At 39.1% G+C, this 104,186-nt stretch overlaps 8 protein-coding genes and 1 long non-coding RNA gene across 27 annotated transcripts; 2 read left to right on the top strand and 7 right to left on the bottom strand.

Moving 5' to 3' along the window:
• Nucleotides 1–477: 477 nt before the first annotated feature.
• On the bottom strand, nt 478–59,134 carry LOC122622064 (uncharacterized protein CG43427). 10 transcript variants are annotated; one of them, XM_043800216.1, is made up of 13 exons: nt 59,012–59,134; nt 58,314–58,477; nt 33,744–33,798; nt 16,851–17,207; nt 16,116–16,322; nt 12,456–12,598; nt 11,994–12,150; nt 9,964–11,217; nt 4,325–5,396; nt 3,345–3,718; nt 2,369–3,279; nt 1,980–2,179; nt 478–1,454 (listed from the first exon to the last, which is right to left on the bottom strand). In XM_043800216.1, exons 4-13 carry the CDS (start codon nt 16,959–16,961, stop codon nt 1,267–1,269), a joined length of 4,617 nt encoding a protein of 1,538 aa, XP_043656151.1. In that variant the 5' UTR covers nt 16,962–17,207; nt 33,744–33,798; nt 58,314–58,477; nt 59,012–59,134; the 3' UTR covers nt 478–1,266. The 10 variants fall into 10 exon arrangements, with proteins under 10 accessions (XP_043656151.1, XP_043656152.1, XP_043656153.1 ...); XM_043800217.1 differs by having other exon boundaries at nt 58,979–59,092; XM_043800218.1 differs by having other exon boundaries at nt 2,369–3,276; nt 58,314–59,113.
• A 930-nt stretch (nt 59,135–60,064) lies between these two features.
• On the bottom strand, nt 60,065–66,425 carry LOC122622559 (protein spartin). 2 transcript variants are annotated; one of them, XM_043801103.1, is made up of 5 exons: nt 65,892–66,096; nt 65,721–65,816; nt 62,570–63,704; nt 61,888–62,194; nt 60,065–61,038 (listed from the first exon to the last, which is right to left on the bottom strand). In XM_043801103.1, exons 2-5 carry the CDS (start codon nt 65,769–65,771, stop codon nt 60,807–60,809), a joined length of 1,725 nt encoding a protein of 574 aa, XP_043657038.1. In that variant the 5' UTR covers nt 65,772–65,816; nt 65,892–66,096; the 3' UTR covers nt 60,065–60,806. The 2 variants fall into 2 exon arrangements, with proteins under 2 accessions (XP_043657038.1, XP_043657039.1); XM_043801104.1 differs by lacking the exons at nt 65,721–65,816; nt 65,892–66,096 and adding an exon at nt 66,106–66,425 and having other exon boundaries at nt 60,066–61,038.
• A 260-nt stretch (nt 66,426–66,685) lies between these two features.
• On the bottom strand, nt 66,686–72,273 carry LOC122622558 (importin-5). The gene is made up of 5 exons (XM_043801102.1): nt 71,864–72,273; nt 70,749–70,898; nt 69,590–70,684; nt 68,014–69,367; nt 66,686–67,875 (listed from the first exon to the last, which is right to left on the bottom strand). Exons 1-5 carry the CDS (start codon nt 71,942–71,944, stop codon nt 67,238–67,240), a joined length of 3,318 nt encoding a protein of 1,105 aa, XP_043657037.1. The 5' UTR covers nt 71,945–72,273; the 3' UTR covers nt 66,686–67,237.
• A 912-nt stretch (nt 72,274–73,185) lies between these two features.
• On the bottom strand, nt 73,186–75,494 carry LOC122620606 (pickpocket protein 28). Of its 2 annotated transcripts, none has more exons than XM_043798159.1 (4): nt 75,152–75,493; nt 74,791–74,893; nt 74,149–74,723; nt 73,186–73,998 (listed from the first exon to the last, which is right to left on the bottom strand). In XM_043798159.1, exons 1-4 carry the CDS (start codon nt 75,416–75,418, stop codon nt 73,255–73,257), a joined length of 1,689 nt encoding a protein of 562 aa, XP_043654094.1. In that variant the 5' UTR covers nt 75,419–75,493; the 3' UTR covers nt 73,186–73,254. The 2 variants fall into 2 exon arrangements, with proteins under 2 accessions (XP_043654094.1, XP_043654095.1); XM_043798160.1 differs by lacking the exon at nt 73,186–73,998 and adding an exon at nt 74,000–74,030 and having other exon boundaries at nt 74,099–74,723; nt 75,152–75,494.
• Nucleotides 75,495–76,460: 966 nt separating this feature from the next.
• Nucleotides 76,461–77,430, top strand: LOC122622196. 3 transcript variants are annotated; one of them, XM_043800450.1, is made up of 3 exons: nt 76,461–76,972; nt 77,071–77,177; nt 77,277–77,430. In XM_043800450.1, the coding sequence occupies exons 1-3, from the start codon at nt 76,570–76,572 to the stop codon at nt 77,361–77,363; spliced, it is 597 nt and encodes a 198-aa protein (XP_043656385.1). In that variant the 5' UTR covers nt 76,461–76,569; the 3' UTR covers nt 77,364–77,430. The 3 variants fall into 3 exon arrangements, with proteins under 3 accessions (XP_043656385.1, XP_043656384.1, XP_043656383.1); XM_043800449.1 differs by having other exon boundaries at nt 77,235–77,430; XM_043800448.1 differs by having other exon boundaries at nt 76,465–76,972; nt 77,071–77,430.
• Nucleotides 77,431–77,521: 91 nt separating this feature from the next.
• On the bottom strand, nt 77,522–81,346 carry LOC122622195 (structure-specific endonuclease subunit SLX1 homolog). Of its 2 annotated transcripts, XR_006326273.1 has the most exons (3): nt 81,281–81,346; nt 77,668–78,630; nt 77,522–77,584 (listed from the first exon to the last, which is right to left on the bottom strand). XR_006326273.1 is itself a non-coding variant. In XM_043800447.1 (2 exons), the coding sequence occupies exons 1-2, from the start codon at nt 81,291–81,293 to the stop codon at nt 77,750–77,752; spliced, it is 894 nt and encodes a 297-aa protein (XP_043656382.1). In that variant the 5' UTR covers nt 81,294–81,346; the 3' UTR covers nt 77,623–77,749. The 2 variants fall into 2 exon arrangements, 1 of the variants encoding a protein (XP_043656382.1); XM_043800447.1 differs by lacking the exon at nt 77,522–77,584 and having other exon boundaries at nt 77,623–78,630.
• LOC122622198 (mediator of RNA polymerase II transcription subunit 31) lies at nt 78,891–81,416 on the bottom strand. 4 transcript variants are annotated; one of them, XM_043800454.1, is made up of 4 exons: nt 81,281–81,339; nt 80,874–81,126; nt 80,639–80,728; nt 78,891–79,419 (listed from the first exon to the last, which is right to left on the bottom strand). In XM_043800454.1, exons 2-4 carry the CDS (start codon nt 80,893–80,895, stop codon nt 78,938–78,940), a joined length of 594 nt encoding a protein of 197 aa, XP_043656389.1. In that variant the 5' UTR covers nt 80,896–81,126; nt 81,281–81,339; the 3' UTR covers nt 78,891–78,937. The 4 variants fall into 4 exon arrangements, with proteins under 4 accessions (XP_043656389.1, XP_043656386.1, XP_043656390.1 ...); XM_043800451.1 differs by having other exon boundaries at nt 80,868–81,126; nt 81,281–81,338; XM_043800455.1 differs by lacking the exon at nt 80,874–81,126 and having other exon boundaries at nt 81,281–81,416.
• Nucleotides 81,417–81,878: 462 nt separating this feature from the next.
• On the top strand, nt 81,879–85,105 carry LOC122622194 (serine/arginine repetitive matrix protein 2). Of its 2 annotated transcripts, none has more exons than XM_043800445.1 (6): nt 81,879–82,121; nt 83,039–83,342; nt 83,604–83,722; nt 83,799–84,329; nt 84,508–84,803; nt 84,932–85,105. In XM_043800445.1, the coding sequence occupies exons 2-6, from the start codon at nt 83,133–83,135 to the stop codon at nt 85,030–85,032; spliced, it is 1,257 nt and encodes a 418-aa protein (XP_043656380.1). In that variant the 5' UTR covers nt 81,879–82,121; nt 83,039–83,132; the 3' UTR covers nt 85,033–85,105. The 2 variants fall into 2 exon arrangements, with proteins under 2 accessions (XP_043656380.1, XP_043656381.1); XM_043800446.1 differs by lacking the exon at nt 81,879–82,121 and adding an exon at nt 82,342–82,430.
• Nucleotides 85,106–99,253: 14,148 nt separating this feature from the next.
• Nucleotides 99,254–100,518, bottom strand: LOC122622199. Its single transcript, XR_006326274.1, has 3 exons — nt 99,918–100,518; nt 99,786–99,862; nt 99,254–99,657 (listed from the first exon to the last, which is right to left on the bottom strand). It is a non-coding gene; the product is annotated as an uncharacterized LOC122622199 (long non-coding RNA).
• Between the last annotated feature and the right edge of the window lie 3,668 nt (nt 100,519–104,186).

Below are 104,186 nucleotides of genomic sequence, written 5' to 3'. Positions count from 1 at the left end.
TTAAAAAAATTCCAGGACAGCAACCCAACAGAAACGTACAAAGGAAGCAAGAACGCACGCTGAGCAGCAAGTGTTTGAACATTTCTCAGCCTCTCCAGTTGGTGTTTGAAAGCCGTTCCCCATACTTGGATGGAATAGGTCCATGTAGGTTTTATGATCGTCTTGATGAGTGGGACTTTTATTGAGAGCTGAAGTTTGCTTGACCGGAGCCAATCCAGCTTTTCGGAAATGCGACAGGACGACAGGTAGGAAAGGACATTTTATTTTTTTAATGCAGCAATAGAATGCTAAAAGGTTGCACTTGCCCAAATTTTTAGAAAATGGACTAACCAATGGCTAACTAACGGCTTTTTCAAACTTTAAAGAACTATATCTCTGAGTCCTTGCAGTATTACCACAAAAATACTTTAAATCTATTATAATTTTAATTTTCAGCGCCCTGCAGATATTGATCATGCTAAAAAAACACTTTTTTCATTGAAATAGTTTATTAAAAAAATACAAGAAATTAATATATCTTTTTTGATGTTTTTATACAGAAAAATTAGACGTGTATAGAATATACAAATGTATGCGTAATTATAATAAATAAAAATAACTGATATTAGAAATTATATCTTTCACTTTATTTGCTCCTCTAATGAAGCTTAAAGGTATGTATGTATGTATGTATGTATGTATGTAGGTTATATTATTACCTTATGTTAGTGAGTTGCTTGTGGATGGGTGTTTGTATATAGTCTTAGGTACATTGGATACGTCGTTAGGTATTTTAAGTGGGCAGTGGCATGTACAAAAAGATACATTTAGAAACAAGCGAATTCTCGGCACGAAAAGAAAATGGTAGGGTGGTACAATTATAAAATTTAAACACATCAAGGTTTTTTTTTTGTTTTTTTTTAACACACATTTTAATTGAACTGTAAATCTTACTTTGATTATAGAGAGCTTGACTTTTAAACATGTAGAATATGTTGTATAAAATGTTAAAATCTGAGTTAAAAAACTTTAAATAATTTCTGACCGATGTATATAGAAGCGAATTATACTAATCTGAAATATTTTGGAGTTGACTTTCCTCTCAACATATGTAGATATATATCTATACATATATGGGTATATATGTGAACATACGAATTATCATCTTTATTTAATAGCTATGTATTACTAGTACAACAACAACAATCAATGTTGCAAAAGCAACAGAGCAACAACAACCCCAATGGTGTTTTCTAATCAACTTCCGTTTCCTTGGCAAGGACTCAGTTAGACGCAGCTGAACTTAATTCCGTCATCACTGGAGTAGCAGTTTTGGCAATGCAGCTTGTGGTTTCGCACACGGACATCGGTCCCATTGAGGCCATCTCCCAGCTGGACGTGGCAGACGCAGCACTTGAAGCAGTTGATGTGGTAGAACAGCAAAAGCGACTCGATGATCATGGCAGCGCCGCGGCCTGTGGAGTTAGTTAAAGGAACATTTAGCTTAGTTGGAGGATTGGGGGAGTCATTGAAGCGGCAAACATCTAGAGTTAACGAAATTAAAAATTAAAAGCTTGTTCTATTTTGCACAATAGCAACCAAAAGTGATTGTAAGACGCGTTACCGCAGAATACAAAAATAAGACAACATAAAGGCTTTAGCTAACCCCACGGAATACATAATTTATCCCGCTTTCAAGATTTTTTTAATATACCTAAAATATTTGCAATTGTTTTGCTAGTCTTTTTAAAATTACACCCATACAATATATTTCAGCGCTTTGTGCACCTGCCGACAATTGTCGTGAGTGCAGCCCAGATCTGGCACAGACATGTAAGTGAGAATGAAAACTTATTGATAAAGAGTTATAACCATAGAAGGGAGAAAGCATTAAAGGATCGACCGAACCAACCATGAGACAACAAGCCTAGAAAATGTTCCCAAAAATGAACGATGAATAAGAGGGGTACGTGATTTAAAAGAAGAACTATAACACTCACAACCAACGTAGTAGCAAAGTTTACCTAATTCGTCGCCGCAATGGGAGCACTTCTTCTTGCCACTGACGCTGAGTACCTTTTCTTGCCCTTGACTGCTGTTGCCATTGATGCTGCTGCCATTCGTGACATTCTTCAGCTGCTGCTGCTGCTGATAGACATTGTTGCCATTTACCTGGCTATAGTTTCCGTTGCTATCGAAGCTATTAGTAAGTAAAAAAAGAGTTATAATTAAGAGTATGAAAAAAGATAATTTTGACCTAAATGGTATTAGAATACAGTAAGTCTTTAGTTTCTAAGCTATCACATAATGTCTAATTAATAACCTTTAGCATTGATCTATGCTTTAGGAGAAGTAGAATTTACTTTGCCACCTAGATCGTTCTACTCACCGCTTTCGATCGCCGATTCCTTTGCTCTGAACCCGCTCCGTCAGAGTTTGTATAATGGAATCGGGCAACGGTTTGCCCATTGACTTGCCCGCCGGTATAGGACGCCTATTAAGTTGTTCAATGCGTCGCTGCTCCGCCTCCTGAAGTAGCCAGTGGTTGTTATTATAGAGTGCTCCGCCGTAGTCCGGCATGGATTTGCGCTTTTGCTGCTGGGAGGACAACCATGCCACATCGCTGGTCTGTTGGCTGTCATAACTCTTCCGCTGCTGCACCTGAACCCACCCGTCTGCGTATTTTGGTTTGGGGGTGGCACTTAGAGCGAGCAGTGTGTTTCTGGACATATTGCTCAAGTATTGCGCCGACTGGTGATGGTAAGCTGTGGCTGCCGGCGCTTGGACGGAATACCCTTGATCGGGCAGCCGTGGCGACATTGGTGTTTCAGCAATCCTTACCAGAGAGCCACCATACGGAGCTGGTTGTTGGCGCTGCCTCGTGCTAACCGCATAATCTGGCTCTAGACCATGGCCATTTGCATTCAATTGCATAGCCCTCAAAGGCTTTGTTGGCGGCGTTGGCGGCAACATCAGGCAGCTGGAGAACTCGTTTAGATCTGACATGGACTTCCGGTAGTCTGTGTCCATCTGCAGATATGCATGCAGACCCAATTGTTGCTGATGCTGCGGAACATTGGCGTAAATCTGCTGCGATTGCGGTGGTGGCTTTGAAACCTGGTGGTGTTGCGATGGTTGGAAGGCACTTAGCATTCCGTTTCCGATTCCTAGGCCGTGGTGCAGATCCTGCAGCGAGCGCCGGTTGTTCGACATCAGCATCTTGGCACCGTGATGCAACTCTCGTCGAGCAATATTTTCTCGGAGCACAAGATTCTCACGTTGCCGTTTCAGTTCCTCCTGCTGTGAAAGAGTAGAGTTAGGGGCTGTGTTCTTTGCTAAGCATACTTCTTTGTGCCCAAACTTACCGAAAAGTGTAGTAGCTCGCGTTCCACACGCAACATCTCTCCCTGCTCCCGGATCTTATCCTCTATAGACTGCATCTTGGCATTGGCCGTTGCTGTAGCTTCGCTCAAAGATTGGGTGGCCGCAGCTGCGGCCGTCGCTGATTCCGTCCAGGACTCGGCCGAGTTTCCCCTGACCGTCTGGAGAAGCGGTGTCTGGGCAGCAAGGATGCTCTCATTTTGGTATATGACATCACCCACTTGAGCGGTCGACGGTGGTGGAGGCAATGGCGGAGGCGTGGCCTCTGACTGTGTATCGTTCTCCTCAGAGGAGTTTGTGTAGTGTTCACTGCTCTGACGCGAATGGTTTTCAGAAACTCCAGAATCGCGACTTTCGCCTTCGACAGAAATAAGCAAATTATGAGGTTCATATTGAATTAAATTTGTATTATGATAGCGGCAGCAAAAGTCAACTATGTATATTTAAGAGCAATGGAAAGGTCTAACCCAATGGAACAGATAATTATAAACGTAAAGTATAGTTTCTGCAATAGTTTCCAAGGACAATAGGTTTTTTATAACATTAACCTTTTTATTCGTACTTCGTAAAAAATATATTTACTTTCATCTATGAGTACATAACATATATTCATTTTGCTATATTATCTTATAAAATACTATGTACGTTTACGAATTTGGAGACGCATTGTTGTCGGTAAAAGCTCGAAAACAAGCAGATTTGTTTTCGTTAGTTCTTTCAAAACAAAATTGGGAAAGCATTTTAGTGAAAGCTTTGACAGCTCCATGGGCCACGCTTACTAAACGGCTTATGAATACTTAACCTCGCGGGGCAAATGGGGGCCAGTCGACACCCTTTCCCCCTTCCAGCTTGTGATTTGCTTATTGCTATCTTCTCTCGTTTATGCCCTGTTGGCTTTTGGTATCGGCTTTCTTTCACACACATCAAAGCTTTTGCAGCTATACAAAAACCTATATCGACTTACCTGTGTCGGAACTGTCGCAGAGTCCCGCCTTGATGTACAGCTGCTTCTCCAGTCGCCGCTCCTCCTGCAAGAGCTGCGCCATATCCGGCGGCGGGGCCACCGTGAGCTCGAGATAGGTTTCCATGTCGTCGAGATCGCCGTCGGTTTCGATGCCCAGGAAGCTGGAGCGCTTGTTGCGCAACTCCTTCTTGATCCGTTTGGTCGAGTTCATCCGCTTGATGGGCGGAGAGGGCTGGACGGGTTGTCCTTGAAGGTGCCGGCGAGTGCCGTTCGATATGGTCTCGTAGGTGTTGTCCGATGACCAGGTGTCTGTGTTGTGGCCAATACTAGCCAGTCCATCCAGCTCGTCGACATGGCCCTCGTCCAACGGAATCGGACTCTCGGTGGGCGGTGGCGGTGGCTTCTCCTTGGGTGGCTCCATCAGTCCCACTGGCGCTCCCACTGATCCCTGACTAATCTCCAGGGCAGAGTACAAGATCTCGACATTTTCGTAGACAGGCACCGGCCTTAAATGCTTAGGGGCATCGTAATAGGGCTCCGTGGTCTTCGGCACTTGGTAGTACGGCTCTGGTTGTTCCCCCGGTGTTGTTGGTGGCACAGGGGTCGCTGCCGATGTTGCTGCTGTGCTGCTCTCTTTTTGATTTCTGCTGTTGTTGGTTTGATTAGGGCTTTGATTATTTTCGTTATTGTGGCTGATTTGGTTGTTTGGAATGCTTCTTCTATGACTTCTTAGCGTCGCTTGGATCTGTGTGGTTATCGTCATCGTTGCTATCTGTTCATTATCTACTTCATGCATAGATATAGTCGAGCTGACATTCTCATAGATGGGCTCTCGTCCCCCCTGCATCTGCTTATCCGTTTTATTTGGCATTTCCCCACCCTCGTTATGTGATTCCCCTTGTTTAATGGACTCCTCATCGTGCCGCTCCTCGCAATTTGGCACCTGCTCCTCCGGCCGATCTCTAAACTCCTCCTTCTCTTCCTGCTTCTGTGGATGTTGTGCCTTCTCCATTGGCTTGGTTATCGCCTCGCGATCAATAGCTTGCAGTGCCAATTCAAGAGCTTCGTTGATCTGTAGGGTGGGATGAAGTGGGCGTGACATGGCGAGCGAGCGATAAAGCGTCAAAAGCGTGCATGACAGAAAGAGAGAAAAATGCGCATGGATCGCATGAGTTTTAGTATGTTCAAACATAGGCTGTTTGGCTAATTAAACAAAAACAAATAAACATAACAAAATTAAATGAAATTATACACCGCAAATTGAATAACCCATAGCTAAAGGGGAAACAGAAGAATGCATTATAAACGGAATTGCGATGCACTTCCCGGAATCAGCACGACAATACACCCAATATATAGGCTGATTACCAACTAGATTATCTGGAACTGGAGCGAAGTCATATAACTATGTGCAACTACTCGGATTGTGATTGGTCGGAATAAAATAGGTAGTGTTTTTTATTTAAAACTTTAGTAAGAAGTTGGAAATTTCAGAAATGCGTTGTTCGACTGAAATGTTCGTATCTAAGATACTAACCGATTTTGCACTTCTTTTTTCCCTTCAAATAATTTGTGTGCATTTATGCCTGACATTTTATCACCTCTTTCCGATCCCTATAAACTCGCACGAGATTCCAAGAACCGAAACCATACGCTTACCCCTGGTGTATGATCGACACGATTCAACGAACTGGAGCGCTGCAATCAGTTTAGTTGGTATCTGTGGACGTAGTTTAGATACTGTCCAATGCGAATAATTCGCGATTATATTATTACGGTGTGCAGTAAAGATAACACGACACAGACGCATGTGTAAGACCAACTATACCCCGCCAGAACCAATTCCGTCGAAAGCTTTAAGTATACTAAACGTAGGCGCTGCAGTGTCAAATTGACGATTTGTTTAGATACCAAGGGGTACCAATACCAATCCAGGGCGTACACGACCCCTCAAAGTATGCAGCGTCGAACTGAAGCTGAACTGAAACCCCACTAGACGGATGAGTGACTTTGGGCATTTTATACAAGCCCTATGTGGGTAAAACGCAACATGCAATGCAACATAGAACGAATACAGGCGAGACAAGCAAACAAACAGAAATAAAGGGAGAACATTAAAAAGAAGAGTACAAAAAGCAAAACACAAAAGGCACAAACCAGGTGGATATGAAATTGAGAGACCGCTTACCTCGGAAATGGTATACTTGCAACAATTTTTGCTGGCAGTAAGCATGTAAGCTATGCAACTGCATTAAAAGATAAGTAATATTTTAAAGTGTTTAGCCAAGAAAGAGGGCAAGGCATGTAAGAGAAATATATACACGAATTATGACAAAAGGTGAATAAGATGGCATGTAGAATTAAGCTCTAAACAAAACCCCTCAACCTATGGTTAAGGAAAGGAAATCCAGGGGATCGGGAAACGACATTATGTAGACATATGGAATATCAGGATCCATTGCTTTGCCCACATCTATCGATTGCTATTTTTCAGAACATTTTTCTCTTTCTATGTAGTTTGAACTTTGCTCGCAAATTTAAAGTAATTTCACGGATCCGACGTTAACAATATAGGCATAAACATCTAAAATCAACTTTACACAAAATAAACATTTAATTTCTACGCCGATTTGATACACTGTTTGCATCTACATAATAATATTCTACACCGCAACTAAACTAACCTGCCAAGCAGTGAAAGCAGTTGAATTTCTAGCAACACGTACACATAATTAAAAGTGGCGTGTAGAAAAATGAATTTTAAGTTATCAATACTGCAGTTTTATCAGATTGATATAGATTTTAGTAAAAATTTATTAATAAAATAGAACAACAAATATATTTCGATTGTGTTATTAATTTTTATAGTTCTTTAATATATTTGGTATGCTTTTACGGTTAGTAATTCTTTTTGTGTATTATCGCGAAAAGTATACGATCTTCCTTTTGTTTTGTTGTGTACGTTTGTGTATAAAATATATAACCATAAAACATATGTTTGACAATTGTTTATATAAAATCAAATTTTCTATTCATATATAATTTTTGGGTTTAGTATAGTATGTAATTAAATTAAGAAAAAATGTAACTTACGTAGCTTGAGCCCATAACAAAAAGTAAAAAAAAAACTAAATAATGTCAAAAAGAACGAAAACCGTAGTAAAAATAAATTCGATTGAAATTATCATTCGTTGATTATCATTTTGATTGTAAAATGTTCCAGTACCAATTCGATAAATCTATGTTAATCTGAGAGAGACATTTAGGTCGATGAATTGGCTCTTTTCTATTCTAATGTCGCAAAAGCGCTGGAGAGATCACGTACCACTCCGATATTTGGGGAATTCTAATCACCCAATATAGGTCTGGCGATGTTGGTGACTTTGACAGCAATGTTAATTCTCCAGTTTCAAGATCTCGTCGTCTAGCAAATCGCTTATTTCCTGGGTCAGCGCCTGTTCTGTGGTATTTTCCTCTAAAATCTCATCTGTAGTGATCTTTTTTCGAATTTCAATGTTGACAGGAGCAGGTGACTTGGGCAGAGGAGGTGGCACCAGCTCGTCTTCCAGCTCACTTGTCAAATAAAATTTTGAATTGTCCACCCGAATAAACTCATCCGCATTGACCACATCTACGCCACTCTTGGTGCTGGTGAGCACCACCTTTTTCTCAAGGGTCTCATTCAGGGTGGGATGATGCTGCTGTTCTTCCTGATGCCCAAAGTTTCTACGCAGGAAATCAAAAATGTTCTTGGCTTTCTTCTCCTTAGCTGGTGATACATAGTGCTGAGTGTGTTCCTCTGTCTTGGGGGAACTGGGTGGGGAGATCTCCATAACCTTGATATTTGTTTCCACCACATGAGTGCGCGCTATTACCGGCTGCTGAACACTTCCCGAGAGGTGTGAGGGTGTAGTTGGTGCATAACCCGCTCTACTTATTGAATCAGTTCCAGATGCCGTAATACAGCAAGGTTTGGGTATGGGAATCTTCGATTTGCGACCTAAGAGAGGCATCGACGGTTTCTCCACCGACTCCGGCAGCGAAGTCTTCATCATCTGGCTGCTAGCTATACGCTCCTCTGCAATGATCTGCTCGCAAGTGTTAATTAAAGCCTTCGAGTGAGCTGCCCTGACATTGCTAATGGGTGAGCTTGGTCTGTTTGTGATAACAGAATTTTTATTGTATCTATCACACTTTTTCACCTCCTCCTCACTGATGTCCTGGAACCCAGTGGCCGGCACTGGACCCTTCCTTACATCAATGCTGTCGCATATAGGCTCCTCAGCTGGTGCCAAGCAGTTTAGTAGGCCCGCACACAGGGCAATGTCTTCCTGGGTGGGTAAGACGTCTAGCTCCCTTAGTGCTTCTGATTTATTTAAGCCATCACATTTGTTTACCAGATCCTTGGTCACAATCTGGATCCCAGTATTGGGCTGGGGTGATTTGGTCAAATCGATCTTATCACAGTGCATCTCCTTTACAGCAAACTGCTCTATTCTTCTGCGGTCCTCTTCGGCCAGTTGGATATCCATTGGTGCTTCCCTATCCAGGAATTGCTGACACAAAGCCACATCCACCAAAGGCGAGGTGGGTCGTGACGAAGACAGCTTGAACAAGCTGGATTCATTTGGTAAACAGGCTTTCAAGGAAGGCATCTCGCTGGGCGCAGATGTGTGCATGTACAGTGAGTCGTTGGGTGCTAGGGGATGAAGACTTTGGTTTGCCCGGACGCTTATTTTGCTAGGGGGCGTGTGTACAATTGCCTTGGTTTGACCAACAACTGGGGCATATTCCCCGGAGCTGCGATCGACCTCGTCAAGCTGAACTCGTTTCGGGTGCATTGGAGAAGAGGGTGATGTGATCTGGGCAATGAGACCGGTAAGCAAAGGTTTCTGCGACGATATGGATGAGGTAATCGAATTGGAATCGATCTGGCTGAAGCAATTAGAAAGGGCTTTCACAGTATTTGGTTTAGGCAGCTCGTCGGGCTCAACGATGGTCGTAGGAGGACCGCACATCACCACTTTTGGCGAAGGAATCGCTTCCTTAACAGGATGCTCAGTCCTTACAGTTTTCTTCGGGAGAGCTGGTGGCGTGGGCGGCTTGTCCAGTTGCCGTGAATTAAAAATCTCCACACGCCCATTGATACTGAAATGGGGGGGTAAAAATCCAGAGTTGGGGGGCGAACTTGAAGGATTTATTTGTCCCTTAGGGCTGAATGCTAACCTCAACGCCTTGGGCGACATGGGCGGTTTGCCCAGTGGTCGCGGTACCTGGGTGGAAATCGAAGTGGACCGTGATGGTGTAGGTATTGGTATGGGGGAATTACTTGGCTGCTTGGTAAAGTCAATAATCTGCGTAAGATGACCTGACGGGGTAACCAGCTCACAGTCCTCTTTCAGATCGTCGTCGTTTTGAAAGGTTTCCTTGAACATTTTAAGCAAATTGCGATGATGGACCATTTCATTGGAGGGCTTTCTACGCAAGTTACAATTGGAAAAAGAGGATACCGAATTTGGAGAGGATGTGGGATTGAGAGTGGGGCCAGATTTGGACACCGACACCGCTGAAGCAACTACTACATCAACATCACAAGGACTTATCTTAGCGGGTTCGATAAAATTGTTAGTATAACTTACACTAAATTCCATATCCCGCAATGGAGGAGCAGCCGCCTGATTGACCGCTTGTGCTGGAGCCTGAGCGGCTGTCGGTTGTTGGATTCTTTGTTGGACCGACGGAAGAGCTGGAGATGGTGACAATGGCGAGGAATAAAGATCAGTCAGCTCATCGAACTCCGCTTCAATTTGGTTGACCACATTGGCTGCCTCCTCTAACTGGCGCTCCTCGAGGGCCAAGGCGACGATGGCTGCGTTGAGTTGCTGTTGCTGGTGCAGTTCATCAGTTGTGTCCTCCTGAATCCCGCTGTCATTATTGATGTCTGCCACCGGCGGTTCCTCTATAATTAGGGCAGGAGGAGCTGGCGTAGATTCACAAAAAGTGGTTTGGCTTTGTGGAGTATGCTTATTTTTCAGTTGCTGCTGTTGGCGCATACGTTCCTCTTCTCCCCTCATGATCTCCAGTTGTCTGGCATCGATTAGCGCAACCAACGGTGGCTTCTTCTGCTCCTCTTTGACAACGGACTGCTGTAGACTATTCAAACGCAGCTTAAGAGGCGGCACCGGCACATCCACACTCTTGCTGGAACTGAACGCCTTTCGCTGCTCTTCCAAACTCTGCATGCGATCTCGAATACTGGAGATGTCACCAGAAAGACGCCTCACCTCCGAGGCAGTGGGAGCTGCATTTCCATTAATAAAACCATCACGAAAAAGCAGTTTTGAGGCAGCAGGAGCACCTCCGTCAGAGACTTCTGCCGTGGCCTGCTCGAAAATCTCCTTGCGTTTAGAAATGTCCACTTTGGGCACGTCCACTTTTTGCTTCTCTACACCCTCCTGCGTGTCGCTTGGCGATGTTACCTCAAAACCACTTAATCGATCCTCAATTTTAGAGCCTCGTCTAGTGGGATAAGCAACGGGTTCTCCAATCCCCTTGCCGTTGGCATTATCATTGTCATTGATGTTGGCCAGATGAACTCTTTGCTTGTAGTCCTGGATGGCTCCCTCGTAGGTGTATTCACAGAGATCCGGAGAACTAGCTTGCGCAGTACTGGCGGACGTGTCGTATCCTGGCGAGGGGATGTATTCCCGCCCCGCTGATTTGGAGGAAATCGATTGTCCCGGCTGGCCAACAGCCACTCCGTTCCTGTGGTTCCCATTGCTGCCGTTGCGGTTTATGTGATTCAGCTGCTCGTCCACTTTTTGGACAGTTACTCCTGCAACTCCAGAGCTAGATGCTCCAATCGCAATATCCAGCTCCGCCGCATGGTCGCTCTGCGGAGGTAAAAAAATTGTAAAGGCAAATAGCGGAAAGTTTATAATGGAAGTTAATTTTGCCACCTGACGACACACTATTTGTACTAGACTTTCTTAAAGATTTTAGCCTAAGCGCTTTTTTAAATTGAGTAATGTTATTTTTTAAATTTGGTTCGTTAAGAAATATAAAACAGATAGAAGAAAGCGTTTTGAACGTATAGTTTCCGAAAATATTCTTGATCAGGGACACTAGCTCAGTCTGTCCGTTCGTATAAACGTCGAAATCTTGGAAAATGTTAAAGCTAAGATATTGGGAATAAGTTTGCAGATTCTGGTGACACCTACACGAACCCATTTTGTTTTAAAACATTGCCACGCCATCGGGGCACTCTTTTAATATCTCAAGCATAGACAACAGTCTGTGTGACAACCAGTTACTAATTGATTAAGGATTATGCTATGATATATGTCGAGGTTTTCCAAATGTTTTGTAAATGCTCCATCGTTCGTAATCTTTTCCCTTTTACAGTTGTCGATTTATTTGATAATTAAATCGAATTGTATTCTATTTGTGTTTTTAGTCCATGTCACATCGCTTGAAACACTTGAAAGCTTGAGCTTCAGTTGCAGGCAAAATACAAATTAGATATAATTGTTACTGTAATAGCTTATAAGCGCAGTGACACCATTAATGAGTTAATGTCAATAAAATTGAGACGGAGAACCTGTTACTAGAAGTGCAGCTTAATATGTCCTTGCTACTGTGGCAATGTGCATCGATGGTTGGAACTCACCATAACACTGTTATTGTCATAGTCCTCGGACAGGCTGCTCTTTCCGCTGGCACTGCTGGTCCCGATCCCCAGATCAGTCAGGTCGTTTGTTTCATTCTCGTTATATACGGCCAGAGAAGCCAGCTTGGCACGTCCTCGAGATCCGCCTCTTCCAGCCCTGTGAGGATATTTATATTTTTTAATAACAAATTTTTTTTATATTTTATACTGAGGAGGTATGTCACAGGTATTGAAAGTGAAATTGGATGGTTTAAGGCAACTTTTCTAAATAGTTATTTCAATAAACTAAAAGATTACGTTTTAAACTAATAAGCTGTTTAACAAAAAATTGGCAATTTTTAAAACAAAATTTTTGATTGGTTTTCGATCAACTTTATCAAAGAAACACTGCAATGTCTATATTACTTGGAAACGTGGTAGGAATTTTGTGGGGAACTGTTCGGTACTGGGACTTGTACTTGCCTCTCCTCCATCATTTCGGTGAATGTTTTCGATTTTCGGCGCAAGCGATCATGCTCCTCCAGTTCGAGTTTCTTTGTCTCCACTGCTCGATCGATGATGTGTTCGACACGTTTTCGTCTTGACGATTTCCAATTGTCAAGGTTCTGTTTGTGTATTTTCCATTTGTTATTAGTTGTTTGTCACCGGGTTGTTTTGTTGGCCATGTTTTGTTTTGGGCAGAAAGGTAGGGAAAGTTTGTATAGAAAACGAAATGCGCAGACGTTTAAGTGTAAAATGTCATTGTGTTATTCGCACTGGGGAAGTGAACGAGCTGGAGTAAGTATCTTTTGATGGAAATTAAAAAGTTTTGACGCGGCTGCGGAACTACGTGACAAAGGTGAAATGTTTCCAAGCCGCTCGTAAGCTTCGGTCAGTTTCATGGAAGTCGCTACCGCAGTAAAGAATTTATGATCCATTATGATTATGATTTTTTAATGAATCAGTGAGATGTGTCGCTGTTCGGATTACAGAGATTTCTTACTCTGCGCCTAAAAAACTTGATCTTTTTGGCAAATAATCTTCATATTATATTATCAGGTTATTAAAGAATAGGCCGTTCTTTTGTTTCCTGGGTTGACTAACAGTTTAAAGCTTCCGGTCAAGTGCGATGGTTTCGATAGATCTGCCATTCTGATTACTAAATTTTAATTTAAAAGATTTTCGCAGACGATTATAGAGCAATTTATACACGAATGCCACCAAGCGGCATTTGATCTTTTGGTCGCCCAGTTCAAAAACGCCGTACGCATTTTAATGGATTTCTTGACTTTTTTATTTGGCACACATCCGTAACCCAAAGTCTCGTCTGGGAACCTATGAAGTTTCGGAAAACCTTAAGCCCATGGAACATTTATCAAACGCCAAAAAAAATTATAAGCAGTGTTGGGGGGTACCTAGATACTTGTACCATTTTTTGGTATCTTTTACCTTACCTAGGTATAAAAATATTATGCTACATTTTACCTTACCTAGGTACTAATTTGTATATACCTAGAGAAGTAGGTAAGCTAGGTACAAAGGTACTGAAATATTTGTGTTTTGCTTTATTCATAACTAAATAAAGTTTTTGATTTTTTTCCTTTGAGCAAAATAATCGAACTCCACAATAATAAAAATAAACTGATTCCACCATAGGAAGTTATTTATGTTTCGATTCTAATTGCACCATTTTCCATGCAAATGCTGTTCGGCTATTATTAGCTTGACGCAAACTCATATTTGAAACTACCTTAACAATTTGTGAAAGAACCCAGTACAGTACATAAGAGACGAAAAATGTTCGGAAAAAAAGCTCAAATAAAAAGGAACTACCTTTTATTTTAAATGACCAATTTCTAGACCAGATGGCAAATGTGTACAGCGTATAAATAAAACGATTAAATTCGACGAAAATTCGACTGGAACATTTCCACACGAACATCTTAAGGCATGTACAATATAATTATATTATATGTTCATATGTGTGTATTTGTGTGCAAATTAAAAGTGAAGTAAAGTAAATACGTATAATTTCTGTGCTTCGGAATATAAAAACTCGTTTATACTTTTTAAATTAAAGAACATTTTGTTGACAAAATCAAATTTTGTAAAGTGTTAAAAGGGTATTTCTTCGAAAAATATTTTATGCGCAAAATGTGTAGTTTTACATACATACACGGAACTTTTTTCATACGAAAATGCACTCCCAAAGTTTGAAACAAATGATTTTGTCAATAAAAGCGCATTTAATTAAGAAAATAAAAAAAATGGTGCTTTGATGTGTCGACGTTTTCTTATACCAAATCAAATCGGCACATTTTATTTCACACATATGTACATACATATGTACATATGTGCTCTTGTGACGGAATTTTGGCGCCAAATATTGTATGTGCGTTTGTAAAAATGAATGGCTACATCAATGTACATATATCCGTCACAAAAGTAAATGTTATGAAGTTTTAAAAATATTTGATTCTATTAATACTTTTTTTGTAGAGGGTGCATCCAAACAAAACCAAATTTCTTCTGTTTCCAAAATTCAAGACAGCTAAAGAAAAACAATTATTTTTTATAATAATTCAATTATATTTTAAAACTTTTTTTTATAGCTGAACAACAAAATATGCGACTATATTATCGCTGAAATTCTGCCACTATCCACCGTGGAAAAGGCAAGTTTTATATCGCTTTTGGGTGCATTTGCTGGGCGTTCGGTAATTATTTCGTGCCGGAAAACTATAAGGACGATGTCACTTCTTTGCATAAATATAAGCGAATTCTCAATGTATTTTTAAAGTTTAACACTGTCCTTCCTAGCTCTGCTCCCGTTGAAAGAATTTTTAGTTGCGGGGGTCAAATACTAGCACCAAAAAGAAATAGGCTGGTTTATAACGTATTCGAAACCTTAGTTATGATTAAAAAAATTAATTCAGTAAGTTAATCACACTGAATTGTTATTTTAATTTTTAAAAGCACCGAATAAAAAATTTAAAAATTCATAAACTTGTTTTTACCTTTACCTAGGTACATAAAAATTTGAAAACCTTTTACCTTACCTAGGTACTTATTTTTGTAACTACTTTGTTCCTTACCTAGGTAATGATTAGTTAAGTAAAGTCACGTCAAAAGACAACTCTTTGCCGATGTTATGGCAGCAGCGAATTTGCATGTAACACACAACATTGTGCAAAGAAAGCATTGTGTGGGCAAGCGCAGGCGACGAGAAAAAACTATCAACAAAATTTAATAGTGATTATGCAATGCTATATTTTTTTGTCCGCTAACGGGCGACGTGCATTGAAAACTGGAGCGACCATAACGAGCCGTGTGCAATGTACCATGCCCAAGTTTATCCGGGGCGATAGGTTTCCAACAGCCAGCCACAAAGCACCAACAAAAAAAAAGGAAAAGGCCAGTTTTGGAAGCCGATTCTTGAATTCGGTTTTAGATTCATTTTGAAGATTAGGTAAGTTAAATAATTCTAGACGCCCTGATGAGTTTTATAGAGGAATTTCCTGAAAAATAACTATACTAACAGTTTACATAATACTATACCATCGCTGATACGGTCGCTAGAATATAGAAGGTCTGAACTGTCGTAGTCTAGCCTTTCTTCAACTCATCAGTGTTTCAATTCACGACTCTTTCATCAGGTAGCCGTATTTTGCTAGATTTGTTGAAAAGTATGTAACAGGTAAAATTAAGCGTTTCCGTCCATATAAAGTATACTCGCTCTCACAACCTATTTTAGCTTGTGCAATTTCCAGACAATCTGTTACCAAATATTGTCACAACCACTGTAACGCCCACAACTGACACGCCCACATTTTTTCGTTAGTTTAGAAATTTTTTTTACATTGTCACAACATTATTTTTGCCACTATTTTGTCATTATTTGCCACGCCCACAAAAATCTGTCAGTGTAAAAATTTTTCCTTCGCCTTCCACTAGCTGAGTAACGGGTATCAGATAGTCGGTGAACTCGACTATAGCGTTCACTTTCTTTTTCATTTGATTATTGTTTTTCTCAATTTCTATCGATATGCCAGAAAAATGTTAAAATTTCTCGTTCGCACTAAGTAACGGGTATCTGATAGTCGGGTAAATCGGCTATTGCTTGTATATGTGATATGGACTTACGTTCTGCCACTCCTCTGGCTCCTCCTTCTTCACCTCCTTCAGCTTCTTGACCTCCTCGGCCTTCTTCAGCTGCTCCTGCGCGGTCTGATAAAGGTTGCAGGGCTTAATCTGGACGAACTGCATAGGATTTTTCGAAGGAGCGGGAGGCGTGGGCCGCGTCACTCGCTGCTTGGTGACGTACGATGTGGGATCCGGCGAGGTTACGGACTATATTTACCAACAAGTGCAGTAAATGCAATATAATTTATAATTAGCATGAATTGTTTCAATTGTGCGTGTTTAGGGGGGGGTATTTCACCGGACAGATGTCCAGTGTCTGGAGTCATTGTAACTGTTTTCATTAAGGCAGAAGGCTATAGTTTTTGATTTTAAATTGCAGTGGATTGCTTATTAAGCTGACGTCCTTGACCATTTTGAGGATTTCAGTATTTATTTGCATAAAGCATTCTGCAGCATATGTTATATATCGGGAGCATATGTATGCTTATATCGGGAAAAACTTCGAGTCCCTTCTATTCTTTGCTATTTAGCAATAAATTCTTTATGTTTTTCTTATTTTTTATTTCCAACTGCTTTTTACACCAATATACAAACAAGTTTGAGAATTAATATATTTTTGTGTGATCTTTTCCACTCTTGAATATTTAGTTATTAAAAAGAAAAATGTTTAAAAGGGAAATGGAATGCTTCCACAACCCATGTGGGGGGCAGGTTTATGCTGAGGGAAAAACTTACCAATTTTTTGCCGAAACCATTTGCGTCCCCACTATTTGTGGGCGATGTGGCCGATGTCGACATGAGTTCTTCCCTGCCCTCCAGCATGACCTCCTGATCAGTGGTCTCCATTTGGAGCTTCTAGATGATGAAACGTGTCTGTGGATATCTGTCGACGGGTCTATTCTATAATTTCGCCCTTCGTTCCGTTGAATGTTGTGTTTGTTGACTAATCTCAGCTCATATGACAGCGAGCTACTACGCGGGTTTCTTGGACTCTGATCAATGGCTCACCATGTCCCCGAAATCGATTCAAAGGCGATGCGCTACCATCCACGCACATCGGACGAGATCTTCGGATGTGGCCAATTTCATTAGCTGAAAGACAAATAAAACCATATTGAGTGTAAAAGCAAGATAATGTGCTGTCGGAAATTGGGGGCCTCATCTATGAACCATCAACCCCGGTACGAGCATTTAAAGTGGGCAGGTGTCATCTTGAGCTGACCTAATTCCGTGGTGGATCTGCACAAAAACTTACAAGCATTTCCTCAACCGACGGACAACGATTACTTAAAAATGCTCGAAAAGTACTGTGCGAATTTTAATTAACAGTCATCAAAGTCCAATTGATTCCCCGACCGCCTCTCTGTCTGAGTGGATGCCGCTCTGGCCTCGGACCCACATGCTGGTATGCGGGCCAATCTTAAAAACTTTTATCACAGCAATTATCGTGCCCCAGCATATATCTCACATACACCATCCCATCACGTAGTCATCCGCATAGTTCTACCCTCCATTAACTCCATGTGACCCGGTATTTGAAAATCTTTTTGCTACGCTTTTCATTCCGTCCTACTAATTATTAACTATAAGTTTTCCTAATTTTTCCGCCATGTAATGTTTATAAATGCAGCCCAGTATTCCTTGAGTTTTTTTAAATTTTTGTTCAAAAGGTTCGAAAGTAACGAGCTTTCATTTGCATATCAAAAATGTTCAGCAAGTACCAGTCTTGCAGACAGACACTTGAGGTACAGCATTCAACTCAGAAAACTTCACACAAGACACGGCTCACTTAATAGTCAAGAAGGAAAAACCCGCCAACGGCACGAGGCTACACACTCATATAATCTTATAATAATCATATAATGATCAAGTGCTACAAAGACGAACATAACTTAAGGGGGCACTCTACGGACAACTTTAAAAAAAGCGATTTTTTTTATTATTTTATTTGATAGCTATACTATTCAAAAATATTGTCCCAAAGTTTAAAAGTCGTACTACGAATAGCTGTAGCTGAATACCCGTTACTGGTAGAGTAAAAGGTTCGTTGAAAAGTATGTAACAGGCAGAAAGAAGCGTTTCCGACCATATAAAGTATATATATTCTTATCAGGATCAATAGCCGAGTCAATCTGGCCATGTCCGTCTGTCCGTCCGTATGAAGGCTGAGATCTCAGGAACTACAACAGCTTGAATGTTGAGATTAAGCATACAGACTCCAGAGACATACATAAGCGCAAGTTTGTCGATTCATATTGCCACGCCCACTCTAACGCCCACACACCGCCCAAAACTGCCACGTCCACATTTTTGAAAAATGTTTTGATAATTTTTTATTTTTGTATTAGTCTTGTAAATTTCTTGTAAAAAAACTTTTTGCCACGCCCACTCTACGCCCACAAACCGCCAAAAATTTTCAGTGTTGAAGACTCTCCTTCGCACTTCCACAAGCTGAGTAACGGGTATCAGATCGTCGGGGAACTCGACTATAGCGTTCTCTCTTGTTTTGGACTTATCTTGCCAGGACCCAGCTCGCGCATAGTTATTTTAAAGCGCGTTTCCTCGAAAACACTTTTTTTCAGTCGGTATTCACGATTGCGAACGAATCGCTACACGTATAAAGCTTAACTTACACTCGTTTATAAGATTAAAGTCACCGCTAGTGATTAAAACTCTAACTTCAGTAAAAACTAATTGTTTAAACAATTTTTGAGTCGATAATAACCAAAATTGATAATTTTATCACTTTTTTTTTGCAAGAAATGGTAACTAAATCTCACATTTTGTTAGCATTTGCGAGTTTTAATCACTAAACACAACCTTAATCTATAAAAAAAAAAATTTTGTGTTTCAGATAGTTGGTCTGGACTACAGCGTGATTACCGCAAAAGGAAATTTAACAATATGCACAATTGGAAATCTTTTTTATGTGTAAGATGAAAAATAAAAGTTCAGACATGTATGTAATAAATACAAATTACCACTTCTCTGTCGCATTGTTTTCTTGTACAAACAAATTTCCAAAAAACTACCTTTTTCGAGGCAAAGCGTAGTGTGCCACCCTTAAAGCAAAACTAAACAATTTTCATAATTAGCGGTGGTTTGGTTTTAATCAAATGCAACTGCAGCATTAAACACAGAACAGAATAAAAAAAAAAATGTACTATGCAAACGAATTATACTGTAAATTTTTATACTGTAAAATAAACAAGAGAAAACGCTATAGTCGAGTTCCCCGACTATCTGATACTCCAGATAGTGGAAGTGCGAAGGAGAGACTTCAGCACTGACAGTTTTGGGCGGTTTGTGGGCGTTAGAGTGTGGGTGGCAACATAATTCAACAAACTTGCGCTGCGTCCATGTCTCTGGAGTCTGTATGCTTAATCTAAACTTTCCAGTTCCTGAGATCACGACATTCATACGGACGGACAGACGAACGGACGGACATGTCCAGATCAACTGGTCCTGATCAAGAATATATATACTTTATATGGTCGGAAACGCTTCCTACTGCCTGTTACATACTTTTCATCGAATTTAGTATACTCTATTACTCCGCGAGTAACGGGTATAATAATTTAAATTTACCAGAAAGACTATTACATAAGAGACTCGCCAACTTTCGCGAGTGTGCTTTGCTTGCCAGTGTCGACGAATAAACAATACTAATTATGTCAACAAAATGGCAATTAGATAAATATGGTTAGAAAAAGATCAGCATTAAATGGCATCATAGTGACGCCAACTGAGACTCAAGGCGGCCCCTTTTTTTTGCCCCTTGATAGAATTAATTATTAATGGCGTAAAGTGAAAGAATGGGTGTTTATAGGGAGCGAATATTTGTGTTTAAGCACCAAAAAACAGTATCCATTATGCCAATAAAAAAAGGTAGTTATATATTTATTTTGCTAAAAATGATTACTGCGGTTCGGAGTGGTTCAGCTTTAATTAGAAAAAAATTCTAACAGATGAAACAATTATAAGTAGTGCTATTTAATATAAAGAAGAGAGAATTAAAATGTAATGTTTCTTCCCGTTCAATATCAAATAGTTTACGTAATTTATTAACTCTGTTTAGAAGCTCAACCTCCTCCATTGAGATTATTCAGAATCACCAAAATCCCAGGCACTCCATCATAGCGACCAGCTTTTTGCTTATTGTTTACAAACCGAGCTGTGAGGGGATCATTGTCTACTTTTCACTTAAAATACAACAAGCAAACAATAACAGGACCATTTCAACAGCAAAATATCTAATTAAATATTTATCAGAGATTTCAATCTAGTGAGGGGCACGCTTTATCACACGGTAAAATCAAGATTTCGCAGTATTTTGTCTTAGAACAATGAATAGGCTTGTGTTTATCTCTGTGGAAAACAAATCTCAACAGTGGTCCTCTTCATAGCGGAAGCTACAAATGCAATCTTTGATATGTTTGACGAAAAATCACATTAAAATAGAGCCGGAGACACTTTTGAGTATAACAACAGCCAAATAAAGAGCTCGTAGAGTTGATCTATAAAGTAGCTTAAACGTACGAAAATCGCTTTCCACTGATTCTAATGACATTTCAATTGTTGCGTGAAAAGAAGCCATAAAAAGAACAGAGATCCTATAGTCGAGGAACTCAGAAACCCGATGTTCAGCTAGGGAGAAATTTTGAAATTCTTTTCAAATCAAAACGTGGGTGTACATTGTGGGCAATAGAGTGGGCTTGGTTAATAGAAAGCAGCCCAAAGTAGATTTATGTTTACGATGATCAAAGTGTCTGAAGATATTTGCGACTACTATTAATCCAATCTTGTTAAAGTAACTTCCTCCATTTACGAAATTCCCAAAAAAAAAAAAATTTTTTTTCTAAAATTTGTTGCTGGTTATGTCCGTCTGTCCGTCCGCTTATCTGTCTGTCCGTATAAAGGTCGAGATCTCAGGAACTACAAAAGCTGGAAAGTTGAGATTAAGCATACAGACTCCAGAGACATAGACGCAGCGCAAGTTTGTCGATTCATGTTGCCACGCCCACTCTAACGCCCACAAACTAAAACTGCCACGCCCACACTTTTGAAAAAGGTATTGATATTTTTTTTCATTTTTGTATTAGTCTTGTAAAGTTCTATCGATTTGCCAAAAAACTTTTTGCCTCGCCCACTCTAACAACTACAAGCCGCCAAAAACTGTCAGTGTTAAAGACTCTCCTTCGCACTTCCACTAGCTGAGTAACGGGTATCAGATAGTCGGGGAACTCGACTATAGCGTTCTCTCTTGTTTTTGATTATTATTACTAGCCAAGTCGATCTTCTATTATCTGAATAACGGGTAGACTGATAGACGTGTTTTTTGATTGAATTTATTGAAATAATTTTCAAGAGAGGTAAGACAACAACAACATGGAAAGTGGAGTGTGACGTCCAGAATGGGATTTCGTTGTTACCTCGTACATCGACCAAAGCTGGGCAATTATCACGCTGCCGTGATCTGAGCGTAGATCTTGAAAGCACGCCCAACGCGAACTGTTTGACAATTCGACACGCAAAATGTTCAGTTCATTAACATTTTAATATCGATAAGTCAGTTTTAATTTGTTTCTGTTCGACTGTGATTACTTGGTTTCCGTCTGTCACCGACAACTATGGCTGTCCTTCTCTCGTGGCTGAAAATTGCAAAATCACTAGGAAAACTGGGAGAACTAAGCAAATGAAAGGAAAACCAAAAAATACCCATGTATGTACATCCTTTAGATACGTTAAATTTTAGGCCAACTGCCGTTTGCCGCTTGAAATTACATGCAAATTGTGTTGTGATGTAATTGTATCTGTGATTTAAATATTTACTTAATTTCGTTGGCGTAAATTTTGAGCAAACAGTAATCAATCAGGGCGTGACAGAATGCTAAATGTACGTGGTCGGCAGTAGGGACGAAGGGTACCACGGTTAAGAACGTCAGAGATACGTGAGCAACAAATGTAACTACCGGCCGGTGGCGCTAGTATCCAAGTAACCGCTTACCTAATCAAAAAGCGTTCTTTTAATCCAACTGTTAATTTATTTAATTTAGGGCTAAGCTAACGCTTTGTCAGTAGTTGTAAAGGTTTGGAGGCTAAAGTCGTGGTTTTCACCCGGACTATGAAAGTATAAATATTTATCTATGGCTATGCTGCATGTGCGAGGCACGTGTAGCATAAAACCAAATCAAACTTAATTTTAATTTTCATGTCATACAACAAAATCCAACGGTTTTGGAGCTTGATTTATACTGCAAGAAAAATAAATGTTTTTGGGGTCTAATGCATGTATTAATAGTTTCCAGTCCTCCTTCCATGATATTACATTAAACCAAATGAGGTTCTCATTTTACTCTTCTTTGGCCTAGTAAAATTTGCTAATAAATTATCAGCAAAATATATTTGCAATACCACTGGTATGTATAAAGAGATTTTATAAATACACTAGCAGCTACGAATGGTCATCATTGAACAAATAATGTATTCATTTAGCAAATAAATGTAGCATTTTTGTTTTTAACATTCCAAATTAAAACGCACTTATTATACCTGGCCCATTTTCCAAACTGTATGAGGTCATTTCCAAAATAAATTTATGAATAATTGTTATAATTATTCAAGTATTATCAAGGGAGAATGTTATAATCGAGTTCCTCGAATACTGGATACCCGATAAGTCAGCTAGTGGCAGTGAAAGATACAAATTTCAAATTTTGTTTAAAAAATAATACATAACTAAAATAATTTTGGAAAGAGGACAAACAATTTTTTGCCTCTCGATAGAAAATGAGCAATGCACACTACATGCTTATTCGTAACTTTTTAGCTTTTTCAGTGTTCCTGGTCAAGAAGATACATACTTCATAGGGCCGGAAAGGTTTCCTTCTACCTGTTACATACGTTTATCACATTTAGTATACCTCTATGACTATGGGGTATACAAATTGAGTCATTGAAAAAAACGTGGTTGAGTTTTGTCTAGTAGTCGACAAGATGGGCACCGTTTCAATTATATATACTTACTTATACTTATTTATGTATTTATGTCGTAGTGTTTGACATAATATAATTTGCGGTATTTATACCCGTTACTCGTAGAGTAAAAGGGTATACTAGATTCGTTGAAAAGTATGTAACAGGCAGAAGGAAGCGTTTCCGACCATATAAAGTATATATATTCTTGATCAGGATCAGTAGCCGAGTCGATCTGGCCATGTCCGTCTGTCCGTCCGTCTGTCATTTTTTGTATTAGTCTTGTATATTTCTATCGATTTGCCAAAAAACATTTTGCTACGCCCACTCTAACGCCCACAAACCGCCCAAAACTGCCACGGCCACAATTTTGAAAAATGTTTTGATATTTTTTCATTTTTGTATTTGATTTGTAAATTTCTATCGATTTGCCAAAAAACTTTTTGCCACGCCCACTCTAACGCCCTCAAACCGAAAAAAACTGTCAGTGTTGAAGACTCGCCCTCGCACTTCCACTAGCTGAGTAACGGGTATCAAATAGTCGGGGAACTCGACTATAGCGTTCTCTCTTGTTTTATTATAAAAAGTTTACACGAAATTGCGAATCACTTGATTTTAAGTATTAGTTTAAGTATTTAGTTGTCACTTTATTGTTTTAAAAAAAAACTATAATAAGTTTAATGATTAATAATACTAGAGAAGACCATGCAACCATGAGACCAGCCACAAGAAACAAAAGGAAAAGAGCCAACTCGTGGGCAAGCTACCCATGTTAGACATATGGATTCGACATAGGTGATGGCAAAAGGAACAAGAGTCCAACGAGCGGCCTCTTACAGAATAACTTAGATACAGCTACATATGAGTGATCTCTTGGGCCCCTAGCGTAAACGGGAGTTCTCGAGGTCAGCCACTTTTGCTATGTGTCAGATTTTTGTATTCTCCATTCCCTGACTCTCTGGGGTCTAGACCAACATTTACTCTCGTTTTAGACCCGACTCTGTCCGGTTTTTCTTTTTGCCCTCATTGCATTCGGATCGCATCTGGTGTGGCTACTTTTGGTGTGTGGCTTTACTTAATTTACTTTACTGTTATGTTTTTGCTTTCCGCTAGATAGGCAAGGCTGGCAATCCAAGACGGCGTACAATGGCGCAAAAGATACAGATACGATACAAAAATCAAATTTTTGATGACAACGGATCGTTGCGTGAGATATCGCATTCGACAGGTAATAGTTCAAAAGCGTTGAATACAAAAAATAATTCAAATCGGTTCAGTATTTTAACACGTGTTCAAAGTTGAACCTTTTTTGTGTTGCAAAAAAAGCAGGTATTTTTTGTAGAAAATTCGGACTTTGCGATCGATTTTTAGGTAAAATATGTAACCGACCGGCTTGGTTATGGTCTCTATGGAAAGGGTCATCAAATCTCGGTAAAACAAAGGTAGAATAAATGTATAATATTCTTTGCAAGTGCGGGAATACCTGTTTTACCGATGTACTAATTTTCACATATTTTTCAACTTTGATGGAAAAAACTACCAACTACCAACTATTCCCAGGGTTTGGACTTTGGAGTATGAGGTGTTGTTCTTGATTATGTTCTTTATCATAATCAAAAGAGATCGGATCCCCCGACGTCCCACCACGAATTTCCCGGGCAAAATATACTTTCAACTCAGCGTAAAAAACGCGCGACAAATTCTGCTACAAGCGCAGTCGCTCCGCAGTACAAAATTGTAGGGCGGACATCCCTTTTTTCTTGTATTGGCGGCTTGTTTTTCGATCCCTGACTTTGTAATGATTTTAAATGAATGTATAATGATTTATTTTTCTTCACAAATATTAAATGAAGTAAGATTGAATGATTATTTTGAACAAAAAGGGCAAAAAAGGTAAAAATAGATGACAAAGTATTTGTCGAAATTGGATAAAAATTGAGAAAACTGCTTCCAAAAACATTAATTTTCGAGTATAAAATCTACTATTTATCACACCATATTGTATGACCACTTAATCGAAAGGTACTAAAATTACCTTTCATTTAAAATAATTATGAAAATATCTCAACTGGTTCAAGAGTTATGATTTTTGTACACCTAAAGTATCTAAGGCGCCACTGTGCGTCGTGTAGAAAGACACTTGATCTTTTTGGGTGTGCACTGGCCAAAACCGTTTCATAACCAATTCGCTCATACATATCAAATTAAAGTATACATTTAAATACGCTGTGAAATGCCAATCTAATTTTTAAATAAAATGATTTTTGTGTTCTCTTGATTGCCGAGTTATTACTACATTACACGTTTTGTTGTAGTCGAATATTGCAAGGTGTTGTGGGTTCATCGATTACCCAAGCAGTTTTTACCGCCTTTTGACATTATCAACTGAAAAACAAATTAGTGCAGGCTGAAATCAAAAACGATTTTTGTTAATGCTTATTCGAATATAGTCAGTATCGTATGGCTTTAATTTTTATTGAAGGGTTGCAGGAGAGCTAACGACCCGACCATTAACAAAGAAATCTCTTTGTGTTCCATTGGCACAGTTTGCGGTTTATGAAGTTTTTTTGCTCTCTGAGTCCCATATATATCAGTGATTGGGCACAATGTCAGACCTCTTAGTATCTACCTCGAGGATTGCCGGTGACCCTAATATGCGTAAGTCTTTGAAATAGACAATAATAATGCAATCCTAATGACGTCGAGGAATATTAGCATTGATTGCATTAAGAACACGTCTAAGATAATACCTTAAAGATTAATTATCTAATCGAATATAGAAGTTGCTTTATATGAAGTCTTAGTTGTTGATGCTGTAAAATATACCAAAAGGTTATGGCCTCTGTAAACTTTATATTACACTTTGAAATGCATAGAAGGGAGGCTTTTGAGAACTTTAGTATGCTGGAATAATCAGAGACGGATCTCGAAAGGAATAACGTGCAAAAAGGGGCAGGCACGAAGAGGAACCACAGCCCAAAGTAGTAGACAAACAAAGCCAGGGACCGAGACCTCCGATGCCGGGAAAAAGTATAAGGAACCACAATGATAACATGACATGCAAAGTTTTGTCAAAGCCCAGACAGGCAAACAATGTTCGGGTTGTTGAAGGTTTTCGAGGATGCGGATGATGGCAAGGTTGAGAATGAGCTTCCCTCACAGACATAAGTGGCCAGTGTGGCTGGATGCGGGCTTCATCAACTAACGGATTGGGTAGAATTTTGTCATAATTTTAATTTTCTTACGTTTTTGCTCAGCAAGTTATATTGAAACTAATTGAGAGCCTGCATCGCAATAGTATTCGAGGCAGGAAAGCTTTCCATGCACTCTGAGAAAGTCATGGCTTATGTTGGTACTGTATATTCATGTTTGTGAATTCAAACTGACTGTTGGAATCTGAATTCAAAATCGTTTGTCTAATCTGATGGAGTGGTGCTGATCTTTTAAGAAAATTATTTATTGCATACTATAATATTTTTAGTTAGGGTTACAAAATGATTCCAAATTGTTCCACTATGCTCTAGTATCCCTCTACCAGTGAAAAAAATACATAAGAAACCTTATAGCCTGATGATGATGAGGGCGGGCTTTAGTGGCAGAGTCGAGAACCATGACTAGGCATAAGAACTAGCTACCAACAAGCAACTACACATTGAAATCTCGGATCCATAAAGAAGTGGAGTAGGACAACAGCAGCAGAGGCATTGACGAGTTCAGCGTGCGATCATCGGCTCGGTTCTGTGTACTAAACTGGTAGCACATTTCCTTCGTTCATTTTGTTTTGTTTTTTTGTCCCGGGTTGAGTCATCTCCAAGTCAGCAGCCAACTGCCTGTGTTTTGCATTACGCCAAGTTCGATGACTAAGCAGAGTCGATTTCAGATTCTCCCTTCTCGGCCGGCCGGCATAATTTCAATGTGACCGCACCCTGAGCTTGATTGCCGACCCGCTAGAACTTGTCCAAGTTGTCATGGCTGCCAAATAGGGTTGTTGATAATATATCAAAATATCAATATATCCATATTTTTTCCTGAAAATGATATATTTATATCGTGATATTTTTTTTGAACAAATATCGATATTGCGATATTTTTTGTTGATATTTTTTTGATATTTTCCCTTCGTTCACTCTGATTTCCAAAGCGATACCGAGTAAAAGTGCACGTGTTAAAATGAACATAAAATCCAATTACACTGATAAAAAAACGGGACTGCAAAGTGCAAACTCTGCGACCGAATTATTAATACAACTGGAAACTCTTCAAAGTTGTCTTTGCACCTTAAGAAGCCGAATGACAGACACACATATAACACAACGAGTCTTCCTAAAATCACTTAATTCTAAGTACTGGTAGCATTATAATATGAAATTTATATAAACACAACGTGTATTATAAATAGAATATCCATGCATTTAAATAAAAACAAGAGAGAACGCTACAGTGGCCGTTAAGGTGGTAACTATGTCTCTGGAGACTGTGTGCTTAATCTCAACTTTCTAGCTTTTGTAGTTCCTGAGATCTCGACGTTCATACGGACGGACAGACGGACATGGCCATATCGACTCGGCTATTGATCCTGATTAAGAATATATATACTTTAAATGGTCGGAAGCACTTTCTTCTCCCTGTTACATACTTTTCAACGAATCTAGTATACCCTTTTACTCTACGAGTAACGGGTATAAAAATAAAGTTGATAAGACACTTTAATTTTATTTATCAAATATGTCGATATTTTTTTGTGATATTTTAAATATTATAATCATTTTGTTTTGATAAAAAAATATCATCGATACGATATTTTTTTAATATCACGACATCCCTACTGCCAAACCTCCAAGTGTGGGACGCACTTGAACTTGGTCGTATGTCCGGTCAGCGTTTGGGTCGTAGCTCCACCTAAATTGAACAATACTATTACTCTTATACTAAATTTTTTTTTTATTATTTATTAAGTGAAGAAATCTTACACTTAGTGAATTGTTGAAAAAATGTGGCAATCCAGATTTTGCAGTTTAATGTTTAAACAAATTTCAACCTCGAATAGTTTGAGGACCTGATGAAGATTACAAAGTCGGCCACGCATACGGTAACATTGGTCGTGGCGATCCCATTAATTTAAAAAATTGCTTCCAATACAACTTTACAGTAAATGTATGTATAACCAAAATAAAAAGTGAAAACAATACGAACTTCTGTGCAATCCGACAATAAAGTATAAACTGATAAACAAATTAGTTTTTATTACATAAAAATTACAAAGGCAATGCGTAAATACAAAAAAAGAAGTTATTAACTAAGTTATATAAAAACACATCACAGTTTGAGAGTTAGTGCCTATAGCTATTTTAGTAACTACGAGTGGTTTCCCAATAACCCATTGCCTTATGGTCTATAATTTTCAATACATTTCTAAATTTGCACGCGCACTTCTATTTAGTTTCTATTTCGTTCGAATTCATAGTGCACCGTTCTCCCTTTATATACATTCACAATTACAAGTAAAATTCAATAACTACAATCAGCACAATGATCGGACAAAATTAATTTGTCTCAAAACTACTTTTGTGCTGTTGTTCATCTCTAGATCTTCTTATACCCTTTCTCAGGGTACTCAATTCAGTCAAAAGTTTGTTCCTCGATAAAACAGACGTTTCTATTGCAAATATTATAGGTATAGTATAAGTAGTAACGAGCTGGATAGGATCACATTATCATTTAGCTGCTTAAAATACATGAAAAAACATGTTTTTGATCATTAAGCGGTTCAGTTTGGTGAAACACCATTTTTTTTAAAATATATAATTTCGGATTTACTCTGATTAAAATCAGTGGACTTTATTATACAGCTGCCATAAGAAGAGTCGCAATATAATTTAAAAATAATAGAAACAAGAGAGAACGCTATAGTCGAATTCATCGACTATCTGATACCCGTTACTCAGCTGGTGGAACTGCGCAGGAGAGTCTTCAACACTGACAGTTCTTGGCGGTTTGTGGGTATTAAAGTGGGCGTGGCAAAAAGTTTTTTGGCAAATCGATAGAACTTTACAAGACTAATACAAAAATGAAAAAATATGAAAACATTTTTCAAAAGTGTGGGCGTGGCAGATTTGGGCAGATGTCTCTGGAGTCTGCATGCTTAATCTCAACTTTCCTACCATAGTACCCCCCAAAACTGTCACGCCGACACCTTTGAAAAATGTTTTGATATTTTTTCAGTTTGTTACATATTAATCTTGAAAATTTCTACCGATTTGCCAAAAAATTCTAACGCCCACAAGCCGCTCAAAACTATCACTATCCCTTATAAAAGAGTTATTCCCCCCTTTTTCATTCTGCCAGAAAAATGTGAAAATTTCTTGTTCGCACTGAATAACGGGTATCTGATAGTCGGGGAACTCGATTACAGCAACCTTTCTTGTATAATGTATAAATATATAATACTGCAAAGTACACAAACTTCGGTGTGCCGAAGCTAGCATTCTTTCTTGATTTTCTATTTATTCTTGAACAATTTTGTTTTGCTTTTGCGTTTGTGGTGCGAATAATATTTGCACTGCATTTTCCCTCAACTAGTGTTCTTATTACATGAGTAACCGGCAACCTAAAGGTATCTTCTTATTCCCTAAGTCCGCAGGCCCTAGTTGGAATGCAAAATACTTTTGCTCTCATACCTTGCTCTCTTACCATTCAATTCCAGCTGGGTCGCGATCCCCTTTACACGCACTACGCCCCTAAAAGGGGAAATTTTGTAATAATTGTCGGGGAGGGTACACCAGTCGTGCGCAAAGAACTTATAAATGCAGTATGTGTTTAATTATGCGAGGAAGAAATAGTTTGGCAGTGACTTCATTGAATTTATTAGAACTACACTAGAATATAAGCCTAACAGAGAATATATTTTTATTATACCCGTTACTCGTAGAGAAAAAGGGTATACTAGATTCGTTGAAAAGTATGTAACAGGCAGAAGGAAGCGTTTCCGACCATATAAAGTATATATATTCTTGATCAGGATCAATAGCCGAGTCGATCTGGCCATGTCCGTCTGTCCGTCCGAATGAACGGCGAGATCTCAGGAACTATTAAAGCTAAAAAGATTCAGATTAAGCATACAGACTCCAGAGACATAGACGCAGCGCAAGTTTGTCGATTCATGTTGCCACGCCCACTCTAACGCCCGCAAACCGCCCAAAACTGCCACGCCCATACTTTTGAAAAATGTTGGGAAATTTTTTTACATTTTTGTTCGTCTTGTAAATTAAACTCTCTATACCAAAAAACTTTTTGCCACTCTAACGCCCACAAACCGCCAAAAACGGTCAGTGTTGTAATTTTTCTTCGCACTTTCACCAGCTGAGTAACGGGTATCAGATAGTCGGGGAACCCGACTATAGCGTTCTATCTTGTTTTTATATTCGTTACTTGAAAGTACAAGGTTCGCAGCAGAGCTCTAAACCCGAAGCTGGTCAATAAATATTTCAGTGAAATTTGTTATTCTTAGTTACATAAGTTAATGAAAATGTATATTGCAGTTACCAAGTAATCTTATCCAAACATATAGTTCTTTTTCCAACACCTACGTTGTACATAAATACATTTTCTATATAGCGTATTTCTCTTACTTTTCAAATTGCGGTTCGTTGCGGTCGCGTAATCAGGGTGTAACAATTACGCGTTTTGAATGGCGCCAATACTGAGGCACAGAAAGCTGCAATTACCCACACAAATTTGCGCATGCCCAGTTGGCTCAGGAGCTCTGACGCTTCTTCTCACGTCGCATAATGATTAAACATCGGTTATGGGCTGCGAGGATTGCAACGTGAGTGTCCCAGCAAATTGTCCACATAAACTAATCAAATGACAAAGCTCCAAAAAGTAAAAACAATGTATATTAAAACGGTAGTTCTAATGACCAAATAAAGAAATTTCCAAAAAGTTCCAAAGAATTGTCCAGCCCAAAGCAATTATACTTGATGTGGCCACTTAGAAAGCACTTTGTCAAATGGTATTTTTTAACATTTTTCATTTTATTATTAATTAAGAATTAAATTAAATTATTGTTAATGGCCTGCTGTAAACAGCCAAAATATTTTTATGGTTGGGTGGGCACTGAATACGCAAAACATACATTAAATTCTAAATTATTTAAATTCAACCCACTGATTCGGGTTCTGTTAATATAAATAATTTTAGTTTCATCGACAAGCATACAAGTAATGTGTACTCTGCATGGAAGCATATCGATCACAGCTCACCCAATTAAATCGCGCGAAATTCCAAAGTAAACCAAACAAAACAAACAATATTTTATTGGCGAGCTAACCTTAAAGGCACCCGAAACAGTTTTATCAGACAATTCCACACCGAATGTCGAAATCAAAGCAATCGAGGACCAGGCCACGAATTGATGCCACTAACAGCATACAATACGCCAAGATAAGAAAACTAAAAAAAATTTAAAATAGCAATATGGATGGAAATAGTTTTGGAAACAAACTTGCGCTGCGACTCTGGAATCTGCATGCCTTATCTCAATCTTCTAGCTTTTATAGTACCTAAGATCTCCACGATTATATGGAGGGAAGAAGAGGCGGACATGGCCTCATCGACTCGGCTAGTGATCCTCAACGAGATTATATGTATATACTTTATTTGATCGGAAACGCTTCCTTCCTTCCTTTTCAACGAATCTAGTATAGAATTGTATTCTACGAGTAACGGATAAAAAATTAAGATAAAAGAAGTACAATCTTTCGTTTTCGTTTATTATTTATTATTTAAAGCTCACACTTGTAAAGAACTAATTTCATTTAAATATACAAATCATAGAAATCACATAAGAATACCTAAACAGTACCAATAAATTGGCAATGTTTATTGCCAGAAGTTTGTAGAAGTGTGTAGAAACAGGAGTTCGTCTGGGAAAAGGGGGAGCCGGCAGCTACAGATTTATTATACCCGTTACTCGTAGAGTAAAAGGGTATACTAGATTCGTTGAAAAGTATGTAACAGGCAGAAGGAAGCGTTTCCGACCATATAAAGTATATATATTCTTGATCAGGATCAGTAGCCGAGTCGATCTGGCCATGTCCGTCTGTCCGTCCGTCTGACCGTCCGTCTGTCCGTATGAACGTAGAGATCTCAGAACCTACGAAAACTAGAAAGTTGAGATTAAACATACGGACTCCCGGGACATAGACGCAGCGCAACTTTGTCGATTCATGTTGCCACGCCCACTCTAACGCCCACAAACCGCCCAAAACGGCCACGTCCACACTTTTGAAAATTATTTTGATATTTTTTCATTTTTGTATTAGTGTTGTAAATTTCTAACGATTTGCCAAAAAACTTTTTGCCACGCCCACTCTAACGCCCAAAGCTGCCACGCCCACACTTTTGAAAAATGTTTTGATATTTTTTCATTTTTGTATTAGTCTTGTAATATTCTATCGATTTGCCAAAAAATTTGCCACGCCCACTCTAACGCCCTCAAACCGACAAAAACTGTCAGTGTTGAAGATTCTCCTTCGCACTTCCACTAGCTGAGTAGCGGGTATCAGATAGTCGGGGAACTCGACTATAGCGTTCTCTCTTGTTTTTAAATTAAACTCACACGCTGAACTGTACCAAAGCCAGAAGCTATTGTATCTGGCAAATGCGTTTGAATCTCTTCGCGATTGGCTCTGTATATTTTTGTCCTTTTATAAGTTTCTCTCCAAATGGAATGACTATCATTTTGATCTCACCTGTCTTTTATCTAGTTGCAGTTTTTGTATTTTGTACTATGTAGCTGGTATATACCGCTGCCTACAGTGTGCGCCTATCTGTTCACATGTAACTGTAACGTTTTGTCGAAAGCAGACAAGTCTCGAGTTGAGTTCAGCCAGTGACTTAGCACAGCTTGCATGTCAAATTTGTTTTTTTTCACTCACTGCACTCACCGATCTTACTTCTGATCTAGGTTACCCAGCGCCTGCATAGTACACAGAGTGTCTCATAGCAGCTGATTTAATGTTAGTGATGCAATCCGCCGTGTAAACTCCCCGTTTTATGTCTTTTGAAAAACAACGCTTGGCTAACATTTTTGTGCGATTGAGAAGATGTCCGGGACTGTTTATACCCGTTACTCGTAGAACAAAAGGATATACTAGAAAAGTATGTAACACGTAGAAGGAAGCGTTTTAGACCATATGAAATATATTTTTAATCAGGATCCAACTTTCGGAGACATATTTTTTCAGTTTTGTATTAGTCTTGTAAATTTTTATCGATTTACAACCAAAAATTCTTGTTTCCACGCCCACTCTAATATACTGCCACGGCCACAGTTTTGGACAATGTGCTGAAATTTGTACATTTTATTATTTCTTTTTCCAATTTCTATCGATATGCTACAAAACATTTTGGCCATGCCTACTCTATCGCCTACAAGCTATCCATTTTAAATTGTTTATTTATTTGTTTTTAATATTTTTTTTTTTTTCAAAATCTATCGATATGTCAAAAAGATTGTTACATTTTCTCGTTCGCACTGCCACCAGCTGAGTAACGGGTATCTGATAGTCGAGGAACTCAACTATAGCGTTCGCTCTTGTTTTGATATATACTTATAAATATACATAAATATGTCATATGTGGGCAGCTTACTCTTTAAAATTCCTTTTCTGTGTGGGATATTGGTCGATAATTTACTCGTTGGTATCTAGAAAGACAATTATATAAGTATACATTATAGAAAACATCATTTTGAAGTTATAACAAGAGAGAACGCTATAGTCGAGTTCTTCGAATATCTGATACCCGTTACTCAGCTAGTGGAAGTGCGAAGGCGAGTCTTCAACACTGACAGTTTTTTTCGGTTTGAGGGCGTTAGAGTGGGCGTGGCAAAAAGTTTTTTGGCAAATCGATAGAAATTTACAAGTCTAATACAAAAATGAAAAAATATCAAAACATTTTTCAAAAGTGTGGGCGTGGCAGTTTTATGCGGTTTGTGGGCGTTAGAGTGGGCGTGGCAACATGAATCAACAAACTTGCGCTGCGTCTATGTCTCTGGAGTCCGTATGCTTAATCTCAACTTTCTAGCTTTTGTAGTTCCTGAGATCTCGACGTTCATACGGACAGACGGACGGACATGGCCAGATCGACTCGGCTACTGATCCTGATCAAGAATATATATACTTTATATGGTCGGAAACGCTTCCTTCTGCCTGTTTATACATACTTTTCAACGAATCTAGTATACCCTTTTACTCTACGAGTAACGGGTATAAAGATTCAGAGATGTAAGCAAGTAGAATTTTACTTGCTAAAGGACGTAATAAGCAATTTTATGAGGGTCAAAAAAATTAATCTATGAGGGACCCATTAAACACTAATCGCTCAAAACATCAAATAGTAATTTTAATCCCTTTACAAAGAAAATATTTGTTTACTATCCAAATCTTAACTGTACCTTATATTTTTAAAGAAATTTTTATTTCGCACTCCTACTAGTAACGAGTAATTGATAGTCGAGGAACTCAACTTTACCGGAACGGCACTTTTTTATGGGCACAAAAAGTTCCTGTCTTATTTTAATTAATCTTTTATTTTATTTACCTTTTCTTAATTGGTGTCAGTGATTAAAATGCATGACAAATATATAGTTTTTGTTAAAAAAGCTTGAGAATCCAACTTATTAACTTCTTCTGCATTGCCATAACCTGGGTAACTAAACTGTTACATTTACATATGTGGAACGGATCAACATACAATTCATTACAAATTGGCATTGCCTCGTTAAAACAAAAAAAAGGTTTCTTATTTCCTGAAAAATTACCGGTAAAAAGACCTGTGAAATTAAAAGTTTTACTAATAATGGTAATTAAATCTTAATACCTAACCTAAACTTTACGTTTAAAATTGAAAGGGTACACTACACATTTATTTATATTTTTTTCAGATTGCACGTTTGCACAAAATATCTTATGAAAAATAAAGTAAAAACTTTAATCATTTGGATTATATATAAAAAAAATCGTTGCCAATTATCCAAATTACCCTGCAAACCTACATATGTATGCATACTAATAGGGGAAACTTGTTTAAGTCTGAACATAAAATGGACAAATCCCCTAAACCGTTGTCAGCGCGAATTGGTCATTAGGGCCTTCAAACAATACAATTTGTTTTGTATAATAAAATAAATAATAAAGCTAATTTGTGGTCTTTAATTATTATGTTTGTGCAACTGTGAAAATTGGCTTAAATACTTTAATTAATTGTTATATATATATTATTTTAAATATTTAAACCAATTTTCTCAAATATGTGTATTATACAGAAAATGTGATAATATATGTAATGAGAAATATAAAAATATATACATATATAAACATATATAATAAACATATACATATGTATATATATAATAAACTTTTTTATATTTGAAACCTCTATATATCTATATCTATAACCCTGGAGATAAAACAATAAAACAATATATTTGGCGTCATCAGTTGTTCATTAAGTATTTGTCAAATTTGAAATCATTTTCAAATCGCCACAAAAAACTTTTGGATTTTAAATAGTGACTCGTTAAAAGGTGTTTTTGTTTGAATGATTTTTATATTTGGAAGATTTGTGTCACATTATCGAATTATTTTTGATTTTATTACTCATACGCCCCCTTGACAGTGAACTAAACAACACGCAATAAGAGAGGCACGGAAAAATGTATTTCATTCATTGGCCAAAATGTTAATTTTATTCTCATATTTTTGCAGCTGGCCTCGGCGTGGCTTCTTTCGTTTCCATTCTCTTGTCTGAGTAAACCGTTTCGAACTTTTCTATTTAAGTTTAATTAATACATTTTGTTTATGTTTTTCCCTACGCATGGATTGTTTACAGCACTAAAATGCTGAGGCGCAATTCTTAATAAGTCTTTTCATACACGCCACAGTGAGGCACATTGCACACTTAATCCAATTGAAAACGGTGAGCCAAAAAAAAATTATTTAATCAAATTATTCGGGTAAAATATAAATCTACGTAAAAGTTAGTCATTTCTGCAGCCCAAATTCAAAGGTTAACTACTTGTCATCCATCTACTTGGCCAAATAATTTACGTGTTTCGATCATTTATGAACATGCATAATAAGCCAGGCAAGGTCTATTCAGGATAGTAATTCTACAGTCTACTTTTTAGATTCTCCCGATTACTGAGCACAATTAGCATTTTTATTTAATTTCGCAGGGGGCTCAGATTTGTCCGACTGGAAAGAACTGGTTATGCGGAGGTACCGACTCAGGCACATTAACTCTATTGCATAATAAAAGACCAAATTTTGTCGAAAATTCGCTACACAAAATTTCCAAAAGCCTATGCAAATTATACGCTGTAAAAGCAATTAGCAATTCATGCGACATGAATCAGATTGCTCGTTTTATTGGAAATCAATGAACGCGGATGGTTTTGGTTGACAGTACACAGCTGCAGTGTATTATGAGCAAAAGTATTTGCGGTATTTTGTCATCTTCTAAGCATTTCAATGGTTTATTTAATTTTAGCTAGAAGGCACCATTTGCAGTCAGGAACAATATGGCGATGACATAAGCGAGCTATTTAAATAGTGATTTTCGATGAAAAAGAAATCAAGATGTGGCCAATCTTTACTGTTTATTGTATTTTTCTAGTTCTCTGCATTCGCCTCTGTCTTGTTGCTTTTGTGGCCTTGGCACTAAAAGAAGAAGGCAACATTATTCTTGTTTCGTTATTGATGTATTTTCTGCATTATATTGCAAAATGCAAAACAATAGAAAACCGCGCACACACGGCAGAAATGATAATTGGAGGCAAGCCACAATTGTTGTTTGCAATTGCGTCACTCGAATCGCACGCGCATTTTTGGCTTTGTTTGTTGTTAATTTTCCCCTAATTACACTTTTTTATTTTTATACCCGTTACTTGTAGAGTAAAAGGGTATACTTGGTTCGTTGAAAAGTATGTAACAGGCAGAAGGAAGCGTTGCCGACCATATAAAGTATATATATTCTTGATCAGGATCAATAGCCGAGTCGATCTGGCCATGTCCGTCTGTCCGTCCGTATGAAGGTCGAGATCTCAGGAACTATAAAAGACTCAGCATGCACAATCCAGAAACATAGACGCAGCGCAAGTTTGTCGATTCATGTTGCCACGCCCACCATAACTCCCAATGTTTTGATATTTTTTCATTTCTTTTTAGTATTGTCAATTTCTATCGATCTGCAAAAAAAACTTTTTGCCACGCCCCTCCTAAAGACGACAAGCCGCCAAAAACTGCCACGCCCATACTTTTGAAAAATGTTTTGAAATTTTTTCACATTTTTGTTCGTGTTGTAAATTTAACTCTATTTACCAAAAATCTTTTTGCCACGCCGACAAACCGCCAAACACGGTCAGTGTTGAAATTTCTCTTCGCACTTGCACTAGCTGAGTAATGGGTATCAGATAGTCGGGGAACTCGACTATAGCGTTCTCTTTTGTTTTTGTTAGTTTCCTGCATTCAGTAATCCAGCCATTTATTGAAATTCGTAATCTCTGCTTTGAGTAAGTTTTATTTTTTGCGTATTTTCCGAAATGAAGTAGTAGTTGTGGTTTGGTTGGAATAATTTTAATTTTTGCTTATTATTTCTTTGGTCCAAGTTATGAAGAAATTATTAAGGTTATTATTGTATAAATGAGCCAGAAATTAGCATTTTACCACTCCCAGTGGAAAAGTTCAGCTTAGTTCTGTTTTGAAAGACTCGAGTGTGGCCCTATCAGCTAATAGACAAATGCATATATGGCCGGTGTCACCATAGTAAACCGTGTTTACGGCTCTCCTCTCTTCGATGACTTTGCAACTTGCAATAGGTCCGATAAGTCGAGTGCTTCAACATTGTTGCTGTTGTGCTGATGTTATTGTTATTGTCTTTTCTGTAGTCGCAGTCATTATGGTCGGTTGTTTATTTTCTGCCATCATTGCTTATTCGGTTGTTTTGACTGCTATGCTATGACCATCATCATCACCATCATCCCATCAGCTCAGTGGCTGCACGAACCTCCGCCAAAATAGTGTATTATGAGAGTGTATTATGCTGACGGGTGCATTGAACCCTTTCCTAAAAGTGATTGTTTAAAGTCGAGATGATCACTGAGAGCGGATAGAGAAATGGGTAGAGGAGGAGCAGATGGGAAAGCAGTTTGCCGAAGTCGGGGCTTAATGGTTTCCATTGCTAGGTCGCGCTTATCCTGGTTTTGGTTACAAGTCATACTGAATATAATTAAATTACATATAAAAACCATAGAAAAAGCTCTATATACATACATGCTTTATCTTATCTTTTCAAAAGTCATACGGACAGACAGGTGAATTTCTGTATAGGGTCGAGAACGCTTCCATCTGCCTCCATCCAACTTTTCAACGAATCAGTATACCTTTTCAGTCTACCAGTAACGGATATACATTTTTTTTCGAGTACATTAAAATTTAATATTATCCTAATCTAATAGACTTTATTTCTTTTTTATAAGTTAATTTTTATAGAATCCGTATTCAACTAACTCAACAAAAAATAGTTTCAAAAATGATCCCCTTTATTATATGTTCAGTTTTTGTTTCGTAAAAAAAATTGGGAGAGACCTAAAAAAAAAATGAGTGCCCCGAACTAACGAGCCGAGCAGAACCCAGAACCTAAAACCGGAAGTTTACTAAAATTGGCAGTTCGTTTGGGTAGCCATGGCATACACAAAAGCAGCAATTTTCTTTTTTATATGTAGATTGGCTCTTTGAAATCAGCCATATAGAACATTGACATAACGAGTGAGATCGCAGCGTGCCCCAGCAAAAAAATGTGTTTGGAAAAGGAAGAGGAGCCAAAAAGGAAAGGCATATCGATATGCAAAAACCACACATTAAAAAAAAGGCCCTTTCTCCTCTTTTAACCTTTCTTCGCACAAAAGCGGAACTCGATTGGAGTAACCTTAGACAACGCAAAGCGAAAGCAGAAAAAATCAGCAAAATACCCCAGACGTGTAGTACACAAAAGCGCATAAGTTTCTGTTGACCGTTAATTAAACCCACAAAAGACAGAAGCTTGACCTGAAATAGTCTGCTACACTCGTACGCGTATTTTACGTAGAAGGTAAAAAGAACTGTAACTACCCAGGTCACCATGCTAACCATTCTTAAATCCTGTGGGAAATTTAAAAAATCTCAAAATGGCCCAGCACGCGCTGTATTTTATTTGGAGGCGTAATGCAGATGAAAAGGTTCGGCATCGCCTATCCGGAGTCGCCGGTAACCGTTTATTTAATGTTTAGTCTTCAAAAACTTGTCATAAATTTAAAACACAACGAACTCCTAATACCCTATAGTAATACATATTTATACATCTCGTCCTACTTCAACTTACACATATATTAGCGAAACATACTATATTACTTACTATTTGTAAGAAATACAAATTATTTTGGTCGACACTGACATCCCATTGATAGTAAAGCTAGCAAAAAATGCAAGCAGAGCACGGGGCTCGATTCACGCCCGATCGAGGATTTATTTCAAAAGGGTATACAAAGCGTTTTGCGGCAGCTGTGCGCAATTTATGTTGCAAGAGCAGCGCCGGCAAAAGCTGCAGAAAAGAGAGTTAAACATTGAACGTTGAACGCTGGATACTGTTTCGGCCGCAAGATGTGTCAGCTGCTGAAGCTGCAGCGGTTACTTTTCTTTCCTGGGATATTGTTGGTAGCAACGACCAAGACCCGGTGTTTGCAACATAACACGCATATGAAGGAGAAATTGTGCCAATTTGTTTGTTGCATTTGTTGCGGCAGCAAAGGTAACCACAAAGCGATGAGCGGCAAGCGGCAAGAAGTGTCTATATGGCGGTATTATTGATGATGACAGAAAAAGCATTTTCTATGCGCAGCTGTTCCACAAATGCATTTGAAGCCGTTCGCTCTCTTGCCATTAACATCAGATCGAGTCCGGAGCAAAAATCAGACCTCAAGTCTCCCGGTTGTCCAAGACCCATCTTTCCACGAACCACACAGAAAGCAAAAATAGTTAATTCCTGAGGAATATATCGAAATTGTATTTTGACCACAAAAAATCTTCTTTATACATATGTATATGTTTATACCTAGAAAGTGTTGCAAGCGCTTGCAACGCAATAAAAGACAATTTCAAACAATTAAATTATATTTGTATACGCTTTTAGAAGTTAACAACGCAGTAAATGAGACTATAGACCATAGAAGAGAAATAATAGTTTTCGACTTTTAGATCATTAAATGTTCTTATTAGGAATGATTCAGTATTTTTTTTATAATATTTATAAACAAACGAGATATGTATAATATACATTCAAATATATACTTTTCCGAATATTAAATGTGTACACATAAAATTCCATTGATACAACTTCCTAACTCATATGCTTTAAAATGTTGAAAGTCGTCACCCAGATAAGACAACAATGTGCTAAAAAACAATCCTTATTTTATTATTTTTTTTTCTCTTCTCTACAACTGGGGCAACCAGTGGTTGATTACCAAAAAGGCCCTTGAGGATCGTGCGAAGTTCTCCTCTTTCTCTTTTTTCGATTGGCAATATTTATGCCATTCATTAATTTGCATGTCTAAAAGAGGTAAAGGCTTTTAGCTGCAATGACCTTGAAAGTAAATTTCAATCACTACAATCTTAAAAAAATAAGAGAGAACGCTATAGTCGAGATCCCCGACTATCTCATACCCGTTACTCAGCTAGTGGAAGTGCGAAGGAGAAATTTTAACACTTACACTTACAGTTTTTGGCGGTTTATGGGGCAGGTGAAAAAATATTAAAACATTTTTCAAAAGTGTGGGCGTGGCAGATCTGGGCGGGATTTGGTTGTGGCAAAAAGATTTTTGGCAAATCGAGAAAAATTTACAAGACTAATACAAAAATGATAAAATATCAAAACAATTTGTAAAAGTATGGGCGTGGCAGCATTGGACGGTTTGTGGGCGTTAGAGTGGGCGTGGCAAAAAGTTGTTCTGCAAATAGAAAGAAATTTACAAGACTAATGCAAAAATGAAAAAATATAAAAACATTTTTCAAAAGTGTGGGCGTGGCAGTATTGGGCGTGGCAACATGAATCGACATAATTGCGCTGCATGCTTAATCTCAACTCTCTAGCTTTTATAGTTCCTGAGATCTCGACGTTCTTACGGACAGACAGACGGAGAAACGGACGGACAGACGGACATGGCCAGGTCGAGTATTGATCCTGATCAAGAATATATGTATATACTTTATATGGTCGGAAACGCTTTTTTCTGCCTGTTACATGCTTTTCAACGAATCAAGTATACACTTTTACTCTACGAGTAATAGGTATAAAAAAGAAGACTGGTTTTGTCAGGCATGATCGTGATTAGTGACTCATCCGACCAATCTGCTAGAGAAAAAAGAATTCAGTGGTTGTCGCAATAAAAACTATACTATATCATAACGAGAAATTCTTTGGAAGTCCTCAAAAGCGGAGACTACAGTCGCCGTCAACCGCATAAGAACGACGCATCATTGTCACTTTCATCATCGTCATCAGATTCGGACACAGATTTAGCAATGCGATACAACAAATTAGCAAATACAAAGTTTTTTTTATAATTTAATTAAAACGCCAACGAGCCAGAAAAGTGCAGGAAGGCAATGGCAGAAATCTGCACGCCCATTTCCATATTCTTTGAATGCTCAGTTCATTCGCTGTTTATTTGCATTCACAAATTTATAAAATTGTATCGCTATTGGACATATGTTTATACCCGTTACTCGTATGTGTACTAGATTTGTTGAAAAGTATCAAGGTTTCAATTCGATTTTACCATGTCCATCCGTTCTTGTAGCTTCGAGATCTCGGAAGATTTTCAGTGTGAACTGATTTCATTTGATCAACTTCCATCGTTGTTTGAATAAAAGTTTTCTTGAAAACCAGCGTCTTGTCACCTTTTCAACCAAAGGCAAAACCCCAACAGAGTGGAGTGCAGAAAGAATGATGGTTTAAAATGACCCAATTTGACGGGGCTTAATTTAAATGGTTTAATGCTACCAAAAACTGCGACGGTGGTAGAGAGGGGAAACTTTTGTTGGAATCGGCTGAATCACAACGCCGAAACCCACCTGCAGAGATATTTATCGGGCAGCATTTTCCCAATCTTCAAGATAACGCATTTGACTTTCCGGCAATATCTTATATAATCCACTTTTTATAACCGTTACTCGTAGAGTAAAAGGGTATAGTAGATTCGTTGAAAAGTATGTAACAAGCAGAAGGAAGCATTTCCGACCATATAAAGTATATTTATTCTATATTATTATTATATTATTATTTATATTTATTCTGTCCGTCCGTATGAACGCTGAGATCTCAGAAACTACAAAAGCTAGAAAGTTGAGATTAAGCATACAGACTCCAGAGACATAGAAGCAGCGCAAGTTTGTCGATTCATGTTGCCACGCCCACTCTAAAGCCCACAAACCGCCAAAAGCTACCACGCCCACACTTTTAAAAATGTTTTGATATTTTTTCATTTTTGTATTAGTCTTGTAAATTTCTACGAATTTGCCAAAAAACTTTCTGCCATGCCCACAAACCGCCCAAAGCTGCCACGCCCACACTTTTGAAAAATGTTTTGATATTTTTCAATTTTTGTATTATTCTTGTAAATTTCTACGAATTTGCCAAAAAACTTTTTGCCACGCCCAGAAACCGCCCAAAGCCTGCCACGCCCACACTTTTGAAAAATGTTTTGATATTTTTTCATCTTTGTAAAAACTTTCCACGCCCACAAACCACCAGAAACGGTCAGTGCTGAAGTGTCTCCTTCGGACTTTTAAAAGCTGAGTAATGGGTATCAGATAGTCGGGGAACTCGACTTAATGGTTTACAATACAAAAGCAAGCAGAAGCAGTGTTTATAATATTAATAACCGAAAAATAGACACAATTTTATCTCTGGAGGAAACAAAAAAAGATTCAAAATTTTGCTACTGTTTGCCCCGATGTGAGTGTGGAGTGTGTGAAGTGGATCTCCAAGAAACCCAAGATTTTAAGGGGCAAAGACACTGGAGAGTAGCAGAGTCATCAGCGGGTTTTGTTGTCGTCATCATCATCAACGAGGTATAAACCTCCATATAACCCCACTCAAATATTTGTGGAGCTGTTCACTCCCTTTGTCACAGAATCTCATTGCAATTACTTTGCCCCGAAGATGCAAGCATATGTATATTATACGTTAATTAGGAGATTCCTGGATCAGCGCTAAACTAGAGTTTGTCACAATGCTAGTGCACAGGGCGAGGTGAACTTACTGGAGAATAAGAAAGAATCTCTATGAAATTCGTTTATACCTAGCCTATTATTCATTAATCTAATAAATTTATATGTACATACTATGATTTTCGTAAATTTAAGCCTCTGTTACAGATTTTTCTCAAAAGCCTTTCTTATATTAGAAAGTTTTACAATTCTGGGCCATTTCTGACTGGGTTTACTGTACACAGTTTATGAGCATAACCTTCTGCAGCTTGTCTTTCTTAAACTAAGAAAGGCTTTGACAACTTCAAACGACAACAAATTCTGAGAAAAAGAGTATATATTTTGTTTTTACCACTGTTATGCTTAGGAAAACAAATTCTGATAAAAAGAGTATGTATTTAATTTTTACCACAGTTTGCTTAGGAAATTTATTTCTGACGTCAGAAATACAAAAACACTAGATCTAAAGATGGACTATAAAAGAATGCTAAGAACCACATGTTTCAAAGAATATACAAGAATTTTTAAATGACTGTGATGAGCGTCTATTCAAACATTTAAGATATAAACACAAACGGATAACAATACCTTTCTTGCTCTCTCAAATCTGTCCCACGTCCATCAAACTTTTTGAATACCTAATTTCAAATTGACTTTCAAAACACGCGTCACCAAAATCTGAAAATTAATATTATGCATATCCTATTATTCATCGAAGTAACAAAAAAGTAGACCTGTGAACTTGTCGGTTATTTTATGAATTATTTAAAAACATTTAAATGCTCAACTCGTAAATTATTAGAAAGTAAATTTTCAGTTTGTTTGCGCGAAGGAATTAAATCGAGGAAATTATGGACTTGCTGATCGTTTTACTGTTTTCCTTCATCGACTTCCAGTAAAAATTCATTTCATCTATTGGAGTTGAAGTTATTGCGTTTTAAGTGTCAGTATGTTTTTGCCATCGGTTTGAAAATGAGCTTTAAACAAAAAGCCAACATTAAATTTTGTTTTAAAATTGGTAAAAGTTTTACCGAAACATTCCAATTGATAAAACAAGTTTATGGCGAATGTTGGATTCAACGTTTTCATAGTGGTCGTGAGGACATAAATGACGATAAACATGTGGGCCAACATAAATCCATCGAAACTGTGAGTGAATCAGCAGAAATCATCATTGAAATTCATTGAAATAGAACTGACCATCTCCAAAACATCGATTTATCGCAATTTGACCGAACATTTGGGCTTACAAAAGGTGAGTGCACGGTTGTTGTGCTCAGAATTCCACATTCGAAGGACATAATAAAAGAGCAAAAAAAGGACCCAAAAAAAGGATTGTGACGAAACGTGGTGTTTTCAATATGATCCCGAAACGAAACGCCAGACTACTGAATAGAAGGCGCCGGTGGAGCCGAAACCTAAAAAATCGCGCACGGAGGAGTCAAAAGTGAAGACAATGCAGATTTGGTTTTATGATTCCTAGGGTACACAAAGAATTTGTTCGCGTAGATGCAAGTTTGCGTTTGTTGCACGATAATGCGCCGTCTCATCGATCGACGCCTGTGGTCGATTATTTGACCAAAAATCAAATTTTAACAATCAACCCCTCCCCGAATTCACCTGATATGGCACCGTGCGACTTCTACCTTTTCGGAAAAACGCATTTGCCGATAAAAGGAAAGCGTTATGCAGACGTGGAGGCCATTTAAAAGGCTTGTGCCGGCATACTGGCAATACCTGGCGAAGAGTACCTTAATACTCCAGTCAATATTTATACTATTTCTGAAATTCTTAATTGAAAATTGGAAGTTTGATTTTTAGCAAGTTCTTAAAGTTTGGTTGTCTCATAACTTTTGTTGTCCCAAAATGCCTCAGCAGCAAAAAAGGAAATACAAAAACAGAATAAAGATGCGTTTTCAAACCGAAAATCAGAAAAAACGGAAAATTTTCTGTCTGACTGAGAACACGGAGCTTTCTACAAATATCTCGGATATGCCTGTGCTTATATATAGCTGCAAATACGCATAGAAATTTATATGGATCGTATTTATATAATTTCTTTCATTTTCAGACACACACGCCTTGCTCTATTTTTGTGAGGCGCATTTTTAGCGCTGTTTTTGTCGCCGTATTCTTCTTTCTCTGACTAAATTTTCATTGCATTTTAATTTTTCTCTTATATCTATTCGGCTTATGTTCTGGTTTCGGGTTTTTAAGGCTTTTATTTGCCCTGGTCTATTTCTGGGTATATTGTTACTCGTAGAGTAAAAGGGTCTACTAGATTCGTTGAAAAGTATGTAACAGGCAGAAGGAAGCATTTCCGACCATATAAAGTATATATATTCCTGATCAGGATCAATAGCCGAGTCGATCTGGCCATGTCCGTCTGTCCGTCCGTATGAACGTCGAGATCTCAGGAACTATAAAAGCTAGAAAGTTGAGATTCAGCATGCAAACTCCAGAGACATAGAAGCAGCGCAAGTTTATCGATTCATGTTGCCACGCCCACTCTTACGCCCACAAACCGCCCAAAACTGTCACGCCCACACTTTCGAAAAATGTTTTAATATTTTTTCATTTTTGCAGTAGTCTTGTAAATTTCTATCGATTTGCCAAAAAGCTTTTTGCCACGCCCACTCTAACGCCCACAAACCGTCAAAAACTGTCAGTGTTAAAGACTCCCGTTCGCACTTGAAATAGCTGAGTGGAAACTCGACTATCAAGAATATATATATCCTGATCAAGAATATATATACTTTATATGGTCGGAAACGCTTCCATCTCTCTGTTACATACTTTTCAACGAATCTAGTATACCCTTTTACTGTACGAGTAACGGGTATAAAAAGCGAGAATGCTATAGTCGAGTTTCCCGACTATTTGATACTTTACTCATCTAGTGAAAGTGCGAACAAGAAATTTCAACATCTTTTTTCATTTTGCTAGAAATCGGGACAAAAAATAATAACACGAAAAATATTTTTTAAAAATTTAAAACTTTGGGTGTGACGGTTTTGGGCGGTTTGCAGGCGTTAGAGAGGGCGTGGTCAAATTATTTTTGTTATACCTTTAGAAATGGGAGAGATACCTTTTTTTAACAGTGGCAGTTTTGGGCAGCTGGTGGGCGTTAGAGTGTCTGGAATCTGCATGCTTAATCTCAACATGCTAGCTTTTATAGTTTCAGAGATCTGGACATTCATATGGACGGGCAGGGCCAGGTCGACTCGCCTATTCATCCTGATCAAGATTATATATACTTTATATATATACCTTAACTACGAGTAACGGGTATAAAAATGGCAAATTGTCAAGGAGATATTTGTATATACACGTGATTTGAGCGTCTCCACTTATTAGAACACTATACGCCTCCTTAATTGTCAGAATGAAAAGCGAACTTTCTTTAACCAAAAAACCCAGTTAAGCCCCAATTCAATAGCACGTACGTGCTAGGGGAACCTGACCAATATGGTCAGACGTCAGCTAAACATTTTCACCAAAAGAATGGCAGCAGAACAAACCAGTACATGCGATACTCTATCCCTCTAAAACTATTTATTAATAGCTAATAAAACGTGTGCCAAGGTAGACATAAATACATTTTAGTAGTCTTTATAATAATGCAAGCAATTACAACAAGCAGGACAAAATCATCGTTACAAAAATGATAATTATTTGTGAATTAGACGACGGAGACGACCAATGTTGAAAAGAAAGTTGTTTATATGGCATTTTCTTAACAGACCTACAAGAAAACAAAACAAATTTAAGACAATTTAAGCACATTAAGACAAAAGCTGCAAGAACAGAGAACCGTTGAAAGGGCATTCGACTTTTCCCATTGCATTGGCCTTGACTTGATGGAAATGTTTTCTATGGTCTGATGTAGCTTTCCATAATATAATTTACAGTTATACTTTTGCATTTTACCATTTGTATATATATATATATAGCGATATAGCGAATACAAAAAGTTATAAATCTTATTTGCGGACTTTTTTAACCAAATTGAAAGAGGAATTTCGACAGATTCTGACAATGAGTATTATTCATCACCCTTATTTGTGCTATAAAAATTGAACTAATCAGTTACTATATCTGCCTTTTGGATAACATAATTTAGTGGCTTTTTAAAATTCGTCAACAAATTGGGTGGGAAACTATGGGCCGTGCCACAAAGACTACTAACTGATAAGCTTGATTTTATGGAGCGGAAATTAACGTGGCTCAAAGACCTTTGACAGTGTTGGCCAATGCAAGCTGAGGAGTGTTTTCCTCTTTCCCCATTTCATTTGCTCTGAACGCCGATTATGATCAATGGCTGGTCATTCCATTTTGTAAGCAAAGCGTAAACTGATTGTGATCGAAGGCTGCAAGCTTTGTGAAGACCTCAGCGACTGCCAGCTGCAGTCACTGAACTTGCAACTATGGCAGCAGGATGAGCGAGAATTGGAGAGAGCAGCAGGCAAGAGAGACGTCAAAAAGGCCAACAAACGCACGCATACCAAGGTCCGCACACATGGCCAATATTGTCTGGGGGCAACTAATAACAAACAACCGGCTTTCGCAGCGGGGCGCGAACAGAGATAGATGTACAGTGAAAACTCACTCGAATTCTACGTATAATAATGTGTATTTATATATATTTAAGTTTAGCGACCATCAGATAACCGTTACTCAGAAAGTGGGAGCAAGAAATTTCAACATTTCTGGAATATCGGTAGAAATTGGAAAACAAAATAGCCCACACTTTCGAAAAATGTTTTAATATTTTTTCATTTTTGCAGTAATTTTGTAAATTTCTATCGATTTGCCAAAAAACTCCCACAGACCGCCCAAAACTACCAGGCCCACACTTTTGAAAATGTTGTTGATATTTTTTCACATTTTTGTTAGTCTTGTCAATTTTTCTCGATTTGCCAAAAATCTTTTTGCCACGCCTACTCTAACGCCCACAAACCGCCAAAAACTGTCAGTGTGGAAATTTCTCCTTTGCACTTCCGGACCAGATGAGTAACGGGTATCAGATAGTAGGGGAACTCGACTATAGCGTTCTCTCTTGTTTTTAATAGAAATAAAATAAAACCGATTGTATGCAGTTTGCAGGTAGGATAACCGTTTCTTAACGCTAAATACTAATCTTAAAAAATAATAGGTAACGCTATAGTCGAGTTCTTTGAGATTCCCAGGCAAACAAACGGACAGTCGGACACTACTAGAATATATGCATATGAATACTTCACTTCACAAGTAACGGATATAATAAAATACACTACAAGATTATCGACCTATGTACATACATACATATGTCGCCCTCTTAATATCTGATCTTGTTTGGAAACACGGGAATTACTGATCCGAAACGTAAGCTGGAATACTATGGGAATACTTCCAGAAGGAGTGAAATTTGGAGGCAGCGATTTTCGACTGCCACAAAAGTCGTTGCAGAGCATTCGCGTAAGTCACTCCCAGTTGACGGTTAATGCTGCTGCTGCGCCTGCTGATTTAGCCGCAGCAAATTGTGCGAGTTCCCTGGCAGCCACGATAGAGCACATCTGTCGTCACATTGGAGCAGTCCTCCAGCGAGGTGAAGGTCGCTGAAAACTCGAACCGAGCCCCACACTTTGGACTCTTTAAAGCCAAGTCACCATTATCACAGCAATGAAACTTCAGCAAAGCGCCGAGAGCGCTCTTGGCCATAACGAATTTGCAATAGTGTCAATATTGCCCATTCTCAACACTTCATCACCCCTCCGTCCAACCGCACCAGCACTCCGCCTAATCGCCCTTGACTCCACTTGGCTCCTAGTGCATTTTCCGCTTAAACACGATTTCATTTAATTTTCCTCAATCATATTTTCGTTGCCCTTTGGGGGCTTCATCTTCGCGTGGAAGAAGGAAATGCATTTGCGGTACTGAATGCTTGTGGTACTGAATGGCGCAGTTTGCAAGTGAAGTGAAAGATTAAGGGAAATAATTGCAAATCCTTTAAATAATTATTCCTCTTACTCGTAGAGTGAAAAGATATACTATGATCGCTGAAGAATGTGTAGAAGGTAGAAGTTCGTTTTAAAACATTGCCAAGTTGCTAGAACACTCAAATACAAACGTGCCAAAACAGGTATTTTTTGCTTTCCGCTTGCATAGCTCCCTGTGGCACAATGAGTACATACCTATTAGACGCGATACTCATTCTATATAGTCCTCATATGAATTACAGAATCAGCGATTTTACCTAAAACAAATAAACTTTTAAAGAACCACCTTTGTACAAATGTGTAATTTAAATTGATTTTTAACAATCAGAAAATATTTCCTATCGAATCATTTGGCATTTATAAACTGCAGCATGCACATCAACATTGGTGGCAGACAATACAATTTCTCTTAATTTTTTCTTATTAGAGTTGCTCGGCTCTTCGTGCAATAGCTAAGCCAAAAACAACAGCAACAGTTAACAGTAAACTAGCACTATAGAAATAAAAGTGAAACTTTTCCCAGTAAGAGAAATTTTTGCATTTAAGCGAAACAATGCTCTGATAAGTAGGAAAGTCTTTATTTGCGCTCGGAAGAACATAGTTAAATAATTAATAACTATACCATGTTTGTAATCCGAACCTTCCAGATCGGTCGCTGTTCGTCAAAACTGTGAAGTAATTCGAGTTATTCGTAATTTATCAAGTATTATTTGTACAAGACAGTACAAAAAGATATGCTGGGGTCTATATATGTAACTCCCCGAAAAGGTTTACGGTTCCCCCAAATCATTAACATGAGGCTCCCAAAGCCACGTCCCAGTTTAACCTTCAGAACAGCCAACAAAAAAAACAGCAGTCATAATTTAATTGAGCAGCAATGGTGATGGAGAGAAAATGAATAAGATCAAAGAAGACCGGAACTGTAAAATCAAATTTTTGAAATTTGAAAGATTGGCCATTAGTTTTTTATGCCCACATCCAGTTTTGAAGATACAAAATTTCAAAAACTTTCGACAAATTAAAAATTTATTTTTTTAAATGATTTTTTTTTATGTTGCAATATCATTGTTTGCCCACCTTTTAGTATTTGGAAAAAAGTTTCATTTAGAAAATGTAACCCATTAAAGAATTAGTCGAATACCCATATAGCAAAACTAAATATGATCAATAAAAAACGTTTATACATCCGTTAAAAATGTTTTTTATCGTGTGCGTCCGAACTTACGTGGGCAAACGAAATGAATTATTTTGAAGGGTGGGCAAACGATAAAAACTATTTTTAAAGGGTGGGCAAACCTTTTTTATTAAAAATATATATTTATTTTCAAGAGGTGGGCAAACAAAAATAATTATTTTTAAGAGCAGGCAAACGTTATTTAAGGGTGGGTAAAAGATAACAACTATTTTTAAATGGTGGGCCAACGTTTATAATGTTTAATTGATAAGATTTAGTTTTGAGATATGGGCATTCGCTTAATTCTTTAATCGGTTATATTTTCTAAATCAAACCTTTTTTTCAGAATACTTAAGGGTGGGCAAACTATGTTATTTTTAATGTAATTTAAAAAAAGTCAACTTTTTGATTTTCGAAAATTTTCAAATTTTTGTATCTTAAAAACTGGGCTTGGGCAAAAAAAACTAATTAGTGGACAAACAATTCGAGCTTTCAAAAATTCGATTTCACTGAACTTAGCTTCTTTGAGCTAAATTGATAGATTACTCGAACTGGTCAGTTGTTATTGCACTACTGGATATTTCAAGTAGTTTGCCTTTTCAGCTCAAAGAAGCTGGGTCTGCAAAAATCGAATTTTTGAAATTTGAAAGGTGGAATCGTTTGACCATCGTTTGACCATGTTTGACCACCAATTACTTTTTTTTGACCACGTCCAGTTTTCAAGATATGAAATTTCGAAAATTTTCGAAAATTTTCGAACTTCAAAAAGTTGACTTTTTTTTTTTTAAATCGCAATAACTTCGTTTGACCACGTTTGACCACCCTTTAGAATTTTGAAAAAACTTTTAGTTTAGAAAATATAAGCACTTAAGGAATTAGGCATTTTCCATACCTCAAAACTAAATATTTTCAAACTTTTTTTTTTTTAATCGAAATAACATCGTTTGACCACGTTTGACCACCCTTTAGAATTTTGAAAAAACTTTTAGTTTAGAAAATATAAGCACTTAAGGAATTCAGCATTTTCCATACCTCAAAACTGAATATTTTGAAACAAAATCGTTTGACCATCCTTTAAAAATGCTTTTTATCGTTTGACCACCCTTTAAAAATTCATTTTTTCGTTTGCCCACCCTTAAAAAAAAATATTTTCGTTTGCCCACCTCTTAAAACTAAATATTTTCAAAAAAAAAGGTTTGACCATCCTTCAAAAATGCTTTTTATCGTTTAACCACCCTTTAAAAATTCATTTTTTCGTTTGCCCACCCTTAAAAAAAAATATTTTCGTTTGCCCACCTCTTAAAACTAAATATTTTCAAAAAAAAAGGTTTGACCATCCTTCAAAAATGCTTTTTATCGTTTGACCACCCTTTAAAAATTCATTTTTTCGTTTGCCCACCCTTAAAAAAAATATTTTCGTTTGCCCACCTCTTAAAACTAAATATTTTCAAACAAAATCGTTTGACCACCCTTAAAAAAAAATAATATATTTATATATATAAATAATATAATATATAATATATATAACAATATAAATATATTTGGATTTTATCGTTTAAACACCTCTTAAAACTAAATATCTGCAATTAAAAATTACTTTCAGTAAGTTGTGGCGCCAATTCACACGCACACGTGTTACTTGCCGCATTGACAATGCATACATACGTACATATTACAAAAACAATGTTGTGTATTCTGCTTATTCTTCACTAGTTCCTTATGCTGAGCAACAACAATTTCATATGCTTAATTTGCTGTTCGACTGAAAAGCTACATAGCTAGAAATTAGTCGTACGTTTCGTTGCTAGCAAATTGGTTCATATACATACAACCCAGAAACCAATGTATTATATAAAAGAAAACAAAAAACAAATATGTGTTTGCTTTACCATATTATTATCCAACCTAATTTGGAGTTTTCATAAGCATTAAAATTATGTATTTTCATTTTTTATTCAATTTGATTTTTTCAGTGCAGATAGCAGAACCGATAATGTGTATGTGTGTTTTATTTATATGCATATGTTGGTTATAGGCAAAGACACCTCCGGTCTTTGATCGTTTCTTGGGAGTAAGAAAGAGAAAGAGAGATTTCCAAAATTAATTATTTTTAAGAAACAATTAATAAATAGAATAATTTTTAGAGGTGGGGAAAAAACAATTTTTAAAGTGTGGTCAAACGATAAAAAGCATTTTTAAAGGATGGTCAAACGATTTTTTTTGAAAATATTTAGTTTTAAGAGGTGGGCAAACGAAAATATTTTTTTTTAAGGGTGGGCAAACGAAAAAATGAATTTTTAAAGGGTGGTCAAACGATAAAAAGCATTTTTGAAGGATGGTCAAACCTTTTTTTTGAAAATATTTAGTTTTAAGAGGTGGGCAAACGAAAATATTTTTTTTAAGGGTGGGCAAACGAAAAAATCAATTTTTAAAGGGTGGTCAAACGATAAAAAGCATTTTTGAAGGATGGTCAAACCTTTTTTTTGAAAATATTTAGTTTTAAGAGGTGGGCAAACGAAAATATTTTTTTTTAAGGGTGGGCAAACGAAAAAATGAATTTTTAAAGGGTGGTCAAACGATAAAAAGCATTTTTAAAGGATGGTCAAACGATTTTGTTTCAAAATATTCAGTTTTGAGGTATGGAAAATGCTGAATTCCTTAAGTGCTTATATTTTCTAAACTAAAAGTTTTTTCAAAATTCTAAAGGGTGGTCAAACGTGGTCAAACGATGTTATTTCGATTAAAAAAAAAAAGTTTGAAAATATTTAGTTTTGAGGTATGGAAAATGCCTAATTCCTTAAGTGCTTATATTTTTTAAACTAAAAGTTTTTTCAAAATTCTAAAGGGTGGTCAAACGTGGTCAAACGAAGTTATTGCGATTTAAAAAAAAAAAGTCAACTTTTTGAAGTTCGAAAATTTTCGAAAATTTTCGAAATTTCATATCTTGAAAACTGGACGTGGTCAAAAAAAGTAATTGGTGGTCAAACATGGTCAAACGATGGTCAAACGATTCCACCTTTCAAATTTCAAAAATTCGATTTTTGCAGACCCAGCTTCTTTGAGCTTGCCTTTTCTGAACGTTTTTCATATAGTTTAGTTGTGTCCTTTTAAAAAGATCAAGATTTTTATACGGATTTCGGATGAAGGAATTATTTGTAGATCTATAAAATACGTATGTACATATATGATTTAGTCAAGAATTTCCCAAATTTATCTAAATTTATTATTAAATTTATCTACTAAACGATTTCAAAACCAAAACAACAGAGACAGACGAACGGACAGACGGACTTAGGACTCGACTCGGCTATTGATTCTGATCAAGAATATACATATATACTTTATATGGTCGGAATCGCTTCCTTATGCCTGTTACATACTTTTCAACGAACCTAGTATACCCTTTTACTCTACGAATAACGGGTATAAAAATAAATAAGGACCTAATTGGTTTAAGAATGTCAATGGAGTTATTTTTATTGTACCTGAGAGGTGGGCTGGTGGGGCGATGTGCCGCTAAGTAAATAGACAACTTTTTATTTTTTTCTTTTAATCGCTGATAAACGTTGACGCTTCATTATATATGGACGGACTGAGTTCCTATACTCCTCCTCTGTTGACTCTAATCAAGGCCCTCTTTCGTGGCTTATACAAATATAATCCGATTGCGGCGCAGTTCTAGATGCAATCACAGCTCTATACTTGCATAAATGGGCCGCTGGACAAGGTGGAGAACGTACGACTGAATATCAAGACGCAATATATGATGATTTTCAACCACACATATTTTTGCACAGTTTTTACTTTGATGCCTGTCGAAAAGTATAATAATAATAATAGTAATCAAACGTTTTCCGTCTTTTCTTTTTTTTTTTTTTTTTTTTTTTTTTTTTTTTTTTTTTTTTTTAAAAAAAAAAAAAAAAAAAAAAAAAAAAAAAAAAAAAAAAAAAAAAAAAAAAATAATAATAATAGTAATCAAACGTTTTCCGTCACTTTCCGAACAGAATCAACATTCATTCCTCAGTCTAACTCGACGTGCTAAGTCCACAAAAGAAACTGAGCCATTCCGGATCAGAAGGTATTCACAACACAGGAACATTGAAAACAATTTCCAAGGAATCCAAAAGTGTCATATTTGTGAGTATACGTAAAAACACATACATATATACACGGCGGTACCTAACCAATCCTATTTTATATAGGTCACAAGCTGTCGACTCCATTGCACTCGTTTTTGGGTTCGGGAGCGACGACCCCAAAAAAGCAAACAGCTGCTATTTCCCACCCCAATCGCACAGTGAACAGCAGCTGTTAGGGGCTAACAGAAGTGGGGTTGGGATAGGTTTTATTCAGAGCTTTACAAAATATATAAGTTAACAGATATAATATACTTATCACAAATGCCTGCGGAAATAAATTCTGCTACTGCTAATGGAGTTATATAGGCTGTCGTACATATATGTATGTATATATTATGGGAAAGTATTCTTTGAGTAGGTGGCTGCTGGAACTTAAGCCGCCCGTTTCGTTTTCATCCCTAGGGAATTGGGGCGCCGATGGTTATGCAATTTTAGTTTTAAGTAACTGCACTCCGTTGTGGGCATCAATAATCTTATCCGGATTGCATCAGATCACATCAGCTGCGTGAGCATCTAAGATCTCCCCTTTTGCGCTCTGTTTCTTTATATTACTCTTGCAACTACACCTTTGACTTTCTACTGGCTTTCTACTGTTCTCTCTGCAATTAAGTCGCTCTGCAATCAATTCAACTCTCGCTTTTGTACTCTATGCATGCGCGGATCACTGCCAAACTTCGCAAAGGAAAATAAACCAAATCGTTTGAATTCGCTACAAAACCATCGTCTTTTTATTTTCGAAAAAATAGCTAATAAAAAAGCGTATTAGCTCAACAGAAACTATTCAAACATTAGCTGAGAATTGCTTACAGCGCGCCTGAAATCACCCGCGCGGTATTTCTGCTCATTGAGAAAACCAGGAGCGGGATAGACTCAGGCAATTGCAGTCCCCATTTTCCAGAACTGCGTGCGTGAGAAAATTCATATTGGTGAATACAACAGGTAAGTTAATAAGCTGGCTGTGCCACCAATGCGTTCTGAGCGTTTTCTCTAAATACCTTCATTGTTTTAGACTTCCGTTTCGTTTTTGTGAACAAGGGTTCAAGGGTTTTACCACTCGCACACACTCCCTTCTAGGAGTGGACAATAACATTTTCTACAATAATTGCACAAGTGTCACTCGTACTGCTCGGTGAAACTGGTAAGCGACGAGCCCAAACTGAGCCCATATAGGTGGGCAAAGCGAAGTACTTTTGGTTATTATTATAAAAACAAGAGATAGCACCTCCCAGAAACGGAAGAATCGAAAGAGCCTCTGTGTCAATCGCAAGGCTTAAAATATGTAATTCTGATTTAAATAAGCTACTGTAAGATTTATAGGGTTTTACATTTATAGGTATCAAGAAATTACATGACACATATTTCAATCTTTTTTTTCATATTCAAAAATACTTATTTTATTTAGAAAAATTACGAACTAACATATATCTAGATACTCGTTACTTAGCTGGTGGAAATGTAAGGGACAATTTTCACAAGTTTTTAGGTACGACAATAGACTTTGGCGAATGCAATTGTACTATGACTTAGAGCAGGTGTGGCAAGGTTTTGAATAAGCTTTGGCGTCACTAGAATCATCATGCTTGATATTAACTTTCCATCTTTTGAAATTTCCACGTTCATACTCACTTTATTTACATTTTAACTTATTATGATTACATTAAGGAAGAGCAAATTCGCCTTTCATCTGGTTTTCAGTTAACCGATCAAAAAGCAATCTGTAAAAGAGACTTACTAATTAGAAAATGAAAATGAAATGTTTTTCTCCATGTAATTCTGATTACCAAACAAAATGAGCCAGTTAAAAAAGCAAAACCGGTAAATGTGCAGACGGGCAGACAAAGCAACTCGAAGAAAAATAGCCATAAAATAAAAATAGCAACTTTGGAAATTATGCGGCAAACAAGTATTGAACAGCGCGGCATTTGGGCAGCAGCGGCGCCAATTTCCACGGCGAGTTTTCAAGAGTGGCGGGGGAAAATGAACAAGCTGCCGAGACACCCTTTTTCCTCAGTTTTCTGGTTGCAGCAACAGCTACTCTTATTTGTAACATTAAGACCGCTTCCGCTTCAGGCAAACTGAAATCACATAAACTGACGCACGAGGCGCGCAAAAACAATAAGATGGGAAAATTATAAACAAAGCAGCCGCGGCTGAAGAGCTCGCCGAAAAACAGACTTTGAAGAAAGTACCCGTCGGGAAAAGTCGAAAGTACACTTAAAACAAAAAAATCGTATCCGCTTTTTCATTTTGTGTAAAAACAAACATCAAATATTCATCCTTTTTATATTAAATTTGATTTAAAAAAATATATTTAAATATGGATAAGTATGAGAGTTGGTGGCGCTGTTTTGAATTGATTTTCATTTGAGGGTATAGAAAAAATTACATTTGCTTGGGGAAGTTCTCCGGAAATCGTGTAACGTGTAACGACCCGCACTTCTCGCACTCGCACTGCCAATTGCGGAAAAAAATTGCCAACCACTGTGACACCGAGGAATTTATTACTCCTCTTGTGGGTAGGAGTGAAGGAGCTCTTTTAAAGGCGTTTCTTCTATCCCTTCACCTTCAGCTCCTCACCACACCGTCCCATTCAAACCACCCGACCCAAACTAATCCAACGCCCTTGCTGGCGGGATTGCTCCAAAAGTCGACTTGGGCCGCTGGAAACGCAAATGAAGCATGAAGCCTGAAATAATAGCCAAGTGCACGGCTGGCGAAAAATGCGCCGCCCTGTCGCACAACTAGGCAACACTGGCAGCTGCATTCCGCAAATGCAATCAAACCAACTTTCCAATGATGGATTTTTTCTTGCGATTATTATTTAGTCGGTTCCCCGTCTTTTAGCCATTACCTTATTAGCTTAAAACCTGTTGCTCGGGCGACGACGATAATGATGATATCAAATAAATGACTAGGCGCCCGAGTGCTGCAAGTCTGGCCAGTGAGAAAATTGGCATGCAAAGTGAAAATGTTTTGGAAAAAAACCTATCAAAGCCAACACAGAAACGCATGTCGAGGGTGTGGAAATGTTTTAGAACTACAATTGTCAAACATCAAAGCTGGGAACTAGAGATGCGAAAGCGACCAGATCGGTGATAGGATCTCGGGAATGTACAACTCAAGCTCAGAAACCTTACTACAAAACACAAGCTTTCACCTACAAGCTCCGCCTGAGCAACAAGATCCAGGTCCCAGAATGCTTCTTGAGGTCATATCACTAGTCCTAGTCATTACAACGGTATTTTGCTGCTACTGTTGCGTCAGATAAATAGATCCAAACGATCCGCAATGACGACTATACGTTCAATGAGTAAAATCTCCGAGAACAATGGTATCAAACCCCACTTCAGTTTCCGATGTTTGAATCACACTCAGAACGTGTCAATGAATTTGTCAATTGATTTTGGATACAAAGTAATATTCCCAATAGAATTAAATGAATACATATTACAATCACAAAATAATTTTCTTCGGTTTCAACCCCAACCAACTAATGTAGTCTTTACTTAAATATGTAAAAATCAACCTAATAGTTACAAATGCGCATAAATACAAAGGTACTTCACAAAGAAAATTGACTACCAATTTATTTCATTTATTATGCAGAAACTGAAAACACTTACCAACAAAATTCGATGCTCTGGTCGTTGCAGTTACAGAGGTTTTTTTCAGTTGTGTTATGAGTGCGGCTACAGTTGTTTTGGCATTCAATTATAAAACAATTTAAACGAAAGGCAAATCAATTGAAACAGCCATTGCGGAGTCCAATTTTTGTTGTTGTTTGGAGCTGCTTTTCGAGAACAGGCCAAAAATCATTAGAAATTTCTATACTCGGGCGAGCAACACGTACACACGCACACATCGGCGCACCCACACACACCAGCAAATGCGGGCCAGAAAATAAAACGGAAAACGTGTTTGCCTGTGTCTGTGGTTAGAACTGTTGTTGTTGCAGCTTTTGCTGTTAGACGTTTACGGCAGTCGTTGTTGTTGCATTGGTATTTGTTTATACAGGCATTTGTGAGCGAAAGAAACTATTTTTCGCCGCGCTGTAATTGCAATAATAATTGCTGGATACTCTCCATCAAAATCGGAAATAAAAACACACTACCCACACACACTTTTCCATACACCTTTCCCCCCGCGCCCAGCACCCACACAAGCGCCACTGTTGCACCGCGACGGAATTCACGGATTTTCAACTGCACAGGTGCAATGCTAAGCAAAACAAAACGGAAGACTATCGGATCCGAACTCCGTGGCTTTGGGCTTTTCCTGCCTTATTTACCGTGTGCACATAGGTACACATGTATTCATATACCAAGGGGCGATATCACGTCAGAGCGGGGAACTACGTGGTTGCGCGGCCGAGCTGAACTCTTAACCGCCTGATTTTAGCCGAGTCGAAAACGTACTGCCGACCGAAGGCATTTCTGGGCTTAAAAATGGGGCGGAGTGTGGCCAGCTGAGGTGAGTTGAATAAGACTAATTCCATACTCTCGCTACGTGCGGTATTTTTAGCTGTCCGCAGAGGGTGTCTTTGCTTCGCTCTTACGTTTTTCGTTACGTTGTTCGGAAAGTCTTCAAAATTAATAAAAACTTCATCGGTTTCAATTGAAAGAAACATCGGACGGATAATAAATACTTTGATGAAGAACAATTTTAATTTGACCACTGCATTGCTTACGTTTACGTACCCATGGAAATCCAAAGCTTTAGTATAAATTACAACTAAACCAATTTCAAAATAATGTTTAATTGCGTGCCCCAAAAGTATGCTGCACCCATTTCTATATTCAACATAGGACTCACACGAGAGCCGAACCATAACGAAATTCGGATCACTGGGGCTCCTTGCCATATGACACTGAGGACATATAGAATATGTACATATCTGGGAAACAAGCCAATGCAAGAAGTTTTAACACACCTCGTATATACATATATTGTATACATATTGTAAGTAGTCTTCATATGAAGATCTTTTATAGCTTGTTCAATTTATTAATATGTTTGTTCCTGGTTCTATATTCTTGAGCTCAGTACGTAAGTCATGGTGTACCAGCCTTAGTATCTTAAAAGAAATAGTACTAAGAAAATAAAAACACGGCGTCTTACAAGTTTTACATTTGTAGTCAATCAGATGAGTCAAATAGGCGATCAAGAGTCGAACGCATTTCCACCATATACAAGTTTTTATATCAAATGATGTTATGATGATAGACTGAGTGAATAAACGTTTAATTTGTTTATTTAAAAGTTTACTCATTCGGCAAAGTTTACGCTTTATGAGAGTGTCATTTACCCCTTTCAGCATTAGGTGACGAATAAGTAAACTATAGACAGTGTTGCATTTTGAGAAACAGTGCATATAATTAATTTCCTTTTCAACAACATAAGACTCAACATAAAACTCTTATTATTGTAGTTTTTCCGTGCGGTTTTCATTGAGCCGTAAAACTAAAGTGACTTATGTACATACATAATTTAATTTAATAATTCTAACGCCATAATAGCGTTTGAATGCGGTCATATGAAATTCTTTGCTAAAATAGAGTTAGTGGTTCTAAATAAGTGAAGGTTAATTTTACATAACAAACCCTTATATAACAAAAGTTTGTACATTATAATTTAATAAAAAGGGAGAACGCTATAGTTGATTTTCTCGACTATCGGATACCTCTTACTTAGCTGTTAGAGTGCTAGTTTACTATTTATAATTTGGAAAGACAAAAGGAAATCGAATAAATTGCAAAAAAATATACTAAAGATTGAGCAAGAATATATATTTATTCTATTTTATACATACTTTCTATCGAATCTAGTATATGCTTCCAATCTACGGGAAACGTGTTTAAATTGATTTATTTGTTTTTAGAAAATCAAACTTAAGAAATGAAGAAATTCTACTTATTACATGTTTTTCTTTTCAATATTTTGTAATCTGCGGTATGTCGTCAAATAAGTTATTGCCTTCTGTGGTTTAGAAGTTAGTTATCCGTTTTTTTAAAATTATAATATTTTCTTTTAACAAAATGGGGAGGACCTCTAATAAAAAGCTATAAGTGACATATCAATAGTTTAATAATAACGATTATAATATATAGCAATTCGCGCTATTCTTTTAAAGTCCGGAGATCCGGATAAAGAGCTCCGGCATTAATAAAATGAGATTTCGATTTTCGTAAGTCTCGTTTATAGTCGCTAACCACGGCTTCACCGGTTCGTTTGACCATTTTCTTGGCAATGCCCTTCGGAGTAATGTAGTTCACGTTCTGACTGACCACGAAAACGTTGCCCACCGTGTCAAAGGTGCCACTAGCCAGATTTCCCGTCTGCAGACCATATCTGAAATTGCAGATATACATTTATGTAATGATATAAATTATGAAATAAGCCTGCATTATATATTGATATTTTTGTAGAGCTACACCTCGAATTAAGTAACATTACATATTTGTAACTGATTGATCAATTGACTACAAATTTTATTTACTTTTCCTTGACATTTTAAACATATATGTACGGATTGGTATTTGTATTACTTATATGATATTGATTGTAAGCTAGAGTAATATTTTGTGATCCTTGATCACTTTATAACATATTTGCACATCGCCCATATTTTAGAAATGGTGCATATAATAAGCTATTCACAAGTCGAAAATCATTTCAAATTAAGCAAAACGTTGTCAGCGTATGTGATTTAAAATCTGTTACAAAACTGCATAATAGTTTTTGTTTAGTTATTTTTAAAAAATTTCTGTACATCTTCAAATAAGAACAAGAGAAAATGCTTTATTCGAGTTCCCCGTCTATCAGATACAAGTTACTTACTAGTGGAAGTGAGAACCAGAAATTTCAACATTTTCTAAAACATTTTTCAAAAATGTTGGCGTGACAGTTTTGGCCGGTTTATGGGCATTTGAGTGGACGTGGCAAGATTTGGAAACAAACTTGCTGGGTCTGAAATCCGCATGCTTGATTTCAGAGCTCTAGCGATCCTGAGATCGAGGCGTTCATAGGGACAGACGGACGGACAAACGGACATGGCCAGTTCGACTTGATCCTGATCAATAATAATATAATTATTATATGGTCGGAAACACTTTCTTCTGCCTGTTACATACTGTTCAACGAATCTAGTATATTCTTTTACTCTACGAGTAACGGGTATAATTAAGACATTCAACCCACTTGTGTTCGATTATCTTGACGGAGTTTTCACTAAGACTGGAACCCAGGATCTTGGCTGAAGTTTCGAGGCCATCGAATACGGTACTGACTCCTTCCACGGCACCTGCCGCGATGGTCATGGCGCCCTCCATGGTGCTATTAGCCTCGCTGCTGTCGTAGCCAAATCCCTTCTGCAGCAATTTAGAGCCTTGCTCCTGAATATGAGGAGCCAGGTAGCGACCGACTGCTATTGAGGCAGTGCCAACCTTTCCAGCAATCCATCCTGTCATTCCGGCTGCTGCATGCGTCACTTTTTGGGCCACCTCAACTTTAAAGAACACAAGGATAGTACTAGATACATACATCATTCTGAACTTATTATTCATAGAAAAATTGCAAACTAGAAACACAAAACTTTTTAATAAGAATAACAACCATACGTAAGTTAAGATTCAATGAAATGTTTCCACCTCTTATAGAGGTGCAAATGTAGTGGCGATCGCACCTTCAACACACAAAAGATCTAATATCATCATTAGGTTCATTGTTCAATGTACACATTGATTCGGAAGCTTTATATAACTTAATGTATTTGGAAACAAATAGTTTGCAATATGCAATATGCCTTTAATAAAAATAGGTTTTTTAAGTGCTTCCATTGTATGCACCCTAAATAAAACTTTCTTATTTGCACCTTACTCACCTGAAGTTTGGACAGAGCTGGGCACCTGAGCATCTACCGAGGCTGGCGTCATCTTGGAAATTAGATACGGAGTGCTCGTAAGCATAAACCCTCCCGTCTTCTCGGCTCCCCTTACCAGATTACTAGCAATGAAATCAGCCGCACTCACAATGTGTCTAGACACGAGCTCTGACCCGGAAACGGTATCTGAAGCAAGGCCAGCACGTTGGGAGGTCGGAGATTTTAGCTGCTCCACCGTTCCAGCGAGTACGGCCTCCAATAAATCAAGGAAGAACTGCTGAAGGTCCTCTAGTTCCATCTCCGAGTGCAAGGTCTGGCCCTCTTTCGTTAGCATCAAACCAAACGCATTTCCCGGCTGCTGGCACTCCATATCCGGAAAAATAAAGGCTCCGTAATCTGTTCGGTAGCAGTTTGTAATTGAGGGAACCAGGGGGTAGAGCCAAATCCCTGCAGCCCCTTCAGTTGATACGGAGCACTGTATGTAGTAGATTCCACTGACGTACTTCCATTTGCCACCCACAGTACACATTACCAATGACATAGTGGACGAACCGCTCATGGAGGTAACAGTTCCACTAGCTTCGACCCGGTACAATTTTACCTGCGCACGGAAGAGCTCATCCAGCGAGACATGGGAGTTCGGAACAGCTAAGAGCTCCCGCAACCCGGCAGCCAGCTGCCTGTAGGTTTTTGGTGTTCCACTAGCATTGGCTATGTCATAAAACGTGGTCGGATTTTCCAACAGCAACACGCTTTTTGCTCCCAACTCAATTCGATTTTCCTCTCTAGCCTCCATGGCTGTATCATCAATGGACTGGTTCTGGGATCGCAGAACCTTAAGACGATATCTCAATTCCGTTTCGGCGCTTTTGAGCTTTTGGATCAGCGCACAGGCATCGTTCCACTCCGCCTGCACGGTGTCGATCTCATTAGGAAGACCTACTAGAATTCCAAAGGTGTTCTCTATCATACGAAGAGCCAGCTCGTAGGCCTCAATGGCTTGGGATGGGGAATCCTGCTCCTCGTGACTTACGGCCAGGTCCACCTGAGTCATGGCAGCTTTGTAGGCTGTTTTGATGCCAGCATACGCTTCTAGGAATTCGCTTCTCTCCTCCGCCATCACAGCCTCGAATACCTAAGGAACAGCCCACAAACATTAGAAAGTGTAAGCAGGCTCAGTCTGAATTTTAAAGCAAAAAACCAAAACCCACATAACTTTAGTATGAAGAACTATAACATAAATAAAACAAAAATATATTAGGTAATATTTATGGTTAATTACGGTTTAGTAAGTTTAACTCTTTTGGAAATCCTACTGTGTATTGTGTAAGTGCACTGTTACGCACAATTCCAGAATTCCAGAATTCCAGAGTCCAGGGCTGAAAGGATAAAGGGAAGGCAAAAGAAAGACCCACTCTTTTAAAAAAACAGACAGGAAGTTAAGAGTGCGCCTCGTGAAGAAAGACCTACAATCCAAAGAAATATGCAAGAAGTCTTAAGATGGGCGGCAAGGAGTCCAAGGCCTCCGACAATACAGCCAATGTGATCAACACCATGAATGTAATCGACTACAAAGACGAGATCCTAGTTGTACAGCATATTTTATCGCGGTGTTGTTGGTGTTTTAGGCGATATTGAAATTAGTAAAGACCTACAAGCGATCAGTGCAGCGGTGTCGTGACCATCACCAAATACCATACCCTGGAAAGGATTGTGTCCAGCATCCCGCAGCCTTAATAATTTACAGCATGAAGTCCGCCGCAGTGTAGTGACTATAACAATCAGCTAATTAAATTCGCATGACTACGGCCGAGCATAAAAAAGCCGGCGAAACAAACAAACAAAAATAATGAACCTGTGCATTTATTTTGGAATGCCAGCCGAAAACCAACTAACAATAATAGCTTTCAAAACAAGTGCGAGATTGATGTAATTTGAGAATCGGCCAGAGCCGCAAAGAAACATACATACCAACATACAAGTATGTCTAAATAGGCGATCTTCACCTTGTGTACTTTTTTTTACTTGTATACTTGTATATCGTTTTTGTTTAATCTACAAATTATTGGTGCACGAATATGTATGTATGTATAGTACCATCAACATGTATAGTAAAACCCGGAATACAGCGCGTCGAGTTCTCATCGCTCAGGATTAATGTGGGGTAAGTTTAAAGGAACACAGTTCCCGTATTTTCCTTATATATTTTATATATATTTTTATATATACACCCAACTTTATTTTCTTACAATAAGTATATATATTTTTTTTGTAATAGAGGTAACCAAAGGGTATAAGGCTTAAAATATATTTTATTGTAAGCCTCTTCCAGGCAATGCATTCATTGATAGAAATTAAATTTTTATACCCGTTACTCGTAGAGTAAAAGGGTATACTAGATTCGTTGAAAAGTATGTAACAGGAAGAAGGAAGCGTTTCCGACCATATAAAGTATATATATTCTTGATCAGGATCTGTAGCCGAGTCGATTTGGCCATGTCCGTCTGTCCGTCCGTCTGTCCGTCCGTATGAACGTCGAGATCTCAGGAACTACAAAAGCTAGAAAGTTGAGATTAAGCATACAGACTCCAGGGGCATAGACGCAGCGCAAGTTTGTCGATTCATGTTGCCACGCCCACTCTAACGCCCACAAACCGCCCAAAACTGCCACGTCCACACTTTTGAAAAATGTTTCGATATTTTTTCATTTTTATATTAGTCTTATAAATTTCTAACGATTTGCAAAAAAACTTTTTGCCACGCCCTCTCTAACGCCCACAAACCGCCCAAAGCTGCCACGCCCACACTTATGAAAAATGTTTTGATATTTTTTCATTTTTGTATTAGTCTTCTAAATTTCTATCGATTTGCTAAAAAACTTTTTGGGTGTCACTCTAACGCCTACAAACCGCCAAAAACTGTCAGTGCTGAAGACTCTCCTTCGCACTTCCACTAGCTGAGTAACGGGTATCAGCGGACGAGTGAAGGGGAGAGAATGTGGCATAAACATTGCCCGATCGTTTCACAATCAAGCGAAAGCTTAGCTTGTGGGGCAGTGAGGACTGCTGACTGACGAACGGTACGAATGTAATTATTTTTACTGACACTTCTAATATTTATTCTCGTTATGTTAGAGAAGTGAGAGGCTTACCAAGACTCCACGATCCAAATACGACGAGCTTACGCTGGCAACCTGGAACATCGGATGCCTCTCCCTCGGCCCTAGTCTTTATCTAGGACACGGGCACTAATACGCCGACGTAACAGCATATTACTTTTTTGTTGATATTCGTATAATTTAACAAACAGAGATTGCACATACCACAAGCTGCTTTCGAACGCACTTGCTGCCAGATATTCATCCTGACGTGGGGGGCAACTGACTACAACTTAAAGGGTGGCCAATATGCGTCACCAAATTGCGCATGGGACGCTTTTTCTTCTTATTTTGCTACAAAATAATGGCAGCTTCTCTACATTTAATTGCAACGAAGTTGCTTCTGCCCTTCTGATGTCCGTCTACCTTTTGCACTCACCTTTGGGCTTTGGTCTGATTCGCTGCGGCAGCTGGAGCGATTAGTCTGCACTTCTAGTTATCTAGTGATCTAGAAAGAAAGCAATGGACCGCTCACTTTTGCGATTTCCTCATTAGTTTTACCACGCAAATTTTCTACGCCTTTTTAATCGTACACCCGGTTGTCTTTAAATTAAGAATCGTGTTTGCCAAATATAACTTAATTTCGTAAAAAACATGTCAGAATGCGTGTTTTCTATTCGAGCTGTGGAATGTTCCGATTTTTTCCATCTTTGTTTTGATTTGCTTAGTTTTCATTGCGAATGGAATCAGCTGCTTAGGAGGCCTCTGCATGTTTACTGCCACCACGTTGCCACCACGCTGTCACCACGTTGCCACCACGACTTTTTAAAGTAATCTTTAGAGAATTATTATTGAAATGCTATAGCTCCTTGTTTAACTGCCCTGAATAATACATGGGATATGCCTTTCGGGGCTGGTTAAAAACAAAAATCGGGTCAAACATACCTACATAATATGATAAGCTTTCAGCACTGTTTAGGGACGCGCGAAAGCAATTGTAAAACATAAGCTCATGGCAATTAAAATATCGATTTAAGTGTTATTTATTTCGTTTTTATCATGTTAAAATACAATAAATGTTATTCCTTTGAATATATTTGTCGATCCTGGTTTGAATGCACAAAATTATATTTCGTTTGATTCGGACAACTTTTACATCCTGTTTTTTGCAGGAAGAGGCGGCCGTTCGGGCCGTATATACACACATATGTATAAACATATGAAAATTTGAGTAACGAAAATAATCTATTGGAATTTGTGTGTGATTGGGAGATGGCATTTGGATCTCATCCATACAACATGTCAAATTCTAACGAGGCAGACTTTTGTCTTCGGGAGAAGAGTTTTGATTAAAATCACAATATGTATAGAATTATGTACCCAGATAACTCTATGGTACACATAAATGTATGATGCGTGTATCTGTGTTGAACATATACTTCATATACTTCCGACGACGATTTCGGCCACATAAAAATAATGATAACGAGTAGCTGAAGCAACCACCCTACCCTCCTTGGCAAGTTCGCCTGGACTGGATTGGGTCTGGAGAGAATTAGGATTGCAATTCCCTAGGCGGAAGCAACGCTCGACAGCTCCCGGTAGGCATCCTGCAGCGCCTGCTGCTGTTCTGGGCTCAAGGTGCTGGCACAAGCGGCCATTACCTCCGGATTCGATTCCACCTGCTTGACGATGGTGAGCATACGTGTGCCGGTGGCGTTCTGCGCCTCTAGCACCTTGGTGCAAAAGGCTTCTGCGATGATGGAGACAATGCGCGGCAGATTGCAGTTGTTGGCCCCAAGAATTACCGGATGGTTGCCTTCAATTAAATCGCATAGGTATCCATAGATGTGAGCGGCTTCTTCCGGATCCTCAGACACCGGCAGCCAAGAGAACCAAGCCGCAATAAGCTCGTCCATGCTGGTCAGCGCCGACTTGTTGTACTTCAGGATCTTAGCAAACGCCGAGATCGCGTTCTCTGTCGCATTAATGTTCTCGATGTCGCGGGCTATGGGATCGTTAATGACCTGCACCAGCAATGGAATGATCTGGGCGCATGTGACCGCAAACTGCTCACCACCGAACTGTCCGAGCACTCCGCATCCGTAGGCAGCCGCCTGGCGCACTTCTGGGGATTTATCGCACACGTACTGTAGCAGGGCTGGCGTAAAGATTTGCTGGTATGGAGCACAGGCGGGACCGCAAAATTCTGTAAGTAAAAAGAGGGTTTAGAAAAGTTGCTAGTTAAATGGTGGCACAAATGATTAAAATGAATCAACTACTCTTTTAAAATTATTTTTAGGGTATCGGTTCTATTGAAATGCACAATTCAGTGAAGAAAACTCACCAATAAGATCATCGAACACGCATAAGCCCCACTGACGATCAGCAAGAGGTCGGCTGGGCTCCAGTAGCTTGACAAAGTGCGGGGCCACCTGTTCAAAGGCGGGTAAGAACTGAGCCTTGTTGGTCTGGAAAAGGGCGTGTGTGATGTCAACGATTTTGGAAAGGATGTAAACATCTGTATCGTCCTGCTCGGCCAGCTCCTCCTCCACACCGTCGTCGTAGTCCTCCTCGTTGCGGGCCGCCAAGCGTTTATCAGCGCGCTCGAAATGCTCCAGCACATACTTGTTAATAATCTCCAGAACCTGTTTCATTGCATCCTCATTAAGACAATTAGGCCCCAAGGTCTCAATGCATTTGGCCAGCGAATTTAGAAGCTCCGACTGCACTTCTGGCTCCGGTTCCGTGATGATTACCTTGAGCAGCTCCGGACAAATGAACAACCACATGCCCTCTAGATATTGTGGACCCTTAATCTTTGCGCAGTCGAGAAGGTAAGGCAGTGACTCAGCAGCAGCTGTGCGGACACCGTCGTGAAAGTAAAACTTAAGCATGGGCAGCATTTGACGCACGACGTCCTCAGCGTATTCGGCAAATCCTTCCTTTAGTTCCCTAGCATAACAAACCAGCATCTCACAAGCCGAAGCCTTGTCGTCCATGCCAGCAGTGCGAATGGCGAAGTTCTGCTGCTCGCCAAGATTAATGAAAGACCAGTCCACATCACCCTCGATGTCCTCCACCTCGTCGTTGTCCAGCATCGCCACTTCAGGCTTCATGGTGGCCGTTCGCATCACGGGTCCCATGACGACGGGCAGATATTGCTCAAATTGCTTGCCAAGGATTTTGCACATACGTGCCCAGGCAGTGATCAGATACGAGGTCTGCGGATCATCATCAGATAGCTCACCTCCTTCGGTGTGATTAACCAGCAGCATATCCATGATCTCTCCGGCATCGCCAATAAACTTATCCCGGCCCACCGCCAATCCTATCAAGCTCACGCACTCAATTGTTTTGCCGCGAAGCATGCGGAGATCATCCGAGTTTGCATTCTGGATGATGAACTTCAGGCATGGCATAAGGCGATCGTAGTAGGCCACAAATTCCGCTTCGCAGGTATCCGCAACCGATGCAATTGTGGTCACTACCTGCTCCAGAACCAGCTTGTTTCCCTTCTCCACCAGCTCCTTGAACTTCGAGTTCAGAATGGTCTCCAGCTTGGCCATGATCCCGTCCAGATAGCGTGTCAATATATTCTTTGGGCAGTCCTCGCTGAAGTTCACCAGAGCGGCACCGGCATGTGCTTGTACTCGTGGATTTTCCACATCATCCAAAAGAGACAAGAGACCGGGAATCACCTGAAGAAACAAGAGAACAACTTTAAACATTTAAATAATACTAAAATAATAGGGACAGTCGATAATCAGAATCCGAAATAAATTAGATGTAAATCTTTGAAAACCATTAAGTGCAGTTAAAGCCTTTTCCATACCCTTTTCCACAAAAAATTAAATGACGGAAATGGCAGTTTGAAAGGTCTTCACAAAGAAAAATGTTGTCCTTATTGAGACAAGACTTACCTGGCTGTGGAACTTCTTCTCGAAGATCGGTGCGAAGTCGGTGGACATTTGGCCAATGGCGTTGCAAGCGGCGTATCGAACGCGAGGATGAGGATCCCTCAGGAAGTTCAGGACTCCGGTCATTACCTCATCGAGGATGGCTTCCATCTGCTTGTGACAACCCTCACCAATGGCCGAGATGGCCATGAGGGCTGCGAAGCGATGTTTCCAATCGGCATGACCTAACATAGCCGGTAGAGCGTTCATTACATGCGGAAGCACAACCTTTCCTCCTAAGCCACAGGCAAGGCGATCCAGGGAAGACTCGGCGATTACGTTGTTGTCGCTGTGGTCGTCATCATCGACCACATCGGCGGTGGACCAATTTTCGTCATCATCCAAATCCGTCATCATATGCAGAATCAGCGGGATCAGAGCCACAATGTACTTGTCCGCTCGCTTGCGTACCATCGCCGGGGCGTTCTCGGCCAGCGACACCATAACTTCCAGGACTAGATGACGCCAGCTGTCCTCAAAGTCCTGTGAGCTGAATACCTTCATGCATACCTCAAAAATAAACTCCAGCTGGGGACGCAGAAACTTCGGGCAGTTCTCGGTCATCTCAATTAGGAGCTTCAGCAGACTCTGGTCATCCTGGGCCTCGATTGTCTCACCAGTAATGTGGATCATGCGGGGCAGCATATCCGCAAAGTGCTTGTAGATGGCCGTCTCGTTCTCCTTGTCGTGGTAGAGGATGAAGGCTCCGACGGCCCGAACGGCCTGTACTCGGACCTCCGGATCGGATCCAGCGTCCATGCTCTTGGCCAACATCTGCTTGATCAGATCAATGTACTGAGCTTCCTGGTTTCCAAATATCGAAGGCACACTGGAGAAGATCCGCAGTGCCGATTCCTGCAGCTGGGGCGTAGGCGAGTTGGCGCACTGGAAGAGAAACTGCAAGATGTCGGGCCACTGGTTGTTGCAGTCCTCGTCGATCAGATTCCTTGCCACCTCGGCAACTACCTCGCAAATCTTGCGACGCAACTGCGGTGTCACCTCCTGCTGCACGGCCAAAAGAATCTGTTGAAGCAATTGGTTCTGGGATTCAGCTGGAATCTGAGAATAAGATAATATTAGAATGATGTTCTGACGGGGATTCTCTGTACGGGTCTCTGCCTACCCCTTTGTAGAACTCCATGAACTCAGTGGTAAACAGCCGGCGTAGCAACACGGCGGCCATTTGCCGAGCCTCTTCCGACTGCTGGCCATTTTGGATGTTGCCCAGGAGATGCGTCACCTTCAGTTCTCTTCCAAGGTTGTTGTATGCGTCCTGGAATTAGAAATCAAAACAAACATTTTTAGGTGATTGGAATTTGTATTGAATTTAAGGTTTTGTAATATACATTTGTATATTATATAAGTATAAGTTATTTCTGTTTGTCATAAACTAAAAATAACTTAAATATCCATTTAAATTTCGATGTAGATTTTAGAAGTTTAAGAATAGTAATTTAAATATAATTCTGTATATGTAAATAAAAGAGGGCTTTGATACAATTTAACGCGGATCTTAATTATTTATATTTTTAGGTGAAAATCACAATTGAATATTCTAAAATCATGTTCTTTAGATAATTCAAATATAAGTGAAGCTGGCACGGAAACTAAATAGGTATTTTTGGCAACCCAGGTGGAACTTTAGGTGGAAGCGGTACCAGAATGGAATCCAAGGTCAGCAGAGTGAGTGGGGTTTAGTGGTTGGTGTGGCGTGGCGGTGCCATGTGGCGCCAGAGCGAGACTTGGAAATCCGAGAGCCTTATCAACTGACAGATTGCACTACTGGGACCGTGTGTCATGGATTTCGCACCTGCTCTTTGTTTCCGTTTTCGGCGGACACGGTGCTCCAAATTCCCTACTGCGAATTCCAATGGAAAATCATGTGGCGGCCTGCAAATTGCACAATTCGCTTCCATTTTGATTTGTTTGCCTGCTTTGCACCGTCTGTCATCCGTCGCCCTCTCCCTCACACACATGCGAATGTCGGGGCAAAGCGGAGGCGAAAACACGTTTTGAGTGATGAATCAGATTCGACTGAAATTTCGGCCGTTGGATTCGCACACCGACGTACGTACACATGTGCCGGAAGAAGATCTTATAGATGCCAGCTGCTCTGCCGTATATTTCTTCATCATTTGCAACCCACAAATCAAAAATTGCGCATCGAAAATTCGAGGCGACGGCAATACGCTCTTTGAGATCCCCTGTCACGCCGTAAACCAGAATATTGGGACTCACCTCCGCCTGCTGGCGCACATCGTTGTCCGTGGACAAAAGGGACACCAGAAGCTGCTGGAACTGGGCCTGATCGGCTGCCATCTTATTCTGTCTGGTTTAAATGAATTGAAACACGAGAACTCGTGAAACCCACGATTTTCACTTCAGTCTTCACGCGACGGCTGCCGCCTAGAAAAGAGCAAAACGGAAAACTGGCTGGGTTGCCAAAGGTCGCAAATTCGCACACTGCACTTTTGGTCGCTCTTCGCGGTCGCCGTGAATCTAAATATGCCAATTCCTTGCTTGGTGGTGAATCAGCTACTGTGCGACTTATCCAACTTTCTTTTACTCAACTTTTTACACAATTTTGAAGGCACAGTCACGCTGGAATCTCGCTAAAGCATCAAGGCAACTCTGCCCCCCGTTATCGATAACACGCAACTGCTTTTGGCGCGCAAGCGACCGCCCGCACTAGTGATGGCCGATAGCTGCGGCGTTTGTAGAATCGGCTATAAATGCAGCTAGATTTGAAAATTAAATACTATCTTCTGCTAATGGTCAACTATCGACTTCTATGAATTGTAACAAATTGCAAATCAATAAAACGTATTTTTAAAAAATATTATTTGCTAAAGGCCGACTGATAATTGCTTGTTTTTAAAATTAAAAGTCTTCCACCCTAGAAGTATCTAATGTTGAGTACAGAAATAAACATGAGTACGGATCCTTAAACTGCCTGTTTTTGGCTAACAAGCTTAAACGCTAACGGCAGAATAAAGTGTCAAGTAGAATTCTTTTATCAAAACGGACTAAAGGACTAAAAGCTTGTTATTATTCGTTTCAAAGCAAGCATTCGAAAGCTTGGAACACCAATCTAATGCTCAACAGACGGTAGGTTATTAAGAAAATCAATGTTACAACATAGGGCTTGTCGATGTACATCGCAAAAAGAAATAGATATTTATAAAGTTAACAACTAAACTTATGTAAATTAAATCAAGTAACTTGAATAAAACATCGAACATAAGGTTTTTGATAAGAAAAAAACGATTGCTCTAAGCTAGTCATTACGGAAGAAATGGAACAGATTGGGATCAACAAATTCAGTTGAGTCTGAGTTATCTAGTAGTGGAGCCAAATTTAAACCAAAATTATAACATCGAAGTCACTGTTTGAACTGTTCATGAAGACTGATTTCGTATTTGTTCTTATATCAGCTACGTTTTGAAGTTAACGAGAAGGGCTCGAAATGGATCAATTGTATATATTGACAAATTTTTGATAGATTAGTATACATTACATACATAAGTATAAATATGCATACCTAATTTAATAAACTACCGGATTTTCGATTAAAAATAACTATTTAAATAAGTTGATTTCGTTTAATTTAATTTAATATTTGTAATGGCTTATCCTTTAACCAGACGCTTTAGATTGGTAAAGAACCGCAACGTGAAGTGGTAGATCATCTCCACCAGACTTAAGATGGAGAACCCCATAAACAACCCGAAAATGCCACCACAATTCGCTAAAAACTCGGTCATTCCGTAAAGCTCCGATCGCTTCGAAGTGATGAACTGACTTTGCTTAAAGTAAATGGACAAACGAGACATCTGGGAACCGGGATACTCCTTCAGGAACTCAGTGTCACCCTCAGCCATTAGCATTTCTTCCAAATCGAAGTTGGCCTGGGAAATCTCCGTATTGTAAACGAGGGATGTGCATGCCGGCATGCAATTACAGGCGGATTCCACGCCCCTCGAATCGTCTCGGGCAGCGTTCAGCGCTCTTACTCTTTTGAATTCCCTGATTAACAACTCCCTTTCCGCCCGCTCGTAGCAGTGGATCTTGCCCTCTCCGCATACGGGCATGTCCATGGTCCTGGGCATTGAGAACTTAACGCATCCGCACTTGTTCAGCGTGAAGTTGGCCAAGCACTCCAGTTGGCAATTCGATTCGGTGTACACCTTGAAAAATCGCAGCGACCGCTCGTGGCTAAGAAAGCACTGCCTCCGGATTGGATGGTACTCTGCTATGCCTGATGACATGGTGATCATGTTGGGCTTAACTGCGATCACCACCTCCTTGCCCATGGGAATGCGAACAAACTGTTTGGAAACCTGCGGAACATCATCGGGGGCATGGAGCAGTACCTGTACATTAAGCAGGTCACATATTTAAGAACCTGTTTTGTTCACATTTATACAGATGTATTAATAATACGAAAAGTAAACTTTTCAAAAAGTAGCTTACTTTTCAAAGGACAAAAATGTGAACCTAGCTATATTTTCATCTTTTCCCACCTTAAATCCCTGCACAGGTCCTCGGCACGCGTAGTCCACCTCCTGCTTAAAGCTTTGAAGGGCTAGGAAAATGCCAGATCGCGCCCCGGCACTCAAAACCCTAGCCGGAAAGGTCTCCACTTCGCTGTCAAGCGCATAACCCGTTTCCAGAGTCCAGGACGTGTGCTGCGAGCTAATATTTTCCATTTCCAATGGTTCCCCGCTGTGTTGGTACTGATAGGTGTCGTCCCGGTATATCTTAGTGGCCCTCAGACCATTAAAAGTATAGCAGATGCCCTCCTCCGTAAGAGTCTTCCGGAAAAAGGTCTCGCACTCGCCGAAGCGACTTAGCCAGCGGCAATACAAGAAATACCGATCAAACTGCGGCAGCATCCTCTGCAGAACATCGAAGTAGTCCAAGTCGTCGCCAGCTATCAAAGGAATGTCCTCTTCCATGATCTGGGTGTTGCATATGTGCAGCAGGGTGCGGAACTCCTCCATCTCAAGGGTACTAACGTTTTCGGGCCTAAACACGCGCGAAACTCGCATATCCTCGCTGAACTGGCTATAAAGATCAGCATTTGTGGTCTCCTTCCCTGTCAAGCAACGATTACATTTTAATTTTTAAAGTCTGTACAACTAGAGCCTTCTCAAATAACAAACCTTTCTGCTTTAACACCCTTTTTGTTTCCGAGCAGACTGTGACCGCCGGAAACGGGATGCTCCAGACGGGAGTCGATTTTTCCGCGAAGCTAACGATCACAGGCTTTGAAAATACATGTAATATTATTTTCTCTGTCGGCTAAAAGCATTTTACAGAAAGTACTGTAGTTTCTGGGTATTTTGAATTAAATATAATGTATGGAAAAAAAGGGTTGATGCTCTGAAAACTTTACGTTAAATCATTAAAATTAAGGCGGATAATATATTTTAACATGTTAAGTTTTGAAAGATCTGTACTTTCAACGCTATTGTGCCAGAGAGCTTTTACTGATGCTACGTAGGTTCTACTAGGGACTCCCACCGTTTCGGTCCACTTGGTGTAAGCACTTTGAATCAACGTGGAGCAGCCATAGATCGAGATCAGGAACACAAACAGCCAAAAGATCCGCTCGCGAAAGGGTCGCTCCCGCTCGCCTAAATATTGGATTCCATGTATGGAGGTGTTTCTGCAGTATTCATGGTACGTGGTGATTAATCCTTCGCACGCGACGGAACCAGCTTTCTTTTTCCTCATATATGTCAGGTCAATGCCCTTGCTGCTGTCAAGTTCGAAATCCGATATGGTCATGGTGTCTATTCCATTCTTGACGCGAGGAAGCACTGTGGACCGAAGACAAAATAAAACGTGAAAAAAAAACGCAGTATGAATTTTTCCCGTTCCTTGGCAGACCTGCCAGATTGATGGGATTTTAGAGTTACATACATACATACACGAAGAATACGTGCTCAAATACGGAGGAAACTTCCAAAAAAAAAGTTTGAGTACGTGTTGAGCGAGATTTTTGTACTAAAAAATTAAAATGCCCGTAAATATAATAACTTAAGCTGCAATGATTTGCAAGAAAAAACCCAATGTACGCACATTAAACATAATTTGATTTTATAAAGATTTCCTTATTATTGTTTTTTATAGTCCACTTAAAAATTCATTTGCTTATGTTAAACATTTATATACAATTTACTTATTATATATTTTTACTTAATACGTCTAGATCCCACATCAAAGGAGGTAAAGTTGCCTACATATATAATATTGGGGGTGCAAAACATTAAATAAATAATAAAGCACAGTTTAATTAAATTATAATTTATACCTAATTATCTTAAGAGTCAGAAAGCGTATACTTTTGCTTAATTTTATAGACTCTAGGCTTAAACAATTTTCACTAGCTGTAGTTTTTAATAAATGTGAGCAAACTTAATTCATAAGATCGTAGCAAATAAATAAGAACTTTTACAATTTCCATTTTCGAAAGAGACACAGAGATTGGAATTTTCCAATCTCGTTTTAATACTTACTTCCGAAAGATTTTCATTCAAATTTCCGAGACCAAAGAAGTCAGCTGTTCATCCATATCGTTATTTTAAATTACGGGAACCCTAGCATAAATGTACAACACCGGATTGCAATTAAAAATATCGGAAAACAGGTATTTGTGGGTTCTTGCAACGACTTTATTTATTGTATTTCTTTACAAGTAAATAACAAATTTATTTGCAATTGAAAATGGAAAGTACCTTATAAAATATACCAACTTTTCTAGAACGCAAAAAAGTGGAAACGAGTATAAAATAAGTAATAAGTTAGTGAAATGAGGGTATCATCCCTATCCAGTTGCCTCGATATGTAATCGAACACAATAACATTGTACTCGATTTGTACCGTTCATTTAATTATTAAATTAAATTAAATTATTAATATAGTAATATATTTTTAACATGACGACGAGGTCTTGTGCATACAAGGACTGCGAATATTATTATGTTGGCCACGAAAATGTGTTGGCCAAAGGAAGAACCCTGTTCGCCTTTCCCAAGCAACCGCAAAGGTCAAGAATCTGGCACGAGAACGGTCAAGTGCATCCAAAGATTCCCAAAACCCAGCTTTTTATGTGCTCCCTTCATTTTGACCGCAAGTTCATATCCTCCTCCAAGAACCGAACGCTTCTCGTGGGCGAGGCTGTACCGTATCCGTACGAGGAAAACAGTCCCAAGCCGGAGGAGGAGCCCCAACAAGTGGCTTCCACTTCGCATGAGAGCTACTACATAAATTTGAGCGACGATGAACTTAGCATCAACAACGTGGACACAACCTCAATTACCACAACTCTTAAGAAAAATCGTTAGTACTATAAATGCACTTAGGCTTCAATATAGTATGGGTTGGGTCATCACATTCGTATTGCAAATTAATGCTTATTTATTTAACTTTATTTTTAGTTGACATAGTCGGCGATATACCACCGGTCAAGCGCCCGAAGGAATCGTCCATTGTCATTGCTTTTAGAGAAACTGTGAAAACGGAAGAAAATCCGAATGCAGAACGAGTAAGAGTAGAACACGACAATGTTGATACTTCTGAAGTTTCCGTATTTAACTTCAAGGGCCAAGCGTACGTACAAATGTCTATGGAGTATTATTTGCAGGAAAAGCGGAAAATGGCTGAACTTTTACAAGACTACAGAAACGTTTTAAAAAGCATTAAGGCACACGTGTCACACCTGGACCTATAAATTTATTAATGTAATAGATTTTCTATCAATTTACTGAAAATATTTTATGCAATAAGCACCTGAAGAATTGTTTTATTTATTTATTTTATTATACTTAGAGAATAAAAAACTGATAAGTATAAATTAGGTTTTTCCATTTATAAAATGGTTATTTTTGTGTTCCTCTAAGTAGTGACTTGATAAATGGTTACTATCGCGTATACTAAACCTTAAAGAAATCTCTGCAAAAGTATCGAAATTATAATAAATATACTCAGTATTGCAAATTGGAAACATTTTTTTAGTATTTATTTAAAATGTTTACCTCTAAGAGCGCATTAAAACGGTGTTTTCCTAGATACGTTTTAGCTTTTAGCATTTGTGAGTAAAAGCATTCGGGTCCTCAACTAATCGCAGAACTCCGGGGCTTCTTCAATATTACAGTGCACATCAATATCGTCGATCCAAACCTCCTCATGATCCTGCCGTTCCTCAAGTACGCCCGACAGAAGACGTTGACGCTGCAGAAGGGCTGCCCAGCTGAGACGGTTCCCACAAAGCGGACACTCACCTCCAACTGGGATGTAATGTCCTGGATCGTCGCCCAGAAGGTAATTGGCCAGGCACATCATATGGCATGTTAGACGACATTTTTGATTTGTGCATCCCAGGCGTGATCTCTCCGGTTGCACGATTTGCTGCATACAAAGGTGACACTCGGAAGCCCACGCCTCAAGTGGAGGAGCTACTGCATCATAAGATCTCTTACGTTGCAAGGCGCTAATGGAAACCTTTCCACTCACAATCTCCATATGGTTAGGAAATGGCATGATAAATGGTCTTTCATAATCTATTTCTAGCCAGCGAACGGAGAGTGGTAATCTATTCCAAGGGCTAACACCCAGCATATAACCGAGGATTCTAAAGTTGTAGTCAAAAAACGTCTCCTTGGCCAACTTTCGTTTTAATTCAGGGAACATTTTTAATCTGGTAGAAAGCGAGGGCTGTTGCCAAGCCCATTCAAACTGGAGTGCCACTGTATTATTCGGAAATCCGTGCACGATCATTATCATTAACCACGGCCCTTTGCGGCTTGTTTTCCTCGCGCCGCCGAAGTCACAACCAAGATTGTGTTGGCGTATCCGCCGTTTCGGGTTTACGGTGAAGCCAACGTAGCACTTTCCCCGGTAACGAGGATCCAAGCTCTGACTGCATAGCAAATAGACGCCGTAGAAGTGGCCTTTCAGCGCGACGGTTTCCTCCTGCTCAGAAGCCGTATCCTGTGGGTCTGTGAATTCACCAACATATGGATTAATGCTACATTTATTTTGAGTCTGCAACCAAAAACCAACAACAAAAGGAGACGACACTTTAACCGATCCAATTATATGATGTTTTTAAGATTAAGAATAAAAAAAACTAAAATATTATAGAATTTAAGTTTTGCTGAAATAGGTATAAAATTAAGACTTATATATTTGCAACACAGGGGTAAAACTTTTGCTGTTTCTTATCCGAATTAGAAGTTAGTAAATTGAAAGTTACTTGTTCCAGGTTCTTAGGCTATTTTATTGGTAAACTATTAGTTGCCAGCGCTAGTTTAACTCTATTTTTATGTTGGCCCCCGATGCCAGGCCATTGATTTGAAGCTGCTGCTGGGGATTTCCCGGCTGTCCCTGGGCAGGCTGTAGTGCAGAAGACGTCTGTTGGCCATCCGCCGTGGAAGCTGTCCCGTTCACGTTCGGTGTAGGTGCTGCTAATTCGCCCCCCGTCGATACCTGCACGCCGTTGGCCTGCTGCTGCTGTTGTTGTTGCTGGGCGGCCGTTACGTTTTCGATAAGTTTGATGCGCTTGCGAGTGTAGTGCTGCCACTGCAGAATGGCCTGGTCATCTATGAACTTGCAACACTGCGAGTTGACAATCTCCCGGCGGAAGTGCTCGTACTGCAGCAGATCGAGGAAGTAGAGGCACATTGGGTACATGAGGTATTTCGCATAGTCCGGCTCCTTCCAGTACTGCAGATACTTCAGGTAGTTGATGAACGACTGGTCTTTGAAAAATCCACGCTGTGCAAGGACTGGCAGAAGGGTTGCAATTGTTTTAATCGAATGAATATGGGATACGTGTAGCTGAGATAAATAGGTAAGGATGGATTGGGGTTGACTAAGAGTTTCCCGGCAAAATATAATACAGTAGAATCCGGTTATAGCGACTTTCAAGGGACCTACGATTTTACGTCGTTATATAACAAACAGAATATAACTAACAGAAAGGTGTTTATTTGTTTATTTTTGGTTGCCATGTTCGTAATATGTTTAAACATAAAACAAATGAATTTTTTAACCAAACAAAATATTTAATAAATTTAATTAAATAACATTTTTTCATAAGAAAAAAGCAGAAAAAAATGGAAATATAACGGGACATCTCATGGAATATAGGCATTAGGTATGCACGCTGTAAACATTTTTGTGACGTCGTTCACTGTTAGTTACATTCATTTCTAACAGAGTCGTTAGATTCTTAAATTTGTTGGCATTATTTTGTTGTATTTTTTGGCATGTCGCAATATCCGGTTGAATTATGAAAAATCGCGTCGGTATAAGCGGTTTGTCGCTAAAAGCGGAGACGTACTAACCGGAGGTCCTTTCATTTAACTTTGTATGGGGACCAACCAAAGACATTAGAATAAAAATAAAAAAACAGAAATAATAGAAATACAGTAGAATCCGATTATAACGACTCCGCTTATAGCGTCAGTCCGGTTATTGCGATGGAAACTCGATGGCTTGGTTGGTCCAAAGACATTAGAATAATGTTGGTTGGTCCAAAGACATTAGAATAATGTCTTCCATCGAGTTTCCATCGCAATAACCGGACTGACGCTACAAGCGGAGTCGTTATAATCGGATTCTACTGTATTTCTATTATTTCTGTTTTTTTTCTATCGTTCCTACGACAGCTATTTGATAGTTGTCCAAATTCGAATAGAAATATTGTTCAAGAATACTGTATACTAAACAAGATCGATTTATGCTCAAAAACAACGGTTTCATGTCCAATTAGCTAGTACTGTTTTGACTTTTGAAATGGGAGCAATATGATATTCTCGTCCGAATTAACACCACAGTATATATTGTAGAAAAGCTGTTGTATACCGAATTAGAATGCTATAATCAAAAATTCGATTTTAAAAGGAAAAATGACATGCTGAATATTTGTTCATGCAGGTTCTGGATCGTATTTTTGAAGATGGTTAATTAGTGAAAGGCCAATCGAAGTAATATTATTCTTACAGTTTAGATAGTTGGGGTTCGACAGGCACTGCACAAACTCCAGCTCGATCTGCCAGCGTCGCTTCTGCAGCTCTTCCGACTCGATAGCAGCTACGGAATAAATTGGGAGCATTAGACCCGCTGAAATCAGCACCACTTTCTGTAGATCTCTGGTTATTCGGCATGCCAAGCGGTGTCAGTAGGTATTAGGTTACAATGCAAAAGTGGATGTGGATTGGCGTGTACTTACTCTTACCCTTTCCGTACATTTTGGCCATTTTGTACTGGACTTTGGTTTTGGAAAGGGTCACGTTGGGTCGGTACTTGCGACTATTCAGTTTCGGTGTCGGGTTGGGTTCTTGGTTTCTTTCAGTGTGCTATGTGGATGTTTCTAGCTGTGTATACTGGCACCATCAAATTCGAAACGAATGTCGCGGTAAACAAAACACACAAGTGAAGAAATAATAATATGCGCTGCTAATGAAATAAAATGTATGGCGCGGCGTTGACTGCACAGAGAAAACGCAAGTTGTGGGTTAAAAGAAAAATCGGAAAAACATTCGACCAGTTTTCTGGGCGCAGGCGGTGGGTTGTCGCTCCCTTTGTGTTTGGGATTTCTTATGGGAAGGAAGTTAAATTCAGTTTTTAATATTGTTTACAAACCGTAGGAGCTCATTTGGATTGTTGATGACCGGCGACAGCCCTACTTCTGCGACCGCCAGGGCTGCAAGCTCAACAGATGTCGAATTTTTTTTTTTACTGCTTTTCAGTATATTCTACTTTGTGCGTGCTAAGGGTATTCTTGGAAATGTTTCCTTTGTTAAACAAAATAATTCTTTAAAGGTAGCAAAAAATAATTATTTCACCAAAATAAAAAATGTACACCAGGTTAAGTTTCATCAAATCGATTGCAAATATAAAAGGCATTTTTTCACGTTGTTTGATTTTGACAAATAAAATAAAACTGGTGTTTGATCAGCAAGAAGCGATGAGAAACAATACATTTCGATAGCACAAATTTTGTGAAAACCAGAGCACCAGAACCGAATTTGAAAAAAATGTATGATTACCGGAGCATGCCTGATTAATATTACATAAATTAAAAAAAATTTAAAATTTAGACCAAAGCTTTGAAAATTTGTAATTGTAATTATTAGGAATGCAACTCTGTGGAAACTGGCTATTTGTCCCGTAAGTGAAGTAAATTTAACTTGAAGTATTTATTTTACTACCCCTGATCCGATGCGTAATCGATATTTTTACAACTTTACGGCATAGACTGTGGAGAACAATCACTTAATACTTGATTTTCTTGTCAGCCTGAAAAACAGCGAGGAAAAAACTGAATTTCGATCTGAAAAACATATACTGAAAAAACATAGTGGTTTCGGAGCTATTAACGAGTGAAACCAATTTCTGTGGAAGGAAAGAACTTAAAAATATCCCCGCACCTATTTGAAGGCCTTGGTACAAGCGAAACAGCGGCGCAAAAGTCTTCAAAAATGTAAGTATTAATAAAATTCCTTTGTTTATGCAATTTAAGTGCATATGAAAAATACTTTATGCAACTACGGCCAAGCTAATAATTATAATGACGTGTTAATATTTATTCATAAAAATTTAATGGTGGCGAAGAAACTATTATTAGATTACAGTGTTCAGCTTGAATACAACCCTAAAATGTATATATAATAATGTAAACATACGTACACACATACATATGTACATATCTATACAGCACATCTGCCGTCCAAGTAGAACCAAAGATGGTGTTCTTGATAGGCTGCTGTATTATTTTATTGTAACTAAGAATGTAAGTCTCTATTGTGTCCGCTGTGGCTTTGCGCAGTTTTCTTAACTACTTTGTTCGCTAAACTCAGGATAAATCGCAGGCATTGGGTATTTATTTATACCCAAAACTCGTAGAGTGAAAGGTGTACTAAAGATGTACCGTTGAAAGGTATGCAACAGGAAGAAGAAAGCGTTTCCGTATATATAAATTTATATAATGCATATATAGCCTTGATCATGATCTTATAGTACCGACACTCGACTAAGCCATCTCTGTAGTTTTTCTTACACTTCTAAACATCAGTCGTTATATGCACGTAAAATGAATCAATGTTCTGAAATGGGAAAATTTTAAATAATCAGTGTTAAATTATCATAGCTTTGTTGGTGTTGTAACTGTAACTGTTGGCCTTATGTTGGTGGGGCTGAAAGGATAGGGTCAACGGTGGGATTTTCCACATACGCCTGCCAACTAATGTGAACAGCTGCAGATTTATTGATGGGTTTTAAACAATTGCGTAGCTTAGCGCTTAGCGGTGCCAGCTGACACTACCTGTCTGTGGGCAACCATTTCGTCCTTGTATACCTGAATGCTTACAAAACTCATTGCATTTTTTCTTACCATTACAGTTGCAAACCGGTTTTCTGAGCAGAAACACACCCGCTCGACAGTCCAAGAGTCAAGCAAGAGTACATCAAATTAAACAAGCAAGGCGAAGCAATCATGAACACTGGAATCTCCTTAAACGAGCGCTTCACGCAAATGCAGTCGAAGTTGCCTCCACAGGCACGCGGTCGCAGCCGCTCTAGGAGCAGGAGTCGCCGCATCGTGGGCAGCGGTGCTGGGAATCCAGGAGTCTCCGCGGCCAACTCTCGGCTGCTGCAGGAATTCAAGCGGCGCCACACCGTTCAGACGGCCCTCAAACTGAAGCGCGTACGTGTTTCCCAAAAACCGAATATTGCAATCAGACAGTGGAACCCGACCCCCGATCTGGTTCGTAGGACAGGTTTATGTCTGACAGCAGTGGCTTGGATTACCCGGAAGAGAGGAGTCGGGCTATGCTGTCGAGAAAAGTGCGCCTTCTGCGTGGTACCCAAAAACCCAACAGATTCTCAGACTCTCTCTATCCCTTGATCTTAACTGAAGCAGCGTACTGACACCAAAACTTCCACACAACCTTATGCCTCCTTACAGAGAAGCTTACGGACCACCGGCGTCAGCGGACGCGGAGCACGCGTCGTCGGCGTCAAGTCGCTGCGACTGGCGCCCAACGGGAAGCCCATACGGTCAAACAATGTGACGCGGGTAGCAACGTAAGCATCTCGCCTATAATCGTGCTCAACTATCAATCCACTGCAACATCTCTCGACTTCTTCGTTTATCGCTCAGGATGCGTGCCGATCTAGTAGCCAGCGGCAACGTCGCACGCAGTCGCCGCAGCGGCAGCAGCATTCGCATTGTCCCCGCCACAAACGGAGGTGGAGGTGGACTTCGGCAGCGGCTAGGACAGCGCCGCCCTTCGGTGGGCGGTGCCGCCGAGCGCGTTGAGCGTCGTCAGCGACAGCAGCAGCAAGCCCCACGTAGAGGATCCCGCTCTCGATCCCGTTCCCGACGCCCGCAACCAGATAGCGTAGACAGAGCGCGTTCTCAAAGCCGTGGACGCAGCATTGGGCGTTCCCAGAGCCGCAATCGCGATCGCTCCGCCCAGGGCCGTGTTCCAGTGAAACAACGGCTTTCAGTCAAGCATCGCCTTGGAGTGCGAACTGGCCAGGGAAACAATCAAGCCAAGATCCCACGACAGCGCCGTACACCAAGCCAACTTCGAGGTGTAGCAGGCGGACGGGTTGAGAAGCGTCGTAGTTCTCAAATTTCCCAAATGAAGGGAGTTTCCTCTTCACTTGCCAGACGTCGGGGACGAAGGTATGTTTAGTGTGCTATTATATAGAAAAGTTGTGCCTTACAACATGTTAAAATCGAACTGAAATTTCCTTATTTTTTCTAAGTAAATATAATTATTTTATTTTACTTAAATAAAATGTATACATTAATACTAAAAAATTATGATTTTAGAGATACTCATTACATATTTTTATTACAGATCTGCAGCTAGAAACGCGGCTTCAAGTGGTGGGGCAGGTAACAAATCTGCTTCTGCTCGTCGCTCACGCTCGCGCAATCGTGCTGCCGTCGTCGCTGCTGCTGCTATCACCGCTTCTGCTCTAGGCCGGGCTAATCCTCGCCAGCGACGTGGACACAGTGCCGGCGCTGCCAAGGGCAACAACAACAGAAATGGTAAAACCGACAAAAACGCGAAGGTCAAGGCGACAAATGGTGGAAAAAAGGGCCCGCAGCAACAGGCTCGCCGGGGACGCACTCGTAGTCGTAAGCCTACAGGTAAAAGCGAGACAAGTGGCCAGGAAACAAACCGGACTGGATCTGTGAATAGGCACTTGAAACTCAAAATTTACATGTTTATGTCTCTACTTTCTTCTCCTGATTATAATACTGTATCTCTTTAATAGGCAAATTACAGCGCCCCGAGGTGAAACGCGAGGATTTAGACATCGAACTGGATCAGTACATGTCCACCACAAAGTCAGAGATGGACTACTTGTTGAAGTAAACAGAAGTTGATTGGACCACAGACTACTTAATAAGAACAATTGAAGAGAATAAAATTAAACTACCACCGGCTATAGGCAGATATGTTTCTCTTGTTGCACTAAATTACCGCCTAGTTTTAAAATATTTTTAAGATTTAAAACGTGTTAATGGCGTCCACCAATCGCGTAGGGATGTTCTCGTGTATATATAGCAAGTTCTAAAAATATAAGTAAATATGGTCAACATTTTTTATAGTTTATGAATGATATTGTTAATCGCATTTCCGAAATACAAACTATTCATTGCTCAACTCAAAAAATTACGTTTTCTTAATAGACTAATATGTAAATTAATATGTTCCTCCGTCGTGGTTGGTCCTATGGCCTCCTGACGGTGCGAATATTCCTTCCCGTGGGATCCGGTACGATGCTGCCACCAGGGATTTATATCTTCTTACGAAGTTTAGGTTGGAGGGCGTGACTTTGCCCTCTTTGTCGATCGCTGGCCTTTTGGCTCAGCGAGAGTATTCAAATAATAAAATGATATTTTACGGCTGCGTGCCGGAGTGAATAGCTGCTCTTTATTAAAGCTCTGGCTTAAGACTGAATACAAAAGAATATGAAAGTGTGGATCTACTCTGGCTCCAATGCATCACGCCATAAACCCATGGTCGGCAAGCCGACTCAGCATTTATGCAACATAGCTCGGTACCCCGGATAAGGGGTGTCCGTTTGCTGTTGCTGACCGTTCGTAGCGCGGAGCGCTGAACTCGGTTGGGGCGCGTCAGCATTGTTTATATGAAGTACTAGTGTTTGTGTATTGGTGACAAAAGTGTTGGTACTCTTAGTTGTTAACTACTCCCCCTCTAAGATTATGACCGTCCTCGGTTATATTGAGTTTATCGATGGTTTGTTGAATCTCAGCGGAGGCTCGCCTTCTCCTTAATGCCAGAAAAAGGATGAGTGAACCAATCAGACCAATGTTAATGACTACTCCAGCCGCGAACTAAAGTTTGGGGGGGCCCGCGGCGTCAACCTCGTCTTTGAACCCTTGGATAAAGCGCAGGTTATCGTTGTTCATGCGGTGTAGCAAGGGCATGCTCAGTGCCTGGTCATGGCCGACGATGTTCAGTAGCGGCGATCTTGCTACACCAGGCTGCTTGTCTATTGTTTTCCGGAAGTTTACGAACTCCGTTCCGTTGATGGTAGCTGATCGTTCGAATGTCACAAGATGTGTTTTTTTGACGAGCACCTCTGGGCCGCCGTCCGTGCTGATGCGAGCTGTTGCCTCATTGATGATAACTATGCCGTCATCTATAGGCATGACTGCCCTAAGGTGACTGGATTGCGTGTGGCATTGGGCTGTATTTCCCGCATGGAGTGAGCGGGCGCAGGTTTCGCGTCGGGATCGCTCGCAGAAAGTGCTGTGAGTGGTTTCCATGCACTCGGTGAGCGAAAAGGTGTCTTCCTCGCACTCTGCTAAGGTGTCTTCATCGAGTCGCAGGATTGTCTGATAGTGTGATACGGGGTATACGAGAACCTTCTTACATCTGACCTTCACCCTAGGATAGGCTATTAGTATGTGAATAATGCTGTCGGACTGAAGAACCCTAATCTTAGAGGCTTCTAATAAGCTAACTATTGGAGTGTCTTGTTCAATTAATGAGCTCAAATCGGCATGATTAAGGATTGTGGGATTTACTATGTTAGCTTTAGCCAATGTGATTGTGAGAATTAAATTTTGGATCTCTGTTGTCAGCATTCTATTTCTCGCTAGTAATGCCTCATACAAATGCGGGGTGTCGACCAAGTCGTTGTTTCGGGCTTTAATAATTTGGTTCACGGTGTCGGTCAGTTTGTTTATTTGTATTTGGGTTTCGGAATTTATATTAATTTGCCTGGAGTTGGAATCTATTAGCTGGGCTTCGGTCATTTTGATCTTTAGAAAATCTGAGGCGTCGGGAGTTCCTGCAACTACCTTAAGAGCTGTACCTAAAAAGTCTAAGCTTCTAGCGATACGGTGGTGTATTTTTAAAACGGACAACAAGTTTATAATGTGATCTGTATCCACGTCTAACAACTTGCGCATATGCGATTGTGGAAAGGAAGCGGACAATTTCTTTGTTTCATCTACCATGTAAATATAATCAGACAGGGAATGTATTTGGCGTGGGAAAAGTCGGTAATCCGAGCACTTGCCACTGCCAGGGTGATGAGTGTTATGATGGCGAACCTGCAAACCAAACGTAGAATGAGACCACGGCACAAATACTTAAATCTGGCTTACTACTAGGAATATGCAAATAAAAGTGGGAATTTTATTTGAGGTTGTCCTTGTGGACCACCCTCCCCTTAATGAGAACAGACGTTCCCAGGTCTGCTTGCACCTTTTGTTCTGTGCATAACGGGGTTAGCTTATTTCCTAACCTTTTATTGTTTTTGACAAACACTTCTTCTCCTACCTCAAAAACACGGTTTTGCCTAGCTGGGTGGCATCTTTCGATGTTGTTTTGCTGGGCCTTTACCAGCCTGTCTTTTATGCCTAGGCAGCGATCATCAGAACCCGTGTGGAGAATCTCGACTGGTCTCTCCTGAGTGACAGAATGTAGGGTCTTATTATACTCTATTGTTGCCCTCAATATTAATTCTGTCGTATCGCTGATTTTTTTGTCTAACTTAAGACACCTGGCTATTTCTGTCAAGGTACTGTGGAATCGTTCCACTTGACCGTTTGACAGGCTATGCAGCGGGGCCGCATTTACAATGTCTATGTGGTAGTTGTTTTTAAGTAAGGAGGTGATAGTCTCCGAATTGAAGGCGGCTTCATTGTCGCAATATATCGTTTTGATTTTGGGAAAAAAATTTACGAGTTGAAGCAGGGGCCCCGTGACGTCCACTATTGTTCTGGACAGCACTGGTTGCACTATTGCAAATTTCGAGAACTTGTCAACACATGTTAAGAATTGCTTCTTATCAGTTGAGAAGATATCGATGTGCAACCTTTCGCCGGTATAGCCTGGTATGGGTGTTTCCCCGAGCTCTTGTTTTTTAGGATGCCTGTCGTATTTGGCTTTGGTGTATATTTTGCAATTTGCAACCACTTCCTTTGCTAGGCTGCTCATTTTGGGGAAATAGTAATCGCGGAGGACTTGCTTGGTATTCTCCTGAGCCGCCCTGTGTGCACTATTATGTTCTGTCGTGACAATTTCCAACTGCTCATTTCTATTCGTAACGTCTATAACCATATTCTTACAGTATCGGAACTGCGTAGCTGGGAAATGAGAAATTAAATCATGTTGAAAACTTGCCAGGGTGGGCAGATCGCAGTGTATCGCATTCACGACTTCGGGGTTTACGACCTCCTTCAGCATTTCCAAAATGGTGCTTTTGTCGGCGAAATTGATAAGGTGGCGAGTTTTACTACAAAACAACACCAAGCTTCGCTTTAGTCGGAAACGTGCTTCTTCTATAACAATCTGATTTCTGAAGCAGTTCACCGGTTGGTTTGTCGTTTCGACCGTGTAGGTCAATGACAGTTCGCTGTGGATAGTCGCAGCGTCTGACTGAGGCTCATTTTGTAGGGCATTAATGTTCTGCCTAGAAAGAGCGTCAGCCACATGGTTGTCTTTACCTGGTTTGTAGTGGATTTTTGCGTTATGATCATCGATATACGCTTTCCATCTTTTTATCTTCGGATTTGGATTCCGATCGGACACCGCGAATGTCAGCGGCTGATGGTCCGTATAAATATTTATATCGCGAGTGCCGTAGAGGTAGTGTTGTAACTTGCCCAAGGCCCACACTATGGCCAACAATTCTCTTTCATTTGTGGCGTAGTGTGACTCGCTTTCTTTCAGGGTCCTAGAGATCATAGTGATGGGTCTTTTATCTTGCGATAAAACCGCACCAATACCGTTCGCAGAAGCATCCGTCGTCAGATCGAATGGCTTCTTGAAATCGGGGTATCTGAGCATTACATCTTCAGAAGCCAAGATGTTTCTCAGCCTCTCAAATGCATCTCTATGCAAATCACTAAACTCAATAGGTGTTTTCTTGGACATGTGTTTGCTGATAGAGCCGTTTACTCCTTTCAGCAAGTCTGTCAAGGGCCTCGCGATCGCCGCAAAGTCCTTCACGAAGCAACGGTAATAACTGGCCAGACCCAAAAATGACCTTAGCTCATACAAATTTGTAGGCTCTGGATATTCCTTTATGGCCTTTACTTTTTCTGGGTCGGTTTTTGCACCTCCATTGGTAACAATAAATCCCAGATATTCAACACTCTGCTTAAAGAAGTGTGTCTTTTCGCTGGATACCTTCATATTAGCATTGCACAGGCTTTTTAAAACCCTATCTATATGCTTGACGTGGTCATTTTCGTTTTCAGAAAAAATAATGACGTCATCTACGTAAACATAGCATGACTTGCCAATTTGGTCTCGTAAGACGTCGTCGATCGCTCTTTGGAAGATGCTTCCCGCATTCTTCAACCCGAACGGTAACCGACAAAGCTCATACTTTCCGCCGTTTACCGAAAAAGAGGTCTTTTCGCGGTCCTGTTCGGCCAAGTATATTTGGTGGTAGCCAGACTTTAGATCTAACGTCGTAAAGTACTTAGCTTTTCCTAGGTTCGCCAGTATCATGGAGATGTTTGGCATTGGGTATTTATCAGCGATGGTTTTTTCATTAAGTTTCCTAAAGTCTATAACCAAACGCTTATTTTTGTTCCCCAATTCATCCTGGCCTTTTTTGTCTACAACCCATGTTGGATTGTTGTAAGGCGATTTAGAGGTTCTAATGATGCCTTTCTGAAGTAAGTCTGCGATTTCTCGCTTAACAAACTCAGATACACCCATTGGATGCGGGTATAGCTTGGAGTATACCGGCTTATCATCGCTCGTGCGAATTCTGGCGACAACAGATGTGTTAAACGGCAGTGCCTCGTTAGAGGCTGAAAATGCCTTAGATCTGTTTTCGATCATACCTCGAAATTGCGCTTTTACAGGCTCTGGTACGGCGATGTCATTTACGTTAGTAAAATTAACATTATCGCAATTATGATGCTGAAGCTTCTCAGAAACAGAACCATAATTTATCGTACCTTTCTCTGCGTCGAGTTTTGCTCCTACTTGAGCTAGGAGATTAAATCCAATTATACCATCGAATGGTGTCAGTGCGTCCAAAAGAAAAAACGCAGATGTTTTTCCAAAAATATTCATTAAACATTTTTGGTGAACCCTGTTAGAACCATGAATGGAACTAACCGTGAAAGGGGAATCGATGGGCACTACATGTTTAAGCTCCTTTACGGGCTTGATGTAGTTTTTCGCCGCCCCTGTGTCAATTAGTATTTTTAGTAGCCTCCCTTGGAGCTGTCGTTCAATGAACGGCAGTCGGGAGCGCTCCCTAAAAAATTGATCTGATCATTTTCATCAGATTCGTCATCTATCTCGGTAACGGCCGCTGCGGCCGCACCATCATACTCGCCGTCATTATTCTCTTCAGCCTGTTGCATAGTGTTCTGCAATCTCTGACGCCTCTGCCCGGTCATGCGAGCGGAGCCGAATCTTTTCTGGCCTCGAGTACTCTCGGCCTTGGCGTTTGTAGGCTGACCGTTTCCAAAGGAGGTCGGTTGCCTATGTTGGGTTACAGTGGAGCCTAACTCCATAGGCTCAGGTGCTTGATTCTGATAGCTGTTATTATTCTGGGCAAAATTATTTTGTTTACCCTGCTTCTTGTAAAAATGAGGGTTTTTCCCTAGGCCGTCCTCGGCCCTGCTATATTTTCCATGCGGCTCCTTTGAGCGGTTTCGATCCTTTCGGTGCTCATAGGTGGTTGCCTTGTCCTCTAAAACCTTTGCATATGTATTGGCAAAGTTTGTGCGTTCTATGGTAGCCTCGGACTCCCTAGCCAAAGCTAAAGCTGAGGGCAAATCCTTGGGCTGCGCCGGCAAGACTATGGCCCTCAAGGGTTTCCTAAGACCGGCAATAAATGCGTGGAGAGCATCCTCTCTAACTTCATTATTAAACAGAATCGCACTGTCCGGTTCGTGAGTCATAACGATCTTGTTTGTTATTAACGTCAATCGTTTCTCTACATCGTCGTAATATTCCATTAGGCTAAGCTCTCCTTGCCTAACTGTTTCGAGTCCCTGCCTAAGTACGCGCAGCGACGTTTTGTCCGCGTAGGTACAATCCAGTCGAGCAATAATGGCATCGAAATTTAGGACTGTGTTATGGGCAACTAGTAGCCCTCTCGCTGGCCCCCTAACTTTGTTCCTGATAATCGAGACAGCTTGGTAATGTGCCTCGCTACCGTCATACCGTTTGAAGATTTCGTATGCGTCTACGGCTGACTGCCGCCATGACACATAGTCGTCCTGTTCCCCCGAAAAGTCTGGCAAGGTCTTCACAATGTCAAGCTTGACCTCGCACCGTACGTCAGGGTTTGGGATTATTTTTTGTATGCCTCTACCTGTGGTGCTTCTACACGCAAGTTTTGCATCTGCTGTTTAACCTCATCTAATTGTGCCTGGAAGTCCTGCTTTAGTCTGTGTTCTTGTTCAGCCAAAGCCTGGCAAACAGCTCCAGCTATAATAGCTTGTAGCTGTGCGGCGTCCATGGCTGCAGTGCTACTTGTAGTATTCGGACAAAAACCTACTGGCTCTGAACTAAACTCGTCGTCACTAACGTCTTCGACTTTTATGTTTCTATATGCCGTCCAACTCATTTACCATTGGTTGACACCACGCAAATTAATTCTTTCCGAGCACGGTCGATCGGCTATGCGAGGCGTGATATTTGCACGCGCGAGAAATATAAGGCGACACAAAGGGAAAAAGGTGTTTCCCCTAAAAACGACAAAGAAAAGGTCTGCACAGAAGAAATAATTATTCCTTATTAATTTCTTTGGGCAATAGCTCAAAGTAAAGTAAAGTAGAATTTACGTTTGGTAAAAGTAACTTGGGGTATGCGACAGAATTTACTCTTGTAAAAAGTAGGCTGTGTAAAATCAATGGGTCGAGGTAAAGTAAAGTAGAATTTACGTTTGGGGTATGCTACAGAATTTTCTGTTGGTAAAAGTATGCTGTGGAAAATAATGCTCCCTAAAAGCATGCAAAAAAGGGCTGTTAGCTTTTTTATTTATTTAATATTCCACACAGGGAAGCCGGAACAGGATCCAAGCTCCTACCGGCCTATCAGTCTCCTGTCCTCCTTATCGAAGGTAATGGAAAGGCTGATAGCTTCCCGACTTACAATACATCTAGAAGACAATGATACTATCCCAATGCACCAATTCGGATTCAGAGCTGGCCACAGTACGATTGAGCAACTGCACCGTGTAGTCAATCATATCCTGAAGGCCTATGACCATAAAGAATACTGCAACGGAATCTTCCTCGACATTCAACAGGCATTTGATAGAGTTTGGATCCCGGGACTACTAGCCAAAGTCAAAACAGCGCTGCCAGCCAACCTGTTTGAGCTCATCAGATCGTTTCTCACAAACAGAGAGTTTTGCGTCCAGTCCAGAGACGCAACCTCTGTAAATGTTGCCATTGCAGCTGGCGTACCTCAAGGAAGCGTCTTAGGACCGATACTTTACTCCATCTATACAGCAGACATCCCCAAGCCAAGCTATTATGAAATGACCTATGACAACAGCAAAATGCTGTTGGCCAGCTTCGCTGACGACGTGTGCTTTCTCAGCTCCTCGAACAGTGAGACCGAGTCGTCACAAATGCTGCAAACTTATCTCAACGAATTCGAGAAATGGGCCATGGCGAACAACATCAAAATTAACGAAAGCAAATGCGTAAACGTTTGCTTTACGTTACGCCGTAACACAACTCCTGCGGTACACATTAATAATGTGGACATAGAGCAAGCAACTAAGGCGAAATACCTAGGCCTCACACTGGACAAACGCCTAACCTTCCGAGATCATATTGCCAGAGTCGTCAAAATGTGCAACCTAAAGCGTAACCAACTATTCTGGATGCTAAATAAGAAAAGCAAACTACCTTTAAGATGCAAGCGTCAGATTTATCAGCAAATCATCGCACCTACTTGGAGATACGGCATCCAAATTTGAGGAGTGGCGGCTGCGTCCCACCGAAAACGATTCCAAACCGTCCAGAACAAAACATTAAGACAAAACACTGGCTGTGACTGGTTCGTTAGCGGCCAAACGCTTCACAATGATTTAAACCTGAGCCTTGTTGAAGACCAAATCTCGTTCTTCTCAAGCAGATACAACGACCGACTAACTGCCCACCGTAATCGTCTCGCCCGGAGATTACAGGGGGCTATCCCAATTCGCAGGCTCAAAAGAAGACATTTTGGGCTGCTTCTAAGATGTTATTATGAATATATTATTTACCTGAAACCTCACTACTCGAAATTTGACCTATTCCTATATATTAAGATGAAAACAAATTATATTTTATAATTAAGAGATTATTTACTTAAGACAACATTTAGGTTAAAGGCTTTAATTGACCTGTTCCTGAATAATATTAAATAAAGATGTTAATTAATTTAAAAAAATATTCCACACAAAATTCCTTAGGTTGCCGAGTGACTTCACTAATCAAACTTACATGGCCTGTACTCTTAACTACGTTGTTATGTTAAGATATTATAAGGTGCGGGTACTAAATGTACGTTGGGCGCCAATTAATATGTTCCTCCGTCGTGGTTGGTCCTATGGCCTCCTGACGGTGCGGATATTCCTTCCCGTGGGATCCGGTACGATGCTGCCACCAGGGATTTATATCTTCTTACGAAGTTTAGGTTGGAGGGCGTGACTTTGCCCTCTTTGTCGATCGCTGGCCTTTTGGCTCAGCGAGAGTATTCAAATAATAAAATGATATTTTACGGCTGCTTGCCGGAGTGAATAGCTGCTCTTTATTAAAGCTCTGGCTTAAGACTGAATACAAAAGAATATGAAAGTGTGGATCTACTCTGGCTCCAATGCATCACGCCATAAACCCATGGTCGGCAAGCCGACTCAGCATTTATGCAACATAGCTCGGTACCCCGGATAAGGGGTGTCCGTTTGCTGTTGCTGACCGTTCGTAGCGCGGAGCGCTGAATTCGGTTGGGGCGCGTCAGCATTGTTTATATGAAGTACTAGTGTTTGTGTATTGGTGACAAAAGTGTTGGTACTCTTAGTTGTTAACTTGTATGCAGTATGCAGGGACTTCAGTTTACCACTGCATACTGAAGTTCACTTAGTGACGAAACACTGTGATGGTCCAGCGGGCAAAATTGATCGTTGAAAGGGATGTAAAAGAGACAATTTAAACGTGTAACTTAACGGAAATATCTTTAATATTAAGAAAATAGTGACACCCTTGGAAACAGAAAGGTTTATAAGCTGAGCTCGCAAATAGTTTCCCACTGTGATGACACATACATTTATGTCGATGGATTGGCTTAGATTTCCGCTGTTAGGTAGGGTTTACCTAATAAATGGCTAACGGACGTTTTGGTTGCAATTGAGATTGGTTCGGAGTGGGGTTTCATAATTAGTATGGCACTTCAATTTTGAACACAATATGATGTTAATCGTTGAAATTTTCAGTTAATAAGATTTTTTATATAGATTACAAGTTACAATAGATGGAAGCGTTTACTATAAAATGTGTGTTTGAACTTGCTTTCCGCTATAAGGTAACAAGAATATTAGTTACCAACAATAATCTGAACATTTAGAACAATGAACCAGAACAACGAAAGCTCCAATATGCAAGCTTACCCTGAAGTACTGCGCACTAGCTGGTGAATTAAGTACTTACAAACAGAGCACCTCTACTTACTTTACAAACCCTAAGCAATGTGTTTTATAATTTCGTGTTTTGTATGAAACGTCAAAAAGGGTTAATCGCCACTACATCGTTTACGAGTAAGTAGTAAATGGGCTTTACTAGGTACTAGGGTACCTACATAGAAACCCATCTAAGGGCTAGTGAAAAGAGTACCCATGACTAGAGTTCCTACATACATAGGTACCCATGCAAGATGTAATATACAATCAAAACATTGAATAATTATAAATTTTATTTCATTAATAATGTTCTTAGTATCTAAGACTTTTTTTTTTTTTTTGGTAATGGCGTTTTTGAAAAAGGTTTTTTTTTAACTATGCTTAGTAATGAATTTAATAAAACCCACCTAATAAGGCTCCATAAAAACTGTTTTCATTTTTTTTAATGCAGCTTTACCCTGAACACCTTCGACGTTGTAAGCTAACAAAACAGTATTGGATATAATATTTTTCAAATTTTTTTGAATATCGCCTGGCATTATTATGTTTTAGATTGCATCAATCTGTAGAAAATAAAGATAAATTACAATCATGGCAAAATTTTTACTGTTTGTTCTATAGTAGTTTGTCTATTTCCTTGTTTATGTCTTTTCAATTGGAAAATGTCTTGACAATTATGTAAATAGGAACCGCCATCGATTAATGTTATTTCAACTCGATTGTTGTTATTTCAATTTGTTTGGGGATAGTGCATTTAAAAAATGAGGAAACAAACCACATTTTTAGGTCATTTTTTAAATCGATATTGATTTCACATTATTATTTTCAAACATCTCTTTATCATCGTCACTTTTTAAACAAAACACATTTTTGCTCTTAAGGCCATTTTCTTTTGACACTGGCGCATCACAATGTAATTTATCTTCATACTTTTTATACCCGTTACTCGTAGAGTAAAAGGATGAAATCCGGATCGTCGAAGGGAGGAGACACATCCTTTAAAATACCTATAGTACTGTAAGATTACTTGAAAAGAAAACATTTTCTTATGAAAACAAACACGGAAAATAATATAAAATACCGTGAAAATATAAAACAAACAAAAAGATAACAAAATTGATCCAATTCAACTTAACGATTCCAAAGGGACACTCTTAAGTTAAAGGAGTATATGAACTAATACGAGCCCCAACCACTATTAATTCGAACAGTATGTGTTTTTGGCAGTGTGCAATGTTCAACACACGATATTTTCAATACTATTAGAGATAACTTATGCCAATGTATTTTGTCTAAAAGAGAATTTTGTTCTCTTTACGATGACAAAAAAAATTTCTTGTACTCCAACAACAACAACAACATGAATAATTCATTCAAACGGTAGACTTAAGAGAGAAGAAAAAAATTACCACTATTAATTCGAACGCTGCGCAATATAACAAATCAATTAATATTAGAATTGTGTAACATCGCCCCTGGCCTGTATTACACATTTAACACGTTTTGGCATTGATTTTAATAATGCAGAATGCAAAATATTTAGAATTACTGCAGATCAGTAAAAGTTTAGCAACGATGGTACGCGGTAAGCCTATTTGCACCGAAATCAGGGTTTTGATTAGAGATTATTTCAAATCTGGGAAGACAATTAGTGAAATAAGCAAACAATTAAATTTATCAAAATCGTCGGTGCATGGGGTGAACCAATTATTCAAGAAAACTGGGAGTATTGAAAATATTATCGCGAATAGAGGCCGAACTTCAGCAATAACACCCCGTGACAAAAGAGAACAATCCCTAAGAAATGTGGCTTCAGAGTGGTCGCAGAAAATTGGCAAAACTGTCAAGAGAGAATGGACGCGACTGCAATTAAAAACAAGAGAGAACGCTATAGTCGAGTTCCCCGACTATCTGATACCCGTTACTCAGCTAGTGGAAGTGCGAAGGAGAATCTTCAACACTGACAGTTTTTGTCGGTTTGAGGGCGTTAGAGTGGGCGTGGCAAAAAGTTTTTTGGCAAATCGATAGAATATTATAAGACTAATACAAAAATGAAAAAATATCAAAACATTTTTCAAAAGTGTGGGCGTGGCAGCTTTGGGCGGTTTGTGGGCGTTACAGTGGGCGTGGCAAAAAGTTTTTTGGCAAATCGTAGAAATTACAAACAAACAAAAATGAAAAAATATCAAAACAATTTTAAAACTGTGGACGTGGCAGTTTTGGGCGGTTTGTGGGCGTTAGAGTGGGCGTGGCAACATGAATCGACAAACTTGCGCTGCGTCTATGTCTCTGGAGTCTGTATGCTTAGTCTCAACTTTCTACCTTTTGTAGTTCCTGAGATCTCGACGTTCATACGGACGGACAGACAGACGGACGGACAGACTAACATGGCCAGATCGACTCGGCTATTGATCCTGATCAAGAATATATATACTTTATATGGTCGGAAACGCTTCCTTCTGCCTGTTACATACTTTTCAACGAATCTAGTATACCCTTTTACTCTACGAGTAACGGGTATAAAAAGTGTTTGCAATGGGCTCGGGAAAGGATGTCTTGGACTCAACGGCAATATTTAGCGATGAAGCTAAATTTGATGTTAGTGTCGGCGATATGAGGAAAAGCATCATCCGTACAAAGACAGAAACATACCATAAAGACTGCCTTAAAAGGACTGTAAAGTTTCCGGCAAGCACTATAGTATGGGGATGTATGTCTGCCAAAGGATTAGGGAAGCTGCATTTTATTGAAGGGACGGTTAATGCTGGAAAATATATTAATATTTTGGAAGAAAGTTTGCTGCCATCAATACCAAAACTGGCAGATTGTGGTGAATTCACTTTTCAGCAGGACGGAGCATCATCGCACAAAATAACCAAAAATTGGCTGCAATATAAGCAAATGGAGGTTTTAGATTGGCCATCAAATAGTCCAGATCTAAGCCCCATAGAAAATATTTGGTAGCTAATGAAGTCAAGCTGCGAAATGAGCTACAAAGGAGCATTTCTGACCTTAAAATTAAGTAAGCAAGAGATGTGTGACTCGATTTCTCGAGGACATTGCGAAAATTTATTAAAATCAATGCCAAAACGTGTTAAATGTGTAATAAAGGCCAGGGGCGATGTTACACAATTCTAATATTAATTAATTTTTTATATTACGCAGCGTTCGAATTAATAGTGGTAATTTTTTTCTTATCTCTTAAGTCTACCGTTTGAATGAATTATTCATGTTGTTGTTGTTGTTGGAGTACAAGAAATTTTTTGTTGTCATCGTAAAGAGAACAAAATTCTCTTCTAGACAAAATACATTGGCATAAGTTATCTGTAATAGTATTGAAAATATCGTGTTTTGAACATTGCACACTGCCAAAAACACATACTGTTCGAATTAATAGTGGGTTGGGCTCGTAATATGAAAAAAGTCCCATATTTTGCTAACTCGATCCTTAGCTAACCGGTAACGAATAACCTTAGTGGGCTTCTGGACTGTAAGCATAGTTAATTTATCGGCTGCGCTCGTCGCTAGTTGTGGGTTGATTGTCGCAACTCGATTGCCCCAAAAATTGCGTGCTGCGACAGAAAGAAAACATCGCGGATACACACAGACATGTGTCGCGACGAAGTGGCAACAGGAGAGAAATAAAACGAATCAAACTTAAATATAGATTTTAGTTGGACAAAAAAAAGGATACATATAAAAAAGTAAAATGACTTGTTTTGCGCTTTTAGTACTTTACTTCGTTTCCTAGATTGCATATGCAAATTGAAAACAAGTCGAGTTCCCCGACTATCTCATACCCGTTACTCAGCTATTTGAAGTGCAAGGGAGAGTCTCTAACACTGACAGTTTTTGGCGGTTTGTGGGCGTGGCAAAAAGGTTTTTGGCAAATCGATAGAAATTTACAAGACAAATACAAAAATGACAAAATATCAAAACATTTTTGAAAAGTGTGGGCGTGGCAGCTTTGGGCAGTTTGTGGGCGTTAGAGTGGGAGTGGCAAAAAGTTTTTGGCAAATCGATAGAAATTTACAAGACTAATACAAAAATGAAAAAATATCAAAACATTTTTGAAAAGTGTGGGCGTGGCAGTTTTGATCTCGACGTTAATATGGACTGACAGACGGATATGGCCAGATCGACTCGGCTATTGATCCTGATCAAGAATATATATACTTTATATGGTCGGAAACGCTTCCTTCTCTCTGTTACATACTTTTCAACGAATCTAGTATACCCTTTTACTCTACGAGTAACGGGTACCTTAATGAATTTCTACTTGAAAACAATTAAAACACACAAGCGCTTGATATAATCGAAACATTTTCAAATAGTTTTGTTATGAGTATTATATTATGAGTTTATGATTTAAATACATAATTTTATAAATACATAATATTTAAATACATAATGTTTAAAAAAAGGACTCCTTTCTCATTCTATTATTTTGTTTTCTTATTTATGCTGCTATGTTTCTCTTTGTGTGCAAACGATGATGCCTGTTTTGGTTTTGCAAAAATGGATCTTTTTAATAGTGATATTGGTGTTCTTGGGCACGCACGACCTCTGCCGACTTCGGGAGGCCGCCAAGGGGTTCCGTGTAAAATTCTCATTTTGGGGCCTAAAAGGACCGATTTCTTTTTTACAGTGCGTCGTAGATAGTAGGGGCAGCCTTGCTTACGACTTTCTTTCCACCTTTCGCACTACTTTGCTAGTGATGTTTTTAGTAAATGTTTTTATACTTCTTCATTTATTTATTAGTCTTGTAAATTCGCAGATATATTTGCAGTACAAAGCGAGATCTCAGTCGTCTACATCCTCGGCCTGCATACAAACGTTTTCACGCTGGTTTGATCCTTTCTCTGTCAAATCAACTACAATAAACCAAGAATACTATTTGAACAATAAGTGTTACTAATTTAAAAGCCAATAAAAAAGCTCATTGGCTAAAGAAATCGCGAATGAGTAAATTTTAATTTAGTATAATACATATAGTTTTTACCTTGTTAAGATGTGTTCTTGTTTGATATTCATTTTCTTTTAAAACATGTTTTATTGTTCCCATAGTGTTTGGTGATTCTAAAAAGTGTTTGTAGCAGTGTATTGTTTGTGCTGTTGATTGTGTATTACTTACCACGTTAATTATTTGTTATTTACCAAGGAGGCAGAGGGAAAGCTGTATGAATCAACTGTTTCGGGTTTTCCAAAAATAGATGGTAACATAACTTTTAAATCAATACGAGACACATTTTCTACTGTCTGCTAGACAATTACAACCATTTGGTTACAATTAATTTGTATCAGTGCATGTAAAAGTAGATGGGTGAATCAAAGAATCAAAGATTTTTGATCAATTTGTTTGCAAATCTGTGCAAAAATTATGAATTCTAAAACATCTGTAACAGTGTCTAAACTGAAAAAAATGGGAAACAGATAAGTTATTTTTGAAATAATATTTTAATTTTACTGGCTGGTTCTAGCAGATCTTTTTATTTTCGTAGCTGTTGATTGTAGAGTAAAAAGGTATAATAGATTCGTTGAAAAATGACTTTAAAAGCTAAAAAGTTGTTATTAATAATGCTGATTTCAGAGACAGACACAGCGCATATTTGTTTCCGAATTGATGCTCTTGGGCGGTAACATTACTAACAATATATCTATATATATAAAAATTGAGAACAAGTTTGGTGAATGATTATAACTCCAGAACGCATGAGCCGATTTCAACAGTTTTGCATTCGTTGGAAAGGTCTCTGGCTCCGTTAGGACAAGAGCAAAGAAAATTCTGGAAAAGTCAAAAGAAAAGCGGGAAAACCGTTTTTTACATGCAGAGCCGTTTCTAAAGAGCATGAAGAAGTCACAAGAAGAAGGAGGAGGAAGAAGAAGGAAGAGGTGGAAGACGAAGGAGGAGGAGGAAGACGAAGAGGGATAGCACGGTGAATTTAACCGATCCACGATGCACGATCCACATCATTTACACAGTTCAACTTACCACTTTATTGATTTAAGCTGCAACGCCATTTCTGAATTATAGGATGTCATTTTTCTCTGCTCAGTTAGTTCTAGAGTGCTATTCTCTTTCATTCAATTTTGTGCTTTTGGAAATCAAATTGGATATTTTGTTTGGAAATCGTATTCCATGTTAGTATTTTTCATCATATATTAATAGTGTTTTTAAATTCAATTTTTTTTTAGATTCGTAATAAACCGGATTTGCTAAACACGTGCTTTATTGAATTCTACGGTATGTGCGAATTAATAGAAAGCGTTTTTCCAAATTGTTTTTTCCCCGGGGCATTCCAAACTCTTTATTTGTATTCGCTTCAAATGGACAAACAAAAAATAAAGTTTGTCGAAATGTTTTGGATTGAATATAACAATTTTCAAATAAAATAAATGACTTTCATATAACAAATTCTAGGAATTTTTCATTGAATTTTAAGACTGCATGCGGCGAAGCGCATAGGGCCCACTAGTGTGCTGTTCGTCCACCATCCAATAAAGTAGCAGCAATTCCTGACGAAGCAAGTGCCAATGCAATTTTTCCAATGGCTGCCAAAATCAATGATACCACAAATGTTTTACCCGTACCTCCAGCCGCATCCAAAAAATACAATCCACCAATATCATTTAGTACTGCTTGCATAATGGTATCGTAAACATGTTTTTGTTGGTCGTTCAATTTGGGTAAATTTCAATTCACAAATGATTGCAATTCATTGATATTGTACTGTTGTTCACGTTGCAATTCTCAATCAAACAAATCATGCATTGGACGATTCGGTGAAGGCATACCTAATTGACCTAATGGTTTATTTGCCATCGCAAGGCACATATCTTCAATCGATATCAATGCCTCGTTATACATTTCCAATGAGATCAGCAAATCTAGATTTCTGGTATGATGACGCATTCGATTTAAAAAGTCTTCGGCCATTAAACCTTTATATTTATTCCACAAATCAAGTGGATTCGATGGAAAGCATGTCGATAATATTATGATGCTTTAGTCGTCTTGCTTTATTGCGTTCGGCTCGTGTATCTTCTAATTGATGAAGAAGGATGAGGATGAGGAAGTCGAAGAAGGTGGAAATGGTGAGTTTAACCTCAAATGCACGATAAACATAATTAACACAGTTCAACCAAAGACATTAGAATAACAAGATGCGTAACGCCATACGATTTTTTTGCACACGATTTTTTCGTCGTGGCTTTTCAAGTGGCTCCAGGCTCTCTCGAAATTTTGTTCAAAAGCCAGAAAAATATAAGAAGACAATAATTCTTCGGTGCTTATGTCCGCCCTTCGTGCTTCAAGAAATCAATTTTGCAATAAACAGATTTTATATTTTTATTTATTTTATATATATTAATCTTTTAATATGAATTTTGTATTTAAATTTGTATGAAATATTTATTATTGAAATGTATTTCTTTTATTGGAAATTCTTTGTTTTAAACTACAGTAGTTATAATAATTTACTTTGTATACGTTTTAATTATTTACTATAGTTATTTAGTCAAATTAATAGTATGAAAATTATCCATTTTCATTATTCAAAATGCAAATAAGATTTAGTTAAATTATGTTCTTATATTTTATTTTGTTGTTTTTAAAAAAGCGATTTTATCAAACGAATATTAAAAAAACTTCTTTCAAACCATAATAGTTTTAAATCGAAATTGACCAAAACATTAATCAAATTTGTTTCTTAGATCAAAATTGATTTCGCCCCGAAAATCGTCTTCTAGCAGAAGCACACACACATACACACTATCTCCTTTAATGTTTTAACTCACACAAGTAAGACAATTCTATTTTTAGATTTTTACGCTCTCAATTTTAGGCGAGCGAAAAGAGTGCAATTTTGGTCGTCACCAAAAAAGTGGCTGCATAGTGCAAAACCAATGTATGCCCGTTACGCATCTTGTTATTCTAATGTCTTTGGTTCAACTTACCACCTCAATAACAAATGCCTGCTGTTACAATTTATTTATGAACCTAATAAAGTTTGTCTCATGAAATAAATAAAACGAAACAAGAGAGAACGCTATAGTCAAGTTCCCCGACTATATGATACCCGTTACTCAGCTATTCGAAGTGCAAAGAAGAGTCTTCAGCACATACACAAAAAGTTGTTTGGCAAATCGATAGAAATTTACAATACTAATACAAAAATGGAAAAATATCAAAACATTTTTCAAAAGTGTGGGCGTGGCAGCTTTGGGCGGTTAGTGGGCGTTAGAGAGGGCGTGGCAGAAAGTTTTTTGGCAAATCGTTAGAAATTCACAAGGCTAATACAAAAATAAAAAAATATCGAAACATTTTTCAAAAGTGTGGACGTGGCAGTTTTTGGCGGTTTGTGGGCCTTAGAGTGGGCATGGCAACATGAATCGACAAACTTGCGCTGCGTCTATGTCCCTGGAGTCTGTATGTTTAATATCAACTTTCTAGCTTTTGTAGTTCCTGAGATCTCGACGTTCATACGGACGGACAGACGGACGGACAGACGGACGGACGGACGGACAGACGGACGGACAGACGGACATGGCCAAATTGACTCGGCTACTGATCCTGATCAAGAATATATATACTTTATATGGTCGGAAACGCTTCCTTCTGCCTGTTACATACTTTTCAACGAATCTAGTATACCCTTTTACTTTACGAGTAACAGGTACAAATAGAATTTGGCCAGATCGATTCTATGCCAGCCAAAGAAGGAATGATTCATACGAGCCCAAACTACTATTAATTCGAACAGCATGATTTTTTTGCAGTGCGCAATGTTCAAAACACGATATTTTATTTAATACCAATATATTTTTTCTATATATATATTCTCTTTACGATGAAAAACAAGAGAGAACGCTATAGTCGAGTTCCCCGATTATCTGATACCCGTTACTCAGCTAGTGGAAGTGCGAAGGAGAGTCTTCAACACTGACAGTTTTTGGCGGTTTGTGGGCGTTAGAGGGGGCGTTACTCTACGAGTAACGGGTATAAAAAGGCAACTTACGATGACCAAAGGCAACTGGTCAAAATTGTTAAAGCTGATCTTCACCAATCTCTAAGAAATGTGGCTTCTGAGTGGTCGCACAAAATTGGCAAAACTTTCAAGCGAGAATGGACGCGACTGCAGTTACATTGGATAAGGTTTTTATAAAGTATGTTTTGTTAACACCTATGCATTATACGCAATAACTTATCTTACTCGCAGGCCAACGAAAAACCCTTGCGATGAAGCTAAATTTAATGTTTCCTGCAAGTACTATGGTATGGGGATCTATGTCTGCCAAAAGATTAGGAAAACTTAAATTTATTGACGGGATGGTTAATGCGGTGAATTCACTTTTCGCATGAAGCCAAACGAATCAAAAATTGGCTGCAATATAAGCAAATGGA

The sequence above is a fragment of the Drosophila teissieri genome, chromosome 3R (genome assembly GCF_016746235.2).
Source record: "Drosophila teissieri strain GT53w chromosome 3R, Prin_Dtei_1.1, whole genome shotgun sequence".
In the NCBI taxonomy this organism is placed as follows: domain Eukaryota; kingdom Metazoa; phylum Arthropoda; class Insecta; order Diptera; family Drosophilidae; genus Drosophila; species Drosophila teissieri.
Note: the sequence above shows the minus strand (reverse complement) of the source record. Positions and strands in the feature narration are given on the sequence as shown.

Excerpts from the sequence above, each read along its gene's own strand:
- LOC122622558 (XM_043801102.1), bottom strand. The coding sequence starts at position 71,944 with ATGGCAGCCGATCAGGCCCAGTTCCAGCAGCTTCTGGTGTCCCTTTTG. Across the intron at positions 70,685-70,748 it reads TCATGGAGTTCTACAAAGGG|ATTCCAGCTGAATCCCAGAA; the intron begins GTAGGCAGAGAC and ends TCTTATTCTCAG. Across the intron at positions 69,368-69,589 it reads AGAAGAAGTTCCACAGCCAG|GTGATTCCCGGTCTCTTGTC; the intron begins GTAAGTCTTGTC and ends TTGTTTCTTCAG.
- LOC122620606 (XM_043798159.1), bottom strand. The coding sequence starts at position 75,418 with ATGACCATATCGGATTTCGAACTTGACAGCAGCAAGGGCATTGACCTG. Across the intron at positions 74,894-75,151 it reads ACACCAAGTGGACCGAAACG|CCTGTGATCGTTAGCTTCGC; the intron begins GTGGGAGTCCCT and ends GTATTTTCAAAG. Across the intron at positions 73,999-74,148 it reads GACCTGTGCAGGGATTTAAG|GTACTGCTCCATGCCCCCGA; the intron begins GTGGGAAAAGAT and ends CTTAATGTACAG.
- LOC122622196 (XM_043800448.1), top strand. The coding sequence starts at position 76,570 with ATGACGACGAGGTCTTGTGCATACAAGGACTGCGAATATTATTATGTT. Across the intron at positions 76,973-77,070 it reads CACAACTCTTAAGAAAAATC|TTGACATAGTCGGCGATATA; the intron begins GTTAGTACTATA and ends CTTTATTTTTAG.
- LOC122622064 (XM_043800216.1), bottom strand. The coding sequence starts at position 16,961 with ATGGAGACCACTGATCAGGAGGTCATGCTGGAGGGCAGGGAAGAACTC. Across the intron at positions 5,397-9,963 it reads TGCGGGATATGGAATTTAGT|ATCAACGAAGCTCTTGAATT; the intron begins GTAAGTTATACT and ends CCCACCCTACAG. Across the intron at positions 3,719-4,324 it reads CTGCGACAGTTCCGACACAG|GCGAAAGTCGCGATTCTGGA; the intron begins GTAAGTCGATAT and ends TTTCTGTCGAAG.
- LOC122622198 (XM_043800451.1), bottom strand. The coding sequence starts at position 80,895 with ATGGCCAAAATGTACGGAAAGGGTAAGA. Across the intron at positions 80,729-80,867 it reads AATGTACGGAAAGGGTAAGA|CTGCTATCGAGTCGGAAGAG; the intron begins GTAAGTACACGC and ends TTTATTCCGTAG. Across the intron at positions 79,420-80,638 it reads GAACCCCAACTATCTAAACT|TCCTTGCACAGCGTGGATTT; the intron begins GTAAGAATAATA and ends CCCTTCTGCCAG.
- LOC122622194 (XM_043800445.1), top strand. The coding sequence starts at position 83,133 with ATGAACACTGGAATCTCCTTAAACGAGCGCTTCACGCAAATGCAGTCG. Across the intron at positions 83,343-83,603 it reads CGGCCCTCAAACTGAAGCGC|AGAAGCTTACGGACCACCGG; the intron begins GTACGTGTTTCC and ends GCCTCCTTACAG. Across the intron at positions 84,804-84,931 it reads TCGTAGTCGTAAGCCTACAG|GCAAATTACAGCGCCCCGAG; the intron begins GTAAAAGCGAGA and ends TCTCTTTAATAG.
- LOC122622559 (XM_043801103.1), bottom strand. The coding sequence starts at position 65,771 with ATGTTCCAGGTTGCCAGCGTAAGCTCGTCGTATTTGGATCGTGGAGTC. Across the intron at positions 63,705-65,720 it reads ATTTGGATCGTGGAGTCTTG|GTATTCGAGGCTGTGATGGC; the intron begins GTAAGCCTCTCA and ends GCTGTTCCTTAG. Across the intron at positions 62,195-62,569 it reads CAGCTCTGTCCAAACTTCAG|TTGAGGTGGCCCAAAAAGTG; the intron begins GTGAGTAAGGTG and ends TGTTCTTTAAAG.